The sequence below is a fragment of the Lissotriton vulgaris genome, chromosome 4_1 (assembly GCF_964263255.1).
Source record: "Lissotriton vulgaris chromosome 4_1, aLisVul1.2, whole genome shotgun sequence".
In the NCBI taxonomy this organism is placed as follows: Eukaryota; Metazoa; Chordata; class Amphibia; order Caudata; family Salamandridae; genus Lissotriton; species Lissotriton vulgaris.
In genome coordinates, this window is record NC_141691.1 from 685,772,834 (window position 1) to 685,917,012 (window position 144,179).

Below are 144,179 nucleotides of genomic sequence, written 5' to 3' on the forward strand. Positions count from 1 at the left end.
TTCTCGAGTTTCGGGGTGGGCTTGAGATAATACTCCTCCTACTGCCACTTGGGATGCATCAACCTCTACCACAAAGGGACTCTGTTGGTCGGGATGTCTAAGTATAGGGGCCTCAGTAAAGGCTTTCTTCAAAATCCGAAAAGACTGTTCCGCTTCTGAGGACCATACAAAAGGCGTATCTTTTCTCAAGAGTTTGGTGATGGGTGTTACAATTTCTGAAAAGTGTTCGATAAAACGCCTGTAAAAATTGGCGAAGCCAAGAAATTGTTGTATGTCTTTAACTGAAGTGGGAGAGGGCCACTGAACCACAGCCTGTACTTTGTGGGGATCCATCTGCAATCCCTGGGAGGACAATATGTACCCCAAAAAGGCAACCTTGGACCTGTGGAAAAAACATTTGTCCAGTTTACAGAACAGGTAGTTATCCTTTAGTCTCTGTAATACAGCTTGAACATGACCCTCATGTTCCTTCAATGTGGCGGAATAGATAAGAAGATCATCAATGTAGGCAATGACGCATTTATCTAGTAGGTCTTTCACCACATCGTTAATGAAATACTGGAACGCGAAAGGCGCATTACAGAGCCCAAAGGGCATCACCATATATTCAAATATTCCGAATTTGGTGCAAAACGCCGTTTTCCACTCATCTCCTTCTCTTACCCTAACAAGATGATATGCCCCTCTAAGATCAAGTTTGGTAAAATACTTGGCATTCTTAACCTGATCCAGGAGAGAGGAGATGAGTGGTAACGGGTATCTGTTCTTTATGGTTACTGCATTAAGGGAACGATAATCTATGCAGCAACGCAAACCACCCTCACGTTCAGGAATAAAAAAGAGAGCTGATGAAGCGGGGGATCTAGATACTCTGATGAACCCGAGATCCAGCATCTTGTCCAAATATTCTCTTAGGTACAAGTTTTCCTTTTCGGTCAAAGCATATACTCTGCTCGTTGGAATACGAGCCCCTGCTTGTAGGTCAATTCTACAGTCGTACACCCTATGAGGGGGTGTACTGGTGGCTTCCTTGGCATCAAAAATTGATGAATACTTGTGATAGGCCTCAGGTAATCTTGCATCAGGTCGGTCCACCTCTTCTTCCCTTTTATCACCTACTAGCTCCTGATCTACTGGATCTATCAGGGGTTCCCCTGCTGTAGTTTCTAATAACGTGGCAGGTGTACTGGGCAACACAGAGGCAAGGTGTTTCTTGTGGGTTTGGCAGGATACGTCATCGAACACGATCTGTTCCTTCTGCCAATCAATGGTAGGGTTATGATGTCTTAACCAGGGAAGACCTAATATTACTGGAAACTGCGGGGATTGAATGATATCAAAACTAAGAGATTCCCTATGAGCATCTGCTATGATTACTTCTAATGTCTCTGTAGTATGTGTTATGGGGCCAGATTTCAAAGAACTCCCATCAATGGTATAGACCTCTTCCAGGGTTGCCTTAGGTATGTAGAAAAATGTGTTTCTCTTTTGCCCAATTACCATCCATAAAGTTACCGGAAGCTCCGGAATCGATCATTATTGCGACTTCTAATTGATGAGTTTGGCTTTGCAACAAAGAAGGTACAAAAAGTGACTCTGTGAATGAGCCAATGAGGAGACTATTGATCCTGAATGACCCGATGCCTTAGTCTCTCTGGGCTTCGGGTCCTCTAGTTTTCCGACTGTCTCTTTTGTTTGGGTTTAACGGGACATTCCCTCAGGAAATGTCCAGCTTTACCGCAATACAAACATAATTTAAGATTCCTTCTGCGTTGCTTTTCTGCTTCGCTAAGGGGTCCCTTAATACTCCCTATCTGCATAGGTTCTGTACTTTCTACACTCCCTTCAGTCTCTGTCTTACTATCTTTAAAAGGTATCCTATTGAAGTCGCCCTTAGTCTTATCCTTCCTTCTTTCTCGTAAGCGATGATCCAGCTTTACAACTAAATCAATGAGTTCCGGACATTTATCTGGGGGGTCCACTACATGAGCTAAAGCGTCTTTCAATTCATCACGTAGTCCTTTATAAAACAAGTTGCTGCGCTTCTCACAAGGCCATTCAGCTTCTGCCACTAGACGGTGAAAAGTGGATATATATGTAGCTAGATCCTTAGAACCCTGTTTGAGTGTCAAAAGCTCAGTATCTGCTTCATGTGTAAATGTGTGTTTGTCAAATAATTTCCGTAATTCCCTCTTGAATGCGTTATAATCTAGAAGGAGGGGGTCATCTCCCTCGATTAAGGGTATGGCCCAATTAGCCGTAGGGCCTCCTAATTATGACAGGACGAAAGCCACTTTAGCTTGATCTGTGGGGAAGCAAGTCGCTTTACACATAAAATGTAGTTGGCTCTGACTGATGAATGCTGCACATTTGGCAGGGTCTCCGTTGAATCTTTCCGGGGGAGCTAAGGGTATAGGGGGAGGAGGAGTGACCACTTGTATTACAGGGGTCTGTGGTCCTGCAGCTCCTGCCCCACCATCTGAGTCCATTCTATCTAATCTATCGGCTAATGATTGGGTTTCTCTCTGGAGATTACCCATCATGTTTGCCAGGTCGCCTAAAGTCACCTCCATGGTACTTGGGTGGCAAATAGATAAGGCTTCGCGTTCTGTAATGCTTGGCAGGAATGTTGCCCCAGAAGTACCAGGAAGGTGATGCTCTTTCCCTGTCTCCCCTAACCGGTTCACCACCTGCCAGAATTATATCACTGCACAGGAATAGTGATGCCCACCAGAGGAACACAGGGAGACAAAACAAGGAAAGTGGGGGAAAAAAGAAAATACAGATGTCGTCTTTGCACCTGGAGAATAAACTGTTATTCCTGGAACCACAAAACGTCTGAATACCAGCTTCCTAGGTGGATGTAAAGAACATAGGGTTAGTGCAGTAATACTAAGTGTAACAGACAAGTGCACTGATAGAAAGAACAGGTACCTACAGGATGTTTGGATGAGAAAAGCTGTGAAGTTGTAGAATATGGAAGGAATGGCATCCAGGAACTGTAACGTCTGTCTCCTGTGTAATATAATACAAGGTGAATAGCCTGTCTCTATCTATGCAGGGAAATGTGTCAATAATCACTACTGCCTACCTGTGTATTGTAAATAAGGGAGCCTCAGAGCCTGGAACTAGAATCAACACTCCTCTAGTTCCAGGTAACAATGATTCAGTGCCGGGACTAGTATCAATGCTCCACTAGTCCCGGTTAGACACCAAGTGTTAAGGCACACTGACTACTAATTCCATCTATCCTCCACGCACCGCGTGGAAAATCAAATTAATATTCAAATGAGAGGCTAAACAAATCCCTTACACTCAGGGAAAGCTTCCAGACTCCACTAACTAAATCAACTTAAACGCGTGTATGAAAGTACAAACACGCTTCAGAAATAACTAACGAATGCGCACAATCAGACTCCTTTAAGAGACGACGGTACCTTACTGGAGAAGCACCGATGCCCGGCAAAGCCCCGACGGATTCCGCAGCTCGCCACCACCGTGACCCGGAACCGCAACACAGGAACTACCACAATACCGGAACGGAACGCTGCAGGGAAGGGGGTGGTTAAATGACGGGTCTGGTCTCTCTGCCCATGCGTGTCTCTTCACGCATGCGCCGTGCGCTTGCCAACCATCAGGGGCTGACGCTTGCCAACCACGCATTTGTATGCAAGCACGACACATCTAAAGCTTAGACGGCTGGAATACAGGTATATAATTGATTTACAAAGCAAAAATCCTAATGGTCTTAACATGCACAAAGAGTTATCAGTACATTTGGGCTGAGGACTGTTGAAATCGCTGTCTTGTGACATCATATATAACATTACAAATATTGACTGTACCTTTAATTTCTTTCCCTGTATTGATTAACTTTGGTGATATGTTGATTGATTTATGAATATTATGTATGAACTACTATTTTAAATGTTTTGTGTCATTCTGATTGTTAGATGAATCATATATTTGAAGAAGTCATCTTAGATGTGCCCATCCAGGGCAAGATATACTTGAGTGCGGTCTTTTGGGCATCAGTAGTAGCTGCATCTGAGCTCTATTACTGTATTCCTATTCACTTGGAGCGCAACTGCGCACTTGCAATCGTTATATCTATAACCTTGTTGTTTTATGCTGTGACCCGTGATTGGAGCTTTCTTATGTGTCACTAGAGGGTAGTTACTCTCTGTACTATGTACTTAAGCCCTTTCCGCATTCTATCTCTAGAATGACGTTTGTGCTTTAGATATGCCCATCCTGGGCGTGATTCTTATTGTTATTCTTTTGTGCATCTATTTGGACTATCTTAGCCCATCTAGGGCGTTATGAACAGTGTGTTTGGATTATGGACCGTTGTGGAGCTAATGCATATATGTATCTATTTTGGCCATGTAAGGAGTCTTGGTTATTTTATCTTGAGCTGCATGAGTGATTACTATTTAGTTATTTGCATCGTCATAAGATGGCGGCCACTTTAGAAATATGTAACTTAGTCCTTCTTTGCACTTTACTACTTGAATGACGTCTTTTAAGGCAGACAGGCGCCTCGGCTCTGTGCACAATTTGACAAAGCCCGAAGGCGAAACGCGTCTTGTTGCTGTAAAGTTCCCGAAATAAATTTCTCTGTGGAACTACCCCCTGCGGGTGCTACGTTCTTTATGGAGTAAGGATCCGTGGATGTTGGAAGCGAGGATTATTCAAACGGACACGCCCCCGTTTTGTGTGCACCCGCTCACGTGTGCATCTGGCTGGTGTTTTGAAGCTGATATATATATATATATATATATATATATATATATATATATATATATATATATATTATATATATATATATATATATATATTCACAGAAAAAACCATAGGTTATAGACCATATATAGTTAGGAATTTGCATTTACAAAACCTTGAAAATTCACTGAAAAAACCATAGGTTATAGACCATATATAGTTAGGGATTAGCATTTAAAAAACCTTATTTTATTTGCACAAAACCATTGAAATTCCATATATAGTTAGTTGCGCTAACTATATATCGCGCACCCGCAATCCACTGCTGATGATGTCACATATTACATCATTCATGACATGGTCAGTGACATCACTGATGACATCACTGATGACATCTCAAATGACATCACTGATGACATCACTGATGACAACATCCAGTGACTGTATGTTTCTGTAAAGTTAAAATATGTCTTACATATTGAAGAATGAGTGGATGTATAAGTGTCTGGATGAAGGATTTAGTAGGTGCATGACTGACTGTATGAGTGAGTGATTAAATGTGTCTCACTGAGTGCATGGGTTAGTGACTAAACTGTCTTAATTTGTGCATCATTATGTCTGTTGTTCTGTAAACTGCTGCATGTGTTGATAAGTAGCTATATGAGTAACTATATGGGTTATTGATTGGTAGCCCAGGTATTTGTATGGGAGACTGAGTGTGTGTGTGGGTGGCTGGGAGGTGTATGACTCTGTCCATAGATGTGTGAGCAGTTGATTCACTAGATGTATGGTTTCAAAAGTGCATGTGGAAACAGCTGTATGGGCGGTTGACTGTGTGCATGAGTGTATTGGTGAGTGAATGGATATCTCAGTGCTACATGTCAAAGTAAGTACATATGTAAAACACAGTACATGTGAGAGTTGACATATATAAATAACTGTGCATAAGAGCCAGTGAATGTGTGAGTGGCTGTATGGATCATTGTGAACTTGTATCAGGGATTGTATAAGAGAGTAAATATGTGTTAGTATATGTTTGAATAAGTAACGTTTGTATAACTGTATAGTTGAGGAAATGGAGGTGTGATTGATTCTTTGCATGACTGACTAGGTGTGTGAGTAACTCCATGGATGAGTGACAGTCTGTGAGTGTCTGTTTACACTGATTGTATCTAAGGTTATATTAGAGTCTGAAGAGGTTCATCGTATTATCACATGAATGATATCATCAGTGATGTGATCAGTAATGTCAAATGAGATGTCATCAGTGATGTCATCAGTGATGTCATTTGAGATGTCATCAGTGATGTCATTTGAGATGTCATCAGTGATGTCATCAGTGATGTCACTGACCATGTCATGAATGATGTAATATGTGACATCATCAGCAGTGGATTGCGGGTGCGCGATATATAGTTAGCGCAACTAACTATATATGGAATTTCAATGGTTTTGTGCAAATAAAATAAGGTTTTTTAAATGCTAATCCCTAACTATATATGGTCTATAACCTATGGTTTTTTCAGTGAATTTTCAAGGTTTTGTAAATGCAAATTCCTAACTATATATGGTCTATAACCTATGGTTTTTTCTGTGAATTTCATTGGTTTTTTAAAAGCTAATATCTATAGCTGTAAAATATATTCTTTATTAAGTGACGTATCACGTAGCCCGTGAGACGCCTCATGATGCATCGCATAACCGTGACGTATCGTCTCTGCAGCGCAAACCAAACCCAAAACGTAAGCGCGCCAGAACACGCTTAAAGATATATATATATTTTTTTAACCTTAATTAGACAAAATCCGCACGTGCACATATCACAAACGTTCAAAAAACACAATATGTCGGACTCCCGTTACGCTGCCGGTTAGCTGCCTGGTTAACGTACCAGGAAGCACCTTTACCGCGAAAAATCGCAAATTTTTTTTTTTTCACCCCCCAGGGAACTTTAATAGCCCCCTCATCAATCCTAGGGGTTCAGGAGGGGTCTGCCTTACCCCTTTCATTCATTTACACTTTTTTTTTTCCACCTCTTGTCTCTCGATCCCACAGAGAGACAAGATGGCGGCCGCTCCAGACTGTTTGCAATGATAACAGCCAATCAGCTTCTCCTCAGACTCCCGTTACACTGCCGGTTAGCTTCCCGGTTAGCTGCCCGGTTAGCTGCCCAACTCGCGTACCAAGACGCATCTCTACGGCGAAAAAATCGGATTTTTTTTTTGTTTTTTTTTTGGCCCCGCGTGGCTTTATAATATCCCCCTCATCAATCCTAGGGGGTCAGAAGGAGTCTACCTTGCCCTCTTTCCTTCATTTCCCCCTTTGTTTTGGCCTCCTCTTGTCTCTCGATCCTACCGAGAGACAAGATGGCGGCCGCTCCGGACTGTTTACAATATTGACAGCCAATCAGCTACTCCTCAGACTCCCGTTACACTGCCGGTTAGCTTCCCGGTTAGCTGCCCAGTTAGCTGCCCGGTTCGCGTACCAAGACGCGTCTCTACGGCGAAAAAATCGGATTTTTTTTTTTTTTTTTTTTGGGTTACACTGCCGGTTAGCTTCCCGGTTAGCTGCCCGGTTAGCTGCCCGGTTCGCGTACCAAGACGCGTCTCTACGGCGAAAAAAAACGGATTTTTTTTTTTTTTTTTTTTTTGGGTTACACTGCCGGTTAGCTTCCTGGTTAGCTGCCCGGTTAGCTGCCCGGTTCGCGAACCAAGACGCGTCTCTACGGCGAAAAAAATCGGATTTTTTTTTTTTTTTTTGGGGCCCGGCGTGGCTCTATAATATCCCCCTCATCAATCCTAGGGGGTCAGAAGGGGTCTACCTTGCCCCCTTTCCTTCATTTCCCCCTTTGTTTTGGCCTCCTCTTGTCTCTCGATCCTACCGAGAGACAAGATGGCGGCCGCTCCGGACTGTTTAGAATGTTGACAGACACCGGAGAGCCAATCAGCTTCGCTTCGCAAAGTTCCGATACGCGAAAAGTTCGCGAACCGGAGCGCTGCCCGGAGCGCTGTTACAGATATATATCTTGTTTTAAACGTTAATTTCTCAAAATCCACTGAAGCACATATATTGAGACCTAGCAAAGGCACATCGGGCTAACAGTCCCTACAATTTTGCCAAGTTTCGTGGAAATCCATTCAGCCGTTCGGGCTAAAAGTGAGGCCAACCGCCCTATGGAAATTAACATGGGAAAAACGTGTTTTGGGACCCCCCTTTTTTCTCAGCCCCCCCTTGACGAACCCCCCCCAAATTTCCAGGAGCTGCTCAGAAACAAAATGTGCCATTTTCCTGAAAATTTCAGCCAATTCCATCCACAAACGCCAAAGTTATTAGGCATAGAATTTTCAAAAGTTCCATAGAGAAAAAATCCTAACTATATATACCTACTTGCTATCGCCAGTAGGTAATATATATATATATATATATATATATATATATATATATATATATATATATATATATATATATATATATATATATATTCACTGAAAAAACCATAGGTTTGACACATGTTATAGTTAGCTGGAAATTTTACTGACATAAAACCAATGAAATTCCACGTTATAGTTAGTTGGACTCACTATAACTTGCGCGTGCAATGCACTGCTGATGACGTCACATATTACATCACTCATGACATGGTCAGTGACATCACTGATGACACCATCCTTGTGACATAGTGACAGACCTCCTTTCACTGTAATGTAATCCTTGAAACACATATTCAAAAATAGAAACTGAAATTTAAAAAAAAATGCAGATACCCATATCAGTTACAACAAGTAATTCAGTAATTCCACCATCTATATACACATCCACTCATACATATACTCACTCATCATATGAAATGATACACCTATACATCCTGTTACACACCGACAATCATCGAAAAGTTACTCACAGACATACTCACACGTGCAAATAAACTATTGAACATCCATTTATTTGAATATAGAGTTATACACACACTTCCACCTTACTTCTATTTAAAATTACACATATTTATTCTCTTAAACAATCACTTATAGAAACACATACTTATTTAAACAGGAACTCTTTCAATCTCTTACTCTCACATATACTCACTTATATACATCAATATTCACATATACTAGATTAAAACATATGTCGTTACTGATAAAGACACTAGTGAGACAGTCATTCACTCACTAACAAACACATATACACACTCATCCACCCATACAGTCCTGCACATATGCTGTCTTCAAAACACATACAAACAGAGAGTCAGTCACTCATGCATCTATGTGCTAAGTAATACCCCCACCAAACCATATAGACACTCATACTGATACTAAGAGAAACATCTAATAACCCATATACATACGCATGTAGCTACTTACCAACACATGTAGCCACTTATACACAAAGTGAAACACTAATATATATATTTAAATATTTAAACATTACTCACTAATATTTATTTTTCAGAAAGACACATATTCACTGGATGGTGTCATCAGTGATGTCATGAGTGATGTCACTGACCATGTCATGAGTGATGTAATATGTGACGTCATCAGCAGTGCATTGCACGCGCAAGTTATAGTGAGTCCAACTAACTATAACGTGGAATTTCATTGGTTTTATGTCAGTAAAATTTCCAGCTAACTATAACATGTGTCAAACCTATGGTTTTTTCAGTGAATTTCATAGGTTTTTTAAATGCTTCTTCCTAACTATAACGTGTGTAAAACCTATGGTTTTTCTGTGAATTTCATTGGTTTTTAAAATGCTAATTCAGAAAAATGTCGTGTATGCAACCTATACTTTTGGCAATAAAGTTCTGGCAATATTTTTTCCGAAAACAAGCCGTTTTCTTCACTGTTCAAGTTCCATAGAGACTCCTTGTAAAGCAATACAGAATTCGAAAGTCTGTACCTTGCCTTTTTTTAAACACATTAAAATTTGTCTGTAAATAAAAATAGCCTTACTAAACTTTCGTGCGCGACCCGGTGTGCGCACTCTCGGCAACAGTTGTCAATAAAATGGATATCGCATTTCCAGGCTTTCGTGCGCGATTTCGTAAAAACGTTGCGATTTGAACTTATTGAAATTCTTCATACACCCCTCAAAGAACTTATAGTACGTCAAAGAGACTGTACCTAGACTTCTTTTTTATTCTTATGAAACTTTTCAGTAATGGAGCCGAATGTCTTTTTAAACTTTCGTGCGTTACCGGATGTACACACCTTGGTATTTTTTTTAGAAATATAAAACGTTTCATACTTTAACAATTGTGCGCTTAAATCCAGCTCAGAAGATATACAAAATCATGATGGTAGTTGGTTCAACCCGGACCGTTTATTAGAGGTAGATCGTCCGACTCCACCGGAAGACACCCCTAATAAAAAGGACATATATATAAAATGCGGACTAGCCGCTGTATCGTGCTAGCAAACTATAACATATAAATCGTTAGAAAAAACAAAAGGAATCGAGCAAAATCAGTAGGCCACTGATGAGATCTTTTTTTGACCTCGCTAAAATAGAAAAATTAGGAACAACCCCTCATGAGAAATATGAAACTAGTGAGAGAAACCGAGCTCGACGCCATGATGGCTGCAAGACAGCTCGGCTCCGCCGTCCACCCCACCCAAAATAACGACAAATATTATAAAGATACACAACACACCAGCAAAGTAACAGGGTAAAACGTTTTATTAAATAACTATTTACATGGCAGCCTACTGCAACATGAAAACAACACTTTCAATTGGTTCTTAATAGTTTCAATTCTGGAATTTACACGCAGCACTCCACCCACTTCCCTCACTATCTTTTCTACTCTCAAGAGACAACAACGTCCTACATCTTTTGGAAGACTTTGGTGAAATGGCTACCGTATCTCATTCATCTTCCGAATCTGACCAAAATGATCGACTACCTTTAATAAGAAAAAATAAATCTTTCATCTGGCAATTTTTCACTTATCCTGAAGATCAAAAGAAAGTGAATGCACCAAAAGTAACCTGCACGATATGTGACTTGGTTCTCTTAAGAAGAAATCCAGCAAAAAAATATTTCTTTTCCATACATACCATGGTGCGGCATGTCAAACAAGTGCACCCTCTGCAATTTGCAGAGGCAACGACAAGAGCCCTGGCCACGCTATTACCATTAGAGGTGGCCAGCACATCTTCTGATCGACGACCTGTATCTCCATGCAGTGCAGAGATGGACTTCAGATATTTAACTATATATGGTCTATAACCTATGGTTTTTTCAGTGTTTTTCTTTGTTTTTTAATAGCAAATATCAAAAGCTTTTTTGTGGAAAATGACTACAATTAGGTATACATAAGCGGCGTTCATTTATGTTCACCACAGCCATTGTTAAAAGTAAAGTGAAAGTCGCGAAACAGTGGCCACGCCATCTAGTCCCTTTTAGGCCCCATCATGCACGTAAGTAACAGCCATTTTCTGTGTCATGGCCTCTCTGCCCACTGCCAATAGCCTATGATTGTTCAAAATTGGTTCTCTTTGGGTCATTCTCTGTTCACAAATAAGCATAAAGTCGCAATACTCTATTTAGTTTTTGCAGATAGTGAAGGATAGGTAGTGCACACTTTTGTCCCCTTTGTAACCCGTCATGCCTATCTCTGCCCCGTTTGTTGCTAGTTGGTTCAACCCGGACCGTTTATTAGAGGTAGATCGTCCGACTCCACCGGAGGACCCCCCTAATAAAAAGGACATATATATAAAATGCGGACTATCCGCTGTATCGTGCTAGCAAACTATAACATATAAATCGTTAGAAAAAACATGAATCTAGAGAGAGGAACCGAGCTCGACGCCATGATGGCTGCAAGACAGCTTGGCTCCGCCACCCACCCTGCCCAAAATAACGACAAACACTATGCAAATATTATAAATATATACAACACACCAGCAAAGTAACAGGATAAAACGTTGTATTAAATAACTATTTACATGGAACCTACTGCAACATGAAAACAACACTTCTAATTGCTTCTTAGTAGTTTCAATTCTGAAATTGAACACCCAGTACATCCAGAGGTCATGTCCGACAAGTTGTGTGGGGGGATACCTTGCTAATGCCGCCACCCCCACCACCTTCTGTAGGAAGGACTCTGGATATCCCTGCCCTGCACAAATGTCATAAGTTCTGGATGTTGAGAGCCATACTTCAGGGTCCGACAAGTTGTGTGGGGGGATGCCTTGCTAATGCCGCCACCCCCACCCCCTTCTGTAGGAAGGACTCTGGATATACTTGGTCCCTGAGAGGCTTCGATGTCCCTGCCTTGCACAAATGTCATAAGTTCTGAATGTTGAGTGCCATACTTCAGGGTCCAAGAAACGCGGACTCGGAGGGGGCGCTTGGCTCCTGCCCCCTCCCCAAGTCTTGTTCCCCTGGTATGGCCTGAGATCGCCCACGACATAGGCGGCCGGCTCCCGGGGTCAGGCGGAACTTCTTGCCTTTTGATGCCTCTTCCATTCTGGACCTTGTCCCACAATCCGTTTGACCTGAAGACACGTCCTGCGGTGCCCTGGTCCAACCATCACATTTACACCGTCTCACCCGCCATCCGGCTGAATTGCACCCACTCTTCCGATACAGCGACAGGCGGCTGCCACGGAGCTCAGGAAATGGCGGTCGGCTCCACAGACTTGGGCCTGGCCTGCAAGGATGGCTCTGGGCAACCCTGGAACTCGGACGCTTGACTGCTAGGGCATGAGCCCCATTCCCAAAAGCGTCCCGTCAGCCTTGAAGATTCTACAAGAGTCACCGAGGCCCCCGACTCCTGCAGACTTCCGGTGGGGAGCGACTGCCATGATTGCTCGCGGAATGGCCACGACGTAGCCACGAGGTGCTCTCATGCTGACGCCAGCTTCAGTCTGAAACATCCAGAAACACTGTAGACTACCAATTCGATCAGTTCCGGTGGAGCCCCAACGACGTATCGCGTTCTTGCATAATCCGTCATATGACGCGCCGCGTTAGCGCACCCGGAAGTGCTCCGGTGCGCGAGGCGCGAAGCGCAACTTCCCGGAAGCAATGCGGAGCGCGTAACGTAAGCAATTACATTTCAGTTGGTTCTCCCTCACAATATTTTCAATGTCACATAAAACTCACCCATCACCCACTGCCATCTCTGGCTGTTTCCATGGTAACACCTCATTCTGCACCTGGCTGAAGGCACAGGTCAAAAGTTCATATCTCAACGTTCTACAGCAAAGTAACAACACTGTTTTCCCTCCAGAAACACCTGCCAATCCACAGCTCTGTTACATGTCTTTTTTTTTCACACCCAATAGTACTTTTCGTTTAACATAAACATTAACATGCAACGTACTGTTCAATCTCCACTTCTTACAATCAACCAATCATTTTTATTTTTTAAACCACACCCAGCCTCTTCCTTTTTCTTTATTTAGAATTTCAACTTCTAACTACCATTCCACTTCCAGAACCGATCGGAGGACGACTACAAATCCCTTGAAAATGAAGGTCTGGCTAATAGGACACAGTTATATTCACTGGAGTGAAAAATATGCAGTAAGCAGACGAATTTGCAACCTCAGCTTACCAAATGTACACATAACATGGATTTCCAAAAGAGGATTGAAATGTCACCAATTGATTCCATTGGTGAAAACGTTTATGCATCTCCCAGAACCAGACCTTATAATTGTGCACTGTGGTGAAAACGATCTAGGCACAATCACTGGGGTAGGTCTGGAAATGCTTCTAAAAGACACCTTTCGACAATTGATGACACTTTTTCCTCGATCTGCCTTGGTATATTCCAATATATGCCAAAGACAGAAATGGAATTGGTCCAATCACCATTGTGCACAATTTGAGAAAGCAAGGAGACATGTAAATAAATCTGTTTCTGCGTTCCTCAGAGATTATAGCATGGGTTCTATTTACCACAACAACTTGCGATACCACATGCAAGACGTCTATAGGAGAGACGGTGTTCATTTCACGAATGAGGGAAACAGAATCTTCCTCTGCAACATCAGGCTCTGCATCGGTACTTGCTTATAAATGCAGAAAACACTCAATTAACACAATGGCTCTTTTCAGAGCCACCTTATATCTAAGCACTCAAACTTCTGATTTATCTCCATTTTCACACTCTTGTAAAAGGTGTGCGCGACCGAGTGCACGCACCCCGCAACTTAAAAAAAAAAATATATATATATATTTTCGCCTTTAAGGGCCTTACTGCACACCCTGAGAAAATCTACGCAGCAAAACAATCTCTACCTTCTCCCCTTTCCATATTCCAACGCTTTGAAATCAACAATATATTTACTCGCAATGACAAAATGGCGGTCAACACTTCCTGATTTCCTTCGAATCGAACGTTAACAGACGTCACGCAACAAAATTCCGCTCGCGCGCGCAGCCGTTTGGGTGCGCGCACGTGTGCGCGCGTATAGATATATAATTGACTTTAACTTTAATTTCCTCAGCAACTACTGAACGGATTTACACCATTCCAAATAAAGCGTAATCTGCGAGCCGGACTGTACAGTTTTGCCAAATTTCTTATAAATCCATTCACCCGTTCGACCTGTAGCCGAGTCTAAAGGTCCTATGGAAAATAACAGGGAGAAAACACGTTTTGGGACCCCCCTTTTATCTCAGCCCCCACTTGACCAATCCCCCCCAAACTTTTAGGGAAGGAGCGCAGCGGACCGAGCCATCTTCTTTGAGAAAATCGCTAAGATTCTTCAACCAGGGCCAAAGTTATTCCAAATAGAATGTTGAGGATTTCCTATGGAAACTAAGTCCTAACTATAACTACCTACTGGCGACCGCCAGTAGGTAATATATATATATTCACTGAAAAAAACATAGGTTTCACACCAGTTGTAGTTAGCTGGAAATTTTACTGACATAAAACCATTGAAATTCCCACGTTATAGTTAGTTGGACTCACTATAACTTGCGCGCCTGCAATGCACTGCTGATGACTTCACATATTACATCACTCATGACATGGTCAGTGACATCACTCATGACATCACTGATGACACCATCCAGGGAATGTGTGTCTTTCTGAAAAATCAATATGTTTTATATTTTAGTTTCTATTTTTGAATATGTGTTTCAAGGGTTACATTACACTGAAAGGAGGTCTGTCACTCGGTCACGAGGATGGTGTCACTGTCTTTTTATTCTTTTTTGTTGTTTTATATTTTTTAGTATCAGTATGAGTGTCTGTATGGTTTGGTGGGGGTATTACTTAGCACATCGATGCATCAATGACTGACTCACTGTTTGTATGTGTTTTGAAGACAGCATATGTGCAGGACTGTATGGGTGGATGAGGGTGTATATGTGTGTGTTAGTGAGTGAATGACTGTCTCACTAGTGTCTTAATGAGTAACTACATATGTTTTAATCTAGTATATGTGAGTATTGATGTATATATGTGAGTATATGTGAGAGTGAGAGATTGTAAGAGTTCCTGTTTAAATAAGTATTTTTTTCTATAAGTGATTGTTTAAGAGAGTAAGTATGTGTAAGTTTCCTTAGAAGTAAGGTGGTAGTGTGTGTATAGCTGTATATGCAAATAAATGGATGATCAATAGTTTATTTGCATGTGTAATTATGTGTATGAGTAACTTTTGGATGACTGTTGGTGTGTAACAGGATGTATAGGTGTTTCACTACATATGATGAGTGAATATATGTATTAGTGAATATATAGAACTGTTGGTGAATGAGTGGATGTGTATATAGATGGTGGTATTACTGAATTGGTTGTTGAAACTGGTATGGGTATCTCTATTTTTTTGAAAATTTGAGTTTCTATTTTTGAATATGTGTTTCAAGGGTTACATTACACTGAAAGGAGGTCTGTCACTCTGTCACAAGGATGGTGTCATCAGTGATGTCATGAGTGATGTCACTGACCATTTCACGAGTGATGTAATATGTGACGTCATCAGCAGTGCATTGCAGGCGCGCAAGTTATAGTGAGTCCAACTAACTATAACGTGGGAATTTCAATGGTTTTATGTCAGTAAAATTTCCAGCTAACTATAACTGGTGTGAAACCTATGTTTTTTTCAGTGAATTTAATAGGTTTTTTAAATGCTAATTCCTAACTATAACTAGTGTGAAACCTATGGTTTTTCAGTAAATTTCAAAGGTTTTTTAAATGCTAACTCCTAACTATAACGTGTGTGAAACCTATGTTTTTTTCAGTGAATTTCAAAGGTTTTTTAAATACTAATTCCTAACTATAACGTGTGAGAAACCTATGGTTTTTTCAGTGAATTTCATAGGTTTTTTAATAGCAAATTGTTGGGCTACATCTGGTTGATATTTGGGCTACATTTGTTTTTTTTGTCTCTGGTGGCCATCTTTGGGCTACATTGGGCTACATTGGGCTACATTTGGGCTCTAACATATATATAGCTCAATGTAGCCCAATATATATTTTTTCAAAGTTAATTTTCATAAAAACCACTGGAGCATATATCTTGAGACATAGCAAAGGCACATCGGGGTACCAGTCCCTACAATTTTGCCAAGTTTGGTGGAAATCCATTCAGCCGTTCAGGCTAATAGTGAGTTTGACCGCCCTATGGAAATTAACATGGGGAAAACACGTTTTGGGACCCCCCTTTTATCTCGGCACCCGCTTGACGAATCCTCCCCTCATTTTAAGGGAAGGAGCGGAGCAGAGCGGGCCACGAACTTGAAGAAATTTGCGAAGATTCTTCCGCCGGCGCCAAAGTTATTCCCAATAGAATCTTGCGGATCTCCTATGGAAAGTAGATCCTAACTATAACTACCTACTGGCAACCGCCAGTAGGTAATATATATATATATATATATATATATATATATATATATATATATATATATATATATATATATATATATATATATATATATATATATATATATATTTATCAGCAAAGATCTTTCCAAAAGGAAAACGCCGCACACCACTTCGATTTCTCAATGCTTATTTTATTTTCTGTAGGTTCCCCACCTACGCGTTTCGGACAGCAAGTGTCCCTGTTCACGGTACAAACATTTGTCCATCGTTACTGTTTGTTATTTAACCAATGACATCACATAGCAAACTAGGATGCATTGTGGGCTTGGTAGTTTGAAATATTTATTTAACATATTCTGGCAGGGTTTGGCACCGGATTTTTGCAATTTTAGACACAAACCTATTACTGAGTGTGCATGTATAGTCATGTTACTTGATTGCGTTGAATGAAGACAACTTAATAATTTGTCAACATTTCATTCTTAACGCATGGGTTTGAACATTATGGGACTGAGTGTCCATGTAATGGCTGTATGCAAAGGGATGTGTTTGTGTCATTGATGCATCCATCAACAGTGTTAACCCTGCCAGAGTTGTGTTCAGACCCCACGGGCTTCTTGTTTTGAATCTTATTATAAGCTTGGATTCCAAGCGTCTTAAGTTTTTGATTCGATCTCCCCCTCTTTCATTTTCACCCACCATGGCAATCCCAGAGTACTTCATGTCTTTCCACGTTTTTCCTGGGTGAATTTTCAGATGTTTGGCAGTTGCATAACTCTGATCATTATTCTGGATTGCTCTTGTGTGCTCTAGTATTCACTTTTTAGGCGGGCAGATTGTTGAGCCTATATACTTTTTTCCGCAGAAGCATTGTATCTGATATACCACGTATTGTGAGTCACAGGTTATTTTGTCTTTAATTTCAAAAGTTCTACCCTTTGGGTCTTTCAAGGTCTTGATGTTTTGGCCAATTTTACATGCTTTACATGTTAAGCATTTTGTAAATCCTATTTGACGTTTCTCTAGCCATGTTGGATTTTTCACTTGCTTGAAATGACTGTTGACTAGTGTGTCCTGGATTGAGGGTGCTTTTCAATACAAAATTAGTGGTCCATCACCAATTAGTGTACCTATTTCCGAATCTTTTTTTAACACATTCCAATATTTGATTAGAATTTGTCGTATTTTGTAGCTTTCTTTTGAAAAAGTCAAGATCAATCGTGGTGTTTCATCATCCGTTTTTGATGAAGAGCTGTTTTTTGGTATCAAGGTCTCTGCTTTTGATTTTGCTCTTGGTTTTTGTTCGCCTCGTATTATATCTGCATGTTTGTATCCTCTTTTGAAAAAGCGTTCTTTGGTTTCATTGAATTTGCTTTCCATTTCATTTTCTTCAGAGCAATTACGTTTCATGCGTATGAATTCACCATATGGGATGCTTTGTTTTAATGAAATAGGATGAAAGCTTGTCCCGTGAAGTACACTGTTGGCTGATGTCTTTTTTCTGTGTACTGTAGTTTCCAACTTATCGTTCATTATGTAAACTTTGGTATCAAGGAATTTTATCTCTTGTTTCTGAATATTTGAGGTGAATTTTAGTCCTACCTCATTGTCATTTAAGTTGTTAATGTACTCTTCCAATTTTTGTCTAGTACCCTTCCATAGGAGAAAAGATTGTCTATAAATCTTAACCATGACACCACGTCCGTGGTGTATGGTTCGTTTTCTTCTCTCCAAGCTACGTTTTTCTCCCACCACCCCATGGTGAGGTTAGCATAGCTTGGAGAGAATGAAACACCCATGGCACAACCGCATATTTGAGTGTAGATAATAATGATCAGAGTTATGCGACTGCCAAACATCTGAAAACTCACCCAGGAAAAACGTGGAAAGACATGAAGTACTCTGGGATTGCCATGGTGGGTGAAAATGAAAGAGGGGGAGATCGAATCAAAAACTTAAGACGCTTGGAATCCAAGCTTATAATAAGATTCAAAACAAGAAGCCCGTGGGGTCTGAACACGGACGAAGAATTATACGTTCATTTGTGAAACTTATGTCTAATCTAAAGAACTGGAGATCTCGGACTGAATCTAATGACAAAGAAATGCAAAATGAAATGCCAAGTACTCGTGTTAACTGACTCAGCTACAATGGGTAGCAATAGATTGCATGAAAATGAAACCAATTAGCCGATTGAAAATTTAAATGTGAATTAATTCTGTCTCTGGCAGGGTTAACACTGTTGATGGATGCATCAATGACACAAACACATCCCTTGGCATACAGACATTACATGGACACTCAGTCCCATAATGTTCAAACCCATTCGTTAAGAATGAAATGTTGACAAATTATTAAGTTGTCTTCATTCAACGCAATCAAGTAACATGACTATACATGCACACTCAGTAATAGGTTTGTGTCTAAAATTGCAAAAATCCGGTGCCAAACCCTGCCAGAATATGTTAAGTACATATTTCAAACTACCAAGCCCACAATGCATCCTAATTTGCTATGTGATGTCATTGGTTAAATAACAAACAGTAACAATGGACAAATGTTTGTACCGTGAACAGGGACACTTGCTGTCCGAAACGCGTAGGTGGGGAACCTACAGAAAATAAAATAAGCATTGAGAAATCGAAGTGGTGTGCGGCGTTTTCCTTTTGGAAAGATCTGATAAACATTGAATGCGGGGCTGTCCCGAACCTCGCCGCCAGCACCAGCCGTAAAGTGCTCCTCTCGTTTTGGGACATTTGCTTAAACTATACATATGTATATATATATTATTGTTAGTTTTATACCGAACAGCGAGTCACTCCATAAGCGGCTGCTGCCACACGCCGGTGTGCCGTGTCAAATATAACAGCTCAGAATCCTCCCCAGTTCACGGGAAAGAAGGCAGCACTCAGGGAAGTATGCAGCAAAGCAGTTGGTTTATTTGCAAGAACAGACGCGTTTTGAAAAAACTTCCTTCTTCGGTGTTACATTGTAACGCGCTGCGCGCCGCCATTTTAATAGTAGACACATTATGATAGACACAAATGAAGGACTACTGTTGTCTCTTAGTTACGAGAGCGCTATCTTGCAAGAGTAATACAAAGGCACAATTGCTAGCATTCTCTTGTTGTGCTCAACATATTGTATAGCACATGAAAAATAACGAAGTAAAAAATTGGAACCGTCATGTATGACTCAATCTCGCCGTGGATCGGCAATGGCAACCAATATAGGTTGCCCAAACATCCTCCAAAATATTAACACAGTTGCCAATTCAATTTCAATGTGCCCATATAAATTAAATCTTCTTATTTAGAAAAACTCAATCCAGAAGAAACTAAATATTGCAAATGAATTTTCAATCATCACATTCCCAATGAATGTACTGTTCAATCATGAATAGATTCACAATACTTCATGAACATTTAATTAGGGATAAACATGGATTTATGATTAGCACTCGAATGTCTCTATAATCTGTTATTAGTCAATTGATTCATTATACACGAGAAAAACTCAATGTTGTTTCAAGTGAACCCCATTCCCTACCTAAAGCTAATTCATTCCTTTCAGTTTCCTAGATGCACTGCCAATTCTTCCCCAGTGTTCAAGCCTCCTGGGAACTTCGTCTGTAAGTCTTCAATGTACCAGGATTCCAGTCTCCGCAATCTCTGCATTCTATCTCCTCCCCTCAGGTTTTCCGGTACAGAATCTAGACAGAAGTATTGTAGTTGATTTCTATCACTTTTATGCTTGATAAAAAAGTGGCGGGCTACTGGATAAGAAAAATCCTTATTCACAACCGCACTCATATGCTCCAGGATTCTCAGCTTCACAGGGTTAATAGTGCTCCCTATGTATTTTAACCCACAGGGACATTTTAGTCAATAAACCGCAAAAGATGTATTACAGGACATGAATTTGTTGATCCTCTTTCCCTCCTTACAGCCCTTTACATGATAAGATAGTGTTCTTTTACTAAAGGCACAAGCTTTTCATCTTCCACAAGGGAAGAATCCCTTCGCTTCCTGTAGTGACCCTGATTTCTTTACGATAGAATCTAAATGACTGTGTACCAGGTTGTCTCGGAGAGACCGTGCTTTTCTAAAAGGGATCAGGGGAGCAGGTGGCACGTCAGAACCGATGATATTATCGGTCTTCAGGAGGTTATCATCCAAAACCACCCATCATCTTTCTTCGGTTCAGATTTTTGAAAGAGGCTCTCCCTGGGGAGCTGTTTTGTTTAACTTTCTCAAGTGTGTTCTTTAGAAGTTCTACATTGTAGTCTCTTGTTAGAAATCTATCAGTACTTTCCTTGACAGCTTTAACAAAATCACTTTTCATCGAGCAATTACGCTTTAACCTGAGAAATTCCACATAAGGGATGTTATTAATCAGGTTTTGAGGATGGCTACTAGACGCATGTAGCGTACTATTCCCTGCTGTAGGTTTCCTATAAAGAGATGTTTTAATCCTTCCGTCCTGCACCTCTACCTTCAGATCCAGGTAGTTTTCTGCCACCAAGCTGACCTGGCCTGAGAACCTTAAGTTGATGTCATTCATATTCATTAATCTTATATATTCCTCAGCTTCATTTACAGGACCGTTCCACACCACAAATAGGTCGTCGATATAACAATACCACGACACAATATTGTTAGGCCACTCCTCATTCTCTGGGGCCCAGGCTACCTGCTCCTCCCACCAGCCCACGAATAAATTCGCGTAACTGGGGGCGAAGCAGGAGCCCATTGCCGTGTCTATAGACTTGTCGGAAGAGATCTCCCTGAAACAAAAAAATATTGTTAAAAAGACAGTATTCAATAAGTTCTAATAACATTCTATTATGCATAACATATTTCAACTGTTGTTTTTTCAGGAAGTATTCAGTCGCTCTCAAACCCTGGGAGTGGTCAATGCTGGTGTAGAGACTCGTAATGTCAAGAGTAAATAAACAGTAGTTAGGTTGCCAATCAAATGTCTCAATGTGTTCGATGAAATCTGTAGTGTCTCGGATGTATGATTTTAATCCCAAGACTGTTTCAAGCAGGAAATGATCCAAGTACTTAGAAAGATTTTCAGTGAGGCTACCCATCTTTTCCATGAACTGGGGAGGATTCTGAGCTGTTTTATATATATAAACCTTTCAAACCTTTCAACTGTTCGAGTGCTCTTTTACCGTGTGGCAGACCCTTGAGCAGAATATTAGCGGCAGCACAGCCGCGAAGGAGCACTACCCTGTTTAACACGGGGGCCACGAGTTGGGATGTTACCTGCCTCGTTTGTGGAAACAGCTGACCAAGATGAGAACTGCGTCGTGAGTGGGGGCTCATCAGAGCTTTGGGCTCATACAGAGTGGCAGTAAAGACAGTGCATCCATTAAGGAACATTAAGGACTTCAACTCCCACAAATCCTTGGGAGTGGCGCACGCAAACTTCCTCATAAAGCCTCTGAGGAAGAAAGTATCGAAACGCGTCAGGCGAAGCGGAGTTTCTGCAAATCCAGCCTACGAACGTGAGCAGTTCATACTGAAATTAAAGGTCACGGGTCAAACCTTTCAACTGTTCGAGTGCTCTTTTACCGTGTGGCAGACCCTTGAGCAGAATATATATATATATATATATATATATATATATATATATATATATATATATATATATATATATATATATATATATATATATATATATATATACACCTACACACAAACCTACTCAGGCACCACACACCCACGCACAGGCCCATAGAGATACTCACACACCAACTCACAGACCCACACAGACACTCAAACACCCGCTGATGGATCCACTCAGACACTCTCACACCCATTCAGAACTCACACAACCATGCACAGATCCGCACAGACACTCGCATGCCCACTCACAGACCCCCTCACACACTCACTCACATACCAACTTACATACTCACAGACCCACTCATAGACCCACTTAAGCCCTCAGACATGCAGTCAGAGATCCCATGCAGACTCTCGGGACCACAGCGAGTTTACATGGGGGGCCACACTGAGCATCACAGAGGATTTGTGGATATGTTGAAATAACCAACCAAATTGTGCTTCTTCGCAGGAAACATAGAAAGGGTTAAAAAAATACTGACAATTATAAATGGTATAACAAAAAGAAAAATGAAAGGAAGCCTGTGATTTGTTGACTAGAGCAGCATACATAAGAGCATATGGTGAGGGGTAGCCATTTTAGCTGCTTTTGTTCTGAGAGGGGAGATGGTATGCAGTAGCTCTGACAAGAGATTTCAAATGAAAACATGTTACCAAACATAGATATACAACCTAGAGGACAGCAAAGAGCTTTTACTGGTATGTCAATTAGGTTGTAGTTCATAAAAGTATATAAAGAAAAAGAATAGTGAGTGTATGTAAGCCGAAAGAAAATGTGTAGTTTCTAAACACTATACCAGAAGGGAAAATAGAAGGGTGAATAGATGAGAACATTACCTAAAATACAGTGAACAGTAAAGGAGAAATGTATTTTGCACATGCTAATACAGTCAGGCAGGCACTCACAGACCCTATCACTCATATAGTCTGACAGTGACTGCGTACTCATTCACACACCTGAGTACATTTAAGCTAAACGAATATGGGTAGCTTCTAGACATTATACTAGAAGGGAAAATAGATGGGTGCTTAGATGTGAACATTAACTAGAAATACAATGAGCAGGAAAGGAGAAAGAGGAATTGGTATACTGAATGAATATTCATTTAATTAAGACAGTGTAAATTAATGTGTTTGAAATTAGATGTGGGTGCTTGTTATGGTACTTAATTTAATAGTATGTAATTTGCACACACTCCTACTGTCAGGCAGGTACTTATAGGCCCAGTTGCACTCTCAAAAATGCACTCATGTACCCATCACTCTTATAATATAGCCAGACAGTGACTGCCACACTCACTCACACCCCCATAAGTCCATTCTCACACCCATTTACTCACCTGTACATCCAAGTTTGAGTACTAGTTTGTTCTTTCAGCCTGGGAGAACATCTGCAGAATACAGTCTGCACCACAAGAAGAGTTTGAATTGGATTACCTCAGCACTCTCAAGAAGGAAGAACTCTGATTGTAGTTGCCCTTATAATCAGGGCATCTAAGGGCACTGGATCTGAGAAGGAGGGAAAGGAGTTGAGAAATAACTGAGCAAAGTTTCCAGAGGAGAGAGGAGTGCTTGAGAGTAGATGTTATCTGGCATCTATCTTTAGCAATTCCTACCTGAAAAAAATCATTTAGGAGACCTTTTATGGAATGAGACATGTTAACCTATTAAGTTGAAAACATGAGTTCACATACTGCATCGTAAAAGCATGCAGAGATTTAGAAGATGATGATGGGATAACGTAAACAAATTGAAGAAAAATAAGATTTTCATGCAGATGCATTTACGTGCTGTAAGAAATATGACAAATAAAATTAATATTGAGTGTTCAGAATAACAATATGCATAACATGAATGTTTATATGCATAGTGGTACCGGAGAAATGTAGAAAAAGCTTTTTGCAAAACGAGCTGACAAATTGATTATGGGCTTCTGTAACGCATATGAAAATAATGCATGTACTGAAAAGTGTTACGTTGAAAAATATGCTTGCGTGGTAATGTGCCTAGAATGACTAGAAAGAATATTTATTTTAGTAGACCTTAATACTGACATGTATTTCATGGAGACAATCATAAATGAGTTTATGAAGAAAATTATATGCATTTGCAAATGACTGATCTGCAATAGAATGAACACAACAGTGATTCAAATATTTTTCCATGTAGGCCTCAAAACTTTCCTTTCCTTATGTGAATGTAAATGCATGTGAGGCAGCCATCTAAGCCCTATGAAATTTTCTGTAAAGTTTCACTTCTGTTCTAACTAACAATGGACTTGCTGCTGACTAGAAGCATATTCGATAGAGCTGTAGCAAATATTGTTGTAAATCCAGGGGAAAGCGCTTGGGGTTGGACTGACTATGACGGGTAAAAGTATCTCCTATTTCCGTGGAAGTGAGGAAATACTAACTAAATGGAGCATAATGAATATTAAGGAAACTTGCAAAAAGGATTACTTTGTATGAGTGATCGATCACCTCATAACAGCCCACCATGAGTGACCAATGAAACCCCGTGGACCGATGGAATTGATACGTTAAGGGGTGTAACCCTGGAACATTTGGGGGCATATTCTCAAGAAAGTGTGATAACAATCGTAAAAGTAACTTAATGCAACTTCCAAAATCGCAGGAAAATTAAGCCTTTTTAATGAAGCATTCTCAACAGGGCAGCCCCTTGCAATAGTCTCCAGATAACGCATCAACTGACGGAGCTAAAATCAATGCCACGCTGCAAAAATATGAAACGCGAACGCAAAAAAAGCTGTGATGAGGCCAATCCCCATACATCATGGACCACTCACAGTCCCTATTGGACACCCACAGTCTGCTCCATGCTCTGCAATGGACCATGGCTGACATCGCTGGAGCCCTGACTCAGAGAATAGAACAACTGTCTAGTCAGAGTGGCTCTAGCGATGTCACCCAGGAGTTGGGACACATGCAGAGGTTAAAGGAGACCATAGAGTGGGCCAATTGGTAAAGAACGGCTACCACGGCTGCACACCAGCAAGTGGTAGCAGGGTTCCTCAATGACCTCAAAACCATCCTCATGGCATTGCTGCCACAAGGCCTGTTGGTGATGCATGCTCCTGCTACCACTACATCCACTTATCGGCCCCTGAAGTGTCAGTGCCACACAGTGTGGCAGACATTCCACCTCTGGCCCCTGAGGTGTCACTGCCACAGAGTGCTGGAGAAAGGCCAGCACCACCCACACGTGAGGCACATGGAACAGCAGAGGACAAAGATGTGGATGAAACTGGCTTTGTGGTAAGAAGGATGCACCAGCATTTATGTCCGACATATGGTCGGTTTCTGCTTGGTTTCTGCCCGCTGCATCATCACCTTCCACTGTCCCCTGATGCACCCTGCGACACTCACCTTGGATCTCGACATGGACTACCATATACTGTGTGATCGGCAATGACACAGCACTCAGACTGCAGACTGAACACTTCCTCTTCCTTTGAACTTGTCATTCCCTGAGTGACTCTGGCTGGGCCTCCACCGGCCCACATTGTAAAGTGTGGGATGCATGGCCCTGTACTGCTCCAGATGCAAAACTCCACTGAATACGCATTAAACATTCATAATCACACAGATGTGTTGTGTCTACGGTCTTAAAAGTGTGATAGTATGGATGATTCTAAGGTCAGTGAATCCCTCTTATGTCCATGTGGCTCATGTAGTTGGACTTGGGTCACAGGGTGACACATTGCTGAATGTTGTCCGGGGGGGCGCCGACGTCCTGCCCCTTACGGAACAAAGCCCAGAGCACCGGGGTCATTGTTTAAACACTTATGCTTGACTGGAATGCGCCAGGCCAACCCACTACACTTATGCACATAGGGGGGGGGGGGGGACGACAATGCCATATATGCCAGGACTTCCCTATAGTGATCTGCTGACCACAGGTCTAGTTGTCAGCATCCCACTGCCACTCCCTCACGGCTCGTTTACACCCACAGCACACCCATCCAGCACATGTGTCACAGGACATGTCACCTTGGCGATAAAAAGGGCCGGGTGCACGTGCTGGACGCCATTTTCAACCTCTCTCAGAGTATATCAGTGTGGTGTGCATGTAGGCATTGGGGCTCAGGGCCTGCAACATCAAATTCCGCTGGAGGTGACATGACGGCGTCCGCACCACGATACCCAATCATAGAGGGTCCATGACTTGTGGGGCACAGAAGTGGTGGCAACGGATACACTGTGGTCCGCACAAGCACTCCGCCACGGGACAGTGACATTCGGTGCACTGAGGTAGGGGCACCTTAAGTGCTGACTGGGTGTGCAGCCTGCGATGGTGCCCTGTCCCGGTGGCCCAGATGGCTCAGGTTTTGCATGGCCTGTTGGACCGCAGTGTAGGCTTGAGCCAGTGGGTAGCGGGGCCTACCCCCATGTGGCATCGCCTCCTGGATCACAGAGTTAGTTGTACCTCAAAGGCTGAGCGGGTGTGCATCCTGCGATGATGCCAGGTGCACTGCTATGTCCTCTGCCATGGCAAAATCAAGACCCAGAATTAAAAGTGAGACCTGGTGGCCTGGGGAGTGGGGCTGCATGATGTGGAGGGTGCCATGTCTGCAGGCCCCGGGCTTGTGGCTTGTAGCGGCACGTGGTGGGCCCTCTTCTCTACATGCCGGTGGCAGAAGCTGAGCAGTGCTGCCTCGGTGCGCAGGGGTGGGCATGCACCGCTGGGCGGCAGGAGGGGCTGGGGTACAGCTGCATGGGTGCACAGGGGCGGGCATGCACCACTGGGCAGTGGGAGGGGATGGGATGCAGCTGCATGGGTGAGCAGGGGTGGGCATGCACTGCTGGGTGGTGGAGGGGCTGGAGTACAGCTGCATGCATGTGCAGGGGTGGACATGCGATGATGTTGTGTGCAATTGCATGTTCTGTGCCATTCATGTATCTGGACTCTGTCTGCACTACAAACGTGCACATGGTTGGAGACACACCAGTGGCAGGAGGTGAGCAGTGTGGCCTGGGTGTGCAGTGTCGGTACTTTCTCTCCCTGTCCCTCTCTTCTATTCTCTGTGTCTCTCTCCCCCTCTATGTCCATTTATCTCTTGTTCCCCCTCTCTATCCTTCTATCTCTCTCTCCCCTCTCTGCCTGTCTATCTCGCTCTCCCCCTCTCTGTCCATCTATCTATCTCTCCAGCTCTCTGTCAGTCTATCTCTCTCTCCCCCTCTCTGTCCGTCTATCTCTCTCTCCCCTCTCTGTCCGTCTATCTCTCTCTTCGGCCCTCTGTCAGTCTATTTCTCTCTCCCCCTCTCTGTCCGTCTATCTCTCGCCTCCCCTCTCTGTCCATCTATCTCTCTCTCCCCCTCTCTGTCCACCTATTTCTTGCTCCCCCTCTCTGTCTGTCTAACTCTCGCTCCCCCTTTCTGTCCGTCTATCTCTCGCTTCCCCTCTCTGTCCATCTATCTCTCACTCCCCCTCTCTGTCCATCTATCTCTCGCTCCCCCTCTCTGTCCGTCTATCTCTCGCTCCATCTCTTCCTCTCTCTCTCTCTCTCTGTATCTCCCTCTGTGCTTCGCTCTCTCTAGGTCCCTTGATGTGCGCAGGACACACCTTCTCATCATGATTTTTGTCTTGCAGGCTGTGACATACGGATTTTCCTGAGGGGAGCCGCCATTTGTCTTCATTTCTGTTCTGTTTATTTGAATACATTTTCATTTGTTGATTCAAAGGTGAATGTGTGATGCTCATTTTTGTGATGACACATGCATGTCACCAGATGTGATTGTCAGGTGGATTATTTGGTACATGATTCCAAGTAGTTGATGTGGCATTCCTTTGGCTGTGGGGGGGTGCCCAGGGAGAGGGGTCCTGGGGGTGCTGGCAGTGGGTGTTGTGGTCCTGTTGGGGCTCTGAGCTGCATGATGAGTGTCTCCATGGCATCTGTTGGCCTTTAGGTGTGGCTCTGGGCTGGGCTCCCTTTTGTCGTGCAGGCTGTGGTCTGACTTTACACCAGATCAGAGCAGGTGTTAGTTTCCTGCTGTTAACGCGCCTTATCGCATGTTTTGTGGTCGTATCACCAATCTGGCAGGTAGTAGAGAATGTTGTGGAGTGGTGTTGTTGCGGCTTTTTGTACGGGAATGCCTACTCTGCATCTCATTAGTGATAGTTGCGGGGGTCATCTGTGGCGATGTTTTTTGCGGCTGCTATTGCAGGTAAACTGGTGCTATGGGTTGTTGGCTGTTGGCACCACCTTGTGAAGGGGGTGATCAGTTTATCGCAACTTTGGCTGCAATAAAGTGACATTAACTCTGCAATACCTCCTTGAGAATATGCCCCTTGGAGTATAAATGTCCCATCTAAGAAGGAAACGGGGGGCTGGCTTTCATTTCATTTTTTTGTGCCTGGCATGCTATCAGATAAACTCTTTATCCCTTATATCTTTCTATGTCCTTTTCCACTTGCTACAGTAAAATAGACTTTTTCTTGAACTGAAGTTTATTCAAAACTGTGACCTCCAAATCCTGTGATGGCAAAGGTGTGCAGGAAATAACCTTTCAGCTAAGAGGTTATCTGACTCATGCTGTGGCATGCGGTGCTGCAGCTCAGATTTGAACTGATTTACCAGTGGACAGACCTTGAAGCAAACTGCTTGCTTTGGTTTGTATGATTAATAACTGTACATGGATTTTTCCTATGCTCTCAATAGGGTGAAGTATGTTGTTGAACATGTTCAGAGCTAAATTGCATTAACAAATTGCCATTAAATCTGACCTTGAAATGTATTTCCTGACTTGTCTATGCAATTTGAGGCTTTAGATAAATGTTTTCCTGAATTATCTTTACCGATTCTGTCTCATTCTTTTGGTCATATCTTTTAGCTCAAGGAGCCTATATTTGTGGCTGAGGAAGGTTCTGCTTTAGGTCTGAGAAGATTATAGTCAAGTTAACAAGCATCTATTCCAGGTCCTCATAGGATAATTGTTTACAACTTCTGAATGTTCTAGTTCCTATCAGCTCAACAAAAAAGATCTGTTGCAGGACCTAAGTCATGGTAGGGAGGGTAAAGAATAAAAGTTATTATAAGATTAGGATGTTTTTAAAAATGGGCCTAGTGATATTGTTTATTGTGAGTGGTAAGGAAAATGTGGTAAGCTTTCGCTTCTTCAGGAGATCCCCCACAGAGAGAGAGTTCCTTATGGATTCGATGCAGGAAGTAGTGCCATCTCCCCAACCCATTCCCCCGAGGAGCTCGAGGACAGACATGCTGAGAGGGATCTGGGGCTGCAGCTGGCCCAGGTGGCTGCAGAAGAGAGAAAAGCTGAGGCTGAGAGAGCCTTGGAGGAGAAAATGGTATTGTTGGCTCATGAAGTGACAGTCAAGGAGTTAGACTTGAAGGCCAAATAGCTGTTAGAGGCTAGCAGAAATGGAAGGAGCAGAACTACTGTGGCCAGTGCAGAAGAAAGAGTCAATATACTCGAGACTTAGTGCAAGACTGTAAGAGAGGGTGATTTAAACAGGTTGTATCAGGCATATGAAGTAGCTACAGAGGTACAGAGGATCTCTGAGAATAATTGGCACGGTGGCCTTCGGAGTCATATTCCTGGTGATGTAAGGGACATACTTCTGGTCAAAGAGAAAGGAAGAGGTTGAGGTATCCCATCTCCAGTCCTGGGAGGATTTTGTGGGATACTCTTGAAATGTTGGTAAAAAGTACTGTTGTTTTTTAAGAAGCTTTTTTACATTTTTTTTATCTAAAGAGAACTGGGAAGAAGGAATTGGCTTCAGACTGTAAAAAATGGGAAGCTACAAAAATAATTAAATATTTCTGCTGGCAGTACATCTATGCAAATGGAAACAAAGGGTCATATTATCAAGGACGGCGTTAAAATTATCGCAGGTTTAGCGGCGAAAAAACTGCTGCTAAAGCGGCAATAATGGGCTTGATAATATGCCCTTGAGAATTCCAATTATCTCCACTTTAGCGGCAGTTTTCTGCCGCTAAAAGCGGCGATAATTTTAATGCCGTTCATTGATAATATGCCCCATAGTACTTGCTGCTTTATGCTTTTTTCCTTAGTGTCTTTTAGAATGCTACATGTAATATGCTGTTCTATGAAAGAAAGTATAGACTCATCGGTGTCTGTTCCAAATTTCAATCAATCAATCAAGAAATTTGTATAGCGCACTACTCACCCAGAGGGTCTCAAGGCGCTTGGGGGAGAGGGGTCCGCTACTGCTCGAACAGCAAGGTCTTGAGTTGCTTCCTGAATCAGAGGTGGTCTTGGGTACAACGGAGGTGGATGGGGAGGGAGTTCCAAGTCTTGGCTGCCAGGTAGGAGAAGGATCGTCCTCCCATGGTGGCTCTTCGAATGCATGGAACCGCGGCAAGGGCGTGGTTGGTCGATCTCAGTTGGCGGGTGGGAATGTAGAAGGTCAGGTGGTTGTTGAGGTACCTGGGGCCTAGGTCGTGGAGGGCCTTATGTGCGTGGGTGAGGAGACGGAACGTGATTCTCTTGCTGAGGGGGGGCCAGTGCAGGTCTCTCAGGTGTCCGGAGATGTGGCTGTGTCCGGGGATGTCCAGGATGAGTCTTGCAGAGGCGTTCTGGATGCGTTGGAGTCTTTTCTGCATTTTGGCTGTGGTTCCGGTGTAGAGGGAGTTTCCGCAGTCCAGTCGGCTGGTGACGAGTGCTTGGGTGACCGTCTTCCTGGTTTCCGCGGGGATCCATCGGAAGATCTTTCGGAGCATGCGTAGGATGTTGAAACACGATGATGAGACGGCGTTGACTTGTCTGGTCATCGAGAGGGAGGAGTCCAGGATGAAGCCCTGGTTGCGTGCGTGGTCTGTTGGTTTGGGTGCGCTGCCTAGGGCCGGGGGCCACCAGGAGTCGTCCCAGGCATAGGGTGATGATCCAAGGATGAGGACTTCCGTCTTGTCTGAGTTCAGTTTCAGGCAGCTGTTCTTCATCCACTTGGCTACTTCTATCATCCCTTCGTGTAGGTTGGTTCTGGCGGTGGCAGGGTCATTGGTGAGGGAGAAGATCAGCTGTGTGTCGTCGGCGTAGGAGATGATGTTGAGGTTGTGTTGGCATGCGATGGCTGCGAGGGGGCTCATGTAGACGTTGAAGATGGTGGGGCTGAGTGATGATCCTTGTGGTACGCCGCAGATGACTTCGGTGGCCTCGGATCTGAACGGGGGAGGCGGACTCTCTGGGTTATTCCGGCGAGGAACAAGATGATCCACTCCAGTGCCTTCTCTTGGACACCGACGTTGCTGAGGCGTTGTACTAGGATGCGGTGGCAGACAGTATCGAATGCTGCGGAGAGGTCCAGGAGGATGAGGGCCGCTGTTTCCCCATTGTCGAGCAGGGTTCAGATGTCGTCAGTGGCTGCGATGAGGGCGGTCTCTGTGCTGTGGTTGGCTCGGAAGCCGGACTGTGAGTGGTCGAGGGATCCGCTCGTCTTGAGGAAGGCGGCAAGCTGACTGTTGATGGTCTTCTCGATGACTTTGGCGGGGAACGGGAGGAGCAAGAGGGGGCGGTAGTTCTTGAGGTCGGTGCGGTCTGCCAAAAGTTTTTTCAAGAGGGCGCTGAGCTCGGCATGCTTCCAGCTTTCCGGGAAGGTGGCGGTGTTGAAGGAGCAGTTGATGATGTCCCGGAATTGGGGTGCGATGACGGAGTCGGCCTTGTTGAAGACGTGGTGGGGGCATGGGTCGGTTGGCGATCCAGAGTGGATGGTGTTCATCGTGCGTATGGTGTCTTCGGTGCTGACTGGGGTCCAGGCGCAGAGGGTGGTGGTGGGGGCGTTGGTTCTGTGGTTGAGTGCGTGGTCTGTTCTCCGAAGCTGTTGTGTATGTCTGCGATCTTGCTGTGGAAGAACGAGGCGAGTGAGTCGCAGAGGTCTTGTGAGGGAGTGATGTCGTTGTTTCTGGCGCTGGGGTTGGAGAGCTCTTTGACAATGCTGAAGAGTTCCTTGCTGTTGTGTGTGTTGTTGTCTAGTCGATCCTTGAATGCTGACTTCTTGTTGGTGTGGATCAGCTGGTGGTATTTGCGGGTTGCGTGCTTGAGGGCGGTCATGTTGTCTGGGGTCGGGTTATTTCGCCAGGCTTTCTCGAGGGTACGGCAGTTCTTCTTGGAGTTCTTGAGGTCGTCTTTGAACCAGGAGGCTTTCTTGCTTCCGGGCCTGCTGGAATGGTTTTTCAGGGGTGCGAGGTCGTCGGCGCAGTTGGTGATCCACTGTGTGAGGTTGTTGGCTGCTTGGTTGGGGTCCGTTGATCTGGCGGGAGGGTTCCGGTTCAGTGATGTGGTGAGCTGGTCGGTGGTGATCTTGTTCCAGTTCCTGCGGGGAACCTGTTGCGGGTGGTGGTGAGTCGTGGTCTTTCTGAAGCTGAAGTGGACGCAGCTGTGGTCTGTCCGGCGGAGTCCGGTGGAGTGGCTGAAGGAGATGTGCTTGCTGGAGGAGAAGATTGGGTCGAGCGTGTGTCCGGCATAGTGGGTGGGGGTGTTCACCAGTTGCTTGAGTCCGAGGTTGGCGAGGTTGTCCAGCAGGGTGGTGGTGTTGTTGTCGTTGTTGTTCTCCAGGTGGAAGTTGAGGTCCCCTAGGAGAATGTAGTCAGTGGAGGGAAGGGCATGTGGGCTGATGAAGTCTGCGATGTCTTCGCTGAATTGTGTGCGGGGTCCTGGGGGTCTGTAGATGAGGGTGCCTCTGAGTGTGGTCTTGGGGTCGGTGTGTATCTGGAAGTGAAGGTGTTCGGCGGCTGTGAGGGTGTCGTCGGGGCTGGTCATCATGCGGATGGTGTTCTTGTGGACGATGGTGATGCCTCCTCCCGTCTGGTTGACGCGGTCCCTTCGGCTGATCTTGTATCTGTCCGTGATGGCTATGGCGATGTCGGGCACCGAGGAGGCATTCATCCAGGTTTCCGTGAGGAAGGCGACGTCCGGAGATGTGGTGTCGAGCAGGTTCCATAGTTCCACGGCGTGTCTGTGGACGGAGCGGGTGTTGAGCAGGATGCACTTCAGGTGGTTGTTGTTGGTGCTCGGCTTGGCGGGTGCGGTGCAGGTCCGGGTGCAGGAGAACTTTCAGGATTGGCAGGTGAAGGGTCCGTGGGTGCGTCCTGGGGCGGCCTGGTGGCAGCCGGGGAATCGGCCGGTGTTGAGTGCGATGAGGGTGGCGGCATCGTGCGTCCGGCGGGTGGCATGGCATCTGCGGGGGCCAGGGGGTCTGGCGCTGGGCGCGGTCCAGGCGCGGACGGGCGTAGACAGGCTTGCCTTTGGCACGCCTTCGGCGCACCATTGGCGCACCCACTGCGCGTGAATGCTGTGCGTACGCGTGGACTCTGCCATAAATGGGGAGGCGGAGCGAGGGAGGAACAGCTGGGAGGCGGGAGCGGGGTGGCAAGTGGGGAGGGGAAAAGAGCGGTGATGCAGGAGGGAACGGGGGTGGGGCCGTGGGGGAGCAGCGGCAAGGATCGGGGTTGAGGGGCACAACAGTGGGTAGCGAACACAACAAAAATATAATGGCAGATACGAAGACAGTCAAAAAACAAAATTATGGGCACAAAATTCAAAACAGGCAGAAACGAGATACTATACGGTCAGGCGAGCTCAGGGGCACAACAGAGGCACAATGGGCAGCGGCGGCGGCAGCAAGTGGAGACTGGGCACGCCAGGGATGGGCCATGCGGCGGGTGGAGCGACCGGCTCTGGCCAGGTCAGGTCAGGTCACAGCTCCCCGCCTCTCGGACCCAGCCCTATGTTTCCAGTGGGAGGGAGGAGCAGCTGGGAGGCGGGAGAGGGGTGGCGAGTGGGGAGGGGAGAAGAGCGGTGCTGCAGGAGGGAACGGGGGTGGGGCCGCAGGGGAGCAGCGGCAGGGAGCGGGGTGGAAGGGCACAACAGTGGGTAGCGAACACAACAAAAATACAATGGCAGATACAAAGACGGTCAAAAAACAAAATTATGGGCACAACATTCAAAACGGGCAGAAACGAGATACTATATGGTCAGGCGAGCTCAGGGACACAACAGAGGCACAACGGGCAGCGGCGGCGGCAGCAAGCGGAGACCGGGCACACCAGGGATGGGCCACGCGGCGGGTGGAGCGACCGGCTCTGACCTAACAGCATATGAATATGAGAAGCACATATTGCTTGGTACTCTTTTTGTGAAAATTAACCAGTCATTTCTTCAAGAAGTGGATTTTTTTCGTTGCAGATGAAGTGAGCAAGGGGTATGCTCAGACGTGAGTCCCGTGCTCTCCATGCCACTGAAATCCAGCTATCCTGGCTGATGAGGGCTGAAAGCCTGAAACCGGTCCTAGGATGCTTGTTTCCAGTCCAGGGAGGACGTGGCTTGGCAGTTCGGGCTGGACTGTTCCCATAGGGCACAGGGTCAAGACTGATTTGCATGGTGAGCAAAACAATGATGGATTTAGGCCCAGATCTCTGTACTGGGGTGAATGTATGACATTGTTCTGCATTCTCTCCATCAACTGTTGTTTTTGCCTTCGCGTACGATCTCACCATCAGGAACCAGAGAGGTAGGTGGATTTGTCTGTCGTAGCTCTGGATGGACTTTCTTAAGCAGGGAGATGTGAAAAACTGGGTTAAATTTGGCAGTGCTTGGAAGGATTAACCTGTATGTAACTGGATTGATGACCTTTTCTAAGGCATAAGGACCAATAAAGCGTGGTTGGAATTTGCAGGTACCTTTCAGCTTTACATTTTTGGTGCAGAGCCAGACTCTATCTTCTTCTTGGAGGTGTTGTTTTCATTTTTTATCAGCAAAGTGTTTGAAACGACCTTTAGCTGAAGCTAAAATTTGTGTTGCTGTTTGGTGAAACCTAGTCATGTTTTGGGCAAGGTCCTGGACTGCTGGGACTTCTACATTTCCAATCTCCACCTGTGAATTAGGGTGTCTACCTGAGTTCATAAAGAAGGCCGAATAGCCGGTGGACATATGTTTAGCATTATTATGGACGTACTCTGCTGTCCAGAGATAATCGGACACGTCACCTTCCTCATCCAGTAGATAAAGGTGGAGTTACTGCTCTAACTCCTGAGCGGTTCTCTTAGTTTGGCCATCGTTATCCGGCGGGAAACTAGTGGAATAATGATGGTCAATACCTAGACCCTTAGTGTAGGCCTTCCAAAAGTGTGACAAAAACTGAGAACCTCTCTCTGTGATCAAATGCCATGAAGGGGAATGATATTTTGATTAAAAAGTTGGGAAAGTTGTTTTGCCATAGGTGTGCCTCTAAAGGGTATAGAATGTGTCATCTTACTAAAGGTGTCTACACATATAAGAATGGTATTAAACCCATGGGAGGAGGTTAAGTCCACTAATAGATCTAGAGATACCGTGTGCCAGGGATGTGGTGGAGTGGGCAAAGGTTGTACCCTTAAGAGCCTGTCTGTCGGATTTTCTCTGTGCGCAAATCTCGCATCCCAAAACATACTGATGGGTGTCTGGACACATGTGTGGCCACCAAAAGCAACTCTTGAATAAATCTTCAGTTTTCAGTACACCTTTATGGCCTGATTAAAGATGATCATGACATTCTCTCAGTGCTTGTATTTGGAGGTCTTTTGTAGGCAAAACAAAGGTGAGTCCCTGATAAGGTAAGCCATTCGGAATAGTACGCTGTGAATCTTCTGCAGCCCATGTTTCCATCTCAGTAGAAGTCATCGCACTCCGAACCTGGTCCTCAAAAGAAGTTCGGCGGATGGCTCCAACAATTTTATAATTCGGAATTATTGGTTGATTGTAGACGACTACCTTCAGATTGTCCGTATCCAACTTGGAGAGAGTGTCAGCTTTTTCATTCTTCAATCCTAGTCAAAATGTAATAACAAAATCAAAATCTGCAAAGCAAAACGACCAGCGAAGTTGATGCGGGGTAAGTGTATGGGCAGAACATGAACATTTTAGATTGCGGTGGTCTGTGAACACTGTCACTGTGTGTTTGCTCCCACTAAATAGGGCCTCCAATCTTTGAAGGCATCCTTGATGGCCAATAGTTCTTTTTCTGTGATTGTATAATTACAATTATCCGGATTTTGTTTACGTGAGCAGAAGGCCACTGGATGGAGCTGTCTGGTGTCTTTGTGTCGTTGAGAAAGTATACCCCCAATTGTTGAATCCGATGTATCAGTTTCCACGTAGAACGGTTCGGCAGGGTCCGCATGTAATAAAACTGGTGCGGAAGTGAAGCTTTTCTTTAATAAATTAAACGCTGTTTCAGCTTCATCCGACCATTTGAATGGTACTCCTTTCTTCAATAATCATGTGAGTAGGAGGATTTCCTGGAAAAATCATGAATGAATCGTTGATAAAAATTGGAGAACCGAATTAAACTTTGCATCTCCTTTATGGTTGTGAGAGATTTCCAGTCCATCACTGCCCGCACCTTCTGTTGATCCATTGTGATCCCTGCGGGTGAGAGTACGAATCCAAGGAACTCCACAGTATCGGTTTTAAACAAGCATTTCTCCAGTGTTACATAGAGAGAATTCTCTCTCAAACGTTGCAATACAGCTCGCACCTGTGTCTGATGTTCTTCTTCAATGTTGGAATAGATCAAGATGTCATTAATGTATGTACACTATGACACATTGGTCGATAAAATCACTCAACACATCATTAATAAAGTATTGGAATGCGGCGGGTGCATTACATAAACCATACAGAATTACTAAGTATTCTTAGAGGCCATACCTAGTCCTAAATTCCGTCTTCCACTCGTCGTCTTCTCGGAGCCAAACTAAGTGGTAAGCTCCCCGCAGATCTAATCGCGTGTAAATCTTGGCTTCCTTCACTTGATCGAGAAGTACAGAAATAGGGGCAACAGATGGTGATTTTTTACTGTTATTCTGTTGATTCCTCTGTAGTCAATACAGATCCTGAGGTCCCCCTTTCTTTGGCATGAAGAAGAGTGGGGATGAAACCGGAGATTGTGATGGCCTGATAAAGCCATTCTCAAGATTTTTCTTTAAGTACTATTTTAGATGGAGATGTTCTTTTTCAGTTAGAGCATAAACTCCGCTACACAGTAAGTTAGCCCCTGGGTCTACGTCTATCCTGCAGTCATAAGACCTGTGAGGGGGTAACTGGTCTGCCTGAACCTCGTTGAATACATTTGCGAAGTCCTTGAAGTCTTCTGGAAGTTCTACAGTCTGAATCAGGCACACCAACACTCCATCCTTATAGAGAGGCAATGCTGGACTCTGACTGAATTTATTTTTTCAAAACAATGCTTAGCGCAATATTCAGAATTTAGCTGGATTGTTCTGGCCGCCCAATCTATCAACGGATTATGCTCTGTTAGCCAAGGTAATCCAAGAATTAACTAAAATTGGGGGGTGTCTATGAGGTTGAATTGTAGGATCTCTCGATGTCCTTCAACAGTAATCAATTGCCCCGGTTCAGTATGGTTAGTTATAGGACCAGAAGTTAAATCGGTACCATTGACAGTTCTGACCCTTTCATTTTTTTCTTTCTTGATAGCTAACAAGTCTATGTGTTTAGCAAATTTCTGGTTGCAGAAATTACCTGTAGTCCCAGAGTCTACCATGACAATGATTTCAGTTAATACCACATTCCTGAATTTCAACGTCACAAATAAGGTTAGATGTGGTGAGGAGACTTGCAATGTGTTAGCTAACTGATGATTTACTGGAGTTATTTTATCACTTGCATCCACCAGCCCAACTCCCATCACTTGTGGTTCTGCAAGTTTTCCTTCTTCCTCATGGGTGTCTTTGGTCTTTTTTGACAGGTATTAACGTAATGCCCACTTCCTTCGCAGTACATGCAAAGTTTATTTTGTCGCCTTTTCTCTTTTTCTCCTTTGGACAATGGCCCTCAAATTGCACAAACTTGCATAGGTTCCACTCCTGAAGCGCCTTCAGTGGCACTCAAAGCTTCTGTTTTTATCCGATCAAATCAAGAGACACGGTCTGAACTTTCGCCCTTTTGTCGAAAATCTATTTCCAACACCAAATCTACCAGCGCAGATATATCTGTAGGGGGGTTGGGCATTTGTGACAGGGCATTCTTTAATTCTTCCTGCAGTTGTCACTCGAAGACTACCACTCTCCTATTGTCTGGTCAATTCTTCTCAACCACCAGCTTGTTGAACTGGGCTAGATAAACTACCAGTTCTTGGTTTCCCTGTCTTAACTCCAGCAACTCATTGTCTGTGGCTTGCGACGCTCTTCTTCTTTTGAAAATCTAGAGGAATTATTTTTTTAAATCTTCAAGATTGTAAAAAATTGGATCATCCGTGGTCACTAAAGGCATCTACCAGGAGGCCGCGACCCCACTGAGGTAAGACAATATAAATGCGACATAAGACTGCGCAGCTGAGAAAATTATTGGTCGACACATAAAATGCAGGGAGCATTGAGTTAAGTAGGTTTGTGATTTTTGCGGGTCTCCATTAAATCGTTCAGGTGGGACAAGGGGAATTACCGGAGACAAGGAATGAATGAATGACTAGTGTGGGAGCAAAAGACAAGGAACTGGTGTTAGGTCTTTGGGTATTCATAAGTGGAGGTTTTATGACTAGCTCCGGAAACTGTTTCTCCCATCTTGAGACTAATCATCTCTTGACTAAGATCTGGTTTTCTTCCCTAACTGCCTCTAAACTTCTATGGATATTACCCAGAATGTCTCCTAAGTTTTTTAAATCAAATTCTTCTATCATTCTGCTCGGGCGCGTGTAGCAACTTCGGCACTTCACTCTGTCAGGGCTATTGTAATCTTTGTAATAGCACAGGAGCAGAATGATGCAGGTTCCCAACTCTCCTCTCAATACGTTCCTGCCAGGCTTTATTATTCCTTTACAGGTAAGTACCAAATGTGGAAAGAGGAATAACTAATCTTCTTTGTTAGATACTTCTGAATTTGGTAAGAACAATTGGCTCTGAATGATTTTAATGTTGGTTCTTAACCGTGGGATCAAACTTATAGTATTTCCATAAGCCTAACTATAACTTTAGAGATTGAACACTGAGTCACGTGATAACAGCTCACACGCACTACAGTTGTGACTCGATTCCTTAATACCCTCTCAACTGTTGAGGAATTCTAATAAATACAATTAAAGTACAAGTTTGTGTTCGAAGGAACTCGTGAGGAATAGCTTGTGATATTTCCTAAACACCATTGCTGAAATTGTAACACTGCTCTAGTTCCTGTACAAGGTTTTACTTCTATCTCACAACATGAAGTAAGCATCTCAGAAAAGAGACGCTACCTCTCAAGACTTGTGCAGCGCTCACTGACTCCCTTCTGAGCATGCACCTACAGAATTCACTAACCTGGAATTTAGGAATCTCAGAAACCCGACGCTGATGAACCTGATGCCCAATGAACGACTCTTGACTAACTTCTTCACAACGCTGAAAAGGTAGGTCCAAACCCAGGAAAGCTTTCGGTGAAGTGCACCATAGCATGTTGGTGTGCGCTTCACCTGAGTTTCTCTTGCTGTGGGATAAAGACTATACTGCTAAACTTGTGGGTATGCTGGCAGCCATCTTAGAAGTCCAGCATCACCAGCATACTCGCCAACTATAGGCACAACGAGGTTGAAATGTGAAATGCTGTGTGGAAGGGGCAGACATGAGGGCTATGACAGGGTCACAAGGAGGAAACCTCCATTGAACCCTGACACTGACACAGGCAGGAAAAAAAAACAGTCACTGACACATCCAGCCAAACACTAATGCATTCAATACCACACCCAAGCACACACTGACACACACATTGATACACCCAGGCAAACACCAAAGCAAACACTGCTACACCCAGCCAAACACTATTGCGTCCAATAAACCCACATGGGCACACACTGACACACCCACTCCCACACCGACACAGTGACTGACACATCAAAACACACAGTTAGCTCTTTGTTTGACCAGATGGTGCTTCTAGAAAGAAACATTTTCTTTCTAGAAGGGTTTTTTAACAGATTTAGTTCATTTGTTATTCGTGAACAAAAAGTGAACAAGGTAGTAAAAATGGTAAGGATGGGGAAATGCAAAGAAGCAGCTAGCTTCAGTCTTCAAAACATATGTGGTTACTGTAAGCAAAAACAAACTGAGGGCTGGACTCACAGAACTAATTTAAGACAAATGCCCACATGCATCAAGCATTTTTGGAATCGCAAACGGTGCGATTCCTTAAAATCGGCCGTTTGCGATTCCAAAAATGCTTTTTGGGATGCATCATTGCTTTTTCTTGAAAATCGCTAATTTTGCGATTTTCAAAAATGCGATTGCATTTAAGGAATCGCAATTTTGCGATTCCTTAAATGCAATGCATCATTCTTTAAAAAATTGCGATCTTGAAGATTGCAAGTGCAATTTACCACGAGGTTGAACCTCGTGGTAAATTGCGAAAAATGTTTAAAATGGTCAAATTTACATTTTAAACAATGTCATGTTACAGACACACATGTCCTTAGGACATGTGTGTGTGAAACATCCATTTAAAAAAACATTTCAGGGGTGCAGGGGGGGGTCCTTTGGACCCCCCCCTGCACCCATGGAATGCATCAACATTATGCGAATTCAAAATTACGAATTCGCAATTTCCATTGATTCCTATGGGCCTTTTGGCCCATAGGAATCAATGGGAATAGCGAATTCGCAATTTTGAAGTCGCATAATATTTGCGATTCGGTCAAAATTGCAATTTTTACCGCATCGCAAAAATTATGCACTTTCTGTGATGCATCCCGTTTTGCGAATCCATATTTGCGATTCGGTAAAAATCGCAAATTTGGAAACGCAAAACGGGAGTTTGATGCATGTGGGGGGAAATCCTAAGCTTACTACCATTTACTCATTTTGGTATTCACAGAAGGCACTTATCATTTTGGTATTCACTGAAGTCACTTACTCATTGAAGAGTAAGTGCCTTCTGTGAATACCAAAATGAGTAAGTGCACTTACTCATTCTGGTGTTCACAGAAGGCACTTACTCATCAATGAGTAAGTGCCTTCTGTGTATACCAAAATGAGTAAGTGCCTTATATGAATACCAAAATGGTAGTAGGTTTAGGATTTTGTCTTAAGTTAGTTTTGTGAATCGGGTCCTGAGTGAAAAAATAAAGTAGAATATAAGGGGGCAACGTGGAGATACCCTGACCATCTAGCCCTTGTGGCATGGCCTCAGAGGGACCCCCTGTAGCCAAAATATAGCTTTCTTTTTTAAGTTGGGATCCCACTGGTCTCCCATTAAAGTCTCACCAGACTCCTGTGGGATTGCTACATTAAAAAACAAAATTAAAAAAGCAAATGCCTGCTTGCATTTTAAATGTAATAAACATGCCTCCAGGGTGGGCCAGGGCCCGGGGGGTTCCAATAAAATATTTATGGTGAGTGCATGAGTGGACCCCTCCCAAGACTCAGGGCCCAAGGGACCCCACCCCTTGGGGCCAAGTACAGTTTGAAGAGGAGGGGGGAATGTGGCCACCCTTCCTGAGCCATTAATGGGCTCCAGGACCCATCCCCCAGTGCTAAGCTGATGAAAAGAAGAGGGGTCATAAAGCCACCCCTCCCTGAGCCTTTGTTGGGACCTGTGCATTCTCCAAGTCAGAGAACTCCACCTTGCTCCCACCAGCAGGAGCAGTAGAAAACTGCTGCTCCCGCCCAGAGCAAAGGATAGGTGCTGGCTCCCACCGGCACCTAGTATGATGTTAATTGGGCAGCTAGCTTGGGCTGCGGGTGCCCCAGGGCTCTCCCCACAGTCCCCAGTGTACTTGGTTATGGGTGCCCTGGGTGGGCACTGGGGCACCCACCAGAGGCCACGGGGAATGGAGTCCCCAGGGTCATAAAGGCTCAAGGAGGGAGGCCACGAGCCCGCTCCTGTTATTTTTTAAAAAGCACTAGGGATGGGGTCTCTGGGGTCCTTAGGGGCTCAGAAAGGGGGTTCACATGCCTTCCCTCCCCTTAATGTGAAAAAAGACACCAAGGGAGGGCATCTTTGGGACCAGAAAGGTCTCGAGAAAGGGGACTGTGCATCCCACTCTTTATTAAAAATATGGCCTCCAGGGAAGAGTCCCCGGGGCATGCAAAGGCAAAGAGAAGGGGACCAGATGCCTCCCTCCCATCATAGAAAGTAATACATGGGTGTTCCTGTTGGGCACAGGGACACCTACAGTAATATTTTTTTAAACAGAGTCTTAGGAATAAGCATCAGTGACGGCTCATTTATTATTCACTGTTCCTTTAAAGGAGCACCCCATAATGCTCTGCAAGGGCTTTATTTTTTAGGTCGTTTTAGCTTGCCGTTGCACTTAGGACATGGAGGGGGCACCCAAACTTTTTTACAATGTTATTGGGGGCTAAAGTGAGTATATCAGCCCCATAAGCATTTTTTTTAAACTGTAAGTTTCCCTGTCGTTAAATCCATGACCCCAGGGGAGGTTATGATATTTTCCTAATGCATTGCTACATGCAGCTCAATGTTCTTTAGCTGGCATAAAAGGTCCTATTGTGGTTATTGTTATGATTGCATTTTCTGGGCTGAAAATTTTCAAAAGAAAGACTCAAAGACATGTTAGTTTTAATCATTAAAAAAAAAAACATTATGCCTCTATTTATTTTGAAATTATTCACAAACAAAAATATGGTAAGAAAAATGATGTTAAAAGACATGTTTGTTAACTTTATTAAACATTTTTTACGTAAACTATTTTAATAATCATTGAATTGTGTGAAATATTGAAATACACGTTTGAATAAAAATATTGGTGATTTTTGGAGAAAGATGATAGATCTGCCTTTTGTAAATTGATTGTCTCACCCATAGATGAAGCCAAAAGGCTCACTTTTTATTTCTTGGTGTTGTGATTCTTTGACAAAGTCATTAACTCTGCCTGAGCGCAGTGAGATCCTGTAAGACCAACTGCTCACTTTGTATGTCAGAAGACCATGCATGACGTAGGGTTGGCTGCTTGCAGTCCTGGCCCTAGGGCCAACCCCACACTGCACACAAGGGGGGTTGGTTGGCCATGGGGGTTGGCCGCAGGAAGCCAAACCCCCACTGCGCGTGGCCGATGGCATGTGTAGTATGCTGCTCATGGGGAGCAAGATGCAGGGCCTGCGGCGGCAGAAGATTGGCCTTATATATGGCAAAAAAATATTCATTTAAGTTAACAAAAACTTAGAAATGCACTGAAAAGCAAAAAATTAAATTAACATAATAGTAAGGTGAACCTTTTAGTGACAACGTTAAACAGTCAAAATATCGAGTAAAAAATATCGAATGGACATAATATCGAGTTTAAAATGTAGAATGGACAAAATATCGAATGGACAGAATATAGACATCAAAAATATAGTTTTTAAGGTAAGTAATGTAATATCGAATGTTAAAAATATAGAAAGTTAAAATATCGAAGTATATAATATAGGTTATTAAAATTATCGAATTTTTAATAATATCGAATTTTTTATAGTGTTGTTTATGTTATTATAAGTGGGGAAAGTGTGTATTTATGTTATAATTTATTTTAATTAATGAATTTTGTTTTTTTAATTTTTGCGTCATTTAATTCTGTAGCGGGTTGTGGGTTTATAGGGGAATAGGGTGGGAAGTAATTTAATTATAATTAATTAAATATGTAAATATATTTATGGGTATTCATTTTTAATTATTTGTTAATAAATTTATATTTGGTAATAATTAAATTTTAATTGGCAATTAATTTCTATTAATTGATTAATTGCTAATTATGTTAATTTTACTAATTGTTTTGTGTAGAGGGTTGTGGGTTTATAGGGGAATTGGGTGGTAAGTAATTTATTTATAATTAATTAAATATGTAACATTATTTATTGGTATTTATTTAGAATTAATTGATAATTAATTTTTTATGGGTAATTAATTAAATTTTAATTGCCAATTAATTTTATTTATTAATTAATTGCTAATTATGTTAATTTTACTAATTTATTTTCTGTAATGGGTTGTGGGTTTATAGGGGAATAGGGTGGGAAGTAATTTATTTATAATTAATTAAATAATTCAATTTATTTAATTGTATTTAATTTTAATTAATTGTTAATTACTTTTTAATGTTAATTATTTTAATTGTTAATTTGTAATTATTTTGTATTAATAGGTAACTAATTGTAATAATTAATTTTAATTTGTAATTTTAATTGATTAATTATTATATTATATTAAATTGGTAATTACTTTTAATTATTTTTTTATAGATATTCCCTACTGTTGCACTCTCTGGAGTGGGAATAGTACTTTTTACCCCTACGCTATCCAACGCTTTCCCTACTGTTGCACTCTTTGAAGTGGGAATAGTAATTTTAACCTCTACGGTATCGAACGCTTTCCCTACTGTTGCACTCTTTGGAGTGGGAATAGTAATTTTTACCCCTACGCTATCCAACGCTTTCCCTACTGTTGCACTCACTGGAGTTGGAATAGTAATTTTTACCCCTTCGCTATCCAACACTTTCCCTACTGTTGCACCCACTGGAGTGGGAATAGTAATTTTTACCTCTACACTATCCAACACTTTCCCTACTGTTGCACTCACTGGAGTGGGCATAGTAATTTTTACCCCTACGCTATCCAACGCTTTCCCTACTGTTGCACCCACTGGAGTGGGAATAGTAATTTTACCCCTACGCTATTCAACGCTTTCCCTACTGTTGCACTCTTTGGAGTGGGAATAGTAATTTAATCCCTGTGCTATCCAACGCTTCCCCTACTGTTGCAGTCTTTGGAGTGGGAATAGTAATTTTTGTCCCTACGCTATCCAACGCTTTCCCTACTATTGCACTCTTTGGAGTTGGAATAGTAATTTTTACCCCTACGCTATTCAACGGTTTCCCTACTGTTGCACTCACTGGAGTGGGAATAGTAATTTTTACCCCTACGCTATCCAACGCTTTACCTACTGTTGCACCCACTGGAGTGGGAATAGTAATTTTTACCCCTACGCTATCCAACGCTTTCCCTACTGTTGCACTCTTTGGAGTGGGAATAGTAATGTAATCCCTGTGCTATCCAACGCTTCCCCTACTGTTGCAGTCTTTGGAGTGGGAATAGTAATTTTTGTCCCTACGCTATCCAACGCTTTCCCTACTATTGCACTCTTTGGAGTTGGAATAGTAATTTTTACCCCTACGCTATCCAACGGTTTCCCTACTGTTGCACTCACTGGAGTGGGAATAGTAATTTTTACCCCTACACTATCCAACGCTTTCTCTACTGTTGCACTCTTTGGAGTGGGAATAGTAGTTTTTACCCCTAAACTATCCAACGCTTTCCCTACTGTTGCACTCACTGGAGTGGGAATAGTAATTTTTATCCCTACGCTATCCAACGCTTTCCCTACTGTTGCACTCACTGGAGTGGGAATAGTAATTTTTACCCCTACGCTATCCAACGCTTTCCCTACTGTTGCACTCTTTGGAGTGGGAATAGTAATTTTTACCCCTACTCTATCCAGCGCTTTCCCTACTGTTGAACTCTTTGGAGTCGGAATAGTAATTTTTACCGCTACGCTATCCAACGCTTTACCTACTGTTGTGCACTCATTGTAGTGGGAATAGTAATTTTAACACTCTTACTATGCTACGGTAATATTATTGTATATTTTTAATAATAATATGTAAATATATATATATATATGTTTTAACAAATAAACTTGTATTTTTTTATAACTTAAATTAATTATTTAATAATTTTAAGGTTATTTAAGTATTTATAAGTATATTTTAGGTATTTTTTTATATATTTTTAATTTTACATTAATTTTAATAAATTCGATATTTTTACAAAGTACATATTTTTAAACGATATTTTTGATTCGATATTTTTGTACTTACCTGTTTGTAGATAGGACTTCGATATTTTTGTAGTCGATATTTTGGAGTTGATATTTTAAATGCCTATATTTTTGTAGTCGATATTATGTCATTGATCCAGTGACAACATAACATTATATTGTATTGTGCAAGAGTCACAGTTCGTGTAAAGGAGACATTGAGCGTGAAATAAAAAGCTGTAGTTGTTCACAAGTTATAGTGTCTGGGAACAGTGTGTCCTGGTCTTGGTGATCTCACACACCCCAAAGGATGTCATGCTTCATCATTGGGCTGTGCTCCTTGTCGGTCCGGCCCTGCAATGCCCTACTGGTCCCCCTGAGGGCCATTTTCTTGGAGATCTTTTTAGAGATAAAGCTGTAAAGGTGTGTGCTGGTCTGAGTGGCAGTGGTGCCCTAGTATGAGGTTAAAAGATGGCTGGAGGGGTAGCTAGAAAATTTAACAGAGAATAACCCCTCTGTCATCAGTAAAAAACAAAAGGTTGTATTGCTTTAGGGTGATGATGGCCCTTGGTAGCTAGACAGATAACATACCCCTAATGGGCATGTTGAAGGTCAACATGTTTCGTTCAGTGAATGGTCTCAGGGGGAGATCCCAAGCGCTTCTTCAGGACCAAGGTAAACGTGCAGTGAGTGCTAGAGTAGTGTAGTGGCCTCTCATATAGACGTAGTGCCACTAATATATTTATATATCAGTCAGTCAGTCAAAAGGCTTTATTTCGATATATCAAATCACAAAAGCATCACAGTAGTACAAACAAATAACATTTAGTGCAAATATAAAATTGACTGTTAAATTTAAGATTAATACAGGGTCTTTACAGGGTTCAATCTTAAAATACATGATTATCAGAAAAGAGTAAAAAAGAATAAAAAAGTTAAAATTTAAGGATATCCTTGGTTAAAAAAGAATTAAACATTAGATACTAGCCTTTTGGCTCTAATGGTCCATGTCAAGGATAAGAATTTCGAGACACCACAGGCATACAATGGCCGGGTGTCCGATATTAAAATACGGAGTGCCACGCTAGAATGCCTAATTCCCATAGTCTGACATATGGGTTTGAGCCATACTTGCCTTGGTTGGACATAGGCCGGGCAAACAAACAGTATATGGGGAACAGACTCTTCACTTGTTTGGCAAAAGGGGCAGAAAGTAACAGTTTGGGGGGGTGGCTTCCAGTGGGCAGTTAGGGCGTGAACTGGGAGAGACCCAACCCTGAACTGAAAGTATAAAGCCCTGTCATAAGGTTTCCAGACCAGGTATAAATAAAGTTCCCGGGATGGAAGCTCCTTATGTTCAAGGAACTCTTTCACTAACCTGCCAAGGAATGGGTCTGTACCAACTCTGTTGGTGACCTAATTCCAATACAGGGTCTTTAGAGTGGCCTTTGGTGAGGAGGACCGGCTATCCCAGGCTTCGCCAACACCTAACTTACCAAGGAGATATTTAACGTCTTTAAGCCATTTAATTTTTTGCCATCCCACCATTGATATCACCTCCGCTAGCCCCTTAGCGTACTTAGCGAGCTCAGGCGCTCGCCACAATCTAGCCCATAATAGCAGAGGTCAAAGTTTTGCCAGATCGTTAATGGGTTTACAGCCAAAGTCAAGCAAAAGCGGTATCATTGGAGTACTCTGTGGAAGTGACATGATACCCCGCAAAAATGTGTTCTCGGACCTTGTCAACAAATCAGTATTGGATGTACCCCAAAGCTAGTATTGGATGTACCCCAAAGGGCAGAACTAACACCCTTAGCCTTTTAGATGTCGATGACGGGTGCAATAGGCCGAGTCATGGCAGAACGGTGTTCCTTGTAGAGAGCCCCAATAACCCTCTTATGACTAAGCAGGATTTTATGGAGATGGGGGGGTGCACTGCATAGTATCCGAAATACGGATACCGAATAATCGAATACAGTGACCCTCTCCAGGGATACATTATTAAGAACAGGGAGCCGACCAAGTTTTTCGGAGGATTTAATACTAAAAACTTGGTTTTGTCGGTGTTTATGACTAGGCCACGTTGGTCACAAAAGGCCTGAAAGTTATCTAGGAGGCTTTGGAGGCCTACCGGGGTCTTTGATATTAGGAGCGTATCATCGGCGAATAAGAGGGTGGGGATTCGCTCCCCCGCCAGGGATGGAGCATCTGATGTTATTTTAAGTAAGTGCTCAACAACCCCATTCACATATAGTGAAAAAAGGGTGGGAGCAAGAACACATCCCTGGCGGACCCCTCTGCTCACCGGCATCTTGTTTGTTTTCTGCCCCTCGCCACCCCACCTCACTTGCGCGAAGGTGCCTTCGTGTAGCCTCACTAGAATGGACAAGCTGTTAAATGGAATCCCCATGTCGGCCAACACTCTCCATAGCTGCCCTCTGGGTACAAGGTCAAAGGCAGTCTTTAAGTCGATGAATGCGAGGTTAAGACTGCCTTTGCCTAAAACGACAACTTTCCAATAAAGCACCAAAAGCCTAAAGGCCTGCTCAATAGTACCGGTACCTGCCCTGAAACCCGCTTGATAATCTGAGAGGATCTAATTTCTGCTAGCACATTGGTGGATTCTCTCAAGTAGTGCCTTCCCTACTAACTTCTAGGTTGAATCTAATAAGCTAATAGGGCAGTAATTAGCTGGGTCCTCCCTCTGGTCCTTTTTAAAGATGGGGACGACCTCCGCCCCCTTCCTGGATTCTGGGATAGGCACGCCTTTGTCAATTGCAGTGAGGAGTGTATGAATAAACTTCCCCCATTGCATAGTGTTAGATCTAAGAAGGTCCCCAGGGATTCCATCCGGGCCAGCTGCTTTCTGGGGCACAATACAACTAATCGCATGTTCCAAATCCTTAGTTGTGAAAGGGAATAAGATGTTATCTCCAGGTTTTGCCAAAGGGCTGGGAGGGGCAAAAGTGGAAGAGGTTCCTGATTGACATAAAAAAAGGCCAGAAAAATGGTCAAACCAAGTCTGGCCAGTTATATTACAGGGGATGTGGTCACTGTTGGGCCTATTCCTTGCCCTAATGATGCTCCAAAAGCGACCAGCTTCCCGTCCTGCCGAAGCCTCTCTAAGTGTGTGCCAATAAGCATCCTCCCATTCTTTTTTGGCATTAGTAATCACCCAATTATAATTTTTCCTGGCTTGCTGGATCAAGGGTTGTGACTTGGTCCTCACAGCCTCAATCAGGGCAGATTTCATCTGCCTACATTTGGGTGTATACCAACCCTGCTTCACTTTTGGCCTTGGGCGCCCTTTAGCCCGGTCCCCATGGATTTCTGGCATAAGTAAGTTACCTACGTAACTTATAGTCTCCTGGAACAGTGCTGTAACTGTAGAAGGATCAGAGTGTTCTAAGAGCTGGGTATCCATCTTACTTAGGGAGACATCCACAAGTTGGCCAATGGCCTGGATTTTCCCATCATCTAGGGCAAATTTGAGCCAATTAAGGCGCCTTCCACAATTAGATGGAATAGTCAAAGATCCGGGCCCAAGATTGCAGGGTGTAGCTAAGCTCCTACATTCTTCCCAGGGGTGATTTAATGTTAAAGACAGCAAGTTATGGTCGCTGTCTACAGTAGATATTACAACCATATCTACGACAAATCGCCCAAAAAATAAGTCAAGGAGTATGTAGTCAATTCTGGACGTATGGTTCACCCTGTTGTATGTATGTGCCCCGGATATATTATGTACCACGCGTACTTTTAGCACGCATACCATTACCACAGATTTTTTACAACGCAGGTCATTTTACAACGGAAACCTTTACAACGCAATACACTACAACGCGGATACTATTACAACGCATACCATTACAACGTAAGTATAGGTAAGTATATAATATTAATATATAATTTTAAATAATTATTTTTGTATTATTTAATTTAATTATTTATTATTTAATTATTAAATAATGTTATTAATAAAATTAATTCTAATTTTATTTGTAAATATATATTAAAAATACCCCTGTACCCCAAAACCCAAACCCAGCCCTAAAACCTAAAAATACCCCTGTACCCCAAAACCCAAACCCAGCCCTAAAACCTAAAAATACCCCTGTACCTCAAAACCCAAACCCAGCCCTAAAACCTTAAAATACCCCTGTACCCAAAAACCCAAACCCAGCCCTAAAACCTAAAAATACCCCTGTACCCCAAAACCCAAACCCAGCCCTAAAACCTAAAAATACCCCTTTACCCCAAAACCCAAACCCAGCCCTAAAACCTAAAAATACCCCTGTACCTCAAAACCCAAACCCAGCCCTAAAACCTAAAAATACCCCTGTACCCCTGTACCCCAAAACCCAAACCCAGCCCTAATACTTAAAAATACCCCTGTACCCCAAAACCCAAACCCAGCCCTAAAACCTAAAAATACCCCTGTACCTCAAAACCCAAACCCAGCCCTAAAACCTAAAAATACCCCTGTACCCCAAAACCCAAACCCAGCCCTAAAACCTAAAAATACCCCTGTACCCCAAAACCCAAACCCAGCCCTAAAACATAAAAATACCCCTGTACCCCAAAACCCAAACCCAGCCCTAAAACCTAAAAATGCCCCTGTACCCCAAAACCCAAACCCAGCCCTAAAACCTAAAAATACCCCTGTACCCCAAAACCCAAACCCAGCCCTAAAACCTAGAAATACCCCTGTACCGCAAAACCCAAACCCAGCCCTAAAACCTAAAAATACCCCTGTACCCCATAACAAAAAAGATAAACTTACCTATAATTATACTTACGTTGTAATGGTATGCATTGTAATAGTATCTGCGTTGTAGTGTATTGCGTTGTAAAGGTTTCCGTTGTAAAATGACCTGCGTTGTAAAAAATCCGTGGTAATGGTATGCGTTGTAAAAAATCCGTGGTAACAGTTACATACCATGTGCCCCCATAGAATCTGAAGCGGTTCTACCGTTTAGGGCACGTAAACCATACTCCATAGCAATAGCGTTCATCTAAATCGCCATCTGGGACCATCTTTTAATAGATGGGATCGCTAGTATAGGTATTCCCCTCCTACAGTCATCATCTGAGGTATCTAGAATGTCCTCACCCGCAAGAGGCTCAAACGTGCAGTTGAAATCACCCGCTACCAGTACTGAGGTGCCTTCGCAGATGTCACCCAGAGCTTTTTCCAACACTGCCACTGTAGGGGATAAGGAACTACCTTTAGTGCCCCTGGCATATACATTAAATAAATTGAGGGGCCTCCCACAACCTGATCTACAGAGGGATATCGTAAGGATATTCGGTGAGGTACTATATTTTTGAGTGATGGTACAACCCAAGGAAATACTCACCCATATAAGGAGGCCTCCCGACGGGTGACCCCTCCCTGACGGAGACATGACTGCAGGTAAAAAGAATGTTGAATACCCAACCTTATGGATGGATTCTAGGCTCCATGTTTCCTGGAAGATGCATATTGCATATGACTCCATCTGGGTATGCCAGTCAGGAAGAGCCATCTTCCTAGCAATTCCTGCTATGTTCCAGCTCAAAATCCTCAAAGAGGACCCATCAATATCCACCCTTCTTTTCATACAGTTAAAATGAGCACCAGATGGTAATACTAGGGGGCATATTACCAAGCAATAGCGATAATTATCGCTATTGCTTGGTTAGAGACAAACATTTACCGCTGCGCTGCGCTTTATTACCAAGGTTTATCGCAAATGCGATAAAAATCGCCGCAATGCATGAATATCGCTGAAAAGTCAGCGATATTCATGCATTACCGAGCTAATGCTCTTAGCCATGTTATCCACCTCCCATTGGATAACATGGCTAAGAACTGCTCAGGGCAGGTGTTAGCTTTTGGAGATATTCGCTCTTAGCGCGAATATCTCCAAAAGTTGGTAATAGGAGATAGCGATGTTAGCGACTGTTTTCAGTCGCTAACATCTTGGCACGCCCACTTTGCATATCATTAGTGATAAATATCACTGACATGCAAAGTGGGGCCCAAGATGGTTGCTATCTCCTACTAGCTGTCGCTAACTGGTGTTAGCGACAGCTAGGTAATAGGGAGATAATTTTATCTCCGCTTTCTTGGCTTTTAAAGCCCAAAAAGCGGAGATAAACCCCCTTGATAATATGCCCCTAGATCTCCTACAAATTGTGTTGCCATAGCTGGAGGTAGAACAGCATGTGGCAAAGAGACCGTGCTCTTTAGGTCAGGGATAACTGCTGGGAGGGCAGGAGTGTCTAGGGAGCTGGCAGATACAATATTGCAAATCGGCAAACCAGGGCCGAGGGGGGAAATGGCAGCACATTGTTCCACAGGAGATATATAATTGCAAGTTCCTACATTTGGAGAGGCTACATCGGTTCTTTCACCCCTAGGCAAGAACGCCTCAGCTTGGGCTGGTAGAGGAGAAAGAAGAGTTAGAAGGGAAGTAGTTAAGGAAGAAGTAATAAAATACCTACTCGTGTTGGCCCCTCCAGGATCAACAGGGGGTGGGGGGGGGGGAGGAATTGTTAAAGGGCAGCCTCTGCGTCAATACCAGGTGTTACTACCATAGTGGAAATCTTCTCCATAAGGGTCAGGGTTTTGGCAGGGATCATCATTTTCAGCATACCCTCCCCAGAGCTGGTTGTCAAATCTAAATCTCTGGTGCCAATTTGATTGCCGTGGGTAAAAGTACCCCAGATCCCGGATACTTATTCCCCCCTCATCATACATATTGGGCTTGGTGCAAATAAGCTTTGCCACTCTGCTGTCATTAAAGTTGACTAGAATACAGTCCCCTTGGATGTTCTTAGCTCTTCTCCCCACCCAGCTAACTCGTCTAACAAGAGAAATCCTACCATCTAAGCCCCTCGGGAGTGGCCTATTGTTATTTAGCCAAAATGTAACTTTATTCTTAAGTTCGGAATATGATTCCATTTTCCCCTGTTTTAAACAAGGGACTCATACCAATACAGCCACATAGGGCATACAGGCTGGTGGCAAGTTGATACAGGGAGGATTGATTTCTCTAGTTTGGGCTGGGTTGGTATTTATGGGTAGATCCTTATTATGACTCTCTGTATTTCTACAGCTCTGGGTTGCTTTTTGTGTCTGAGTAGGTGCAGTGGCGCTAGACCCTTATCCCCTTTAGGTGGTTGTTGAGGAATAGGTTTACTGATCTTAATCGGTTTTGGCGCTGTCTCTGGAGCTCTACTCTTGGGGACCTTCCTTTTCACTGGATTATCTTCTCCATGAGTCACTGTGGCGCCATCCGGCTTGGTAGTTGGGGGTTTCGCCACTTCAGGAGGAGGTATCGATGGAGATTGTGTAAGAGCAGCTACTCCTTGAATATTATTGGTATGTAGCTTGATTAGGGTCTTTATCGAGAAGAAATTATCCAAAGTTCCCTGTTCAAAATGATCAAGTCTTGTTGTGATCTCTTTCAGCCTCTCAGTTAGAGGCAGAATGAAAGACTTCAGAATATGCTCAAAGGAAGTAATCAAGGGAATATCCTCCACAAGACGGGGGGGACACGATGAAATGGTGTCACCACTGACAGGGTCTTTGGGCTCTTAGCTATCTTGTAGTTTGTCACTAAGAGACTCAGGTTTGTCTCGTAGACATAAGTCATGAGACAAACCTTGAGCCTCAATAGTAACCACAGCATCCCTATCTGCGTTAATTACATTATTCTTACCCCTCGAGACCCAGTTTCTTAAATTTCTTGCAGAAGCTTCCCTATTCCTGTCACCCTCCATTATCCCTTTACTGCTTATTACTGTTGGACATTCATTAGCAGCACGTTTAAACTTACGCCTCACCGGCTGTCCTCTAGTTCTTACAAGAGGGCTATCACTGCTTAGACTTGACTGCGTGGCAAAGGTTGAGTTAACGTTAGCAGGAGTATTGCAGTTCTCATTGGCAATGAGGGCCCCACCCTGTGATAGAGAGTCGACAGTAGCGTGATAATGAAAAAGGGGAGGGGTCAGTGATAATCTAGCAAGGGAAGTGATACCATCTGGGAATGAGTTTTGCTCCATGTGGGTTGGGTTCTGTAGCGACACGTGATTGCCACCACCTGGGAGAGCAACAAAGGATGTCGCCAGCATCGAATCCTGAGAATAACTTGAAATATTTATATATGTACACACACACACACACACACACACACACACATGCGCACACATACACGTGTTACCATCCTTGTGGGGACTATGTGTTTTCACCTGCCTTGTGGGGACTAACCCTTCCCAATGTTTTAAAAATATACCAATAACAGAAAAATGTTAAGAAAAAATTCATAATACAGGATCCTGCTTCAATTTTACAAATATGTTGGTATTTAGTCACGCGCACAGAACCATCATTGTGGGGACTTGGACATGTGTTACCATCCTTGTGGGGACCTACTCAATAATTCTCATTTCTGATTGAATACACTCATTATCTAATAGATAAATGCTATTTTTCAGTGCCATACATACACAACATGATACTTTAGTCAAATTTGAATAGGTCACTATGTCCTAGGTGCACCTAGAACAGAGATTTGTCTAATAATGCATATTACAGTAGAAAATGATCTTATATATAAAGTGCATGGACAGGGATTCACGGATGTTTAGCCTATTACTGAGTGCACACAAACATTAAGGAATATGAAAACAACACATAGTTAAATTAATTTAGAGGCTTAAGATCCTGCAATGGGGTCAGATGGCAAAACCAAGTTGCCATTTGACCACCTAGTTGTTTTTCATCAACCTCACCAATTGGCACCATCTACGTATGGCTGTGCATTAATAGTCCCCAAAGAGATGGCATGATATTATAATAAATATTCTAGAGCTGACAGAGTAAGTGTATGATGATGATAATTTTGAAGCCCCCACAGAGATATTGCATGATTAGATTGATGCCCAAGTCCCTACAGATATTGTGGTTTTGGTGTAGGATGATAGTCATGCTGCAGTTCATGCAGAAATAACACTATTACAGTAATGCACACGTCCCACAGAGATAGTTTGTGATTATAGGAATGCCCAGGTCTCCACAGAGATAGTGTGGTATTATAGCCATGTTCAAGTCCCCACAGAGATAGTGTGTGATCATATTCACGTTCAAGTCCCCACATAGATAGTGTGTGATCATACTAATGTTCAAGTCCCCACAGAGATAGCGTGATCATATTCACGTTCAAGTCCCCACAGAGATAGTGTGTGATCATAGTAATGTTCAAGTCTCCACAGAGATAGTGTGTGATCATAGTAATGTTCAAGTCCCCACAGAGATAGTGTGTGATAATAGTAATGTTCAAGACCCCACAGAGATAGTGTGTGATCATAGTAATGTTCAAGTCCCCACAGAGATAGTGTGTGGTCATAGTAATGTTCAAGTCCCCACAGTGATAGTGTGTGATAATAGTCATGTTCCAGTCCCCACTGAGATAGTGTGTTACTATATGAATGCCCGGACACCCACAGAGATAGTGTGTGATTATAACCATATTAAAGTCCCACATAGAGAGTATTAGGATAGTGTTGTTCAAGTGTTGTAGAGAAAGTGTACGATGAGTCATTCTGATATTCATTCAGAATTCATATAGCGCTTAATTATAGTCACTCTCAAGACCCCGTTGGCAAAATGTGTGATTATATTCATGTTCAAGTCCCCTCAGAGATAGTGTGTGATTATTGTTATGTTACATCTCCGCAGAGATAGTATTTGATTACAGTCATGTTCAGGGCCCCACATAGAGAGTGTTATAACAATGATGCTGAGGTGCTTGCTGTTATAACAGTCATGCCGAGGCTCCTGCAGAGGTAGTATGTGATTATAATGATGCCTAGGTGCCTGCTCAGGTAGTGTGTAGTTACAGTCATGTTCAAGTGATGTTGAGATATGTTGTGATTATACTGAAGCTTAGGTCCCCAAAGCGATAGTGCATGATTAGGGAGGCCCACTAAGATGGTGATTATTGACCTATAGAGAAAGTGTGTGATGCATGTAAAGTTCCAGTCCCTCTAAAGACAGTCTGTTATGATATACATGTTGATGTCCCTGAGGAGATAGTATGTGATGACAGTCATATTCAAGTCCCACAAAGTTAAAGTATATGAACCCCCGTCCCCACAGAGATAGAGTGTAATTATAGACATGCCAGGTCCCCATAGAGATATGTGTGATGAAATTCATGTTCAATTACTAAAAGATAGCGCTTGATTGATTATATTGATGCCCAGGTCCCCACAGATATAGTGTGTGATTATAAGGATGCCCAGGTCCCCACAGAGATAGTGTGTGATTATAGGGATGCCCAAGTCCTCACAGAGATAGTGTGTGACTACAGGAAAACCGGGTCCCCACAGAGATAGTGTGTGTTTATATGGATGGCAGGTCCCCACAGAGATAGTGTCTGTTTATGGGGATGGCAGGTCCCCATAGAAATACTGTGTGTTTATAGGGATGGCAGACCCCTATAAAGATATGTGTGATGATAGTTATGTTCAATTACTCAAAGATAGCGTTTGATTGGTTATATTGATGCCCAGGTCCCCACAGAGATAGTGTGTGTTTATGGGGATGGCAGGTCCCCACAGAGATAGTGTGTGATTATAGGGGTGCTAGGTCCCCACAGAGATAGTCTATAATTATAGAGATGTCAAGATCCCCACAGTGATAGTGTGTAATTATAGAAATATCCAGGTTCTCACAGAGTTGGTGTGTGATTATAGCGTTACCATAGTCCCCGCAGAAATAGTGTGTGATGACAGTCTGGTTCAATTCCCCACAAAGGTAGTGTTTGATTGATTATATCGATATCCATGATCCCACTGAGATAGTGTGTGATTATGGACTTGTTCAAGTCCCCACAGAGATAGTATGTCTCCACAGTGATGTTTGTGATTATAGGTTTTATGAAGACTTAAACAGATAGTCATAATCTAGTGGTTTAACAAACTAATGTAGCCACTTCAATAGTGGCAGCTGCTCCACTAAGGTGGAAGAGCGTCGCCCCACTGCTTTAAAGCAGGGCAATGGAAAAAAGGAAATGATAATAATGGACCGTATTATCATTTTATTTTTAGTATTCCAGTTGTTTGACATGGTGTTTCTGGTTGGCTAGGGTATAAAGGTATGGTAGGGCAAACCCATCAGTCTAGTAAGGGTAAGGTAGTAACACATCAAAGACAACCCCTGGCAGAGCAGTCAGGCTTATCCCAGAGGCAATGTCTAAAGCGTTTGCACAACGCACTCACACAACAGTGACACTTTAGGCACACCATAAAAAGCGACTCCACACAAGGTTACATAAAAATATCTTTTGTATTATTTATTTTTAAAAAGTTAGACCACAATCACATAAATCACTGTGCCACTAGGCACTTTGTCATGACATCACATTAAATCATACACCACTTTTGCCAATTGGATAATTGTCATAATTAACAATGTTAGTGAACTTTAGTAAATACTTATAAGTGAACACCACACTGAAAACATAAGGCCTAACATTACAGTTAGTGCAATCAAGACAATAACGATTAGTTAAACATGTTTCCGCTTGAGCCGGTGTCACCAGTCTGACAGGGCAATCTTTTAAGATAGTTGCTTCCAGCTTTGTTAACACCCAACTACATCCCCTCTACATCCCCCCGCCTCCTTCTACATGAAAATGCTCCACTGGTTCGCGTAGAAACAGAGAAAATGCCAGGAATTACAGAGACGCCCTACGGGGATAGAAAACGCCAAAAGATCTCCTGCCTGCACGACGGGGAGAGAACACGGTCTATGGGTGCTTGTGCTCACCAGTGTGATAGGGCCACTGGCCTGCACTCTCTGCAAGGAAACACTACCGGTTTCCATGGAAGCAGGGGAATGACGGAAGTACAGGGGTGATCTGCGGGGTAAGGAAACACCAAAGGATCTTACTCCTGGAGATCAGCCCAGTGGGAGGTCTGTTTGTTGGTGCGAGCACACTATCCCTGGGTGCTCGCACTATCTAGCGTGATGGGTCCACCTGCCCCCACTATTCACAACAACGGGGCCAGAAGCCAAGGGGAGCCAAATGCCTCCGGTACAGCTCCGTAGTGTGGCATGGGTACGAATCTCTTCATGTTTCGCTGCAAGCGGCCTGGTGCAGCTGGGAGGCTCTTGCCTTCCTTAGCAATGCCTGCACCCAGGGGCTCACGTCGGCCACCTAGGGTCTCACATTGGCTGCGTGTGGAAGCATCTGAATGGACACGTGAGGCTCTGGTCACTTCCGGGTGCGGCTGGGCCACATCTTCTGACATCCAAGGGAACTACCGGGCTGATATTCCTTGCTGCTTGGGCATGGCCTCGCAGCCATGTAGCAGAGCCCCGGCTGCTGGCCCACATAAACAAAGGCAAGCAATACGAGAGGGAGAGCGTTTTGTTCCGTTCACCTCCTCCTTCTCAATGTTCAGGCCCTAGATGAGGGAGCTGTGCTGCCCATGCTGCAGGGGAAAAGCGCTCCTGTATGGGGTTAGCACAGCCAACTCCTTGGGCAACAGAATTGAAAACGCTTACCACGCGCTATTAGCAAACAGGGAGGCAAGCACTACCTCGTCCCTGAAGACACTGGGGCAGAGAACAGGGCACAGGCTGGCTAGCATGGAAGGTCCTTTAGCAGAGAGGCAGTCACTTCAGCCACCCAGCAGGCAGCAGGTTAGTTTCACAAGAGGGTATTCACAAACGGTGGTTCCTCCTGGCACACAGCAGTCATTGGGTACGTGCCCCACATAGTGTCTTTTTATTTTCATGGGGTCATAGCCCCTGTATTTATAGTGCCAAAGTCTTTGTTCTGAGGGAACTTCAACCACATATTAGAAGTGCACAACACTGCTGTTCATATTGAAAGCCTTGGCCCCAGACACACCACAGGGGGTGGAGCCATTATTGTGGAAGGTAGGCAACTCCTCGCACCACACCAAATGAAGACCAGGCCTATTCAGGTGCAAGGAAAACTCCCCCTGCCACTCTAAATTCAGGAAACGTCTATTCAGCCTAGGACTGAGTCACCCACGCAGGGCAGGACACACCTCAACTACCCCAGGGACTAGAGTGAATGCACATCCCTTCTCTGTCAGTCAAAACCAAATGGTCAATACACATCAGGCAGGAGCAAAAACTCATAAGCACACAGAAATACCCACTTCTAAATGTGTTTTTTCTAACTCTGTTTTCACCAATAAGCAGGATTTATCACTAGCTTGCCTGCCCGCTACGGGCCCCCAATGTTAAAAACTGCCTGCCTTTCCGTGGTGGCGTTGCCGCCACGGAAAGGCACATCCCAGCCTGCATACAAATATGGATGACGGTGTCTACCAGACATTGCCACCATATAAACTGCTTTTCCACCCTGTAGGCAATCGGGTGGATTGCCTACCTGTGGAAAACCGGCGGACAGTATTCCCGTTCGCTGGGGTCCCCCCTGCCATGGTAATGTGGCTGGGGAAGTTAGAGGCGGGCGGTGGTTTTTGGCGGGTGGATCGCCACCGCCATAGGGGCAGTGGCGATCCGCCCGTTATCATAATGAGCCCCTTAATATTCCCTTGCCACGCAAAAAACCCATACCCACCCTAAGCCCTAAGAAATCCCTTATGATCCAAAAACTCATACCCACCCTAACCCTGAAAAATCCTTTGTCACACAAAAACCTATATTCACTATAAACCATAAAATATACCTTGCTACCCAAAAACCTATACTCACCCTAAACCATAAAAAAAAACCTTGCCACCTAAAATCCCATACCCATCCTAAACCCCCAATATTCCCTTGGCACCAAAAACCCCCAAACCCATCATCAACCCTAAGGCACAACTTAGAATCCAAAATCCCATAACCGCCCTAAACCCAAAAAATCCATTATCACCCAAAAACTCATACCCACCCTAAACCATAAAATTTCCCTCGCCCCCAAAATCCCACACCCACAATAAACCTTAAAAATTCCCTTGTGACACAAAAACCCATACTTAACTTAAACCCTACAAAATCCCTTGCCACCAAAATCTTAAACCCATCCTAAACACTAAAAATCCCCATCAAACCCACAAAACCCATACCCACCCATAACGCTAACAATCCCTTACCACTCAAAAACTACACCCACCCTAACCACCAATAATTCACTTGCCACCCAAAAACCCATACCCACCATAAAAAATCCCTTGAGTCCCAAAAACCCATCCAAACACTAAAACCTTAATTATTCATTACCACCCAAAAAACCATTTCAGCTCTAAACCCTAGATGTTCCCTTGCCACCACAACCCAAGCCCAGCGTAAACCCTACAAAAGCCTTACCACTCAAAAATCCATACCCACCCTAAACGCTAAAAATTCCCCTATCACCCAAACACCCATACCCACCAGAAACCATAACATTTCCCTTGCCCCCAAAAATCCAGCCCACCCTAAACCTTAAAACAGCTCTTATCACCCAAAAACTCATGCCCACCCTAACCTTAAAAATTCCCTTGCCACCCAAAAACCCACACCCATCCTAAATGCTAAAAATTCCATTGCCACCCAAAAACCCATACCCACCTTAAACCCTAAATAAATCCCTTACCAACCGAAAACCTACACTGACTGTAATCCCTAAAAAATCCCTTGCCACCCAACAACCCCATACTCACCCTAAACACAAAATGTTCCCTTGCCACCTAAAAACCCATAACTACCCTAAAAAAACTTACCACACAAATATACCCACACCCACCCTAAACCCTAAAAATTCCCTTGCCACCCAAAAACTCATACCCACTGAAAAACCCATACAAACTATAAACCCTAAAAAACTATTACAACCCAAAAAAAACACACACTAAAGCCTAAAGGTTCCCTTGCCACCCAAAACCCCTACCCACCCTAAAAACTAAAAAATCCCCTACCAACCAAAAACCCACAAAGACACACCGACCCTGAGCCCTAGAAAATTCCTTGCCACCAAAAATCCCACACCCACCCTAAACACTAGCAAATCCCTTGCCACCCAAAAACCCATACAAACACTAAACCCTAGATGATTCATTACCAACCAAAAACCCATACCCACTCTAAACCTTAAAAAATCCCCAACCACCCAAAAATCCATACCCATCCAAAACCCCAAAAATGAATTTGCCACCCAAAAATCTATACCCACCCTAAACTCTGCAAAATTCCCTTGCCACCTAAAAACCCTTTCCTGCCCAAAATCCTAAAAATGCCATTGCCACCCAAAAAAACCCAGTCCCACCCTAAACCCTAAGGAATCCCTTACAACCCAAAAACCCATACCCACCCTAACCCTAAAAATTCCCTTGCAGCCCAAAAACCCATACCCACCCTAAACACCCAAAAAGCCCTTACCTCCTAAAAACATATACTCACCATGAACCATAAAAAATACCTTGCCAACCAAAATCCCACGCCCACCCTAAACCCTCAATATTCTTTTGGCACCCAAAAACCCATAACCACCCTCAACCCTAAAGATTCATTATCGCCCAAAACCTCATACCCACCCTAAACCCTAAAGATTCATTATCACCCAAAAACTCATACCCATCCTAAACCATAACATTTCCCATGCCCCCATAAACCCACAGCCACCCTAAACCTTAAAAATTCCCTTCAAACCCATAAAACCCATACCTACCCGAAACTCTAAAAATCCCTTTCCTCTCAAAAACCTACCCCTACCTTAAACCCAAAAATGTAACTTGCCACCCAAAACCCCATACCCACCATCAAAAATCCCTTGCCCGCAAAACCCATACAAACACTAAACCTTACATTATTTTTTACCACCCAAAAAAACCATATCAGCCCAAAACTCTATATGTTCCCTTGCCACCCAAAACCCATGCCCACCCTAAACCCTAAAAAATCCTTTTGCACCCAAAAACTGACACCAAACCTAAACCTTAAAAATTCCCTTGCGACCCAAAAACCCATACACCCAGTAAAATCTACAAAATCCTTTGCACCAAAAATCTTACACCCAGCCTAAACAATAAAAAATTCCCTTGCCACCCAAAAACCCATACCCAGCCTAAACCCTAAAACATCCCTTACCATCTAAAAATCGATACCCACCCTAAATGCTAAAAATTCCCCGATCACCCGAACACCCATACTTACCTGAAACCATAACATTTCCCTTGCCCCCAAAAATCCACACCCACAGTAAGCCTTAAAAAAAGAACTTTTTGCCTAAAAAGCTATACTCACGCTAAAACCTAAAAAATACCTTGCCAGCCAAAAACCCATACCTACCCTAAACCCGAAAATTCCCTTGTCACCCAAAAAACCATATCTACCCCACGCACTAAGGCAAACCTTACAACCAAAAAACCCATTATCACCCTAAACCCTAAAATGTCCTTATCACCCAAAAACTCAAGCCCACCTTAAACCTTAAAAACGCCCTTGCCACCCAAAAGCCCACACCCATCCTAAATGCTGAAAATTCCATTGCCAACCAAAAATCCATACCCACCCTAAACCCTAAATATTCCCTTGCCACCTAAAAAAACCATACCCACCCTAAAAAATCCCTCGCCACCCAAAAAACCAATACAAACAATAAACCCTAAGTAATTCATTAACACCCAAAAACCCACACCCACCCTAAACAATTCTGTACCACTTAAAAACCTACACCCATCTTAAACTCTAAAAATTCACTTGCCAACCAAAAACCCACACCCACCCTAGAAAATCCCTTGCCACCCAAAATCCCATACAAACCCTAAACCCTAAAAGATTAATCACCATCCAAAAACCCATACCCACACAAAACCCATGTCCACCCTAAACCTTTAAAAAAAACCTTACCATGGAAATACTCATGCACACCTTAAGCCCTAAAAAATACCTTACCACCCAAAATCCTATACCAACCCTAAACCCTAAAAATTCCCTTGCAACCTAAAACCCAAACCCACCCAAAACCCCAAGAATTCCCTTACCACCCAAAAACCAATACCCTCCCTAAACCTTAAAAAAATCTCTTACCACCCTAAACCCATACACACCCTAAACACTAAAGGTTCCCTTGCAACTCAAAACCCATACACCAAAGTACCTAAACAATCCCCAATCACCCAAAAAACCATACTCATCCTAAATTCTAAAAACTCCCTAGCCAACCAAAAACACATACCCTCCTTAAACCCTAAAAATCCCTTACCACCCAAAAATCTATATTTACCCGAAACCCTAAAAAATGTAGCACCACTCAATAGCCCAAGCCCACCTTATACCTTAAAAGTACCACCACTGCTTTCCTCCACGGGTAACTACAGGGTATGGTTGCTTCCCTGTGGGCCTATCACCATGAGTCTTTCTATGTATGCCACTACAGAACTAGGTATAAGAGATGCTGCCACAATAGTTAGCTATAGTGTGCATCTATTGTCAGTCACTACTACTTCCCATGTTGCACTTGTTTAATGTGATGGAAACTTCACTGCTAAAGTTAGGAGAGTCTCAAAAGTGTGTCATTCTGAAAATTGGGAAGTGGTTCTGAAATGTTTGGGCTGTACCGTCTTACTCCTGCAATGTGCTTCTGTTGAGTAGTTAATCAGCTTGATCTGCTGCAACATGTGCTGCACAGGTTTTTGTCTGAGGAAAACATGCTTTTCTGCTGTTTGTACTTAATATGAATGTGGGTTAGGAAAGCTTGCATTTCTACTTACCACACTGTAAATGCTGTGTGTGGGTGTGAGATGCTTACAGGGCTGCTGCATGCTCCGTGTCTGATCTGCGTGTATTAGGGAAGTTTGTACCCCTTGCGCTTGAGGGAAAATGTCCTAGTTCTTGTGTCTATTTTGTGTACATTCAAGGTTTCACTATGTATGGCCATGCTATACATGCCCTATGTGTGAAAGTAAGTTTGTACTACTATTGTCTGTATTGTACCTGTTGCATATCCGAGTGACTCTTCCACTACTGCTGCAATGGTGTACCTGTTCGATGTGTGTTGTAGAAGTTCGAGAAAACGTTTTCATTATATAAACTTCAAGGCCATTTGGTTGGTCCATAATTGTACTATATAAGCTGTAAGACAGAAAAGTTGACACTGTAAGACCGTGCCTTGTGTGTATTGTCACGAAGCACATGTGTGAGGTATAAATGCACCTTTATGACAACTTGCCTTTCAGAAAATGGAATATCCACTATGCTCCAGGAGCAAAGGGGAGTTTTAATTATAATAATATTTAATATAAGGTGGACTAAATATTTAACAACAAGGGGTGGTGATGGACAGAGTCTCTGAATTAAGCAGAATACTCTCACCCAGTCAAGAGATCAGGGCTAGATCCACCACCGTTTTTTAGCAAACTGCACCATCCCAGCTCAGAACCTGGCTATATGCAAATTAGTCTGTTCCTGTCCCAGTGCATGATGGGAACAGGGCAAACCAAACTACCAAGCCAATTCTTAGACTGGGAAGGAAACAAGCTTCTGGGGACCGGTTTCTGGCATTTCAGCCGTCGTCGGCCCGGCTTGCTTGAATCCTGATGGTGCAATGAGCAAGGGACTCACATCTGAGTATACCCTTCCACGCTTAGGGTGGACAAAATATTTAACAACAAGGGGTGGTGATGGACAGAGTCTCTGAATTAAGCAGAATACTCTCACCCAGTCAAGAGATCCGGGCTAGATCCACCACCGTTTTTTAGCTCACTGCACCATCCCAGCTCAGAACCTGGCTATATGCAAATTAGTCTGTTCCTGTCCCAGTGCATGATGGGAACAGGGCAAACCAAACTACCAAGCCAATTCTTACACTGGGAAGGAAACAAGCTTCCGGGGACCGGTTTCTGGTATTTCAGCCGTCGTCGGCCCGGCTTGCTTGAATCCTGATGGTGCAATGAGCAAGGGACTCACATCTGAGTATACCCTTCCACGCTTAGGGTGGACAAAATATTTAACAACAAGGGGTGGTGATGGACCGAGTCTCTGAATTAAGCAGAATACTCTCACCCAGTCAAGAGATCAGGGCTAGATCCACCATCGTTTTTTAGCTCACTGCACCATCCCAGCTCAGCCCAGAACCTTTTTGAATCGTTTTTGGCCATCACAAGCGTGGCAGGGTATACTCAGACATGAGTCCCTTGCTCACTGCACCACCAGGATTCAAGCAAGCCGGGCCGACGACGGCTGAAATGCCAGAAACCGGTCCCCGGAAGCTTGTCTCCTTTCCGGTGAAGAATTGGCTTGGTAGTTTGGTCTGCCCTGTTCCATGAGGCACTGGGTCAGACTAATTTGCATATAGCCAGGTTCTAAACTGGGGTGATGCAGTGAGCTAAATAACGGTGATGGATCAAGCCCTGATCTCTTGACTGGGTAAGAGTGGTCTGCTTAATTCAGACACTCTGTTCATCACCACCCCCTTTTTGAATCGTAGTGTAAATGACGGCAGCAGGACTTAAGAATTTTGCAAGGCATGAAGGATGTCAAACTTGAGCTTCTTCATTGTAGGCCACTCTGCTCTATGACACTCTCCGCCACTTAACTGTAGGGCACTCTACTCCACTGTGATACACTTCACTCTGCCACATGCCACTCTACCACACTCTATACCACTCCACCATGGCATTCTACGCTATGCCACTCCATTCTACTCCATACTACTCTACTCCACTATACTCCACTCTGCAACACTCTACTCCACTCTGCGCTACTTCACTTCACTCTACGACATTCTCTTCTACACTATGCCACTTCACACTACGCCCCCACACTCCACTCTGACACTCCACTTTAGTCCACTCCACAACACTCAATTACACTCTATTCAATGCCACTCTGCACCACTCAACTTTAAAACACTCTAGGCCACTATATGACACCCCGCTCTACACAGACAAGCTTCCTAGTGGAGCCACCTCAAGATTTTCCATGTAAGCTTTCGATAGAGATCTATGGGGTGACTGATGTAAATGGGAAAACTAATCCCCCACTTTTATTGAAGTTTATTCTTCTGAGAGAACTGCTGGGAAAACCCAGACATGGGGATTGAGCAGGCGCAATGGCGCTGGGGATAAGACGTTTGAGGAGCCGTCAGCAGCATGCTTCCAGCACAGGAATGCAGCTATCATTAGTGCAGCAGGTGCAGTGGCGCCGAGGCTCAGAACTTTGAGGAGCCGTCTGCAGCATGCTTCCAGCACAGGAATGCAGCTATCATTAGTGCAGCAGGTGCAGTGGCGCCGAGGCTCAGAACTTTGAGGAGCCGTCTGCAGCATGCTTCCAGCACAGGAATGCAGCTATCATTAGTGCACCAGGTGTAGTGGCCCCAGGGCTCAGACCTTTGAGGAGCAGTCTGCAGCATGCTTCCAGCACAGGAATGCAGCTATCATTAGCGCAGCAGGTGCAGTGGCGCCGGGGCTCAGACCTTTGAGGAGCAGTCTGCAGCATGCTTCCAGCACAGGAATGCAGCTTACCTTAGTGCAGCAGGTGCAGTGGCACCGGGGCTCAGACCTTTGAGGAGCCGTCTGCAGCATGCTTCAGCACAGGAATGCAGCTTACCTTAGTGCAGCAGGTGCAGTGGCACCGGGTCTCAGACCTTTGAGGAGCCATCTGCAGCATGCTTCCTGCACAGGAATGCAGCTAACCTTAGTGCTGCAGGTAGAGTCAATCCAGGGATAACGATGTAAGGAGCCCAGTGCAACTTACTCCCATGGCCCAGATGGCTGAGGACCACAGTGCAAGCTGCCCTCAGGTTAGAGCACGGGGGCACAGCTATCATTAGTGCAGCAGGTACAGCGGCACCAGGACTGAAGGAGAAGAAGAGCTCACTGTAGACAAATCCTAGTCTGAGCATGGAACACATGCGTAGCAGTTGCAGTTTTATCAGGCACAGATGGGGTTAAGAGCCAATAGCAGCCTGCTACCAGTAGTAAGGACTGGGGTGCTGCTATCATTGAATTGTATTGTACTATAGCTCATACATAGCGCTTCATACCCCTGTGTGTGATGCTGAAGCACATTTTTGGATGGGTGACATAATAAACCATCAGGGAGTGCATGGCTTGCAGAATGTTGTATTTATCACCCTATTTGGGAAGTGTTTTTTTGTTGTGCGTGAGTTACCAGAAAGGTGCTTTTATTTTGTTCTGGGGAGTAGTGCCTATTGATGGAGCACGAGCTGTGAGAAATAGGCACACAAATTATAATATTGGTAGGAATGCAACACATCTATAGTCGGCAACACAGTGCTAGCCTAATCAGAAAGAGAGTGGCTTTCTGTGTTCATGTACACCAAAGAAAGGGGACAATCAGAGAAAGCCTAGACATCTAATTGGCAGCATGCACAGGGCAAAGAGCTTGTCAAATGAGAAAAATTAGAGGGGTATACTAAATTTGCTTTTGTGTAATTACATTACATTTAAAAAAAATAATCATGCATAATAATGCAAAATACGAATCCATCATTTAACACTATATTTTAGCGTGAAATGTGTCCTCATGTCAATTTTGATGAAAGGACATATTTCGTGGGGAAAAATCACATAAAAACACAGGTGAAGAGAGCAACATCCGCTTTTGTTCTGGCCATATGCGTTATCCCCATATGTTTGCGGTAACATGCTGCTGTCAAAAACACATATTTACACAACATAGAGAAATGGCATAATTTCAGGACTTTCGAGTAATAAGAAATCCTAAAATTGCACAAATTACGATAGTGTGTTTTAAGTTTCGCCCAAACCTAAAAATGATGACAGATGGCCAAGAATAGAAGTTAGTGATCGGAGCAGTAGTCCTGCAACGTTTTATTAAAGGCAGGGATACTACCTACTAATGTGGGTATGTCATTGACCTTGGAGGAAAACACCACGAGATATGAAAGATTTTTGAATTAAACAAATGCTACTCATAGGGTGTTCGTGTAAAAGGTATATCATTTGGAAAAAAGGACCAATAGACTGTAAAGGACATTAAAAAACGCACACACAGACATTGGCACGCTAGCAACATTTGTGCGTAAATTAATGTTTAAATCTGAGCTATCTATGGCAAAAAAAATTACCACATCGAATTGCAATATACATTTTTTGGGGGGGATTTTCGTCTGTGGGGCTAAGCCTCATTAGATAAGGTAAAGAATGTTACAAGTTGCTGGTTTGAAGATGACTCCAGTTTGTTTCTGCAGTTGGTAGACATCTACAGACACTGGGGTCAGAGGGTTAAAGCGGCTCGGCTGCAGCTGGCAGTGTCAAGGTCTAGGCTCTTTGTCATTCAGAGCTGCCCGGGACTGCGCTCGTTCGCACCTCTTCCTGGCCCACAAGAATGACAATGGGAGCCCTCACCTTGCACATCAACAGGAGGGGGAAGGGGATGGGTTGCCACAGAGGATGGAGCGGGGATCGGGCAGAGCTGCTGTCCTTCCAGTGTATTGTTAAAAAGGTTGCAGTGACGGGAATAGGAACTTCGAGTCTTAGGCCTGTGAGAAGGCTCATTTACTGACCTGGCAAATTGTTTTTAAACACAGCCAGCAAGTCAATTTGGGAAAGAAACGGAGAACAATTTAAATTGAAAACAAAAGACACGCTACCTTAAATCTGTTAATATATATTTTTTTTAACTCGAATCTTGCATTGCTGAGAGATTATCTGCAGCATGCACACCCGGAACTGTCTATGTGCTTGCACTTCTACTCTAATGTGAATTGTATTAGCAAAATGTCTGACCTTGCTTTAAAGATATTGCACTAAGTGCTCCATGTACGATTTTTAGCACTGAATCGTAGCAAGCTTCTCCTTAAAGCTGAAGTTTAGTGCAAAAACGCTGGGCTCTCTATGAGCATACTATGAAATCATGGTTTTATTCTATAGATTAAAGAATTAGCAGTGTATCAATTTTCCGATTTCAAAAAAGGACTACAGGCCATAGAAGGCAAACAAGCAATGGCACCTTTCAGTACTCCATGATATGGGGTATGTGCGACCATATTGAATCACACAGCCTTGTAATATTTCAGACCCAGTAGGTCTCGTTTTAGTTCTTGTGAACTAGTCACTAGTAGGGAATCTTTTTGGGCATCACACTCAAAAGTGCTAGAAAAGTTGACAAACACACTATGATATGGAACAACATTCTATGTAAAGCTCTGGCTAACCAAGAGTGCTATTGTCACTTCATTTTACATTGCCAACATGGTCTTCTATTTATAAGGTAATATTTCCTTTACGGTTATCCAAGTATGTAATTCATAATAGAGTATCTTGGTGAATATTTTGGGAGGTGGACATAGCAGGACAAGCAGTCTGTAATACGAAGTATTAAACTATTGATCCTCTTAAATATAGGCACCAATAGTGCTCCCTTTCATACTTGCAGTGCATGGAAGCTCTCTACGAGGACTGGAAAAATTGAGACTAAGACCATGGTGCACCAAATACGAGCTTGCTTTACATTCTGTCTTATTTAGGCCATCTGAGCCTAATGATATCAAAAAATTCCCTTAATCAATTGGAATAGTCACTTCCACTTTTTAATTTGTTAACCCAATTGCAATAAGAACAGAACTGTAAAATATGAGCACAGTGGCTATGCTGTTTTGAACGCCAAATAGTTTAGTTATATATTCTACCCAAAATGTTTGAAGGATCACTTCCTTGGATAGAGTACATTGCTCCACCAATATGTCTTTTCAGATTCATCCCTATATTCTTTTAGTGCCCATATAGCCTCTAACATGTTCACTATAGTGTTCCAGTTCCTTATCACTGTATTTCATTTCTTGTGACTAATCAGATTTTTCAGAATCAGGTTTTCTCTTGAATTGGAGGTGAATGAGTCAATAATTGAAAGTGGCTTCCACTTCCTACACACTTTTCTGAGGTGTTCTAGCTAATCAATGCTAATTAATCACTCAATCAAGCAGGATTTATAAAGTGTGTTTAATCACCTGTGAGGGTATCCAGGTGCTAAGGGACTTGCTGCTTTGGGTGGGTTCAGTTGAGCAGTCCGGTCTTAAGTGCCTTCGGGAATTCTAGGAGAGAGATCGAGGTCCGGAAGTGAAATGAGAGGTCATTCCAGGATTTAGGAGCAAGGTTGGAGAAGGAGAACCCTTCACTGTTACTTCAGCAGACGCAGGGGTTGTGTGCAAGATGGAGGGATGAGCAGCGTAGGTGTCTGCAGAGTTGGTGGACGTTCAGGTGGTGGTTGATGTATGCTAGTTCTTAGTTGTGTAGGGATTTGTAGGTGTGGATCAGCATTTTGAATTGACTTCTCTTCTGTATGGGGAGTCAGTGGAGGTGAGGGGCGATGTGGTCTATTTGGGGCGGTCAAAGATGAGTCTGGCCACCGCGTTCTGTATGGTTTGTAGTCTCTTCTGGAGTTTAGTGGTGATTCCTGTGTATAGTGAGTTGCTGTCGTCCAGGCGGCTGATGACTAGGACTTGAGTGATGGTTCATCTGGTACTGATGGGGAGCCATGGTCCTAGTTTGAAGGGTCATGAGGAGTCGTTACATGGGGAGGAGGTGTTGCTGAAGGTCAGCTCTTCCACTTTGTCTGTGTTGAATTTCAGGCAGTTGTTTTTCAGTCAGTCTGTGACACTCATACAACTGCCGATGTTGGCCCTCGTGGTGGTGAGGTCTTCTTAGAGTGAGTGGATGAGCTGGGTTTTGTGTTTATAGGATATGAGGTTTAGTCCATGGGCTCTGATGATATTGACCAAAGGGGCCATGTAAATGCTGAGCAGTGTGTGGCTTAGGGACGTGCCCCGAAGGATGCCGCCGATGATGTTCTTGAGTTCCAAGGTGAACGAAGGTAGGGAGATTCTTTGGGTTCTCCCAGTGAGGAAGGAGGCAATCCATGTGAGGGCATCTCCTTGGATTCCGATGGGATGACGTCTTTTAATTAGGGTCTCGTGGGATACAGTGTTGAATGCTGCAGAAAGGTCGAGGAAGATAAAGGTTGCCATTTACACCCGGTCAAGGAGGGTTCTGATGTCGTCAGAGGCAGCGATCAGGGCAGTTTCAGTGCTGTGGTTTGTGTGAAATCCAGATTGGGAGGTGTCCAGAAGATTGTTATTCTCCAGATGTTCTGCCAGTTGGGGAGTGATGTTTTTTTTCGAGAACTCTGGGGGGAAAAAGGGTAGCACAGAAATGGGATGGGAGTTCTTGAGTTTGGTGGGGTCGACAGATGGTTTCTTCAGAAGGGGTTTAACTTATGAATACTATCATTTATTAGGGAAAGGTGGTGGTGGCAATGGATGCGTTGAAAATGGTAGTAAGCTTACTGCTTATTTACTTGCTCCAGAGTCTGCAGATGTGGTAGGGTCAGTAGTCTATGGGGGCTGCGGTGTTCTGTGGGGTATGCTGGTCCCGGGAAGTGAGTAGGTGTTCAGGGGTCACATTTGTATGCACGAGGTGGCTGATGAGGTCAGAGGGGGCAGGTTGGGGTTCTAAGTTTTTGTAGATGGTAGAGATCTTGTCATGGAAGAAGTTTGCAGGGTGTCACAAAGTTCCTGGGAAGGGGTGATGATGATTTCAGTAGCTGAGGGGTTGGAAAACCCTCTTATGTTGCTGAAAAGTTCTTTGCTGTGATTTGGGCTGGCTTTAGTGCGGTCTGCCAGGGTGTTGATCTTCATCTCCTTCAGGAGCTGGTGGTAGTGGTTGAAGGCTGTCTTGAAGGTGGCTCTGTCTGTGGAATCCTTGCTACCGCTCCATTTCCTTTCTAGTTGTTTGTAGTTGTTTCATGGTTCTTAGTTCCATTGTGTACCAACTTTTCTGTTTGGTGGATCTTTTGCATTTGCTGGGCTTGGTGGGGGCGACTCTTTTGGTGCAGTCAGTGATTCAGACAAAGACGTTCTTGACAGCCTGTTCTAGGTTTGCTGCGGTATCAGGGTGGGAAGTGTTGAGGGCATCGGTCCACTGCCTGTCTGACACTGTGATCCAGCTGTGAAGGGGGAACTGGGAGGCTTTGTGGAAGTGCTGGGAGGGTCTTTTGATGACGAAGGGATAATGGTGTGGTCTCTCTAGGTGAAATCGTGACTTGACTGTACTTGACTGTCACTGGCCGTGAAGATGGGGTCATGCATGTGTCCTGGGTTGTGAGTATGGCTGGTTACTAGATGGGTGAGGCTAATATTGTTCATGCTTTTAAGGAGTATGGCAGTGTTGTTGAGGATGTCGAGGTGGAAATGTAGGACTCCGAGGAAGATGTAGCTCCTACATTACTTTACAACACTCTACACTACGCTGCTCTACGACACTATTTTACACCTCTCTACTCTACATCACTCCATTCTATGACACTCTATTCCACTCCACTCTATGTCACCCTTCGCCACTCCACTATAACCAACTTTACTCCACTCTATGCCACTCTACGGTACACCACTCTATGCAACTTATCTCTCGGCCACTCAACTCCACTCTGAGCCACTATAGAACTCTAATCTGCTCTAGTCCACTCCACTCCGACACTTTACTCCCCTCTACGCCACACCACTCCACTCTATGACACCTCACTCTATGACACTCCATTTTAGCCACTCTACTCTATGCCACTCCATGCCACTCTAAGAGACTCCACTCTATGCCACTTAATGCTACTCTGACACTATGCCACTACACTTGACTATGTTCCATGCCACTTTACTCCACTCTATGCCAATCAACTCTACATCGCTTTACAACACTACCCTCTACACCATTCTACTCTATGTCACTTTAGTCCACTCTATGACACTCATCACTATGCTATTCCTCTCTACCTCACAGAATGCCACTTTACGATGCTCTATGCAGCTCTATGCCACTCCACTCCACTACTATTACACTCCATGCCACTTTACTTCACTCTACGACCCTCCATGTGGCACCACTCCAGTCTACGCTACACCAATTCACTCTATGACACTCCACTCAATGCTTCTCCATGCCATTCTACAACACTCTCTGCCACTCTACTCTACTACACTTCACTCTACACCAGGCGTGCAACACCAATTGGGCTGAACGGGCTTCAGCCCCCCCGTCGTCAACTTCAGCCCGGGCTGCCAAGGTTCAGATGACAACACAACACACTTTCCTGATTTGCAGTGATATAAAATAATGAAAGTATGAAAACCGTTTCCCCACTTTCATTTGTATTAAGCCTCCACTTTTATTCTCGGATGCTTTAGAATCCGAGAATGTGATCTTAAAGACTCCTTCAAAGAGGCCCAGAACCAGCCGGAGGCAGCCAGCCTCTGATGGTTTCAGCAACCCTCCCTGGCCCCTACCTTTTGTTTTCTTTGAGAGGGGTACCACGAGGTGATATCCTTGCCTGGAGCAGCGATTTTACCTAAGCACGTTTGATGTGCTGTGCAGTATGGAGTGTGAAGATGTGCAGAGCAGGGGGATATGAAGCCAGCAGCAATTCCTTTACAAAGGAAAAGCATCACCTGCACTGGCCATCCCTTTACCCCTGCTGTGCACATCTTCCCACACCCTGCCCCAAGAGTCCTGTTGTGTGCGCCTGAGTTTCATGAACAACCTCTCAAGTGAGGCCCCACCTGCCCTGGACATTTTGGACTCAACTTTTCAGGGAATACCTCAACTGATTTTTTTCTCAGGAGCTGTCCTTACTTGTCTGTACTTGGAGCGTTGTTAGATTCAGTTTTGTTGTTGGGAGGACAAAACGTTGAGTGGCTGTGCCAGGAATCAAGCTTGTGATGTGTAGGCTACACATGAGAGCGATGCAGCATGCACTTAATCCGCAGATCTGCATGAGGTGAGGAGACACATTGCAATGGTAATTGTCAGAGGGCTGTGTCAAGAGCACCACACGGGCGTACTGTGGGTACTGTAAGGGCATTCTTCGTGTGACCCGGCACTGTACGTGCAGTACATCCCAGGTTTACACGCATTATCAGTTTTCTGACTGAACATAGTGAATAGGGACGAGCGATAGTGCGGCTCATTGCGTCCTATGGCCCCTGCATTGGTTGGAAGTGGTCGTTGGGATAGAGAGGGGCTGTGAATGTGCGTAAGCATGGATATAGCGCCTAGTGGGTTGTGGCACTGGAGACAGTGCTCGTGCTGGCTATGAAAGCAGCACATTGAGGTAGGTAGCATGGAAGCACCTACAGTTGGTGCCTGGGGTGGTGCTGTCGCCAGAAGCTGGCGACAGTGGCCCAACTTCTAATAGGACAGCGCTAGCAGCCGAGTGGATAGAAACTCTTTAATTTATTGCTTGACTGGTCCATTCAATGATCAATCCGTTTTTATCATTTTTAACAAACCTTGCCACTGAAGGGCGTTACTCGGTTGGAAATAACATGTTAGGCCTGGTTTCCCACAATGCTTGTGCATCGATGGATGTAGGTGCTTGGATTCGGTTTCTGCACTCCTGGGATGGTTGTAGGGTAACATGGTGAAGTGAGAGCAGAAATCCTGCGTTGAGAATGATGGCTGTGAATTTGTGCGACACCTGGTGTGTCCTCACCTTACACCACAAGTGTGATGGAGGTGGTGGTCAGGGGCGCATGCTAGGCCTCAGTTCAGCTGTGTGTGCTTGGAGCAGTGATGCCACACATACCTGCCCCCATGTCTGCTGAGTGGCGCGGACATCAGTACTATGGATGGGTGGTAGTGGTACTTGCAAGTGATGCTGTTGCGAAGCAGATCGTGGCCTCATTTTCATCAAGTGACCTTGAGGCAGTTGTGCCCCTGGCATGTCCTTGCAAGAGATGTGATGCTGATGTGAAGCAGAACAAGCACCTTATCTGCTGAGTGGCCCTGGCCAGTGGTGCCATGCATGGGGGTGTCCCTGTCTGTGATGTTGTTTGAGGCATATGGGGCCCATTTTTCATACATCCAGTCAAGGGGTAGGTTGGCTTTTCTAAAGAAGTCTGCAGGACTGTAAAAACAGATGATGGTCGAATAGGTCTGTGACAACAAATAGTGTTATCCCGAGCACTCTGTGAACATTTTCAACAAAAATTTTCAAATATACTGGTGGGTGCCCTCGTCGTCGCACGTAGCCTGAACGTGCCTTTGAGAATCAAGCAAGTATTGAGGTTAGGGACACTAGCCTCTAGACTGGGCTCTCCAATAATAACGAAAAACTAAGTTTTCTCATTCAAGATCATTCAAGTTTATTCCATTTAGAACATTTCAAATCCATTTGGTTATTGAACGTAGTATTTTTACTCTTGCCAACATAATTAAATTCTTATGTTGTGCTATCCATCAATACATTAATCCATGTCTTGAAAATACCCAATGCATTTCGGGTCAAACAACAGCCATGACCCTTCGTCAGGGGTCTATAGAAAGGAAATCAAACAGGACCAAATTAGTCACCCTTCAAAATGGCCAACAGTCCTAAACAATAAAGCATAGCGTCGCTCTTAATCACACTAAGTGAGGAAAGAAGTGCTCAACACTCCAAGGAAAGAGAAAAAAACATGGAAGGGAATGTCTAAATGTTTTAATTGCATTCACTGCAATAACGTCATCTGCGGAAACATTATGATGCATCCAACCAAAGGTTTTCCCATTGAATTAGAGCATTCTGGTAATTGTGACACCGCAAATTGTATATATCTGATAAAGTGCCCATGTGGCAAGATATACGTCGGGCAAACTGAACGTAAACTGAAAATCCGTATCACGGAACATAAAAGTAACATCAGACTCAGAAATCTTAAATCAGCAATAGCGTGCCATTGGAAAGAGATGAATCACCAAATATCACATTTAAAATTTATGGTGATCGAGGTTATCCATCAGCGTCCCGACATGGATCCCATGAAACAAAGACTTAAAGCGGAGTTCCATTGGATCAAAAAACTGAATTCTTCCCATCCCATGGGTTTGAACGATCGCATTGAGCATGCGTGGGTCCTATGACTCACTCATAACTGTCATTGACTTGTCCCATGTCCTGTTTCCCTCAATATGTGTCACTGTTTATTCACAGTAATATGCAATGGAATGAATTTCGCATGTAGTAATTTTCATGTTTTATTTAGTTTTTTTCATTTTGTTCTTTTTTTCTTTCATCTTGTTCAATAATATGTCGCCAATTTAGTCGTAGCGTTAGCATTGCAGTTTCAGACTTAATCCGCATGTGAGTTCTGATATTTGTTGACGATCGCATCTTTATTTTGAAGCCTTTGTACTCTACTCACGTGACCACGGCTTCGCAACGCCATTGGTTGCGACCGCGATCACGTGATACACCTTTTATCCTATTAGCACGTTTGTAGTTGGTTAGTTGCAACTTGCTGAACTTCTTGGAAGCGCGATCGCGTGTGAAAGCTTGTAAGTTTTTACACTCTCGTCTTGTAATGCTCGCGTCTCTGAGGTTGGGGCAGTAGTCAGCGCTATGATTTTTTCACAGCATTAAGGTGGAGCACTCTTCTGCTCAGTTATTTAGATTTATGTTATGCGTGATGTACCGTTGATCTGGTGTATTGGGTTTCATTGTAGATCACGACACCTCCGGTTTTCTTCTCTTCTTTTTCCTCACTTAGTGTGATTAAGAGCGACGCTATGCTTTATTGTTTAGGACTGTTGGCCATTTTGAAGGGTGACTAATTTGGTCTTGTTTGATTTCCTTCCTATAGACCCCTGACGAAGGTTCATGGCTGTTGTTTGACCCGAAATGCATTGGGTATTTTCAAGACATGGATTAATGTATTGATGGATAGCACAACATAAGAATTTAATTATGTTGGCAAGAGTAAAAATACTACATTCAATAACCAAATGGATTTGAAATGTTCTAAATGGAATAAACTTGAATGATCTTGAATGAGAAAACTTAGTTTTTCGTTATTATTGGAGAGCCCAGTCTAGAGGCTAGTGTCCCTAACCTCAATACTTGCTTGGTCGAATAGGTCTACCATGTCCTAATTTTGGATTGGTAGTAAGTGTATTGCAGACAAGTTTGTAAGTTTATTTGTGGATTTTCAGTTTATTTTCACGTTTTTCTTCGATTTACCCTCTAGCTCAATATAGACTGATAAAACCTGTAAATCTTAAACATTCACTGTGCTGTAATTCAATTGTTACACCATCATAATACACATTTTAAGATGCCTCTTGCAAGTAACCGGCAGTTCTTTGTAAGAATTTCCTCCATCTGAAGCCAGGCCCAATGTGTTAAGCTGATATATAACACCAGGCTTGTTCCCAGGCCATGGGTCTAGCCTAGGATAATTACTTTTTCTTAGCTTCATTTCATATTTTGTTTACTAGGCAAATTGGCTTGTGTGTGTTTTGTTATTTTCTTCATTCTTTAGTATTATCTGGCCATTTGTTAAACATGTACGCTAGGAGCCTCTTGGTGCTATAGATATGAAACTGATAACAGATTCAGCTTGATGGAAGGGATTATAGTGTGAAAATAAAGGTTTTTAGCTTTTTCTTTTATTTCAGGTGGGATAGTGGTCTGTAATGGTACAGAATTATCTAATACCTAACACAAACACACAAGTACAAAAACACTTGAAATTCTTAGTTTATGCAACTGTATTGTACAAAAATTACCTTCCTTATGCATTTAGATACCTTTCATGAACTTATGTATCTTTATATTTATTACTTTGCACTACCATAGATCTCACCATATATCTCTCGCAATATATTCTCTACCTCCACTCTGACTCATCTCAAACCTCACTCTACTAATCTCTCCAATGCACTGCCCCATTTCTAACCCTATACCTCTATCAATATATCCTCTACCTCCCCTCTTTCATTCATCCTAAACCCCATACTCTTCCCTCCTCTACCCCTCCTTCCATCAAGGGTACCAACATGATTATTTGTGGTGTGCATAGGGTGTAATGGTTTGTTATTGTGTAAAGGGTGGCTGTGTTGGAACTTTACTGGGGCCTAGTAACTCCTCGATTTTTTGTTCAATATTATCCAATTGTCATAATATCAGGCTGATTAATAGAGAGAGTCTTCCAATAGGACCAGCGACTGTGGGAGTTCATAAACATCAGAACCGGTCTTAGATCTTGTTTGTTGAGGAGATGATTTCCTGAGTTTCTTTGCTCGGGTTGAGGGAGATTCTTTAGTGGGACCTTTCTTCCTCTTACTGTTCGTAGTCAGAAAGGGAGGGGGCTAGGGGACCGTGAGGTTAGTGGGTGCGGGAGGGAGGGATGTCAATAACAGGTGCAGTGTTATTTGATGGGAGGTCACAATGTTCGGAAGCCCCCTGAATGTTAAGCCGCGACTTGGGCTCGATACTGAGTTCTGAGGAAGCAGGTGTACTGGTAGAGAGTACTGTTCGCCATCATTGGAGCCGTAGGCACCATCCCCCATAGAGAGTCTGTGCTCTGTAAGGGCTAGCTCTTTAGATATGGCATTAGTAGCTAGGGATAATAATGAGTCAATAATAGAGATAGTTAGACAAGAATTCAGGGTTGGATCTTTCCTACCCAGCTTGATGCAGGCTCCAGACGACCTGAAATACTGGGGTTAGAGGGGTGTCCCAGCCCTGCCTCCACCGGGCTTTGACAGGCATAGATGGGCCCGCCCTTGGCCAGCGCACATCTCGTGCCGCGGGAGTCACAGGAGCCCGAGCTGCCTTTATGCGCCTCCTGGTGCTGCTGGTACACTTTGGCGGTGCCAGCCGATGGGCCTTTTGGGGGATGTAATCCCCTGGAAACTGCTAGTGCCTGGTGTGCAATGACGGGCTCCCATGCCGCAGGTGCCCCGAGTGGCCTTTATGTGCCTCCTGGCATGGCTGATGTGCGTTGGCGGTGCCTGCCGCTGGGCCTGTTGGGGGATGTAGTGCCCTGGAAAGTGCTGGTGTCTGGTGTGCAATGACGGCCCTCCTGACCTTTGCATGCAGCCCCTGGGCAGCAGCACTGGGCTGCTGTTTACTCGACTCAGCACTAACATGAAGAAAAATGTTAAATATATAGCAAGAACGCATTTAAAGGTTAACTGCAGTTAGGGAAAGGCAGTAACAAGGCCCTTAACTTTAGGAACACCTCCATTTTTAAAGACAGCAAATGTGTAAAAATACGATAGTCTTTTCAAAATTCTAAAAGTGTATTTAGTTGACCTGTAGAACTATTTCACCTTAGTAAATCAAAGTGTAGCAGTGCATTCAGAAGTATTTCATTGCCATTAGTGACTACATCCAAGCACAGGAGATGGTTTTGAATAGCATGCATCCTTAGGTCATGTATTTCAAGTTCCTCTTATATGATGATAAAGAAAACGGAGGGAAATAAAAAAAAAAACAATTGTCCAGATCACACAATTTGGTCAAGTGGAGAAGTCCGGATTCATCCTAGGTATACCGGCTTAACATTGAGCAGTTTTGTTCAGCCACTAAATATTTATGCTTTGCTTCCCCTACACTGACTGCACGCCACCCTGCTGGCATCCTTACGGCCCTCGGTCACACAAACGACCAAACTTTGCAGGCCCTGGGAAAATGTTTGTGAGTACCCATGGTCTAAGCCTAGTGTACTGATTACAATAATCAGTGACACATGAAGGATCCTAAAGGTGCAAAATCCAGATAAATTACAGTAGAGCTATCCCTTCAAATACAGTTCTTACACTCTGCACTTGCAATACTTTTCTCTTCGATAACGTACATCACACAGCCTCTGCTTACGACTGCAGGGCTCAGATAAACTGTAAAATACAAGGCATACAGACAGACAGTGCGAGCCATCTTTCAGGTTACACTACTGTGTCAGATGGTGCGATTATAGAGTATATAAATACCTCATGCAGCTGGATTGCGTCTGTTGTTGATCATTCTGAGAAGTAAAATAAATAAAAAATAGAGTTTACACAGAGACGGTATTGCTGTACATTTATATTATGGAGGATTATAAAATACGTCGTTAATGAGAGCATTTGTGTGAAATCCTGGCTCGACCCATAGAACATTGGTCACTTAAGAGCTATTTTCTTAAATTGTGTACCATCATTCTGTTTCAACTCCAGGCTGATGGTAATGTGATGTGATGCAAAGAGCCTGTGTATGATCACAAAAAACAAAAATGTGCTCAAATGTCAGACTGTTGCCTACTGCTGGGGTTACTAACAACCTTCAGGGCCCTCTTTGAATTGCTAAGTGCACAATTGATTAACCAAACATGCAGTCGGGTAAACTAGCTTACCAAATAAAAGTATTAATTTCATAGTAATATTTCGGTCCATTTAAAAAAAATACGAAGTAGGAAACCTAAGAACGAAAAGCACCCTTTCATGCAGAGAATAATAAAGGAGCAATTTAACTTAACTTTTCAGTTCTTTTATAAAAATATTTTATTTCTAAACAGTGTTAAGGCTTCTTGGTGACTGCGCACCTGTGAGGCCTCTCTGTGTTACCACCGTTTACTTCCCACGACTGGGAACTCTGAGGCTGAAAACTGCTTGTTAAAGCTTTTCTGGGGAGAATGCTGAAAGCACAGGGGCTGCTCTGGGGGATGGGACGTCTGCCCACCTGCTATAGATATGCTAATGGAATCCTTTATCCCGAGGTGTGTGTAGGCGAAAGGCACTCCAAAGCGGCCGCTTTTATGGATCAGCGCTTCCTCCTGCCACAGCCACACCCCAGCTGCCTGCTCTCAAACTCTGTGATGTAAAGAGACATAGAGCAGAGGATTCCAAACAGAGCCCTGTGTGCGCTCACACTGCGCAAAGTTTGACCTTTTTGCAGTAAACCAATCAAGTTAACAATTCTCGCATCTACACACGCAGTAGTCACTTAAGAATGGCAACATGCTTATGTTTATTTACACTATACATGTAAATAACGAATGTGAACACTTAACAAAAATAACAAAAATACTTGAAAAAATTTGCTGTATTACTCTGCAATAATAAATTGTGTTTAAACTGAACAATGGGCCGTTGTCTGCCGTTTTTCGTCGACATCAGCAGTTCCTCAAGATAGTTTAAACAGGATGTAGTTATTATCAAATTAAGTGTTTGTGAAGTCTTTACGTTTCATATTTATTAATCACTTACTGTTGTAAAAGGGCTTTTCACCAAAATAGGTAATCAATATTACTAAAACTAACAAAAGTGGCTTGTATTATTTATTTTGGTTGTGTACAATCAAAGAAAGTTCAGACAGGATAAAAGTAGTTATTCTGCAATGTCAGCTGTCCAAATTATTACATTCATGTGCTACCCTGAATTCATAACGTATTTATCTATTTAACAAGATTAATTACAACTGTGTAATTTGTCATTTTCAGCTCTGTTTTGATCGTGTTATATTGTAAGTCTATCTATATAGCACTGACTATCCTGACACGGTATCAAGGCACTTTCACAGGTTCTTAACTCGAAACTGACCCAAATTGCTTTTAGAAATGTTTATAAAACAACTAACAATTTTAGACACAAATGGTCTGAATTCAAAAGCTTCATGTGAATAAAGGTTTACTTTAATAAAGAGGGAAAAGGTTACTTTGCATGAAAAATATTTTTAACACTGTGTTATGCAGCTTTTCCTTTCAAATGTCTGTGCTTTCTGCTGCTAGCATGTGTTCCTGGTGAAGAAAGTGTGTTTAAATGCAAAGTGTGTTTAAGGCTGCAGTACCGTCTCCTTTCTACAGGGGCAGAGCGAGCAAAAATCTAAACACACTTCATGAAACACAGGTCCCCACAAGGCAATTTTTTAAAAAGTTGTAAAAATTGACACAGATGTTCCTGAAGTCATTTTTTGTTATTTAAAGGGCATTGCCTTGTGGGGACCTGGGTTCAGGTCCCCACAGTGCAATCAAGTCCCCACAGCGTGAGTGTGTTATCACACCCAAGTCCCCACAAGGATAGTAACACAAACCCACACACACACACACACACACACACACATGTAGGAGATTGGGTTACTGGTTGAGGTGGTGAAATCTTACTCAGGCAGCAATCACAATTCCTATAAGGGCAAAGTCACAAGCTAACCCCAAATTACCCTGTTGTTAATCCTCTTTTTTCTTGGCACTAAGAAGTCAGGCTTAACTTAGAGGCAATGTGTAAAGCAATTATGCAGCACTTCAAACAGTAATAAAGTGAAAACACTCAACAAGAGAAGTACCAACTTTAAAAAAAGCCGATTTGTAATAATTTTTTTGTAGATCAGACTGCCAAAAATGCAATAAGTAGAATCACTGATATGCAATTTTAAATGTTTAGGTAAAACAGTGATTCGGATCACAAAGCACCTATTGTGGCTATCTGGTTGCTCTGGATGGAGACAAAGTAACACGTTCAGGCCAACCAGGGAGAAGCACGGGCTGGATACAAGGACCAAGTTAGGTTTGCTGAACAAAGTACCTTAAATCCTGGTTGCAGGGAGGTGTGAGATCCTGTGTCAAGGATGTGCCGTACACATGAGGTTCCAGGGGGGTGCTGGGAGATGCAATGTGGAGTCCGATGTTGAGGATGCATTGTGCAGCAGCGGTTCTAAGTGGCTGTGTGGCTGCGATGCAAGGGCCTGTGCTGAGGATGTATCATGCAGCAGCGAATCCAAGGAGCTGCAGGGCTTCAATGCAAAGTCCTGCTTCGGGGATGCAGTGCACTTCAGTGGTTCCAATGTGGTGCTGCGAGGAAATGCATCACTTTGTGTCAGTTCTGCAGAATGGGTTAATTTTATGGAACTAGGTGTGAGATACCCACATATGAAAGTTGAATTGGTGAGTTAATGTATAGCAAGCCCATAGACAGAAGTATGAAAGGGGGAAATGACTCTGTAAGCTGTCTTAAAAACGCATGTGAATTATGACTGACTGAAATCAGAAAGTCCAACCTTAGCATATGGCATGATTGAATGAAGAATGGAAAGTGTATCTTGGCCACCACTGTAACATTGTGTGCATCGTTAATTGTAAATTGTTAAAAGAAAATAATGGAGTAATTGTGACTACTCTATTATGCAGGTTTTAATTCATCTTATTGTTTCTGGGAGATTCATAGTCTTGTCCTTTCCTGAAGAAGGTATAAACGTACTATAAAAGCCACTGAAACGTATTGAGTTAGTCGTATGTTATACAGAATCTGTTGCACGTTGCAATATGTTAGATGATTTGAAAAAAGACACATATTAGCTATGTAAATGTACTATGGGACAGCAACACTGGAATTGATCTATATGTACTGTCTTGTCTATTTTTCTCCATGCCTTTTTCTTTAATTTGTTACAAATTATTTTATACTGTTAAACTCATTGTTGAACCGAATTGAGGGGCTGGGGGTTCATTTATGCTTAAAAAAATGTATAACTGGGAAAACCTCCACTTTTCATGATTCACAGTTTTAATAATGATTTTTTTAAATAAATTAATTGTGACATGCCATTTTCTGTATGGATTAAAAAGTTTCCTAGCATCATTCAATCTAGATGTGGTACCTATCTGTAAATGACAAAACCATTGAGTCTTGATTGAAGTGAGTTGCTTGCTGATTGGGACAAATAGGAATACTTGACTGATTTTTCCAAAGGGAGTATTGTTTTTGCTGCTATTACGGTGCTCTGTCCCCTTGGTTTGTGGAGCCCCTCTATCTTACTAAGTAGTTCTGCCCACAGGACCACAGCTGGGCTGACAGAGGCGCACTTCCGAGGGTCCAGAACTGGGTTGACACCACTTGGGGGGAAAGATTCACAGCATACAGAATCCAGGTGCTGGGTTTAAGGTGGTTGAAACCTTTTCTGTTTTTGAGGCTCTGATTAGGAGGCCAGCCAACTAGCGCTTGGTGGTCTGGTAGTAACTTTTGTGGCCTTGGGATCAAGATGTAGGTCCTGTCCTTTTAAACCAGGCAGCAGGGCAGCAGCAGCAGGACAAGGGCAATAAAATAGCAGTACTTGCAGAAGAGAAGCAGAGCAGAACTTCTGAGTTTTTACAGGTCCAGAGGTGTGGTCTAAGCGAACAATATTCATACCTGGTGTCCGCTTTGAAGTAGGATAAGGTTCTGCAGGTTTCCATCCCCAGAAGTGTTTGGAAATTCCTGCCTCCTTGCCCTGACCCAGCTTGCCAGGGATGCAGAAAAAGCACAACCAGGTTGTAATGGCAGGCCTGAGACATGTTTAAAGGATTACTTAAGGGGTGGTTCAATGAGTGCTGCAGGCCCACTAGTAGCATTTACTTTACAGGTCCTGGGTAGATGTGGTACCATTTTACTAGGGACTTACAAGTAAATTCAGTGTACCAATCAGGTGAAAGCCAATGTTACTATGTTTTAGTGAGTGTGCACTCACACAGGAGCACTGGTCAGCACTGGTCAGCAGAGATAAAGTGCACAGAGTCCTATGCCAACAAGATCAGCAAAAAATAAGGAGGAAGACCACCCTAAGCCTGACAAATCTAACAATGTATATATAGGAGTGTCACTTACCGTATATCTACTTACCATGTATACTATAGGCATACATGGTAAAGGATTGGTGTTTAGTGACTTTTGATACTATTTTCACTTAAAACTTGAAAAACACATGTCCCTGGTTTCATTTACTGGCTTTTTGTCTTTCTAGAGTCATTCATTTCATTAAAATGTACTCTTTGTTTTCCAATTCTCTTCAAGATTTTTGTTTGATGTTTTTTATTTATGGCTATTTTGGTACTGCATAAATAGTCTATACATTGTCCTAAATTAAACCTGACTGCTCTGCACCATAGCAACCAAGGGATTGGGCACAAGTTAATTTAGTGACTTTTGGGCTTCAACCTGACAAGGTTGGGTTATTATTCCTTGAAGTGGGCCACCGACCAACCCAAATAATAATCCACTTTCTTACAAGAGGTTTTCAATCTAATTTGTGGGATGTAACATACCCCCTATCACAGATCTTTAGACACCCAAAAAAGCAGGTGGAATAGTGTATGAGTCGTTATCATCAACAAAGCCTTAACCTTCCTCCCCTGGACTGCTGTGGAACTAAGGGAGGTGTAGGAAGGTGGGTAATATTTTTTAGAACCAACCAACATCTCTCCTGATGGCAGCAGGTCTGTACACATTTGTGTTAGACAAGAGTCATTTTCTACATGCTTGCAGCAATTCCTTCAGTGCCAGGTGTCTGCTTCCTCATTGACAGTGGAGAGCATGGCACGCATAGCCATCACAGTGAAAGAGAAATAGAAGGCCCAGAAGGAGATGGGGGATTGTGTCAAGGCACCAGGTATATTAGTGCATTTGGCAAGTTGGAGAGTGGAACTCCTTAGTGAGGCCTGGGAGGTGGCATTGTTGTGCTAGGAAGACATTACAATTAAGTTGCTGTTATAAGGGATGTACTTGGCAGAAGGAGAAGTGCATGCAGCTGGTCCATGGTGTATTGCTTTCTTCGTCTATATTTTCAGTCTAGCTACTTGTATAAGGTCCCTGCGTGTTAACATATTATCTGGGGTTGATGTATGTGCTCATGGAGAGAACATTCTATATGCAGCCATCTGTGATGTCATATGGGACATATTGGATGTTTCAATACGATGGGAAAATCACTGTGTGGAAGTTGCTTAGGTCAGAAGAGAGTTGGGATTGAATACTATAAAGAGCTGTTTATGAGTTTCTGCTTGAGAGGTCTTCACAAATGTACTCCAGTTTCAATTAACATTAACCTTCCAGAGACCTTTCCCATGATACATCATAGGAAAGGTCCAATTGCTTGGAATCCTTTCCTAGATTTAGGTCACTGCCCTTTTCTTCAGTGTGGCATTGACAGCTGATAGTGGACAATGATACAGCAAAGACTTGGAATGACCTCCCCTTTCATCTGAGGAGTACTACTGATTTACTAGTTTACAGGAGATCCTTGAAAACATGGCTTTTTGATTTATAATCCGGTCTCAAATTATGCTTCAATCGGAGCACTGTAGCTATTGCCAGGACAACCTAGGGTAACTGCTGCGCTTTACAAATTTCGCTAACATAACATAACATCGGTGACAGCATCATTTTTTGAAAGTGGGGAAAGGAGCCTACTATCTGGTGTCTGGTAATTAGAGTAAAGAAACGGATACAGCAGTACTCAGGGTATCATGTATTTAAATATGTGGAACAGGGTAAAGTGACTGATGGAGGAGCATATGGAAGGCCATGTGGTTAAAACCCGCAATGACACGTCTCCGGTTTCAAAGGTGATCCACAAACGTTGTTTTTCGACTATTGCAACATCAGAATGGAATGTTTGCGCATCGCCTGTGTTCCCTTGACTCTGCAGCACTTTCAGAGATCTGAATTTATGGTGGAATGGCTGGTTGATGATCCTTGTCACACCAGGCTGTTCATGTCTTTCCAGCGCCCGAGCAGAGCCGAGAATACCAAATGCTGCCCTGGTCTGCATAGACACCCTCAGGGAGTAGCCAAGACGGCCTAACAGATGCTGTCTCACAGAGCTTCTCAGTACTGCGCATGCTTTCTGTACTTCGAAAGCATGGAGTGCGAGTCATTTGGAAGATGGGGCAGGAAGCTGCAGGTAGGGCCGGAAGCTGGAGCTGAAAGCTGCAGATAAGGCTGGAAAATGGGTCTGGAAGCTGTAGCTTGCCGGATTCCTGCCAGAAATGAGGTACTAGGCATTTTTTTACATTTTGGGATGGGGAGAGGGAGTTCGTTTCCAAGAGGGCGATGTGAGATGCTGTAGGAGCCCAGGTATTGTTTTTTCTACATTTTGGAACTAGGTGGGGTTGGGTGTTTTAAAGAAAGACGGCACACCACTACTGTTTTTTTTTTTGTAATATTATTTGGGCTTGGGGAAGTTGATTGCACATGGGTGGTGTGCAGGGTCGGGCTAACTTTTAAAGACATCAGTCAGTGCATGATAAGCTGCTTTGACAGGTCAGTGGGTGGGCCGGCTTTTTGGCTGTTTCTAGGCCTGTTTTAGGGTCTAGTGGGCGGGTTTTAAATATTGATTTCCCTAATATTATCACAAACATTGTCTGCAGCAAGCACTAATGCATGCAGACTCCCACTAATTTACAGCGTATCTTTACAAGTTGAAAACTACCCGAACTTGCAAATGTGGGGCACTTTTTTAGCTATCTGATTCGCTAATGAGGGCTACTTTTATTTTGGTGCCTCAGCTGATTTTTATTGTCACAGTCCGACACTGGTGGTGTAGTAGCATAGCACAAGACTAGGTCCTTTTTTTTTTACTTACACGTTAGGATAGGTTGGGGGTGGCAGTGCTGTTATGAGAATAGTGTATTTGGATGAAGGACGCCAGATACTGGGTCAAAAGGAGGTATGGGCATGTTGTGCACAGCTTCCCCATAACACCAATACCTTTTACACAGCTATCTAGGATCAGCTGTGCTCTGAAAGAGGATTGGGGGCCATATACAACATACAATTCTAGATGGGAAGCTCGAATAATGTGGAGTGTTCCTCCCCGTGGTTACAAGTGGCATCTCTATTTGATGCCACTTCAAATCGCTGGAACACAACCCATTATTGACCTTTACCCATCAATGATTCGATATGTTTTCCACATTTAGGCCCCAAGTGACACATCAATAACTCTAGTTTTGGTCTTGTTGTCTATGAGATCACTTTTCATTTGCACAAAATAGTGTGTGCGGGCCAGCACATAATTACTTATTTTCTCTTCATGAAAATGTTAAATATTTAGAGGAAGCTAAAGTATGGTAATAAAGTAGGCTACAAGGGCATTTCGCCCCAAGAAATGAAGACAAAAACTGATCATTTCTAACTGCTGCTTTTTAATGTATCACAAATATTTCTATTGGCAAACATTGCAAGTAAAGCACATTCAGTTAGCTTAGTAGTGCTTGTTTGAGGCATAGCAACAATCCCGAGCACTATATTGTGAGGGTTTTTCTTCCCTCACAATAAATCCATTATATTAGTTTAAATGATACTTCATGTGAAAGACTCAAACATTTTAAGGGCTTAGCCACAGGGTATATATGGTTCAAGAACTGTCAGCAGTCAAGACTTTGGGCTTAATTACGATGGTGGTCCACCTGTCAAATTAAGATGCGACCGCCGTGTAGGTGGTCAGAAACATTCCCTTTTCCATTGCGACTTGTGCTGCTGCCCGGAAAAACGTGTCAGCCCAAACCGCAGTTGGAGAGGGGATGTTTTGAAATATCCGTGCCCCATTTGCCAGGCACCATGTGGTACCTGCCACAAGGGCCATGGATGTTTGGGGGGCACAACCCGTGCCCCCTAGGCCTCATAGCAGAGGCCCACAGGGGACAGGGGCCATGCAAGGGGACCACAAAGTCCCTTTCCGAAAGCGGTTCAAAGGTGGTCAGAACGCCATCGAAAGGCTGCCAGAAAGGGACATCAGAATCCCTACAGCGGTGCCTGCTCAGGCACCGCCCATATTGTAGAGTTTAGATCCGATCGACGGTTCTGATGCACAGAGATTTCTTGTGAACGCACTATTTGCTAAATAGAATTGCTAAATTCTATTGAATTTTCAAACATACTTTTGAAGTGGCTGAGTAAGTTTCGGTATTCTCTTTGTCATAACATTACACCCCATTGACACTTCTTCTTGCCCATAGCCCGATGAAGTCTGCTACCTTAAACTAAGTGATGATGTGGGATTGACGATGTCTTCAGATTGCTGGCACAGCTATTTGAAATTATTCTATTTTGTTTCTCAGCTATTCTTCCTTTGATGGTTTTATTCTGTGCTGTTCTGGCATTCAAAATGTATGCAATTTAATTGTTTAAAAATAAAACCTGCAGGAAGTAAAAATAGAGGTAACGTGCCAGTCCACAGTGGCAATCATCACTCCTCATGGAGACATCACCTAACTCTCGCCTACTTGGCACAAACAGTTTTACTTTTTCTAAATAGAAACAACAATCTGTAAGTTTAAATACAACACGCACATTAGACGAGAGATATACTTTACAAGAAGAAGGAAACATTATAATTGTTGCATCTCAATTTAATATTAAGCAACACTTGTTGGTAAACAGCTAGGACTCTGTTATCCTTTCTTCAAAACATCTTGGGGGCATATTATCAAGGGGGTTTATCTCCGCTCTTTTGGCTTTAAAAGCCAAGAAAGCAGAGATAAAATTATCATCTATTACCTAGCTGTCGCTAACACCAGTTAGTGACAGCTAGTAGGAGATAGCGACCATCTTGGGCTCCACTTTGCATGTCAGTGATATTTATCACTAATGACATGCAAAGTGGGCGTGCCAAGATGTTAGCGACTGGAAACAGTCGCTAACATCGCTATCTCCTAATACCAACTTTTGGAGATATTCGCGCTAAGCGCGAATATCTCCAAAAGCTAACACCTGCCCTGATCAGTTCTTAGCCATGTTATCCAATGGGAGGTGGATAACATGGCTAAGAGCATTAGCTCGGTAATGCATGAATATCGCGGACTTTTCAGCGATATTCATGCATTGCGGCGATTTTTATCGCATTTGCGATAAACCTTGGTAATACCAAGGTTTATTTGCGGTAAAAATCGCCGCAGCTCAGTGATCAGTGTTTCATTTGGAAACGTGACCTATTGTGAAAAAACTGTGAATTCGTCATAAATAGATTCAAAGTGATCTAGGTGCATCATGAGCGCCGAACGCAGAAATAATGACTGTGGTTAGGGCTGAGCATATATCGTGCTTTTTTCATGCTTCTAGTAGGATGCAGAGCATTTGAACCTACATGGTTTCCACGGCGGGAGAAACCTGGGTTCTTGAAAAATAAACGGTCGTGTTCGCAGAAAATTCTGTGAATAAAACAACTGTTCATTAGATTTAAGCAAGTCACGCGGTAGGTGCTATGAGTGACCCGTGGTGAATCAGCGGTTTACTGATCACACTCTCTCCTCCTCCAATTTAGGCACAGGCATTTCGCTAAGAGATTTCGATTGTGCATGTCATTTCACAGTGAAGTCACCACGTCTTGAAAAACTGCACTTGATTTCACTCAAAGTATAACCATGGAGGACCTATGTTATATGCCTGGTATTTACTTCATTTTTCTTTGTTTTTTTTCCCCTTTTCCTCCCAATGTAAATATGTATATAATATAAATGTGATGGAAAGGCCAATAATTGCATTCACAATGATTACGACAACAATAATGTCATCCAATGTCCTGATGATGATGCCCATATTCTAAGAAAGGCATCGAAACGTCGACACATAACCCCATATGCAAATTGTGTATATAACATTGATAATTGCAATGGTGCGGTTTAACATTTAACGTCTGTCCCACTGAAACACAAGTGTACAGACCAATTTCGTGCTTTTTCCATTTTTTCTTTTTGTTGTTGTCCTGTATATGTTGAAGGTCACGGCTGTGCCCGCTTGACATTTTTTAAACCTAAAAATTACTCTTTTTGATCTAAAAAATAAATTCCTGTCCGGACGGACAGAAGACATACAACCTATTAAGTGTATGATCATTACTTACAGTATATTCGTTATAGGGACCACTGTTCTTTATAATCTTTGTTTTCTTGGCAATGTCTTCCTTGAGGGAGAGATCCATATCCAGGGTGAAATCGACAGACTTCACACTGCGTTAAAGTGGAAAATGGTCAAATCCAATCAGGTTCATGTCGTTCAGGCAGGTATTGGTACTTGTTGCTTGTTATTCTGGGCACACATCAAGCATTTTGTTTTGGTGGGGTTACATGGTTTGGGGTATTAGATGCCTGGAGAAGAGATAACCTTCAAGCACAGTTGTTTGTTGTTAGCCCATTGGTAAATGTTATCTGAAAGTAGAGTTACGAAGAGGTTGAAGATAACAGGGGAGAAGATGGAACCCTAGAGAACTCTGCAGGTGATCATGGCCTTGTGGGACCTGGCGATGCACATTGAATGACCTGGTATTGGTTGGATAAGTAGGAGAGCGAATGAAGGATGTTTTCAGGGAATCAAGTTTGCGACTTCAGGGTGTAGATGAGGGCTGCATGATTGATAGTGTCATATGGAAATGGGATGTCTAGTAATTTCAAGAGACAGGGGTCATGTTTGCTGTCAGAAATTCATCATCTATGTCATACATGTTAATTTTTATATTTATTTAACTAAGCTCAATGCATCTTCTCAACGCTGCTGCCCTGGTCTGGAATATTTTTTAATGGCAAAGAAAGCTTTAATAAATATTTTGCTTTCATTTTTATGCCATAGAAACAAATGCAGGTCAACAATGAAAGTTTCCTTGCCATTTAGTTCCATATATATATACACAAAAACAGGACTATAATGAAGGGGAGGTCGTCAATGTAGCCCTCTTTTTATTTCAATGCAAAACGAATATTTAAAGGGCACTTCACGAGATCTGGCATTAATATGCTAATGCATACAAGCGCAGACATGCACAAATGTGCATTTGTGCATTCCTGTGTTGGTGCGCTTTACTAAAATAATGTTAAACATATTGGCTTTGCCATTGCTTGTTCCCCAACAGTTGCCACCTCATGATAGAATTTTTCATTCTACATGAACTGTAATGGCTAAATTCAGATTGAAATGCCACTGAAACTATTGCTGAGACCACGTGGTGTTTCTGAAGAGCCTCAAACTGTGGCTTAAGGAAAGCAACAGAGAAAAGGAGCACTGCCTTTATTTGAAACGGCTAGAATCTTTAACCCTCATTATTTAGAGAGGACTTTGGATTTCAGGTCCAGTACCCTCAGCCTAATTATAGCAACAGCAAAAGAAAAAGCTAGGTAATGATGTTCAACATAAGTAATCATGTTAAATAGTAGAATTTAATTTCTTAAAAACTTAAATCCTCATATGGTTTGAAATGCATTGTGCTGTTGGATGTCTGAGTAAATTAAATTCTCCCCGGCACACTAAAGCATCAATTTCCTTATGGTAATTATCTGCTAGATTGGATCTGTCAGTAGCCGGGAAGCATGCCTGACATTATACCCTCTTTACAAAAAATGATTACAAAAAATTAAGACGAATGAGTAAAATTAAGGATGCGGATGGTGAGCTTACATAAAGCTCTCATGGATCACTTTACATAGATATCATTTCACCGGGACCTCAGCTTTTAATGCCTGGTTGCATAATGAGGTGAAGTCCATTAAAGAGCCACAGAAGTTACAGATCACGACGATAAGTGTTTAAAAATGATTTCCAGCCAACTAGAAGTAATTTTAAACACAAAAATATAACCCTAACTGAAGTGTCCACAGGGATGGGGAACGTATGAAAGCTGACAGGATTAATTCCTGGACATTTTGACAAATATGATGTGAAACATTCTGGTGGTACTTAATTAATTTCTTTCTTCTATTTCTGTTTTTCTTTTGCAGTACGGATTTGGCTGCGTCAGAAGAGAATCCGAGGCAGTATCTATGTAAAAGGAGAGGTGGGTTAAAGAACCGCGTCATTAACTATCCGGTAGAATTCGGTCCTGGTAGTTCCTGTAGAAGGACTAAGAGGACTTTACTGTTATTTCCAGCATATCTAAAAAAGAAACTGATTCGTTTCGCCGTATTTATCAATTTATTTTCTGAGGAAGTGAAACAGTGCCAAGAGCTACTTAGACGTGTTTGTGTGCCTCTAGTATTTGATCACCCACGTCATGGATGTGCACTAAACATCTCAGAAATCTTATAGGCATTATCCAACTTGATCAAAGCCTAAAATTCATTAACCGCTACAGAAAGATTCCGTTTCTCTTCCAAAAATGTCTTGCTTCCTCATCTGAAACAAATCCTCCAAAAATTGTCTCTTGATACCAAGAGGTCATCCAGTAGCGGCTGCTACCGACCAGGGGTGGTGAGACGGGGGGAGGGGTAGAGGGGGAACGAGGGAAGGGGGGAATAATTCAAAAATAAAAATCACTTACTTCTTTACCGCCAGTCGCCGCCTCTTCTTTTTTTATTTTTTTTTTATTGGCATTTTACAAAGACATACAATGTCTAACATTTGAAATAACTTACAGACCTCTGTACAACAACATCCATTATCCAGTTCCGCAAAGTTTACAGTAATACCCGACATCACATTGTTCACTGTGCAGTCGCCTATTACACTGATTCAAAATGGTACATTTTGTAGATATGCAATCAAGTATGACCAGTAATCCCTGGACCGTGAGCCTGTGGGCAGTTCCTCTTCATAAGTATGCAAGGTGTCCTTGCAATATACTAAATCTTGTAGCCACTGTTTGACCTTAGGTGCCTTCCTGCTCCCCCAGCACATTGATATCCTGCGTTTGGCCAGGAGTAATGAAATTATACAAAACTTGCCCTTAGTAGCCCGGACTTCAGGCAACAAACCCAACAGGCACACTCGGGTGCTGCAGTCCACAGACATGCCCACTATTTTACCCAATGTTTGTGTTACATTCACCCAATACTCCCCTATTGCTGCACATGACCATGCCAGGTGCATAAAATCAGCCAATGAGGCATTGCAGCGTTGACATTTAGAGTCTGTGCACAAACCATACCTGCAGAGCCGTGCAGGAGTATAATAGGTCTGGTGAAGGTATTTATAATAGCATGCATAGATTTGCATTTGGTGTAAGCAAACTAGTCAGTGAGCATGTTATGGCCCATTCTTTCACTGTCAATGTCTCGTCCAGGCCATCATTCCATCTCATTAATGCTTTTTGCGTGGTGTCCCCAATATCTTCCTGGAGTTTAACATATAATCTGGACGCCATATGTTCGGCTGTTGGCGTGGACAACATGAATTGTAATTTATGCAATGTGGTGGTTCCTCGGGATAGGATCTTAATCGCCCCCTGTAGCCTATCATATGTGAATCGATACAGTAATGTTTGATTGCTTATATAGGATAGCTCATCAAGTGCATTAAAAACACCAATAGTATATAAGTCACCCATAGTAGCAATACCTACTTGCTGAAATAACCCCATGCCTACTTCTTCCTGTGTCACTGAAAGTTCTGGATGATGGTGTAGTAGCAATGCAGGAGCGTATAGTGGCAGTTTATGTGCCTTTCGGCCCATTTCACGCCATGCACTGTTTGTCATGTCTATAGTGTTTATGTCCCGTACATGAAGTGGCGGTCTGCAGTGAGTAGTAATAATAGCATTTAGCGGAATTGGCAATGCATCGCCTTCCTCAATAGCAGCATGTGTTAGGTAGGGGATTTGATGGTACCAGAAATGTGCATATTGTACTTGTGCGCACAGGTAATAAAGCAAAAAATCAGGAACCTTGAAGCCACCACGTGAGTATGGCAGTGTGAGAGTATGTAAGTCGATCCGGACCTGTTTACCTGCCCATATTAGGTGGAGCACCATGGTGGAGATTCTGCGAAAGAACTCAGTCGGGAGTTTGATGGGGATATTGTTAAAAAAGGTATAAAAACTTTGGGAGGATAACCAACTGCACGATAGTGAGTCGGTCGGCCAATGACAAGGGCAACTGAATCCACCGTCCTATTTTATCTTCCATCGCGCTAATTGCCCTGCCATAATTGGTGCGGATTACAATTTGTGGGTCACAGTGATACCAAACACCTAAGTATTTTACAGGTTCTGACTGCCACTCTATGGAATATTCCGTAGAGTGTGGGTACGTGGTATCTGTTAGAGGAATAATCATGGATTTAGACCAATTTATGTTAAGACCAGAGTGTTGCCCAAACCTAATATACTCTCTTAACCCCTTGGCTGCTCATGACGAGCTCAGCTCGTCATGAGGCACGGTTGAGCTGTGCTGATGACGAGCTGAGCTCGTCATGTAAAATGGGATTACTCATAGTTCAGCACCGGGGGGGGGGAAACCTCTAGCAGCCAAGGTGTTAATAGAGGATTCAAATGTAACTCAGGGTCTCGGACATAGAGTATCATGTCATCTGCATACAGCAAAATATGCAAGGGCCTCTGCGGGAACTGAAGTGCAGAATAATGGTGTCCCTGTCTAATCTTACATGCCAGTGGTTCGAGTGCTATCGCAAATATTAAAGGGGACAGAGGGCAACCTTGCCGTGTCCCCCTGGCAATAGGTATTGTATCTGATATGTATTTATTAACTTTGATACGCGCCATTGGCGCTGTGTATAGTATTTGTACCCACTGCAAAAAGATAGGGGGAAATCCCATTCGCCTCAATACCGTATGTAAGTAAGACCATTCAATAGAGTCAAACACTTTGGGAGCATCTAACAAAATTGCAGCAGCCTTAGTGGTGGGGATCAGATAGTGTAATAATGCAAAGAGAGTTCTGGTATTATGTGCTGTCGATCATCTCAAGGGAATAAACCCAGATTGGTCTGGCACTATTAAATTGGTCATCAGTGGCTGCAATTGAGTGGCAAGAAGTTTGGCCAGTATTTTAATATCGACGTTGATTAGGGACAATGGTCGATAGGATCACAGTGCTCTGGATCCTTGTTAGGTTTTAAAAGGGTGATTAACAGGGCTTCCCTCAATGATGGTGGTAAGATTTTCTTATCATGGGCATCACCAAACATTTCTACTAAGTGTGGTGCTAATTGGTCAACAAATGCCTTAGCTGACGGAACTCCGCCTCAGAACTTCCGCACCGAATGCCAGACAAGACCCATAGAGATTGCGTATAGCTCCCACGAGCTTGGGATTGCAGCCTGTTATGAGGATCAAAACGACTCTCAGGGGAACTAATGACCCAGGGTCACGACCGGTTCCGAGTTCTACAATTAAATTCATTTTACCATCGAGTCACTCACTTGGTAGTGGCTAGGACCAAAATCTTTACCATCAAGGCCATACTCAATTCCGAGGTTGTTTTTAATTGTGAAACCACCGGCAGATAATTTACACGGAATACGGATTCCAAGCTTATCTTCTCTAACTGATACCCGGTTTTGGCTGGCTCGGTAGTTCATGACTTTCCCTTGTATCTTTGTTCTGGGCATTGTAAAATACATTTTCCCCAGCACAGACACCAAATCTATGGTGTTTCCTGAATTCACATCATTGCTTCCTGACGAAGGCTGATAGCCGAAACGCATGTAGCAAATTGAAACCTTCAGCCACGTTAATAATGATTGTATTGTAATTCTCAAATATGTCCAGTTCCAACTGATGAATTTTGAAAGTGACTATTGCACTATATTTGCTGTGACAATTAAAGATGTATTAACACAGTATATTATAAATATTGGACATTGAGATCCAATTTGTTCAGCAGTTTATATGAAATAGAAAAATAAATATAATATACATTTTGAATGTTTGGTCTGCTGTCTATCATACATTTTGTGATGTAATAAGGTAATGTTTACCACATCGTGTTTGTTTAGGTCCATAGCAATATATGTTTCCTAAACATTTTTCTTTCAACCAACAAATGCCTTATAAAATTCGCAGGTGAACCCATCCGGGCCTGGCGCTTTACCATTGGGTAGTGATTTAATGATCTCCGGGACCTCTTCCACTGTGACCCACAGGGACAAATCTCTTTGTGTATCAGACAGTCATGCTAGCGACACATCTGCTAGATAGTCCATAATTATGTCGGGTGAAGCTGTGGGTTGGGAAGTGTACAGGTTACTGTAGATTTTCATGAATTCTATCAATATACCCTGAGTATCCTGATGTAGCTCCCCCTGTGCATCCTGTACCACTCTAACCACCTGCGGCGCATGGCCCGAACATATTTTAGCTGCAAGAGCCCGTCCTGGTCTACCTCCTTCCACGTATGACCTTGCTATGTGCTGTTTCGATACATATTTGGGTTCATCTTCCGCATATGTTTGGTATTCCGATAACATAACCCTAATATCCCACAAAATCTTCGTGTCTTGTGTGCGCTCGTATGCATGTTCCAATATGCGGAGTTTATCCTCATTTGTAGATATTTGATTTATAATATCTTTGAGAATGCCCGCAGTAGTGCTTATACTGACACCCCTGATTGTAGCTTTAAAGTCCTCCCATAGCAGGCCATGATCCGCAGCAGTAGGTGCATTTAGGTCAAAGTATTCGGTGATAGCCTGATTGATAGTGTCAGTATACACTGAGTCTAGTAATGCTGCCACGTTAAACCTCCAGCTAAATGGAGGGGGCACATAATGTGGCATATTGATGGACAGCAGAACCGGGTTGTGATCCGATAGTGTTCTAGACAGATGAGACACCAAACGTGTCCATAGGAGTATGTCATCAGAGCCCAGGCAATAATCTATTCGAGACCAGCTGCCATGCGCAGCCGATGTGTGAGTGGCTTTCCTGTGTACGGGGTGTCGGTTTCTCCAGATGTCAGTGAGATGTATGTCAGACATAATATCTTGTAAAGTACCCAACGTCCTTTTGTGAGGTTCAACTGTTATACCCGATCTGTCAAGGTCGTCGTTTAGTGCAATGTTAAAGTCGCCACCCCAAAGCAGTGGAATGTTTGGTAATTCACTAATTTGGCACCATAGTGTTTGGTAAAAGCCCGGATCATCAATGATGGGGCCATATGCGTTAATTATAGCGAGTTTCTGCCCTCTAAATGTACCCGTTATAATAATGTACCGCCCCAGCTCATCCTTCATGGTAGTGTCTATACTAAAATTCAGTCCTTTTTTAACCACTATAATGACCCCCCTAGAATAGGAGGAATATGATGAGCAGTAAGACGCCTCTGCCCACCCACGCCAATGTTAGAAGTAGAGTTGGACGCAAGATGTGTTTCTTGCAGGAGTGCAATATCAATCTGCCACCTGTCAAGATATGCAAATACCTGCCAAATTTTTTTTGGGTTGTTAAGCCCTCTGATGTTCCAAGTTAACATGTTTAGATGTTTAGGTTGTACCCTCATTTCAGACATCCCTGAGTCTGCACAACCCCTGCAGAGAGATAGCAAATATGGCAGCATGCACCATAGACATGTTCCAAGTAAAAGATATCTGCATCGTGTAATGTGTTTTTGTTCTGGATTTCTGCTTTTTCTCATGTACAAGTGACTGTTCAACAAAACCCAACCCCAGCCCCTCCATCCCCACCCACTTCAGCATCCCAACCATGCCAAAGACATAGCCCTGAGTCAAGAACCAACATAACGAACTTTGTAAGGGGAACACCCACTTGGGGGGTCCGCCAAGTGCACACAACTCCATCCAACAAAGTGGATGTGGTCAGTTGTACGTTAGTGTAGCAGAGTCCAACATTCGGAGCAAACAGACGAATTAACATACGTAATAACATTTTTCAAAAAGCAACCCGCCAATGGACTAGACATGTCTGGCCTGTATATTGCACTGTCATGCTTACACTCCCATGTCTCCCATAATGTCAATACAGAGCACTATGCGATATGATTGAGAAGATAGGGCAACTAGTAATACATTGACTTCTTTGTCTAGATACACCAAATAAACACAGCAACGTAATCCTTGCAAGCATTGCGCTGCACCACGGACCTATACAGAGCATGGAACAGCAAGCATCAATTAGTCAGTTAACCTGTGTATATTATTTCCCAGCATCTAAAGTGTCAGATAGAGTCAGAGTGAGTATACCCAGGAGAGACATTTCCGCCAGTGTCAGGCAGCGATATCATATCAGTTCCCAATTATATTGCTTAGGCATGGCCCACAACATCCGGTCGGGGTTGCCTGCAGATACAGACCCTGTACAGCAAAGGTTCATCTGTGGCCGCGTGCGTTAGTTCTCAAGTGGTGCAAACTATGGACGCCCCCGTGGTTTGTGAGATAACTAGCAAAATAAACTGCTGAAATGGGATTCAGTTGGGCCTCACCAGTTACCAGAGTCAATGAACTTACCTTGCACATTGGTGTTCATTCCGAGTCTCCGGTCTATTTAGCCGCTTCTGGTCCCTGCGCATGCCTTTGATTTTTCTGATGAAGTCCTGCGCTGCTTTCGGCGTCTGGAGCAATGTAGAATGGCCATCATGCGTCACCCGCAACGGAGCTGGGTATAGCATAGCGTATTCTATGCCAAGTTCTCTTAGTTTCTGATTTGCTGGGTTAAATTGTTTGCGCGAAACTGGACGGTCATGGTGAAATTCGGATAGAACTCCAGTGCCTTTCCCTGATAATTTATTTGACGTTTTTCTCGAGCCAGTCTCAATACCACATCTCGGTCACTATAGTTCAGAACTCGGGCAATGATAGGTCGTGGAGGAGCACCGGGTTTGGGTCTCGGTGCCAGTGACCTATGTGCACGCTCTATCAGGAAGACCGTTGAGAAATGTTCTGCACCGAACACGTTGCGAAGCATGTCCTCTATGTATGTTTCCATTTTTCCAGTATTCGTGGATTCCGAAAGTCCCGCGATTCTGAGGTTATTGTGCTGAGATCTCGCTTCCAAATCCTCCTCCTTGTTTTTAATGACATCCAACAATTTCTCCATGTCAGTGCACTTTTGTGTCGTGGTATGTGATTCGTCCTCCACCGTTGTGATACGGTTTTCGGCCTCCACAAGGCGCTCACCATGCTTGTCCAGTTTAGCCGCCATGTTGTCAACCTGGAGAGTAATGGTGTCCAATTTTCCGTTAATGTCCTGCAGACTCTGCTGAATGGCCTGCAGAACGCTTTCCATACCAGTGCGTGTTGCAGGTTCAGATTCGAGCTCGGTGTCCGAGCGCGCTGATGCACCCCTGGGAGGCCTTTTTGTCTTGAAGGGCAGTTTAGATTGTTGTTTATCCAGTTTCCCCATTGCTGCAGATAGCAGCCTTCCAGTCGCGTATGGAGTGTGCTGGGCTTTTAAACAGCGTGTGTGTGCAGGCGTGAGGCCCACCGCACGCTGTGAAGATTCAGCTGGCAGAATCCCAGAACCACCAATCCCACAGCACCACACAGCAGCCTGGTTTTTCAAATAGTAGCAGGAGATTTTCAGGTAATACAGAGCAATGCCACGTCGGGACAAGAGTCCTCTATCACAGAGATATAGAAGCTGGCTAGTTATTTAACATCGCATTCTTAGAGTAGGCGAGCTTACATTTGCCAGCTGTCCGAAGCAAGCAGCAGTGCACTGCAATAATTTCAGCCACATGTATGCGTGCGCACGTTATAGAGCTAGCAGGATAGGACACGCAGGACTGGTACCGGCCATTTATCACACCGCCGCCACTGCAGACATCAGTAGCTCTAGAATCAGGAGCAAGTATACATGACCACCATGCATATGTTGATGGTGCTGACAGTTAGTGGGTGACGCCGCAGAGACTTCATGGAGGGTGAGCCGCCATTTTCCTCCGTGTAACTAGTAGGTTAAGTACACTGTAGTGATCATAGGCACACAATATCACCAGGGAAGCTGTGAGCCGAAGCGCTGTAAATCAAGCATTGCACATCACATGGTCCGATGGTTAGATAAGCTGAGATGGGCAAATTAAGGCTGGATTGATTTAGTGGAGGTCTGCAGCTCTCTCTGTATTTGCGTGCTTCACTTCGTCCTGGGCGCCTCCATTTGGTTGCTCACTACGTGCACGATGGGACACAGGACACATACCAGAAATACCTTGCTCTCGCTGTGAATCAGGCTGACTCTGTAATCGAGGTGCGGAGCGTCTTCCAGTCGCCGCATTTCATGAACTGCCACTCATTTTCTCAACGCGTTATATCCTGTCTTTATCTCAATTCCTCTGCACACCAGGGCGCTGCCATTTTGCACCCTCCCGGCTCCGTCCCGTGCCCAGCCGCCACACTTGTTTTTACTGCATTAGACACTCGCTGGCGGGCCAGCGATCAGTACATTTTGTAGCCCAGGCATTCCGACTTTCATTTCTGTGAGCTGCAGTTGGGTCGGAGTCTGCAGCACGCTGTAATTCGGCATGGATTTGACCTGACCGGCGGAGCTGTCTAAAAGGCAGCCATTCCGCAGTGCACCTCTAGCGCCCCCGCCAGTCGCCACCTCCTCTTTCTCCGTCCTCCTGGCAGGAAGCACACAGCCTCCAGAATTCCCTAGCCAATCACAACGCTGCCTCATCCGTGTTGTGATTGGACTGAGCGCTGTGGTTCGGCGCTCAAACAGTGGATTGGCAGCCTGTGCATGTTCTCCACCCAGGCTGTAATACAGCCTGGGTGGAGAACATGCAGAATGCTCTTGACGCTTTGGCCCAAATTCACAATGGTCAACTTTAAACTCAGGTCTAGGTTTACTTTTGTGAATTGGGCCATTAGACTTCAGGTCTAAACTTAGACGTCAGATCTAAACTTAGACTTCAGGTTTAAACCTTATACTTTAGGTCTAAGTTTATCTTTTTGAACTCGGCCATCAACACCATTGTTAGGATGTGTTGATGAGAATCCTACAATCTGTATTTAAAAATCCAAATGCCACCAAAAAGATTTCATTTATCCCTCAAAGACCAGGGGAGCATGGAGGGTTGCCATATAGGTTAAATGTACCTACCGTCCTATAAGAGGATGAGACAGAAAATGGGAGACTCATTAATGTGGTTGTTCTGGAAAAACAGATAAGTAATCAAGACAAATGTATGCGAAATGAGAAAATAATTCAACTGGAAAAAGGTTATCCACTGCTAATAATTGTCTCAGGTACACATGAACTCTATCATGGCAGCAGAAATTGATAATCTGTACCTAAGGCCCACATAGTGTCATAATATAGAGGGATCAAATGTAATAGAATCACCTCGGGCTTCAAAAATACAAAAGGGGCTATAATAAAGACTGGGCTAGTGCAGAAAATCACCCAATATGGTTTATTCAAATCCAGAAAATAGCTTGTTACCGTACAATCTCACAATACCTACAATCAAAGATCATATGACATAGCACATACATTAGCCATCTGAATGACAGCAGAAAACATGGCATCATATGACCTTTGTACCAGATGATGGGCCATAATTTTTCTTTTTAACTATCTGAAGGACTAAGAATGGTAAACAGCCGTGAATGATAACAATTCTAACAATTCAAGTTCTAGAACTAGCTAAAGTCATACTTTTAGACTGGCTACATTAATTAGGCTGAAGAGCGGATCACCTGAGCCACAAGAGCATCAGAGAGATACAAGGGGCTACTTCTGCCCCAACCTCCAAACTCAGCGTTCCTGAGGTTAGCAATCCCCAGCATCTCTTTCATCTAATTTTGTATGGTAATTTCATGAAAATTGACTTCTGCGTCAGACCCATCCCACATCCAGGCCATTTGTCATTTTTTATTACAAGACATTTACTCATCACTGAGACCTGACCACAAAAACTCTTATTACAACTTTCCTGGAATTTAGTGTTGGAATACGAGGTAAAGAGAATCTCAGATTTTAGTTCATTTTAGTAACTAGAATGGGGATTGCTTAGCCAGACGTGGGAACACACTTAATTTTTTCAACCGTTTCACCCCAGTTTTGAGGCTAAATCCACTGAAATTTCACATTGACTCAGAACAGGTGGGCAGTGTCAGCCAGAAGGTCAGTTGGGACCTGAAAGTTGTGGTGGGAGGGATGGGTGTCGGAGCAGAGACGAATATGGTAGAGGACCATTTATTGCACACCCGGCATGTATTCTGTTCAGAGGGAAGTGGTAAACGTTTCATATAGCCCAAGCACTGATCTCGGCCTAAGGCTGTTTTTAATCCGTGTGTGAAAAGAGAAAGGGAGACAGGGGGTCAGGGAGTGTGTAAGATAGCATAGTCTCTCCACCTTGATATTATTTGGGTGGGGTGAGGATAGATGGGGTGTTAGCTACAGTTTTGCAGTTCTGGGCTAATACAGTTTCTGGAGATGTCCTGCTATTGGTCAAGTGAGGGTAGGATGAGGTCCTGGGCCTTAATTGGATGATGTATGCTCCGCCCATGGTGCTGCTAGGGCCAAGCAAGGGGCAGGCTCTTCCTGTTGGCAGTTCCTGCCACTCTCCCTCCACCAATTCCACTAGATGCTCATCAGCACCCAGTGAAACCAGGCCCAACATCTTTGAACCTGGAATTATCAGGTCTGAAGTTTGCAGACTCAAAAAAACTGAGTCTGAAATTAGCAGACGAGGTAATTCTGGACAGGAAGACACTTTACCACTTAGAATGGTGAGTGGTGGAATTCCACCCAAAGTTACTCCTCTGGGTAGAATACCGTCACTCATAATAAGAGCCGGAGTTCTCAGCTAACTTATAGATGAAGCCCCAAACAATTACATGCTCACTGATAAGAACAGGGGTGGAGGTTTAGTCATAATTAACATACATCAAATCAGCAATGCTCACATCCTCCTCCACCAGTGAAGTATCTAAGGTCATTAAAAATGTGGGTCGGTTTGAGCACTGCTAATTTAAATGTGTAGGTTACACTTTGTTTACTGTGCTCCACGGTCCACTCCCCACTCTGGAGTGGGTAGTTATGAATAGAAATAAAGCAAGTCTTTGATCGGCTTGTCTCCCTGGGCACAAGTATAGGCTGGATCTCCAGCATAAATTAGTGAAACAACTGTTCAATTCTTCATTTCAATAGTTCCATTTTAATTATAATCCATGGTTTACAACAAAATCCATAATGTTAATTCACATCAATCAAAATATCTGAATTTTCATCAATATGTCTTTCCTTTCATTGTTGGCATTAAATGGCCTCCCAATGCATTTCGGCGCGAGCAACGCCTTTATCAAGGGATCTGTGGGTCAAAATGCGAGTAATTAGTACTACTTTACTATCGCCAACCAAACAGTGCTATAACTAGCTACTAACATCACATAATTGTTACTAAAATAAAATAAACTAAGCCAGACTAAAGTTAGCTATATTCATGGCATACTGATGGTATTCATAGCTTTACATGACATCTCTATTGTGATGGTAAAATTACGACATGTCCCATTATTTTTTAAAAAAGTGGTTCTATTACCCCTGCTGAACGGTAGGCAACAATCTTACTGGTAAACACAAAACCGTGTGATGGGCGTTTATGCGTTAAAATACTGCATGAAGCTAGTGTCTGGGAGTATCTGGTATACGTTCGAATGGAAACCTCTAGTAGCTTAGAAGACTGCGGTATACTAGTGTATCTAAATGGCCCGCCAAAACGTTACAATCTAGCATTTACAAAATAAACGGGTGAAATCACATGGAGTGATGTCAATGCTGGAACACTGCAGTTTACACGAATGCCGCTTACCGGTATACGGAGCGTAGCGGTATAGCAGGCAGAGCGGCACGTAGTAAACCTGTGTTCACCGGTAAGCGGCATTCGCGTAAACTGCAGCGTTTTAGCATTGACATCACTCCATGTGATTTCACCCGTTTAATTCGTAAATGCTAGATTGTAACGTTTTGGCGGGCCATTTAGATACACTAGTATACCGCAGTCTTCTAAGCTACTAGAGGTTTCCATTCGAACGTATACCAGATACGCCCAGACACTAGCTTCATGCAGTATTTTAACGCATAAACGCCCATCACACGGTTTCGTGTTTACCAGTAAGATTGTTGCCTACCGTTCAGCAGGGGTAATAGAATGACTTTTTTTAAAAATAATGGGTCATGTCGTAATTTTACCATCACAATAGAGATGTCATGTAAAGCTATGAATACCATCAGTATGCCATGAATATAGCTAACTTTAGTCTGGTTTAGTTTATTTTATTTTAGTAACAATTATGTGATGTTAGTAGCTAGTTATAGCACTATTTGGTTGGCGATAGTAAAGTAGTACTAATTACTCGCATTTTGACCCACAGATCCCTTGATAAAGGCGCTGCTTGCGCCGAAATGCATTGGGAGGCCATTTAATGCCAACAATGAAAGGAAAGCCATATTGATGAAAATTCAGATATTTTGATTGATGTGAATTAACATTATGGATTTTGTTGTAAACCATGGATTATAATTAAAATGGAACTATTGAAATGAAGAATTGAACAGTTTCTTCACTAATTTATGCTGGAGATCCAGCCTATACTTGTGCCCAGGGAGACAAGCCGATCAAAGACTTGCTTTGTATCTAAGGTCATAACACTCTCCAAAAAGACTTCCACAAAACAAATGACAAAATTAAAATCCACTATCAACCATGTGGTACAGTTGAGAAGTTCATGTAAAACTTTTTATCCCTACTATAACAACTCTTCCTAACATGCAGCCATGTTCACAATGCTAGTGGCTTACATTTCTGGCTAGATGGCAAATCTATCCATCTTTTAAAACAATTATTTGACCATGTCCAGCACTAAGGAATGACAGCAGACTTTCCTGACAGGCATACTGCCTGAGCACATCATGGCGGGCCAGCACTTGGATCACTGACAACCCGCTGTTTTGTTGCGAACCTAATTGAGTGAGGCTGGAGAATGGCACAGTGTGTGCAGGGCACAATTCCAGGGTTAAACTGCTTTGTCACCGCCACACTGGGGCCAAACATTAAGTGGCTGAGTCATGCAAGCATAGTTATGGAAATCTCAGAAAGGAATATCGGTCTGCACTGAAGGAATGGAAAGATGCATTAAAAGAGGAGGGCTGGCAAGCCCTACATTCAACTTCAGAAACCAGAGATTTTTCTGCTTTCTGGAAAGTGGGTAACGCACCCTTCTAGGCCAATAAAGATTTAGCCAAGCTGGAGATAGCCATTACCGAGACAGAATGGGTAGACCACTTTGTTAACCTGTATAGTGGCCCAGTTGGTGATATAGCAAAAAATACTGAAATAACAGATGAACTAGTGCAAGTGCTAACCAGGTCTGACTTGCATTTTGACCTGTTGGAAATTAATCGAGAAATTGAGTTAAGTACAGGAGGGAAAGCTCCCCGTCCCAACGGCATTCCTGTGGCTCTTTTTTAATCCAATATTCCGTTATGGGGACCGTTTTTAACTCAAGGTATTAATGCAAGTTGGAGTCGACATTGGTACTGATATCCAAAAAAGGGGATAGAGAAAACCCAATGTGCTACCGGCCAATTTCCTTACTGGACTCTACAGTCAAAACTGTGGGCAGAATTATCCGAAATAGATTACAAGATTGGGCCAACGAAAAATCTATTATAAGTGACCTACAATACGGCTTTCATAAAGGAATGGGTACAGTGGAACAGGGACTTAACCTTTCAATCCTGTTAGGCAAATATACAAAGGCCAAAGGGGGAAAGTTAGTTTTAGCATTTGTTGATTTAACAGCGGCTTTTGATTGCGTCGTTCACAAGAAGCTCTGGAATATTTTAGAGGGATTGGGGTGGATAAACCACTTTTATTATTTTTGAATCAGCTCTATTCAGAGGCAAAGGCAAGAGTCTGCTATGGGGAAGGGGGTGAGTACACAAAGCTATTTGATATTAGGATAGGTGTGAGGCAAAGATGTGTAATGGCACCCTTCCTTTTTAATTTGTACATAAATAATGTAGGTCAGGTATTACAGGAGGGGTGCCAGGACCTATCATTGGTGGCCAAACCCCATACCTGCATTAAATGTACGTGTATGATGCAGTCCTTATGGCCCACACTCCATTGGGGCTCCAACGAGTAGTTTCCGTTTTCTCAGAATTTATAAGTAATTTGGGCCTCTCTGTTAACATTACTAAAACTTTTATTATAAAACGTGGGGCAGGAAGTAGTAAGTGTAGAGATTTTTATATTGATTAAAAAAATGTAATGTGTAAAAACTTTTTAATATGTGGGGATTTTAGTGGGTCAAGGAGGGACTTTAAAACGAGGAGACTATTATTTAGTAAGGCACTTGCAGCCCTTTCAAAATTTAGCAGAAAATTAGGAAGACGATCACCAATTGAACTGCTAAAAACATATATGGCAAAGTGTTTTTCAATCGCCACGTATGGAACTGGCGTTTGGGGGCATGCCAACATTAAATCCTGACAGGTCACCAAGAATTCTTTTCTTAGGTTTTGGTTGACCGTTCCTTCAAGTACTTCCACACATATTTGCCACTCTGAACTAGGTTTGCCTTATCTAGAGGACATTATAAAAAGGCAGCTGGTACTACTTTGGCTCTGTATCTGGACCACGGAGGAAACATTGCTTAATCGGCAAAATATGAAGGATAGCTGTGGGTTAGACTGTGCCATGCACATTAAGTGGCTAAATTATGTAAAACATTTCACAGGCAGTCTTGGCCACCCTGAATATTACTCTGACCCAAATTCCATGTGCTCTGTTCCTAAAAAAGATCTTAAAAACAACCGTTTCCATCTGCTCGAAGCAAACAGAAACAGTTCTATTCTGACTAAACCTACTCTCCAGGTGCATTATCTCACCTTGACGTCAACCAGTATCCAGCCTTATTTGAGCATTGTTACAGGAGACTACGACAGATTCTTACTAGTGCTCTTTAGATTCAATATAATTCATAGATTAATCAGTTTCCCTGAGTTAAATGATTGGTCTAGATCTATGAGTAACTGCCCATGTGATGATATATCCCTACAGTCAACATTGCACATATTCTTTTTTTGTAAATTTTATATTGGACAGCGAAAGAGATGGATTCTCCCAATTCTAAGGTCCCTAGGCCAGCATTATTGAACCTTCCATTGCTAGAGAACACTTTTGTCACTATTTCTATTTTACAGTTCTTAAAAAAAAATCTATATTGTTATGAAATCATTTCATGGGCGAACAAGCAATATAGGATTTTATGTGATACAATTATATTTATGATTGTATAATTTCCTCATTTGTGAGTTACTAATATTCTGGGATGACATGTAATGTATACACCTATCTGTTTTTATGTGATTTTATGATTATTTTAAAGTAATCAAATATATCTTGATTTGATTTGATTTGAAGTGGCTGAGTCATGCAAGCATAGTCATGAAAAAAATCTCAGTTAGATTTTAAGAGTCTGCAATTACTGCCTCCTTCTAACTATATTTGGTGTGTGAGGATGAGGCTGCATCTAGTGCCCTGAGGAAGAAAAAGTTAGATAGCAAAAAAGTAGAAGATATTTCAAGGGAGCTCAATACTTAAGGTCTCTTCTCAAACCGCAAAACTAAAGAGCTTAGCTCTTCTCTCCATTCCTTAAATGTTTAATTTGATTCGGACTAAAATGGAACCCACGTCACGTGCTGGAGGTGAGATCTTATTTCCTATTGAGACTCAAAGCAAGACATCAAACTCAGGTAAAGCGGATTATTTCAATTTAGCAGCTAGGGCCGAATAAAAGATGGAAGGAAGCAAGAGTAATTATATAGTCAGGTTACTTAACAATTGGAGCAGTAGACACCTCAAAATAAACAAGTTAACATCCCTTTCAACTGATAGCAATGGAGCCGCCAGACATGCTTGTGTGTCACAATACCCACATTTTCAAAAAAGAGGGGCCAATTGGATCACAGAGCCTCTAGGGGCACAAGAGATACGAGGAAAGTTTGAAGGCCAAAACCCCTAAGAGCAGCTCAATTACCCTGCTCATGCAGATCATCCGAATCAAGCAGACCACAGTCTAAGATAGTATGTAATGTGATGCTTGCTGACAGGGCGAATACCAGCAGGCTTATTGCAAAATCCATTTCACTATTAAGCAAGTATACTAATATGGAATGTAAGGAAACCAATTCAGGTGCCAGTCTAAATCTAAATCCTAAATCCAGTATTTGTAAAGCGCAAACTACTCACCCCTAAAGTTCTCAAGACACGGGGGCCATCGGGGAGATTAAGTGAGCTATTGCCCAGAGTTACATGGTGTTGAGCTGAGCTAGTGCCAGCGCCTGAACTGCGAGCCCTGCGCTCCGGAGTCAGCCACCCAGAACGCTGCGCCACACCTTTCCCAGTCGAGCTAAGGGAATTGTGGATGACCAGCAAGAATGAAGTGAGCAGACAGAGTGACCAAGCATGTCAAATACAATATGGTTTTCTCTACTTAGGCAACTCCTAGCTGAAGTACAGGAAGTAAAGGCTGTGCAGATAGAGATGGCCAGTAAAACTTAGCAGAGCAGAATTTAAATCTTTTAATAGCTGGAGCCAGGGATCTCAATATTGTACAGTACTCAGTACCTGCACTTCTTTGATTTGAAAGGGAGAGTACCGGCACTTCTCAGCACTGCCACTATAAATTTAATAGTGGAGTATCGGCACTTCCAAGGAGCAATGAGATACTCTAAGTAGTGAGTACCTACACTTCTAGATCCCCATTTAAACCACTGGCTGTACACATAAAGAGGGCTCAAAACTGTGGACAATGGTGGTCTCTTTTCAAGACTTCAGAATGTGGGCAAGAGTCCTCGGGAAGGTGATTCTGTAAGGAACCATCAAAGTAGAATTGGATTTTTTAAATATCATTGTTGACCTTTCATATAAAACTTTGCGATGGTGCTGGGAGTTTATACAATTGATTGAAACTTTGAGGACAAAAATTCAATTAGTTCAATCTGCCAAGCTTAATGTTCTCTGGGCAGGTGGTTCCATATTTTATCAGAGTCATCAGAAAGAATTCTGATTCAGATACAAAGCTCAAAGAAGTAGAGTTGATTTCTGGACCTCCATAGGTGCAGAATGACCGTACCAACCTGAAGGAAGCGATGGATGGATTTAGCTTTTGTGTGGGTGGGAGGGCTAGGTGAATCATTGGGTCACACAAGGTATTAGGGGGTGCCAGGTTGATGGAGGGTTGGGTCACCAAAATGGGAGAAGGGGAGCTCTGCAAGGGCAAGTAAAAGCTCAGGATCAGCCTCGTACATAAAAAAGGACAATTCACAGGGCGAATGGGATATTGTTTTTTTTATGAAAGATAGAAAAACTACAGCCTCTATTCTCATATTACTTTGCAGTTACAAGTGCATTAACAATTTTAAATTAAGCATTTGGGTTTCCCTTTTTTCTTTTTAAATCTGCACAAAGTCAACCTTTGAACTACCTGTAGTCAGTTATAATGCTAAGAGATTCAACAATAAGGGGCCGATTCTGATTTGGTAAAATCCTGTCCGAATTGCCGTACGGAGCATTTTTCCCATACAAATCGCATCCCAAACCGTCCCCGTATGTACGATGTAGTACGATGTGCACCCAAAGCAGTTCTCCGTACGAATCGTACCAAGGACCTTACGACTCAAGAATCCGTATGGATCGCATTCGGATCATGCAGTACATGATGTCCGTACGGATCGAAGCATCATTTTCCGACCCAGCAAGTACGAATCGTCTGGACAACACTGCGTACGACTCTCTTGATACGGGAGCTGAAAACATCTGGAAAAGCAGATTTCGATTCGAAATGCGTACAAAACACCCCCCCCCCGGATACGATGCGTATACACCATGATTGACGCGCTACGGTGCATCGGGGTACGGTGCGTACATCCCTGGATTTCAGGGGTACGGTGCGTATGTCCCGTGCGTACACCTCATGATTGTGGGTGTACGGTGCATAGGGGTACGGTCCGTACCCCCCAAGGCCGTAGGTGTACAGTGCGTACACGAATTGCTTCTACGTGACATTTTCCATACGAATCGCGTACTCAATCCCCGGTCCGGATCGTACTTGTCGGGTCGTACGGCATGTTTACGATTCATATGGTTCACTGTGAGGGTCTATGTCGTACGGATTTCACCTTGTGTTTCGTACGTTTGCAATGATTCGGACGTATTTTTTACCTACGGATCGTACTACGCGATTCGGATGGATCTGTACGATTCGTACAGAAACGGCTACGAATACGAATCGTCGTACGGATTCATTTCCCAAATCGGAATCGGCCCCTAAATGAAAGAGGGATGCAATTTTGTTTGGGCTCCTACAATTCAATCCTGCAATTATTCTCTTGAGGACACCCATTTTATCAGAGGAAAGGAAGGAGATAAAGTGAAATGCCTTAGTTTAAAAACTCTATAATTTGTTATTTATTGTTTCAGCTGTCAGTCTTAGAATGGTTAAAAATTTAATTAAAAATAAGTAAGAAGTACAAGGGCTTCCTTTTTAAAAACATGTACACTACAATCAAGTGGAGGACATAGTGATATTTAAGCACTGTATTCCATTCCAATAAAAACAATCAACTAATGCATCAGTGCAGAAAATAATGTTAAAGTGCATTTGCAGAGGAACATTAGGAATGTATACAATTTGGACAACAATTTCTTAGCTCAATGCATAACGTGGTGTACATAAAACCACATAAAAAAGAAATAAAGAGTTCTGCATGGGTTACCTGATTGGATTGATATTGAGCGTGGTGGGCAGTCCTTTCTGGGGAGGCCAGGCAGCCCATAAAAATTACTTTATGGAGTTAAAGCCATACATATCATCTGGCCTAGCACAAAGCACAGTGCTGATTTAACAAATTTAACCTCATGGAATTTAAAATGGGGAAGGAGCCAACGCCGCTGTGCAGAGTTGCGTTTTTTGCAAAATTGCTACAGTCACAGTAATCGGATCCAACAACAAGCCTGCGGATACGAATTTTGTTAATCCCTGGTCAGCAGAATACCCGGCCTGTATTTTACATACAATGTATGTTTAAGTTCAGGGTGTATCGAGTCCAGATGACCAGTACAGAGAGGCCCATAAGCGTTATTGAAGTAATAACATTAGATAGATCCTGGCCAAAATGCACAACACTTCCTTGTCTGCATGCATTCATGGTACTGGTCTTTGATCAGGTCTGCAGTATCCACCCACAAGGACTTCATCTGCAGGTCATTTAGGACATTCTGTACAAGGGACGATCATGTGCTCCCCTGCTGGAGATAGCTTTTTCAGGGTTCTCAAATATATTTCTGCCTTTGGGTTTCTTACCAGCCTGACCCAATAGAGTACTGGCCCAAGGGTCGTTATTATCGATATTGGAATAAAACTAAGCTCTGCCTAATGTGCCAATAAGAGAGTGCCTGGACCCAAAATCAGCAAGGCTCTTATGAAGAAATTCTCGGCCAGGTGCAGTGGACGTACATTTGCATACTCCAGAATTCAGCCACGTAAAGCTGTCATTGCCCTTTGTTTATATATTTGCAGGATATCACTAATATTTCTGGCCCCTGCCTTATCCCTAAACTTTAGAACCACCCAAGCTCTCAGGACTGTAGTTGCCTTCTGTATGTGGCTACCCCAGTGCACGTTCTCTGCCAAGCTGATCCCCAGATAATCAAACTGCTTAGCAGTTTCTAAGGGCACACCATCATTCATAGTCTTCTGCTTAAATCTGGAGAATGGCCTCAATACCCTACTCTTTGTTTTACTACCATTAATGGTCAGTGATTTCTTGTCTCAGTAATCCCCAAAGCGCTTTAATAGTCTGTGGGTGCCATTTTCTGTTTGCACTATCAAAACTGCATTTTCCGCATATGTAGTATCAGGACTAACTTTCCGGCTGGAGTGGGAACATTTAGGGGTTCTTCCACCAAGTAGTCCACTACACTGTTTAGAAAAAGGCTTAAAAGTAAGGGCGCCAGCATACTACCTTGCTGGGTCCCCTTTTCTACCAGGTAAGGTTTAGTACACTGGGCACCCAGGCTATACCTAACTCTAGCCGTATTACTAGAGTGAAGAGCCTTTATAGCCATTAACAGAGTAAAGTCGACTTCTAGATCTACCAGAGATCTTCACCAGCTTCTCCCCGTCAACTAGATTAAAGGCTGCTTTTAGGTCTACAAATATTAGGTACAGTGAAAATTTTCTAATAGCTGTAAATGTATGTGAAATCATATATAGTTGACGAGCCTGATCGATGGTCCCTATACACGACCAAAAGCCAGCTTGCATTTCGGTCATGATATTTTGAATATCCACCTAGCCCTGGAGGTGGTTGAGCAGGAGTTTCCTAAGAACTTTGCCTGCCCAATCCAGAAGGGAGATTGGGTGATAGTTAGGGGGACTGCCACAATTGCCCTTCTTGTGGATTAGTACAATGAGGTTCCTGGTGTCTAAGGCTTCTTCATAGCACTCAATGCTCTTTCCACTTCTGCTACTAGGATTTCAATTGCACAAGAACCCTTACAGAGATCCTTGTGCACCAACGGCAAGTCAGGTGGGTCTATGGGATTGGTGCTGGATAAGGCACTGAAATGATGAACCCACGTGCATGGGCCATAATAATTTACAGGCCATTCTTCACCCATGTTACAAGTTCCCAGAATCTTCTGGTATTATTGTCATATGGGCCCCCCTCAGTTCCAGCCATAATGCCTTTTGATGCTGCGATTTTCTTGGCTTTTAGAAGGCGTTTGTACATGCCCCTACATTTTCAGAATATTGCTTCACTCTGGGGGCTGTAGTGTCACCGCATTAGGGCATACGTAACAACTCCCTTCATTCTAAAACATTCATCATCATACCAACTAACCCCTGTTATCCGTGTCTCGCCGGTAGAACCAACGGTTTCGGACCAGATAAGCCTGGACCACAAAGCCTTAAAAACTGATTTTTGTCATCAGCAACTGCCTCGCATAGAGGCACTGCTAATATAATTCATAGAAGGTTTGATATTAGTTAACTTTCTTCTATCACAAATTAAGATGGTTTTGGCTTATTCTACTGGCCTTGATTCAACAAGCTTGATATTACAATGTTTCATGTTAAGGCCTATACATGATGATGTTCAACCTTTACAGTCTTTCAAATGGGAGCATTGTATTTTTCCTGTTCTTTCCAAGTATGGATTATTCTAATTCCAACCGCAGTGAACAGAAGAAACAACAGAAAACAATTTAATGGTTTTTGCACTCGTTGGTAATGCAATATGTTTGGAGGAAGTTAAATCTGGCTGTGAGAAACAATTTATTTGGATCTGCCTCATGCATTCATTTTTTCTATCCTCTCAGACTCTCTCCAAAATGTAGTTATGTTAATTTTTTCAGTTGATTGTCCTAATGTAGTAACGAGGTGGGTTAGGGATAAAATCTTGTTGACCTCAGATACGAATATTCAGACAATAAGAACTGAGGTTGATAATTATTTCTTGCAAAATGTGAATAAAGAGGATATGGCTGTGGTTTGGGAGGCTTTTAAAGCCACAATTAGGGGCATACTGATTATTCGGAAGAGAAAAGAGAAGGAGGAGTAATATAACATACAATTGGCAGTGGATAAGGCATATGAAAAAGTTTTAAGGAAAAAATTGGAACAAGCATTGCAATTTTGGTGGGTGAAAAAAGAAAGATTCAAAGAAGTTTTTTGGGGAGAAAGACATTCTCAACAACTACACATTCCGTTGTCAGGTCTCTGAAGAAGATGAGAGGATATGATGCTCTTTAGTTTTCCATCTAAGGAAAAGCAAAATCAGCATGTGGCAACCTGACTGAGAAACTCACATAAAGACATTCTGACTAGGGAGTTTATGGAGATTAAGAATATTTTTTGTGGAATAGTGGGGCATATTACCAACAACTAGCGATATTTATCGATAAATGGGCTTAGCGAGTATTTTTTTATCGCCAAGCATCGCCGGATATTACCGCAGAGATAACGTGCTATTAGCAAAGTTTATCTGTAGAGCGATAAAATATCCGGCGATAGCGGCGAAATGCGTGAATTTCACTGAGAATACAGCGATATTCACGTATTAACGCCAATAGGGTCTTAGCCATAATATCCACCTCCCATTGGACATAATGGCTAAGAACTGGTCTGAGTAGGCGTTATCTTTTGGAGATATTCGCGCTTAGCGCAAATATTTCCATCCCTACGCCTGCGTTGAAAGTAGGCGATAGCGATGTTAGCGACTGTTTTTAGTCGCTAACAGGTTGGGTACGCCTACATTGCATGTCATTAGCGATAAATATCGCTGACATGCAAAGCGGTCCCCATACCGCTCGCTATCACCCATAAGCTGTCGCTAACTGCTGTTAGCAACAGCTTGCTAATAGGGCGAAGGAATTATCGCCGCTTAAAGCAGGGATAATCTCTTATCGCCCTCCTTGATAATATGCCCCAGTATACTTTACTGCATGAAGAGAAGATGGATTGAACATTCTCTAACGGTAGACCAATTCCTGTAAGTAGTTCAAACTGTCTAGATTAAATTTAGAAGCTGCAAATGCCTCGGTTAACCCTATTTAAGAAAACAACAGTTTTCCCAAGCACAAGAAAAATAGCAGCACAAAATGAATATAGACACAATGGAAACTATATTAAATAGTGACTTGTCCAGCCGGACAGAGGTCCAATTTTTACTTTTAACAATGAATATTCTGAAGGGATACCTTCAACATTTCCATAGAGAGGGGCACAAGCCTGTACCCAAACATATACAATTTGGCAGAGAGAGGAAAATAGTCAGAGAATAGAACAGAATTATTAGGCAGAAGCTGTTATTTCCTGTAAATATTCAATGACAGAAATTCCATTTAACACCATTACTTGCCAAACATGGCAATTTGTACATTTTTCAGTATATGGTGTTTTAAGAGTCGACGGCGTTTCGATCCCATTTACTGAATCACAGGGATCATCATCAGGACAAGATAATGCCTAATTTTTTACAAGCCATGATAGCTTAAAGAAAAGAAAGAAATCATACACGGTACAGTATAGAATAATATAGAGAGAAAGAGGCGCATTTGTGAGAAAACTATAAAGTGCCGTGATTCTACCTTCACAAGAAAGTGGAAGGGCTGTTACTTTTTTAAAAACCATGATGGTGATGATGATTTCGTGATTTTACAGTCGTGAGTGCAGAAAAGTGATGATCGGTTGGCGACAATAAACGGCTGAATGGTTGTGAGACTAATGATGGAACAGCCAGGTCCTGTGAAAGCGATATGTGCATGCCGCAAACACTATGAAGTAATGGTGACACTAATAGTGAACTATAACTGTAAGCGGGCGCATGTGTATGCAGGTATTGCGCTATATACAGCGATAATCTGCGGGGACAGTGCAGCAGTCTGTGTATAGAATGGTACAGTGGTGGGCGTTGTTGTGGTTATAACGGCGCAATGTGCGACCAAGAGAAAGTTAAAAGGGTGAGACTAATGGTGGATTGACCGAGTCCCGTGAAGACGATACGTACAAGCCGCAAACACTATGAATTAATGGTGAAACTAATGGTGAACAATAGCCGTAATCGCGAAGTGAGTGGTATGACCATGCTGCGGAGACTACAAGCTTACCGGGGGCTGGCCACAAAGGGTAGAGGCCCGGTTTGTAATGGTGTGATTAAGGATCTGGGGATAACAAAAGCGGTCTGGTAAGAATTGCGAATACTGCTCAGTTACGGCGAGTTACGATAAGGCAGCATTTGGTATCTTACCCAAGAAGGAACTAGCAAGATGTAGAGTTCCGTAGGGTAAAGTGGACGGGGATCAGTCTCCTAAAAGGAAACATGCGCAAGAAATTAATAGGGCTGTGAAGAGAATTTGCATGGCATTACCGTTATAAAGAGGAAACATAAGCTTACCCGCAGAACGGCAGGTAGTGCTTTGCGGCGCGCCAGCGGTTTGCTCGGTCGCGTAGGGGAAGGAGCCTGCAACAAGACATGGGGGATTAGAGGCTAAGCCCACCTTAGTACGGTAGTGTCTATAAAAATGGGCATGTACAAGATGCTTACCTTCTCAATGGACTCAGATAGTTTCCCTGGCCGTTTCTGTGACACACCAGGAAGACCTGGTTATATTAAAGCATGTGATAGGCTAACCTTTGAGTCACATGCCATAGAAAGAATAGTTGTAGGACTAAGCGGCGGCCATATTGGGAGTGGGTCCATATGCACCCAGGGAGCTAGGCATCAGGGCGGAGGTGAGACAAAGTGAGTGATACCATGCAATAACGTGCAATAACATTCAAGGTTGGGAAAGAATAGAGGTAGTTTAGAAGATAAAAAAATAAGATTTAAAACCTACAAAATATACAGATTGATGGACATAGCTGACCCAATTGTTTAACAGATTATGTTAGATTAGTCCAGTCCTCCTGCTGGTTCAGTCCTGATTTAAGACTGTCAGTACGCAGAATCCATTTGAGTTCCTCTTTCAGAAAGTGATTTACATAATGTCCAAGAGGTTCCAACACAGAACCACAACCAGAGACTATGGGGCGGCCAAAATCACTTTCCGAAAGATTTTGTACCCGATACACATTGCTTTGTTCGTGATAGCATGTATATGATAAATCTTTTCGCAAACCATCCCTTCAACCCTGCCAGCAAAACTTTATGTACTCTAGATGTCGAATCGCTTTACACGAACATTCCCCAAAAAGACTCCCTTATTGTCATGGAGAGAATTCTGAACACCCGTCCACGTCCCCATACGGTACTTTAAAACACCATATACTGAAAAATGTACAAATTGCCATGTTTGGCAAGTAATGGTGTTAAATGGAATTTCTGTCATTGTAATATTTACAGGAAATAACAGCTTCTGCCTAATAATTCTGTTCTATTCTCTGACTATTTTCCTCTCTGTGCCAAATTGTATATGTTTGGGTATAGGCCTGTGCCCCTCTCTATGGAAATGTTGAAGGTATCCCTTCAGAATATTCATTGTTAAAAGTAAAAATTGGACCTCTGTCCGGCTGGACAAGTCACTATTTAATATAGTTTCCATTGTGTCTATATTCATTTTGTGCTGCTATTTTTCTTGTGCTTGGGACCACTGTTGTTTTCTTAAATATGTTCCTCGAGGTCCTGTGCTGACTCGAATGGGTGCCCTTGTTGGTATATATAATCGGTTAACCCTATATCCGAAGGTGAGAAAATGTAATTAATAAAATTACTTGGGTTTAAAACCCAATGGGAGAACTGTTTTGGAGCCAAATTTTATAAAACAATATTTACCTTATTAATAAACGTTTGGACGATTCTGTTCAACCAAATTTTGCAAGGCGGAATGATTCCTTCTTCTTTTGAAAAGGGAATATGAATTAACTTTTTTTTAAAAAGGGGGAAACCAGAAACAGAATCTTTTTCATACCAGCCAATAAATGACACTGCTCAACACTGTTTATATATTTTTCACTCACATTTTGGCTAACCACAGTAAGACTGTAAGCCACTACATTATTCACCAAGATCAAAGTGTAAGTGTATGAAGTTCGTTCACTAATGTGAATGTTTTATCTCAGTTTAAGGCTTGGTCTCCGCTGATAGCATTCCTGTTGCCATTATTTTGCTTGATACTGAAACAGCCGTCGATTCTTCAGAAATGTAAGCTTCCAACACAACTCACGAGGACTATTGCTCTGATTTATGAAGGCGCATCAGTTCAAATGATAATTAATTACCAGTGCGTCAGTATGGTAATCCCAGCAGAGGTACTCATCAAGGCTTTCCCTTATTTTCTATTGCTTTTACTCTTTTTATCGACCTTAAGCTCAATGCATTTGCGCCCATAATGAAATTCTTCCACTCATTTTTTTTGTGGGAGCCAAGATAAAGAAGCACACGGACGATATTGCCCTTTTTCACTCTCAGATAGTTGAGATATTGAAAGGGCTCTACAAGCTGTAAAAGGTAAACTGTGCTGAGAGGAGGCAGAAGTAATGAGTCCAAAACAGAGTGCCTCATATTTCACACTATCCCAGATATTCTTCCTCAAAAACTGAGAGCAAATTATGATCATAACACCAAAAGGTCCTTAGACGTGTATTATTTGGTCAGTTAGTGGATCTATACATTTTATATTTTACTCCCATTATGCTTAAAATGTGCTCACTTTTTTCTATTAAGGAAACACTCCCTTTGTAATTATTGATAGACTCGCACTAATTAGAACGTCAGCACTTTCTTTATTGTTATTTTATTTTTCTAATATTTCTTGTAAACTGGAATTGAGCTTTCTTTCCTAAATTAGAAAGGGTTCCAAATTATTTTTATATGGAATAATAAGATGCCACGTGGGAATATAACATTTATTCAAATGACAATCTCAGAAGGCGCCATTTGGCTACCCAATTTTAATATTATTATGCACTGCAGATACAATGGTTTTTTATGCACTTTCAAAATTTGATGTTTCTTTAAACATTTGTATGCTAAAAAAGTAGGGGATAAGCAGATTTTCGGGGTATAAAAGAACCAAAGGTGCCCAAAAAGGTTAGCTATAAGACCTTGCAGCTTTTGCGAGCAAATAGGCGAGAGCTGTGTTTGGTAGGCAAAAGTGAACTCTCCAATAGGGTAAACATTTTGAATGTAACATCAACTGCTTCAATAATGCGCTCAACTCTCAAAACTGAACATATAAAAAAAAAGAATTTGAGTAGTGCTCAAGCCCTAAACTTTCCTTCACAACTAACTTTAAATCCTTAAACAGAATACCATAACGCCATCCACATAGACCAAAAGACTCACGGGGATATTTACAAAGAGCTTGTGCCACTGGCAGCATAGTGGTTTTTGAAGCAGCAGCAGTACAATCAGTGCTCCACGCTGCTTCATATTTACAAACTGATGCATTGTGCCCAATGGGTCTGTTTGTAGAGGCCTGCATCACATTATACCTGCACAAGGTATCATATAAGCAGGGTAGAAGTTCCTACGTTAAAAGTCATGTAGAACTAAAGCAATGAAACCCAGGGCCTCATTAGGATGGCGGGCGGATTGCCCCCGCCGGGCTAGCTGTAGCCTCCGCCGGCCTGGTGGGGGCAATCCTTGCTGCAAAGACCCCCCGCCATATTAACATGGCTGAAGGGTCCGTGGCGGACGGAAAGACCGTTCGCCGCTTTTCCGACCCGGTCGCCTTGCGACCAGGGCGGAAAAGGGTTTATATGGTGGCGGTGTCATTCACAATGATCAACCAGATCAGAGATAAGATCACAAAACATGTGTTTAGGCCGGTTAACAGCAGGAAACTAACACCTGCTATGAACTGGTGTAAAGTTGGACCACAGCCTGCACCACAAAAGTGAGCCTAGCCCAGAGCCACACCTGAAGAACAACAGATGCCATGGAGCCAAAGATCGTGCAGTTCAGAGCCCCGAGAGGGCCACAACATCCACCGCCACCACCCCCTAGGACCCCCCTCAACCGGCACCCTCCCCCGAACACAGACATGCCACATCAGCTACACTCAAACATGTACCAAATAATCCGCATGATGTCGCACAATCACATCTGGTGACATGCATGTGTCATCACAAAAATGAGCAGCACACATTCACTTTCGAAGCAACAAATGGAAATATATTAAAATAAACACTGAAGAGAAATGAAGACCATGGCGGCTCCCCTCCGGACAATCTGTAGGCCACAGCCTGCAAGACAAAAATCATGATGAGAAGGTGTGTCCTGAGCACATCAAGGGAAAGAGAGAGAGCGAAGGAGAGAGGGAGATAGAGAGAGTGAGAGAGAGAGAGAGAGAGAGAGAGAGAGAAAGAGAAGAAGAGGGGGAGAGAGATATAGACAGAGATGGTAAGAGAGAGAGATACAAAAAGAGAGGGTGAGAGAGAAAGAGAGAGAAGAGAGGGGGAGGAAGAAGAGAGGGGAGAGAGAGAGAGAGAGAGAGAGAGAGAGAGAGAGAGAAGAGAGGGAGAGGTAGAGAGAGTGCCGCCCCTGCGCACTCAGGCCACACTGCTCATCTGCTGCCACTGGTGTGTCTCCAACCACTGCTGGTATGTATTACAGTACACCAGGTCGCACATCTGAGACAGACCCCTTTTCTGAAACAGAGTCCAGATACAAGAATGGCACAGTACGATCAATTGTACAAGACATCATCGCATGCCCGCCCCTGCGCACCCAGGCAGAGGCAACCCGGCCCCTCCCTCCGCCCATCGGAACATGCCTGCCCCTGCACACCCAGGCCTCACTGCTCACCTTCCGTCACCGGCGTCTGGAAAAGACGCCCCAGCATGTGCCGGTGCAAGCCACAAGCCCGGGGCCCGCGGACTTGGCACCCTCCACATCATGCAGCCCCGCTCCGCAGGCCACCAGGTCTCACAGTTGATGCTGGGACTTGAAAGTACTTTAAAGTTGTGATGTGTATGAATATATGGACTGCTTTACCGATACATGGGTTCATTTAAATTGAGAGAACGTTTTATCATTTATCTGTACAGAATAACCCCCTGAAAAAGGGCCGATGGGGCCTGAAATGCATTGGGCAGCTCTACATGAAAAAATCTTTTGATTGTGAAATAAATGTAATTTGTATATAACAAAAAAAAAAAACATTTTTGTGATGGTAACAAATTAAAAAAGAAAATAAATGTTTTGTTGACAAAGAAATTATATTGTGGATTTCTAATATTGAATATAGCATGGTATCATGATATATGTATTAATTGTGACTTTAACCTGATAAAGGTTAGGTAACAGTGCGCAGTAGCCAGGTGGAAACACTTGAAAATAAAATAGTTTCGTCGATCGGCACACAGGGACAGTGTGCATGCTTCAGCAGCTCACCTAGAGGAATAATTTAATTAGACCTAAACTAAAGAGAGTGCTCCTTTTCCATTATCAATAAAGTTCATGTGCCACTAACCCTGTGCACAACCACTCATGGGCCCTTTGTGATCGAGAACCATGGAGCGTCCGTCATCCAGGCACCACCGGAAGAGGGGAATGTAACGTTGTCGGCCCCTTATGTTGGCGGAGTCACATGGCCTGTGATGCATGTGCAGGATGGGTGTGGTGTGCATGCAAACCTGCCCTCAGGTAGTGGCTGTGTCATGCTGACAACTAGACCAGTGACCTGCACAACAACAACGAGTACGCCTGCGATGGGTAACAATGGGGAGCCCCCTCGGAGCAAAAGCTGAGTGGTCTGGCCTTGCAAGACGGGATTGTGGTGGTAGTGCTTCTCAAGAATGAGAAAATGTCCGCACATATGAGTAGTACAATTCTCTAAACACGTATACGTGTATTGTCACTTATAAACAGTTCTTAATGTGAGGTGCACTGTTATCCTGTCAAACACCCACCACCAGGAGTGTTAAATTAGCAAAAAGGGATTTTTGCTAATATTAGATACCAAAGAGATGCGTATGCCAGACCAGCACAGGGTTGCACAATGACGTATGGGCTCTGGCCGTGGTCCCGTCCATGCCTGGACAAGGAAGTGACTGATGCATGTGTGCCTGTTGTGGTGTCCACGGCACCGGGGACACAATAGGCAATGTAGCACCCTGTGACTAGCTTGGCATAAGACGAGAATCATTGATGTAAGGGAAATCAATGCCCCTACATTCATCCACACATTCATACCTGACTGATGAAAGACATAAAACAGCACTGTGTTACTGGAAGTTTATTGCACATCCAGTGGAGTTCAGCAACTGGAGTGGTACAGGGCAATGCCAAGCGCACTACACAATACGGGCCCGTGGACTGCCAGTCCATTCGGAGTTGACAAGTAATGTGGGACAGGAAGGGTACAGTCCGCAGTGTGGTTGCCGTGTCATTGGTTATCAAACAGGATATGGCAGTCCATGTCGCTGTCCAAGGTGAGTGCAGCGGAGTGTATCGAGGGTCAGTGGGAGGTCATGGGGAAATGTGGTGCACCAAGCAGAAACAGGCCAGGTGGCGTAAATGAATGCCAATGCCTCCTTCTATTCCGAATTCCATCCACGTCCTCGTTCTCGGTTGTGTGCTCTGCCCCACCTGTGAGTGTTGCAGTACCGGCTGGGGCACTGTGTGCAACTGACACATCAGGGGCCACAGTGGATACACCTGCTGCACTGGGAGGCACTGACACACCAGGGGGTGGGGATGTGGATGGTGGGGAGGCAGCAGTATTCAACATCTCCACGCCTTGTGGCAGCAATGCCATGATGTGAATCTGCATGGCATGGTACATCCCAGCTACATTTCGCTGATGTGCAGCGGTGGCTGCCACCCTTTCCACCTCCATCCGCACCATGTCCTCCATGAGCTTCCGCATGTGTGCCAGCTCACGGCTGGGATCGCTGTAGCCACTCTGAGCGGACAGGAGTTCTTCTCTCCACGTCATGACTCCAGCTATGTCAGTCAGGGTTCGTTGGAGACCATGGAGTGGGCCGTGGGTGTCCTTTAGGGACTGGAGCTGGTCCCTGATGGGACCTAGACACCCATGGATGGCATCCAGTTTGGTAGCCATGAGGTCAAACCCCACCCGCACCTGCTGAGCCGTCTCCCTCTGGCCATCCAGCACACAGCGTTGAAAGGCCATGTGTTGTTCCTGGGGGTCCTGGGAGACAGCCGGGGCTGGGAGTGCCTCCTGCTGGTTTGGGCAGTGGGTGGGGTCTCCTCGATGCAGCTGGGCTGCCCTGATCCTGGAGGTGAGTTGCACATGTTGTCAATGATGGTTTGGAGGGCTTGGTTGTCGATGCTGGGGTTGTCTTCCTCCTCATCAGTGAAGAGTGGCTTGGACTGCTGTGCAGGAGGTGTTGACGGTGCCTCTGCAATATGAACGGGAGATGGTGTATTACAATGTGTCCACATGTCTGTAGCAGCATGGCACATGTTGACATTCAGACAGCATGGTATTGTACATTGTGCGAGTCTGTAGATCTGGCCATGACCCAGAGTGATTGTGCATGTGTGCCATCATGGCCATCCCCACCCAGGACCTGGTGGTCACTCACCCTGTTGCGGTTGTGTTGTGTCCTGTTGAGCAGTGTCAGTTCCCTCAACTCCGGCCACAGTCTCCTCACTGATGACTGTCGACACCAGCTCCTCCATGTCATCCAGCTCCAGCTGTGGCGCTGGGCCCCCACCCGCCAGTCTGTGTTCCTGCCTTCTGGTAGGCTGCGAGTTTCTCCTTTGACTTTTGCTCGATATAATTTCATCACCTCTCGACCTCGTCCATTGACCTCCTGTGATCTCCGACAGTTTTCACCTTGTCAACGATGTCCCGCCAAATTCCATTTTTGGTGCTCAATGACACGTTGGAGGTGACGAACAGTTGTTGATGGCGTTCCATCACCCTCTTCCTCATCTTCTTGTCCTGGCCCTTCCCTGTTCCAGGGGTCCCAGGCTGGCCGTCTGGGGGTGCTTGTGGGGTTGCGCTTGTCCTCTGTGCCTGCTCCGGCTGCCTCCATGGTGCTTGGGTGTTGGTCGATTTGTGTTTGTGTGTTTTTTGTACTTTTATAGTGGTTTTTACTGCCTGCCATGTGTGTTTTGCAGGCCTGGCGCTGCTTATCGCTGATTTCCTCACCGCGATTTAGTCCATGGCAGGTTTTTTTGTGCTGAGGTTTCTGTTTTTATCTCCATCGAGGTAGTTGTATCGCGGACATTGGCCACAGTTTCGACAGACTATCGCATGGTACCATCTTGTTGTGAATTCCACATCGACACTGGGTTTTTTTCCCATGACAGGCTGCGATGTGTAAAGGTGCGTTAGTTTTTTTTGGTGATGTTTAGCACACGTTTTTGTTAATATACCCCATAGTGTGTTTCCTACAGTGGTGGGAAAAACACACAGTTTTGTTAAAATACTCCTCACACATCAAAAGGGCCCTTGGTGGCATGCTTCATCATAGGGGTCTTCCCGCCCCGCTACGGGACGGGGAGAGCTGCTATCTACGACTAATCGGGAGCACTATTTTTGAAAAGACAAAACTATGTGTCCTGTAGGAGCGTGAGTGGAAGGGTCAGGAGTAATTGAGAGATTGAATTAAAATATACCTGTGGGTAGATTTATAAGCCCCTTGCACCTCTTTTACGCCGCCGTTGCATCACTTTTGTGACGCAGCAGCAGCGCAAAAGATGCACCATGGTGCGGGGTATTTACAACCTGACGCATCTCCCAGATGTGTCACGTTGTAAAGCCCTGCGCCAGAAGGAGGCGTTCCAGGGCAGGGGGGGGGCGTTCCGGTGCAGGAACGCCTCCTAAAAGTGGTTGAGTGAAATCTACAAGATTTCACTCAGTCACTTTTGGGCCCATGCTGCGTCAAAACCCTGTGCCTGCTTGAAGCAGGTGTAAGGATTGATGCAGCATTATGGAGATAGAGCTCCCCAGAGCATTGCTGTAGCTGCATCACGCTTGCGACGCAACTCCAGCCATGCGCCGCTTTGTGCCGTTTTTGCCCCATGGTGCGCCGCATTGTAATTGCGGCGCATCCAGGGTGGCGGAACTGTGGCGCACAATAACTGGCGCATCCCTGCTGATATGCAGGGATGCGCCAGTTATTGTAAATCTGCTCCCCTGGCTTTTTGGACTAAAACTCTTTAATATTCCTTTGAGCTGGTATTATTAAAAGTGGGGAAATAAGGTAGGAGGTATATTGCCTGTAATGAGCTTTCTCCTATGTCTGTATACATGTTTCAAAGCCCTCCCCTGGCTTCTTCTTCAGGACCAATATGATCCTTTTTACACTCACCATATATTAAGGAGTAATGCCTATAAGGTGTATAAAAAGTAGTGTATGTATATGTAGTATTTACTACGTGATGTGCATGCTAAATAGTCATGCAAAGTATACAAAACTTAAATTGGTATACTACTTTTTGATCTGGAAGAAAAACGACAAAATATTAAAAAGCAAGACACATCCATTATCCACCTTGATTGTTGGTGACCTGCAAGGAAAGTGATATGTGATTCTGTATCTTTTATCAGTATACAGTGACGTCAAAGTTGGTGATGTGTCCTATTGTTAAAAAGGACAATACAATGACAAACACACACTTAACATAAAACACACACTCTATATCCAAGACTAGTATATAGGACTGGTGCCAGCGAGTCCATCGGTTGGTAAGAGCACTATGGAATCCAAACAGTAGATAAAACATGGGTAACGTGCCTCGGGAAAGAAATAAATGAAATGAAAATGAAATGAAAAATTATATTTATATAGCCCCAGACTACCCGGAGGCCTTGCAGCGCTTACATTGATTGCTAAGGCGGGCTACCAGGGAAGTTAGCAGATTTTTGTGTACAAATGTGTTTTCAGCGCTTTTCTGAACGCCATCCTGTTTGGGTTCCCTCTCAAAGCGAGGGGAAGGGAGTTGCAGAGCCTAGCAGCCGTGTGAGAAAAAGAACGACCGCCCCACCTTGCTTTGCTGATTTTTGTTGTGGTCGGTAGATGCAATGATCCGGAGCGAAGGGCTCTGGGGGGGACATAGGGCACAACTAAGGCGAACAGGATGGCAGGGCCAGTTCGATGGAAGGATTTGTGCACAATGCACATGGCCTTGAACTGAACTCTGGCAGCAACTGGAAGCCAATGAAGATCTTTTAAAGCATGCTTGGCTGACTTCCAACGAGGGATGTTGTACAGTAAGCGAGCGGCACAATTTTGTATGACCTGGAGCCTATGAGTCACTGCTACCGGAGCTCCTAGATGTAGCGCGTTTCCATAATCCAGGCGAGAGAGGATCAGGGCCTGGACCATGATTCTCCTCGCCTGGAGCGGAAGCAAAGGGAGCACAATGCGGAGCATCTTCATAAGCCCTATACATGTAGCAGCTGTTTTGGTGGCTTGGACCGAGAAGTCGAGCGCTTTGTCAAGCCAAATGCCCAGGCTCTTTATCTGAGGTTTAGAGGGGGGAGGGACACCAAGGCAGGTGGGCCAAATCGAAGCCAAAGGGGTCGGAGGAGAGTTGCCCAGCAGCATAATCTCCGTCTTCTCTCCATTAAGTTTGAGGCAGGAGAGTTGCATCCACTTAGCGACAGCCTCCAGACAGGGACCTATGGTGTTGGATTATCCTTCCGTGTGGTCAAGAGAGACCACCAGTTGGGTATCATCTGCGTAGGTGACAATACGCACACCAAAGGGTTGGACTATCCCTGCTAGAGGTTGCCTGTAAACGTTAAAAAGCGTGGGGCTCAGGGAGGAGCCCTGAGGCACCCCGCAGCTAAGAGGATGTTTAGGGGAGACTACCTCATCCTCAAACACCTGAAAGAAATGCTCATCCAGGAAGGAGGACAGCCATTCCAGTGCCGCGCCCGACACACCCAAACCCATTAGACGATGTAATAAGGTGGCATGGTTGACTGTGTCGAACGCGGCACTGAGATCGAGTAGAATGATGGCTGCCTTTCCTCCCCGGTCCAGCACGGCTCGGGTTTCCTCCGTCACTGCAATAAGGGCAGTTTTGGTCCCGTGCTGGGGGCGGAACCCTGTCTGAGAGGCACATAGCAGACCCGCTGATTCCAGGTAGTATACTAGAATGGTGTTAACATGCCTCTCAAGCAGTTTACTCATCCAGGGGAGTAAGGAGATTGGGCGAAAGTTGGCCAAATTGTTCTGATCCAGAGAGGGTTTTTTTAGTAGGGCCTTGACCATCGCACACTTCCAAGGGCCAGGGACAGAGTTAGTGATGATAGAAGCATTAAGAACATCCAAGATGACCGGGCGGATGGCATCCAAGGCCTTGGTGAGAATCCGCGGAGGTGCTGCATCATTAGGGGATCCCGAGGTGACTTTAGGGATGATTTTATCAAGTGTAGTAGAGTCTAAAAAAGGAAATTTATCCAGCGTGCACCGGGCCGTGGGGACGGTCTCAGTGGAGATGATAGATGCCCCAACATCATTACCACAGATGAATGAGGAATAGATGGTCTGAATCTTCTGAAAGAAGTAAGTGGCCAAATTATCACAGCGGGATTGGGCACCCGCTGATGACAGCCGCTCAGGGGCAGGAGAAATTAAAGACTTCGCTTTTTTTAAAATTTCTTTGGGAGAATTAACAGCCAAATTAATTTTAGAGTCGTAGAATAAGGCTTGTGCAGATTTCATTTCGAATTCATAGAGTTTTATTGCCGCTCTGTAGTCGGCTTTGTTTGAAGGTGAACGATTACTTCTCCAGGCTCTCTCCAGTTTACGACAGGATTGCTTCATGAGCCTAAGAGCAGGGGAGTACCAGGGAGCAACTTTAGATCTTTATATCAGGTCAAGGGGTTTCTTTGGGAGGACCTGGTCAAGAGTGCAGGTAATCCAGTTGTCAAAATTAGTAGTGGTCATATTAGGATTAGTCACCATTACAGGAGGATGTTCATTGAGAGCCCGTATCCACTCAGGAGACGGGAGCGAAGCCCATTTCCTTCCCCATCGTTTATTATGGTTCTGTAAGACGGGCGAGTGCTTAGGGACCAGACAAAGGGTATTAAGAAATGATCGGTCCGGGTAAGGGTATGGAAGTCTCAACCGTAAGGTTATCTAGGTTACTAAAAATATGATCAAGAAGATGTCCCTTGACATGCGTCGAGTGGAACCCTTTCTGCCGTAGGTCAATAGCCAAGAGGTTTGAGCGAAGACTGTTGGCTGCTGAGTCGGATGGATCATCTAAATGTAAATTTAGATCGCCCAACACGGTGAAATTTGCCGAAGTAAGCACTACACTGGTGGCCATGTCTGTGATATCGGAGATGAAATTACCAAGAGTCCCAGGTGGTCGGTAAGCTAAAACCCCAGAAAAGGTGGTAGTTATCAAGGTTATCAACCTACTTGTTCCCTAGGGTAACAATGCCCCATGAGCCTTTTAAACATGTGGGAAGGGTGTCAGTGAGAGATGTCACGATAGACAGTTGGTCTAGTCTTTAAACATCCTGTTAGCGATGATCGGCTATGAAGTACTTACTACTCCCAGGACACTACCTCACTGTATCAAGCCATCCCGCGGCTCTGTTGAACAATGGGTCCATGCGGGGTGTGCCCTTAAGTAGTTGAAATAATTAGTGTTCCCGCCGCTCAGTGGGAATTGATGCTGAGCACCTGTGGAGATTGTCACAGAAGGAGGTCCGATGACATACTTTCGGTCGGCGGGATTGTGTTGGGAGGCAGGGGGCTAGGGTGATCACCTATTATGCTCCATTAGAGGAGGAAATCCTTACTCGCGCCTTCACTGATGACACGCCGTACTCTACGGCCGTGCGTGTGCTCGAGGGTGGTTCTCAGAAGTAGTTCCGTTGCCAAAATGACCCTGAATAGCTATGAGGAGTATCACAAGAGCTTAACTGCTAACCTTCGCGGTTTGATTAAAAAAAGAAGTGTATTAGCCGAGTGCCTGATTTATTGCATCAATCCCATCTGTTGACCCCTCATTAGCTTTATTAAAGAGGAAGGCAAGATATTTAAAGAGATTTCAAATGAGGGCATGTTTCAAAAATTTGCCTGACTTAACAATTCGCATATTATGTGAGTGGGATTTTACATAAACCCTTACAGTGTTTCTCTATTGTCGTCTTAGAAGGAACCTTTTCTTATTCCTATACCATCAGGTGAATCAAGAAAACCATTGTGTTGCTGTCCCAGTATCGCAAATCAGGGACAGTGTCAGGTACTTTTTAACCCAATGGTGGTACGCGAAACCAAGCTTGTTCTAGATGGGCACTATATGTAGGGGATACTCCCACGGAACAGTACACAATCACCTTAATGGTTTCCTTATTCCACTAATGGTGAAGGGAAACAGGATGAAAAACCCCCTTACCGACAAAAATATGGGACAGAGAGCTGAGCCTGTGTTTGTTGAAATTGAAATCCAAGGTGGGCGTTTTCACTCAGATTCTTCCCTATGATGGGCGCTATCACTCTTATTGTTCCCTGTGCTTAGTAATCATGATATTTACATAGGGGTTTAAGTAAACTGACTCCAATGGATATCATCATTGAGATCATCGATGGGTGTCCCCAAACGGAACACCCACCACTGTTCTTTCTAAAAAAGACCATGTTCATCATTAAGTTGTTCGATGGTGGTCCATTTCAAATCCTCCACAGTATGTTTAGTGTTCAGATAGTGTGATGACATCTTTGTTATACTGTTATTGTAACGGATGTTACTCCTGTGTTCCCCTATGCGAACCTTGACTGGTCTTGTCGTCGTACCTATTTAATCTAGGCCGCATGGATAGGTGATCATGTATACAACATTTTTACTGTTCCAATTGGTGAAACTTCTTTGTTCCCATTCCGTACCATTTCTGAATCTTATTTGTCTACTTCTCTTGGTTAGGTGGTACGTGCTGCAGGTACCACAGGGGCCGTGACCTGTACTGGTGGGAGAAGTGGTCCCACAGGTATTTTCTGTTGGCCTGTTCGTGTTCTTGTGTGGACAAGCATGTCCTTCAAGGTCCTTCCTCTCTTATGTGCAAACATGGGTTTTGGGAGGTTGAGTTTACAACAATTTAGGATCCCTGGTTCAAGTGGGTGTTAAACCACATGAAGCAGGGCAAAAGTCCACCATGTTGACAGACAAAGAGTGCACTTACATGGCCCACTTTATGGTGCTACTGCTGATAGGGTAGTGAACAGCAAGCAGCCATATTTTATGAGTCAATAGACACACTTGCCCTGGAGGTGGATAGGTTCTGTTGCAATTGAGTTCCTCCTATTCAGTACGACTGGATTATTCCCTTTTTGGATCACCCAGTTTTGAACTTTTTGCTGTGGGTGATTATCACTACATGTTCTCACCCACAACGATCACATGGCAAATGGACTGTTCATATTTACCACCAGTGGCCGCCTTTGTAAGAGCAATGTGCACACATGTATACATGTGTGAGCGATGTACATGTGAGACTACTGTTGAACAAAGCCAGGTAACTGCACACAGGTAGCCTGATGCAGAGGGGGCTCTGTAGGATTAGATATTGACCCGGGTAGGCCATATAATGTTAGTATACACTCATAGAAAAGTCAGTGTGGTTTACTGTTTTGTCTGCAGTGACATTTTGTCATATGCATAGGTGGAAAACTGCCTTAATGTGCAGTTTTGGTTCACTTTGGTGTACAAAGTCCAGTGACATACCAAAATGGACTGGAATCTGTGCACCAAGATCAAATCTGCAAGTTCAAAAAAGGTCACCCATAATTGTCATCTTACTGTGATTCAGCTCAGGATCAGAGCCAAGGTTTGTTGTCACCCTGCAGTGGAATAATAATAGGCCCCACAGCCCCTGCAATGTTGGTTGGTCGAGCACAAGGGGGAACCCTCTGGCAATGTGCACAGGGTTCACCACATAAATATAGATGTAAAAAATATTAAGGGAAAAATAGAGAATACAAAAACATCGACTCCCTATACTTATAAAGCTAAGTACAAAAATATTTTAAAAAATATATATAAAAATACATATAGTTCACAATAATATAGTTGCATTTAAAGTATATATAATTTAACATATTAAAATAAAAATAAATTAAATACTAACTTTAATTTTGTAAAAAATATATAATTAAATGTATATTTTAACAGATACAATAAATAAACGTCATGTTAGAAATGTGAACACAAACACACACATATCTCTATACATATACATACATATACATGTAATTATGCATATATAAAAAATATAAACTAATATTTTAATCAATAACATAATTTAAAAAATCTTAAATAGCATAGCATTATCAAACATATATGTAAACATATTTAAATCTACCAAAAACATAAAATATTAAAAAGGGAATCAATTTAATTTTAATTTAAAATAAAAATTAAACAACACACATATTTTAAAATTTAATTAAAAATAAGTTACAAACACAAAATATTGAAAATTATATTATTATTATTAATATTATAATAAATAAATACATAATTATATAAATTACAAAATAAAATAAATGATTATGAATTAAAATAAATACATGGACATTTCCCAACACATTAAGAAAAAGCATTTTTATACTAATTAAATATAAAAATAAATATTCCCACCTAACAAAACACAACAGTAACTATGGGGGTCATTAGGATGGTGTAACAATCGCCACCATTGTGCCGGTGGTGGTGACCATCACGCCGTCGTAACCTGATTTACCCACCGCCAGATTGCAATAGCTGTGGGTAATGCGGCAGACGGAAAGTCTGTACACCGCTTTTCCACCTGTCGGCAATCATTACGATTACCGGCCGAGCGAAGCTGGGGCACATATATGGTGGTGGTGCCTAGCAGGCACTGCCATCCATATTATGATGTGTGGTGTTCAAGGCCTTTCCATGGCAGTGATGCCGCTATGGAAAGGCTGGCGGTGATTTGCTTCAGTTGGTGGGGTGGGGGGTGCACTTGGGGGGTACCCATGATACCCCCCTGCATGTCCATGCACAAAGTGGCAGGCAGCGCGAGGGGCCTGCCAAGTGCATTAAAATGCACAATATGGCATTTTACCATTGCGGTCGGTGCTTCAGCCATCAGCACCCACCGCAATGTTAAAATGCCAGATGCGACTGCTGCAATGGCAGTCGCATCATGATCAGGAGTGTGGGACCACCGCATGCAGGCGGGCCGTCCTGTTTCCGCTAGGACCCAGGTCCGCCCGCCATCCCAACAGGCCCCAAAATATTTTACATCACACAATAACAAGATTTCCTATTCTAGCTGCAATAAATATAAAATTACATAAAATATAACATTTCAAAATACTTCAATTTACTATTCCCACTACACCTAACACAACATTTTTTTCATAATTAACAAAAAAATCAATCCCACCTCCAGTCTGTGCAATAGTAGGGAAAGCGTTGGATTGTGGAGAGGTAAAATGTACTATTTCCACTCCATTCAGTGCAACAGTAGGGCAAGCGTTGGATTGCGGACGGGTAAAATGTACTATTCCCACTCCAGTCAGTGCAAAAGTAACAAAAGGGTTGGATTGGGGAGGGGAACAATTGACTATTTCCTCTCCAGTCAATGTAAAAGTGGGAAAGAATTGGATTGCGAAGGGGTACAATTTACTATTACGACTCCAGCCAATGCAATAGTAGGGAAAACGTTGGATAGCGGAGAGGTAAAATGTACTATTCCCACTCCAGTCAGTAAGACAGAAGGGAAAGCCCTGGATTGCGGAGGGGTAAACTTTACTATTCCCACTCCATTTAGTGCAACAGTAGGTAAATTATTGGATTGCAGAGGGGTAAAATGTACCATTCTCAATCCAGCAAAGTGGGACTGTGGGGGACCCACAGCCAAGGTAGTGCACAGCTAATGGACAATAATGTATTCGTAGAGACATTATTGTCCATTAGCTGTGAACTACCTTGGCTGTGGGTCCCCCACAGTCCCACTTTGCAGTTTTTCGCATTGAGAAATCATTGGGTCCTTTCTCAACACAGGCAGTATCACGCAATTCCTTCACAAACTAATACTAAACCCTAACACTGGTTTAACTGATATAAACAGACTGTTTAATTTAGGTGTGCAATCACATACTCATTTTACCATTCTCAATCCAGTCAGTTCAACAGTGGGGAAAGTGCTGGATTGCGGAGGGGTAATAAAATGTACTATTCCTACTCCAGTCAGTGTAAAAGTAGGGAAAGGATTGGATTGTGGAGGGGAACAATTGACTATTTCCACCCCAGTCAATGTAACAGTGGGAAAGCGGTGGATTGCGAAGGGGTAAAGTTTACTATTCCCACTGAAGTCAGTGCAACAGTAGGGAAAGAGTAGTATTGCAGAGGGGTAAATTTTACTCCTTCCACTCCAGTCAATGCAACAGTAGGGAAAGTGTTAGATTATGGAGAGGTAAAATGTATTATTCCCACTCCAGTCAGTGCAACATTAAAAAGAAATAACCTATCTTGAACAAAATAAATTATTTAAAAAAATCTAAATAAATTAAAACACAAATATGTTGAATACCAAAATACAAATATATTAAATAATTAAAAAACATATTACAATGTTAAATATATATCGCAAATACCTACAAATATCAATACAAAAATAAGTCTCATACAAATAAACAATTTTCTTTTAAAAGTATTTATTAACAAAAATATATTTATTACATTAATTTCACTTCCCACCCAATTACCACAAAAAAATACGAGCTGCCCCTAAAAAACTTAAATAAAAAATTATATAATATAAATATTTATCCACAGATTATCATTAGTTATTAATTCATTTTAAATAATGTTTTTTTCCACAGTGCACCCCCAAAAAACACAACACATTCATACAATTTACCAGAAAATCATGTACATAAATAACATAATACATTATCAAATAATTAATTAATATTACTTAAAAAACAATTATTACTTACTAAACATTAATTAACTTCTCACCACATACTCCTAGAAATCCCACATTCCACTTCTCAAATAAAAAATGTTGCACAATTAACATAATTAATTACCAATTGAAATAATATTATTTATTAAAAACTAAAAATAAATGAATTACAGTTAATTCATTCCCCAACCTTTACCCCTATAAACCCCACACCACCACCAACAATTAAACTGAAGACAAATTATTAACACAGATAAAAAAATATTTACAAATAGATTATTAATAGGTTATACCAAGGAATTATTCATTAATTACAAATAAATTACTTCACACTTTTTACCCCTATAAGCCCCACAATCCCCTTCTAAAGTAAACTAAAAAAAATAGGAACTCATTTAAAATAATTAATTTACAATTAAATAACTAATGGTTTTTAACAACTAAACATAAACTATTAATATTAATTTACTCCCCACCCTTTATCCCTGATAGACCCAAAGCCCACACCTCAAAATTTATATCCAACAATTAACACAAATAATTATCAATTAATTCATTTATTTTAATTATCAAAATGAAATTAATTAAAAATAAATTACTTCCCACCCTTTAAGCTTAATAACCCCACAACCCGCACCTAAAAATAATTGCACAATTACCATAATTAATTATTTATTAGTTAATTAATATTTAATAACAACTAATTATTAATTATTTAAAAATAAATGACTTCCCAACTTTTACCCCTAAAAACCTCACAACCCACACATAAAATATACCCCCAAAAATTAAAAACATAAAGTAACATCAATTAAATAAATATTATTAAATTAAAAAAATAAGCATTCATTTATTATAATTCAATAACTTCCCACCCTATTCCCCTATAAACCCACAACCCGCTACGGAACTAAAAAACACCTAATATAATTAAATTCAATTACAAAAACTATAACAATTTAACACAAATATTACAAAACATAAACAATACTTATACAAAAAAATGACAGCACATACATTTAAAATATATACTAAAATACATACCACTAATTAAAAAACAATATTTTAAACAACTACTTTTTTGCAAATGATATTAATGACTTTTGTATTTTAAAAACTGATATTACTTACCTTAAAATTGATATTCTTCTCCACGATATTCTTGCTCACGATATTTCTGTCACAATATTTCCAACTCGATAATTGTGTCAGTCGGTATTACTGACTCAATATTTTTTCTGAACACCATGCATAGGCGGGTGTGAGAGCTTCTGACTGGGTCCAGAGGGTAGGGTGCCACCCACATGCACCTTGCAGGGGGTCACCTGCAAGTTTCATTACGCCACTGTTACCCTGCTGGGCAAAGTTAATTGCATTTGCCCCCAGAGGGAAAAAAGGGTGCCCCACACAAAAAGAGTAATTAACAGTGCTTCCATCAGCTGCTGAGGAGAAAAAAGGTGGAGATACAATAATCTGCAAATGTTAAATACCTGTCACATTGTACCAGGGACAGCAGAGTCCCACCTAACAAAGAAGGAAGACCAGACAACGGGAGCCAAAACAGGAGGGGGCATCTCTGATGTTTTGGTGGGAAAGGCCTGGCAGTGATATCGATGAGTGGCGGAGTGGTGACCAAGGAGCAGAGGTGACCAGTAACTCCAGGATGAGGCAATTTTTTAATGTTCCAGAATGCTCTTCAGGAGGGTTGGGACGGATGGATATGCCACCCTACAATTGGCCTTGGGTGCCTGGTTTCTAGAACCTTCTTCCCATTTCAAAAACTCTTTCACAAGGTAGAGAAAGTGCAGCTGATGCTTTGTGCTATTTTCTGCTAGACCCTGGTACTGCAACAGCCATGGACAACTGGACGAAGGAGTACCATGATGCCCCAAAGGACCGAGGACTCTGCCCCAGTTGATACCAGGACCAGTCGGTCTTTCTAAGGGCCAGGGAGGCTGGCCTCCTGATGATCAGTTTGGGAAAATAACTGCACTTTTTCACTAAGAAGGAAAGAAGCACCAGAGGAGAAAGAGAAGAATGGCTGTCGCAGGAAGCCCAATGTTTGCTGTCTTCGGGAGAGATAGAGAGAGAGAACGAGAGAGAGAGAGAGGCGGGCCTGTGATCCCAACTCTGGGCCCCCAACATTGTATAGACAGATGGGGGAGTGATGCTGCACTAGCCCCATCCATGGCGGGCCTACCCCACTACTGTACCTGTGTCTAGGGGGAGTGGGCACCCACCACCAACAGCAGTGCAGGCAGGGAGAGATGAGCAGAGGAAATGCTGCCCGTGCGGGGAGTCAGACGGACAGCCAAGGATGGGCTCCCTGGCTTGCCCCAACAAAGAAATGCGTTCAATGTGCCAAAGTGAGACTGCACCCCCATGGACAAAAAGAGGGAAGGTTGCGTGAGGCCGCATTGCAACAAGAATGGAATGCCCATCTGCCTAATTTAAATGCACACTTCCCAGGAGGAAGTGCCCCAATGTCCTCCTGGAAGAGATCATTGCATATGTTTTTGTCCTCTTTTTATTAAAAAGAAAGTGTGATGGGGCTGCAGGAGTGCACCAGCCCCTCCACCAAGAATGTTTAAAAGAATGGACCCTATGTTTGCGGGCTCCTGAAACTCATGACCCTCTGGGATTTTTACCTGCATTTTAAATGCACTCCCTAGGCTGGGGCTTTTGCGCTACAGCTGGGAGTGTATTAGTGTAGAACATTGTTATGATAGATTTGCAGCTTAAAGTTTTAAATCATATCTTTGGTTCCTTTAATACAAATGAATAATTTTTGTGATGTTCATAATTACTTATTTCCTTGAGTTTTCTACTTTTGTTTGCGTTTTTTTATAATACATTGTTCCTAATTTTAATGTTTGTACTGCTTTCCCTAAAGAATTGTATGCTGCTTGAAGATAAGAAGAGATCCACATTGAAATGACAGATCTAATCAAATTGCGTGTATTAAGTTGCAAGGGACAACACCTCCCTAATACTAACTCAATACCTGACACATAGGGTCCGATTCCGATTCGGTAAACCAATCGTACGACCGAATCGAATCCGTAGCCCTTTCCGTACGACTCATACAATTCCGTCCGAATCACGTAGTACGATTTGTTTGAAAAAGATATGACCGAATCGTTGTGTACCGTACGAAAAGTAAGGGAAAATCCGTACGACACAGACCCTCACAGTGAACCGTACGAATCGTAAACATGCAGTACGACCCGACAAGTACGATCTTGACCGGGGAATGAGAAAGTGATTCGTACAGAAAACGGCGCGTATGAGCGATTGGTAGGGAGAGCCATACAATCACATACGCACCGTACCCATGCAATCATCAGGTGCACGCACCGTACACCTACGCACCGTACCCCTGCAATCATGGGGTGTACGCACCGTACCCAGGGGGGGTCCGTTTCGTACGCGGTTCGAGTCGAAATCTGCTTTTCTGGACATTTTGAGCTCCCGTAGAAAAAGAGTCATACGAAGTGTTGACGCGACGAATCGTACTTGTTGGGTTGGAAAATGCTGCTTCGATCCGAAAGTACGTCGCGTAATGCGTGTTCCGAATTTGATTCGTATTGATTTTGAAGTCAGATGGTCTTTCGTACGATTCGTACGGAGAGCTTCTTTGGGTCCGAATCGTACTTCATCGTACATACGGGGACGTTTAATGGTACGATTCGTACGGGAAATATGCTCCATACGGCTATTTGGAAGGGATTTTACTGAATCGGAATCGGACCCCTGGTATCCCACGATGGGACCCATGCTTCCTTCCTCAGAGTTTACGGTGTCCTTAAGGCCCCCATTGGCCTATACGATGGGCAAAGAGATAACATAGGGACTCCAGGAGCTCTGTAATGGGGGAAGGCAAGGCCACAGCCAAAACAGACCTGGCAAGTCTCATCAGTATTCTGTCTCATCACTTTACAATGAGGGAATTAGGCAGCACATTCTGCCATCCAGTTCCAATATAGCAGGGTTTTGGCTAGCCACTGGTAGAGGTGACGTTGGGGATACTTAATCTGAATCCCCTCCTCTAACTTCCTCTTGCCATTGGTTACCTAGGTCCCAGATGAAAGGACATTGGCAGAGAGAGGCTACTGCCACCAGGCAACACTGTCTAATTTTAATCTTCAAAACTATTGATGAAGCTCTGGGCCAACCTTTACAATTCATTATGTCAATGGATCTTTGTTGTAATTTCCATCATTGCAATGCAGAAAATTAAGAATAAAATCTGATAAATCGACAAATGGTTTTGATCCTTCTCCTCAAATATAGAAAAGTGTCCCATAATTTAGCTATCTCTACACTATGCTAAGAATAACGGAAGCTCTATTGATTCAAAAACATAGAAAAGTGTCAGATACAACGGATCATGTAAGGCAGAAAGCCACACAATCAGAGGTCAGGAGACATTTGTACCTCTCGAAGTCTTAGGGCATCTAATCTAACTACAAAATAAATTCACTAATAAGAAACACCCAGAAGGTTTGAAAATCACATGACCTCACATTAGGAAACCTCATATTGTCGATTCTCATGAAGAGTTCCAGCACCTGGTACAATTCTCCCATCTTCTAGTCTTCGCATCTGAAGTATCCTTGATTCCTCCCTTTGACAGATAATGCCAACTGATAGCACTCCATTGGCCTTCTCATTAAATGTAATTAAACTATGCAGGTCTTCCTCGCCTCACTATCTCAAAATGCACTGTTATTTCACTAGCTAAGAATGCTTTGGTCTGCACCTCCAAAAGACAAATATATTGAAAACAACTTTCACGTTCAATATTAAATGCTGTGACTATAAGCTTAAGGCCCCCAGTCCTGCTACCTTAGAACATTTCTTGCAAAGGCATATAACGGTAAAAAACACACATAATACTGTAAGTACATGAATACATATATGGTTACTCTTATATACATAATACCTTCACACATGAATATACTTTTATTAATCAGGACTAACCGCATTATACGTACAACACCAACCCTCTCACGATTCATTCTGTTCTAACCTTTGGAGAATGTACTGCATTAGATGGATTTTAGCGCACTTCCAGTACAATCTTAGCCTATAGATGAATTCTGTCGACAGTCAAGCTGTCCCTAAAAGAAAACGGTTCATACACACACCCTTATTTAAACATTCCATTACTGCACTCTCTTTACTAGTGCACCACATATTTTGATTTTGATATATATTATGTGAATACATGAAGCCAAAAGAACACACATATATGTGGCCTTGTCAATATGAAAGGATGGAGCGCAATTATGCTACTCCACTATAAATGGCTAGATGTGCCTAGAGGTCAAAGTTATCAGGATCTATGGGGGACTACCTTCCTTGGGCAGATAATGTCGACCTTCAGGTTCCTCCGGCTAAAATGGAAGCGGGGTCTCCTTTACTTTGAAGTGGAGGGAGCAACAGAAAACTTAAGAAGAACCAACAAACCTTCTCACCAGGGTGCCGGATAACTGAAAAAAATATAAATGTGTGGAATTTGTTAATTAGCAAATGTAAAAGCTGCTTAGGAGCCAGTACAGGTTTTAATTGATGGAGTCACTGGAAGCTTCATGGTTATGAAGATGTATTATTCTTTTTAGAAGAAATGTAAAGGTGTTACCAGCTAAGTTGTGGAGTAATGGAATGCATAAAAATGTTTGCCTATGTACAGTCTGATATCATATTACTGAATATATATATATTTTGAACGCTTTTGTTTTTTCTTAAACGTTTAATGCCCAAATCACAAAAGTAGATACACTTTTGAGAAATTGGCACTTTTGACTAAGTCTGGTACTTTTTGCTTATTCACAAAATCTGAGTGAGAGTTACTAAAAAAACACATGTATGGGCCAGAGCTGGTACTGCAACATCGCAACCCTATACCATAAAAAATATTAGAGGTAGAGAATTGAAATAAAACCCCATAGGAAATAATGTTAAATTCAATTCAAATATTTAGAATGGTTAAAACATAAATAAATATAATTTATTATGTAATTAAAATATAAAACTAGTTAATATTTCTTATGTTATAAGTAAAATATATAACATATTTTAATACACTATTTTGTATATAATAATGTTTATTAAACTATAACTAAATGAATTTTAATAAATTCTACATCACTCCTAATATTTATGAATACATAGTAAAACTTGTTTAGGTGGGAATATATTTTTTAATTTAAACTTCAGGAAATATATTTAATTGAACATGTTTCACTTTATTAAATATGTTTTTTGATTTGCTCTACATTTAAAATAAATATAACATCTATTTACTTCAATATTTAATATAAAACTTTTTGTAATATTTATTTTTTAGATAAATATCTTTTATTTTCATTTTCCTAAGCTTTACCATGCAGAGACCTCAGCCCAGGTCTCCATATAGTTAAGTATAGGGACATTTAAAAAAAAATGTATTTAACTTGAAAATAAATATACAAATATTTTTATAGTGAACATCATTGAAAATCGATATATGTCGTTTAAAACAACAAATTAAATTATAAATGTGTAATGAATGGAAATATAATAATTTAAATGATATTTTTCTGAAATTTAAATTAAAAAAAAACTTCCCTCTTGAAGAAAAAATATTTTAATATGCAATAATAATTATTAAAAGGGGTGTATTGAATTAATGACCATTCATTTAGTTACATTTTATTAACTAGTAATACATTATCAGCCGGTCGGAATTGAAATTGACGATGAGGGTCGGAAAGCCTCCGACCAAAGGTTGGTGGCTTTTCAACCTCTATTGTAATAGGCCCCTTTGTGAATAGCCAAAATAGGAAAGTTACTCAAAAGTGTAAGTTACCTTTGTGAATTAGACCCTCCATTTTTTGCACATTTTGCTTTAGCCTAACTTCTACTGCATGAAGTACAATTATAAAATAATGACATATATTCACACTGATTTCTGTCACAGTCTGGAACCTCATAGCACTATAATACACAAATCATTATTCTCCACAACTTAAACCAAGATTTAAATCTATGACTCTATGGTTGCAGACACAAACATCTGTGATCATCGCATTGAACTCAAATAACATACTTGCATTTAATTCTCACTTAAGGTGCAAGCATAATTTTATATGCAGAGACCTGAAAGTAGAAGACCAAGAACATTATTACAGAATATTTTGTTCTTTTTAGCCACATCTATAACCCTTCTTACACCCACTGACCCTGCCCTCATTGTATGCAGGTTCCTATACTATGTTATGCACTTCAACAGCTGGGTGTGCCCTTTATGTACTTGAACTTGCAAACTTCACTGTTGATTTATGATAAAGAAACATGCTCAGGAAGACCACTGTGGCCTCGCCAGCCTTGTTTCCTGAGGATTAACCACACATTCTGGAAGATAAATGTATTCCTGTTTCCCTCAAGAGATGAAGCAAGCTGTCCCCGTGTGGCTTTTTTAGTGGCTTAAGTGAGAGACAGCATGCAAAGATTTATTAGCATTATAATATTAGAGCAATGCCAAAGGCAGTATACCACACACAACCGACACTACACTGTTGTTGTTGAGACAAACGGGATGTTAAGGATGGGAGAGGAAAATGATGATTCTTTACTGAGATATGAGTTAAGAAATTTAAAAATGTATCAAACCACTGAGCCTCCACAAAGAAACCTGCACATTTAGGTTGTCAAATGGAAAATATCACTTAATTAATTATTTCAACAATTTATGATCAGTTTCCCAACCAGGTTACAGGGGAAGTCATCCTACAGTCCCGGTGTTGTGGGATTTCAACCCTATCTCACTGGAGGAATCGACCATGCTATTGTCTCACTGCAAGTCCGACTCACTCCAGGATTGCTGGTCCTCTGACATTCTGTAGTCAGTCTTGTCAATCCTATTCTCGATAAATTAGTGAATGACTCCTTGGAGTCAACTACTGTTCGAAAGAGGTAGAGAGAAGCCCTTCTACTTCCTCTGCTAAAAAACCTAATGCAGACCCTAAGTTACTTAGGCAGCAGTCAAGATGCTGGAGAAGGTGGTCAATAAACAGATCTGCCTGTTCTTGGAATCCAACGCCCTCCTCCATGATAAGCAGTCTTTCGGCCAGGCTACAACACTGAGTCCACCTTACTGGAGGTATCAGAGTTTATCAGCTCAGCCTTGATGTGGGTGTGCCCAATGCTCATTATTTTGGACTTGTCATTAGCCTTCAACACGATTTTACACCCCATCCTGCTGAACATACTAGGGAAGATTGGAATTCAAGTGAAAGTGCTGTCCGGGCTCAAATCACATTTGGAGGATTGAACTCAGGCAGTGTTTCTTGCTCCACTTTCTTCAGAGCTCAAGCCTCTAAGGTACGGGGTGCTTCAGATATCCACCCTGAGCCCCATGCTTCCCAATATCTACCTGGAATTCCAGGCTATGCTGGTTGACTCATGGGGTCTTAAAGTGATTTTATACGCTGATGACACACAGCTTCTGCTCTCTTTCTATGATTAGGCTCCTGACGCTCTCAAATCCTTCAAGGCCTGCCTTAAAGCAGTGGGCTATTTTTAGGTGAAGCCTCAAACCTAATTCAGGTAAAAAGGAAATTCTCTTTTTTGGCACAAGCACAATCCCTGACTCAGCTGGTGGCCGACGGAGTTGCGGACTTCTCAAATTTGACTCCGCTCTGTCTTTTGAACCACAGGTCAAAGTGGCATCAGCTAGCTTCTTTGCTACTCTGAAGTCCCTGAGATGGTCCTGCTGTTAGCACCAGGACGCTCCCTCTGGAGTAGCTGTGCGCCGTATAAATGCCATTGTATTATACCGTACTGCATTGTATTGTTTTGTAATTTGACGTAACATCCTGTTTCGGAGAGGATGAGAAGATACAACTTGTTGGCTGGCCCAAAAAAGCAAAAGTACCATCCCTTATATTCAACCATCAAATACAAGGCATGAAACATATTATTGTTATTTTCCAAATATTTTTCACTTTTGTTTATTTTTTTTCCCTTTAAATCTTTGCTATTATTCTAAAATATTCCAAAATATTACATTTTAATGTATCCCATCTCAAATCTGAACTGTCCAAAAACCATTCCTGAAAAGCCAGGCATGTTTTTCAAGCAGAAAATAGGTCTTGAGAAGAATAATTGTTGAGGGACAACCATTGTACTCTTAATGGATACCAGATCCAGAGCCTCTGAAGCAGAATACAGGAGCATGTTACTGTGTGCTCTTTTCACAAGTACTCTAATGCTGAAGTATGTGTGGTAATAAGATGGGGGGGGCAGTTTCAACAAATATTGTGAAATTTGAAGAGATACACACAAGGTTCATTTGGAGGAGAGTGACATAGTGCAATTTTCTGGTTTGAGTGTGCAGAAACTGATGAAGGAAGACCTGCTGTGAGTGAGCAGCAAGGCTATTGTCAAAGAGAGTGTTGTGGCAGGTAAGTCAAACAGTGGTCATTGACAGGAAGATAGCTGTTTTTTGCAAAGCGAGGGATATGGGCGTGGTGGATCATGTTTATGTATCCTTCAGGATACCAGTGCTGTTTTGGTCCGATGGAGTAAATTGGGGATCAGGATATATTTGACAAAGGTGATGGGCGTGTTGGAGGAATAGTGGAAAGTGTTGGTGAGCATTCGTTTGGGGGACATAAAGAACACCTCAGGGGAAGGTTTTTCTGGTGGCAGAAAAGAGAGCTCAGGGCAAGGCAGGGAAAGAGACGTCAAGCTTAAGAAATATTCAGGAAAGATATCATGGCAATATGCTGGCACGCGATGCCTGACACTTTGTAAATACAAATGTGAAAATGCTTTTTCAACATTGTGGCGGGCGGTGCTGAGAGCACCGTCCGCCACAATGCTTAACATGCAGGATGTGCCCGCCACTGTGGCGGGCACATCCTAACACCACCCACGGGACCCCCGCCCTTATGGCAGGCGGTCCCGAGTCCCGCTAGGATGATGGGCGGACTAAGTACGCCCGTCATCATAATGACCCCCCCCTGGTCTCTAGAAGCCTGCCCTGAGCAGCTAGAGATTGAAAGACTGGCCATAAGGAATTTTCTTAGCACCTGGAGCAAAATAGGTCTTAGCCACTTTTCCACCACCAGAGTATCAGGACATGACCAGGGAGGTCACATCCAAGGTGGAGGAAAAAACAAGTTTGTCCCACTCTGAGACCTTTTGTCTTACTAAAAATGAGTTCAGAGAAATGTATCAGGCCTTGCAGAGCCCTACCCAGCTGTAGGATATTGCGAACTAAAGAAGTAACTTAGTCCAAAGGTAACACTTTATATCAGGATGAGGTGGCAAATCTATTGGACATGCATACTTAATTTGGCTGCTATGCAATCCTGCAAAAACAAACTGCTTTAAGTCGGTGGGTGCCACCCCCCCCCCCCAAATTGATAACCTAGTTTCGAACACATTATGCCACTATGATATCTCACTAGGATTAAAACCTCTGCTCTGCATATCACACTGACCTACATTCTGTAAATCCACTCACTGCGCTACATTATTAGTAATGGAACATGTGAATTCAAGTCACCTTTTGGTTAGCTGGCTAATTGATGTATAAATATAAAGCTCTGTTGAAAAACAAGGAGGAGAGCAGCGGCCCTGCCATCCTAGGAATGAATCCCAGACCCTGGAGACCTACAATAATAAAAACAGCAAAGGTTAAGA